The sequence below is a fragment of the Podarcis melisellensis genome, assembly GCF_964234715.1.
Source record: "Podarcis melisellensis genome assembly, chromosome: 16".
NCBI lineage: Eukaryota > Metazoa > Chordata > Lepidosauria > Squamata > Lacertidae > Podarcis > Podarcis melisellensis.
This window is the reverse complement of record NC_138533.1, coordinates 11126434-11267496: the sequence shown is the minus strand read 5'-3', so window position 1 is coordinate 11267496 and position 141063 is coordinate 11126434. Positions and strand designations below refer to the sequence as shown.

At 47.8% G+C, this 141063-nt stretch overlaps 5 protein-coding genes across 11 annotated transcripts; 4 read left to right on the top strand and 1 right to left on the bottom strand.

Annotated features, from left to right (window-relative positions):
• The first annotated feature begins 48566 nt into the window (after nt 1–48566).
• On the top strand, nt 48567–69397 carry NR1I3 (nuclear receptor subfamily 1 group I member 3). Of its 3 annotated transcripts, none has more exons than XM_081891730.1 (10): nt 48567–48769; nt 49165–49255; nt 52339–52554; nt 53231–53361; nt 59636–59832; nt 60641–60855; nt 63628–63773; nt 64928–65044; nt 66503–66608; nt 68025–69397. In XM_081891730.1, exons 3-10 carry the CDS (start codon nt 52352–52354, stop codon nt 68161–68163), a joined length of 1254 nt encoding a protein of 417 aa, XP_081747856.1. In that variant the 5' UTR covers nt 48567–48769; nt 49165–49255; nt 52339–52351; the 3' UTR covers nt 68164–69397. The 3 variants fall into 3 exon arrangements, with proteins under 3 accessions (XP_081747856.1, XP_081747855.1, XP_081747854.1); XM_081891729.1 differs by having other exon boundaries at nt 48604–48769; nt 49165–49241; nt 66488–66608; XM_081891728.1 differs by having other exon boundaries at nt 48604–48769; nt 66488–66608.
• Nucleotides 69398–70227: 830 nt separating this feature from the next.
• On the bottom strand, nt 70228–84978 carry TOMM40L (translocase of outer mitochondrial membrane 40 like). Its single transcript, XM_081891909.1, has 9 exons — nt 84242–84978; nt 82609–82676; nt 81339–81431; nt 80364–80465; nt 78407–78512; nt 74229–74351; nt 72559–72635; nt 72365–72467; nt 70228–71019 (listed from the first exon to the last, which is right to left on the bottom strand). The coding sequence occupies exons 1-9, from the start codon at nt 84345–84347 to the stop codon at nt 70880–70882; spliced, it is 918 nt and encodes a 305-aa protein (XP_081748035.1). The 5' UTR covers nt 84348–84978; the 3' UTR covers nt 70228–70879.
• An 8624-nt stretch (nt 84979–93602) lies between these two features.
• APOA2 (apolipoprotein A2) lies at nt 93603–99357 on the top strand. The gene is made up of 4 exons (XM_081891270.1): nt 93603–93676; nt 95925–96006; nt 97403–97553; nt 99104–99357. The coding sequence occupies exons 2-4, from the start codon at nt 95955–95957 to the stop codon at nt 99216–99218; spliced, it is 318 nt and encodes a 105-aa protein (XP_081747396.1). The 5' UTR covers nt 93603–93676; nt 95925–95954; the 3' UTR covers nt 99219–99357.
• Nucleotides 99358–103250: 3893 nt separating this feature from the next.
• Nucleotides 103251–106886, top strand: UFC1 (ubiquitin-fold modifier conjugating enzyme 1). The gene is made up of 6 exons (XM_081892037.1): nt 103251–103418; nt 104618–104685; nt 105120–105183; nt 105527–105603; nt 105722–105812; nt 106627–106886. The coding sequence occupies exons 1-6, from the start codon at nt 103296–103298 to the stop codon at nt 106696–106698; spliced, it is 495 nt and encodes a 164-aa protein (XP_081748163.1). The 5' UTR covers nt 103251–103295; the 3' UTR covers nt 106699–106886.
• A 5757-nt stretch (nt 106887–112643) lies between these two features.
• Nucleotides 112644–140048, top strand: USP21 (ubiquitin specific peptidase 21). 5 transcript variants are annotated; one of them, XM_081891490.1, is made up of 15 exons: nt 112645–112804; nt 118223–118316; nt 119305–120115; nt 121287–121379; nt 125547–125606; nt 128089–128212; nt 129503–129614; nt 129738–129875; nt 132622–132686; nt 133113–133216; nt 134420–134506; nt 134754–134832; nt 136939–137046; nt 137156–137270; nt 139816–140048. In XM_081891490.1, exons 3-15 carry the CDS (start codon nt 119330–119332, stop codon nt 139904–139906), a joined length of 1962 nt encoding a protein of 653 aa, XP_081747616.1. In that variant the 5' UTR covers nt 112645–112804; nt 118223–118316; nt 119305–119329; the 3' UTR covers nt 139907–140048. The 5 variants fall into 5 exon arrangements, with proteins under 5 accessions (XP_081747613.1, XP_081747615.1, XP_081747616.1 ...); XM_081891488.1 differs by lacking the exon at nt 112645–112804 and adding an exon at nt 113241–113381; XM_081891487.1 differs by lacking the exon at nt 118223–118316 and having other exon boundaries at nt 112644–112804.
• Nucleotides 140049–141063: the final 1015 nt, after the last annotated feature.

Genomic DNA, 141063 nt, shown 5'->3' with positions numbered 1-141063 from the left:
ACATCCCTGTGTGCGTGTTTGCCTGTCAACGTCACGCAAGGAGAAGCTTCCGGAATAGCTACCAGGGAAAGAGAGGAACTTTATATAGGGTGGGTGTCTCACAGGCACCGCTAGGGATGTGCCGACCTCTCTCTGTACATCTTTTGTTCCTCTTTGAAATGATTTAACCCTGAAACACTTTTCTGTTGTGCGCCAAGTTTGCCCCAATGAAAAATCCCAAACCTTTCTTCCTTGAATGAGATTTGCTTCAGCCCCTTGACCATTTTGCTGCGGCCTGTTCCGCAAATGTGTGTAATATAAAAGTCCAGCAGGTGATCTACACCCTGCAAAGACTCTTTGGGTGATTTCGAAAGATGAGAATGTGAGAAGAGCTTGCTGGATCCGGCCCGTGGCCCCCCGGGGTCCAGCATCCTGTACTCACAGTGGCCAACCAGAAGCCTGTGGGAAATTCGCAAGCAGGACCTGAGAACAAGAGCACTTTCTCATCCTGTGGTTTCAGCAACTGGTATGCAGAAGCATTATTGCATCCAAAGCATAGCCTTCGTGAATTTACCCAATCCTCTTCTAAAGCAAGCCATGTTGGCGGCCCTCATTGCCTCCTGCGGGAGCGAGTTCCATAGTTTAACTATTCACTTTGTGAAGAAGGACCTCCTCTTATGGGTCCCAAATTTTCCAATGTTCAGCTTCATTAGATGAAGCTGGGACAAGGAAGGTGCCCTCCGTGCTTTCGCTTCCTGCCATTTCCCCATTCCAAATCCTCTCCACACTCCACAGACAGCTTGGATAAAAGTTATTTTAAGTGAAATTAAAGTAAATGCTCGAAATAGTTTTCAATTAAATCAGTTTTTTTAAAAAAAACCAGTTATTAAATGCCACTTTTAAAAATGTGATGTAGCTTAAATACAGGCAGCCCCGTATCTGGAAGTTTTTAATGTTTTATTATGTTTTGATATAACAACAACAGCAACAAATTTATTATTTATACCCAACCCATCTGACAGGGTTTCTCCAGCCACTCTGGGCGGCTCCCAACAGAATTATAATAAAGTGATAAAACATCAAACATTAAAAACTTCCCTAAACAGAGCTGCCTTCAGATGATTTCTAAAAGTCAGATAGTTGTTTATTTCCTTGACATCTGATGGGTGGGAGCCACTACTGAGAAGGCCCTCTGCCTGGTTCCCAGTAACCTCACTTCTTGCAGGAAAGGAACCGCCAGAAGGCCCTCGGAGCTGGACCTCAGTGTCTGGGCTGAACGATGGAGGTGGAGACTCTCTTTCAGGTATACTGGGCCGAGACTGTAAGCTGCCCAGAATGGCTGGGGAAACACAGCCAGATGGGCTGGGAATAATAATAATAATAATAATAATAATAATAATAATAATAAATTAAGTCTGAATTTGAATACTGATAAGCAAGTTAAATTATAAACCAAGGATCCAACTAAGTCCTACTGACTCGTTGAAATTAATGTGTCTAGGTTAGGCTCTGTAAGAACACCTGCTTACTCTGCATCCAGTGTGTTCCCACCACACCTACTTTGGGTAGTACCATTCACACAACATTAGCCAAAATCCACATCTATCCTGTATTTTTTCTTAAGAAATGCAATGTTTTGATGCATTATCCCCAAGCCAGCTTCAATCTGAATTGATAAAAATAACGACTTAGCTGCATTTTAAGCAGATGTGTTCACAGCCTTAGTCATGTTCCCTAATTCCAATGGGTCTGAGTATGTCTAACACTGGAAACAGCCCCACATATTGAGAGCTGGAGCAAAGAATGAATACCTGTGGCTCCGTAAACCACGTGGTTATTTTCATTTCATCTCCTGGAGAAAAGTTGTTTTTCTCCACCAATTACCAGCTTTGCCTCTGAGAAAATCGGTCTGTACAGTAGAGTCTTTTATTGATTATGGCCCTGGTCTTTAGGAAAATATATTTGTTAGTCTTTAAGACAGGGGTGGAGAACCTCCATAAATTGTTGGACCTCAACTCCCTTCATTCCTGATCATTGCTGGCCGGGGCTGATGGGAACTGGAGTCCCACAATGTCTGAAGGCCCACAGGTCCCCCACTGCTGCTTTGAGGTGATGTAATACTTTGCTGTTTTTTGTCTTCACAAAATAAAAAAATTCCAGTAGCACTTTTAGAGACCAACTAAGTTTGTTATTGGTATGAGCTTTCGTGTGCATGCACACTTCAGGTTCTTTTGTCTTCACGTAAGTGATCTTGCTCACTGTCCTTGCATTTGTTTAGTGAAATGGCACAAATCTGTTTATCTCACTATTGCCTCGGGTGTCTCAAAACAGACAAAATTGGGTTGCTCAACAGACTTGTGAGCTGCATTGATTGGAGTGGTTTTGCATTTGGCTCCAGAGAAGTCCAGCTACTTAATCTGGTTGCAAACCATTATCTCTTGAATTTGTCATCGCAGCCGACGGGTATGCAGTCTTTATTTCAGAAAACGCATGGTTTACAAAATATGGAACCTGATTTAATCATTGGTTTCCCTCCCCTCTGGTGTTCTAAATTATTAGTTCAATTGCCTCAACTTAAATTAATCCTCCCTGACGGGGATGCTTTCAAATCTCCACAGTGGGAGGACAAGAGAAAGTCACTTGGGGGGGGTGTAATTTTGAGCTGGAAAATAGCAGAAAGGGCAAGGTTTAAGTGCCTCCTTCTGCTGCATCTTCTCCACATTTGATTGCCCCAAACAAAAGCAGATCTGAATGGGCTGTTGGGCAACTCTTGCACGCATTGGCATGTAATGTGAGTTCGGGCATCGAAATACCAAGACTTGCCCAAGCCAAAGGTTGGGAAATTGAGCTGGCATGGGCGAAAAGCCAGTGGTTCTTCATTCCATATGTCACTTAGCCTGTGGAGCTCACTGCCACAAGATGTGGCCACAAGTGACACCTGCACATTTAACACACTTTTAAAGCACATAGCTTCCCCCACCAAGAATCCTGGGAGCACTAGTTCACCAAGCGAGGCTGAGAATTGTAGCTTTGTGAGGGGTAGACCACAGCTTCCAAGGATGCTTTGGAGAAAATTCATGTCATTTGAACGTACAGCATGGCTGTGAGCCTGTAACCCTAGTTTAGGTAAAGGTAAAGGGACCCCTGACCATTAGGTCCAGTCGTGGCCGACTCTGGGGTTGCGGCGCTCATCTCGCTTTACTGGCCGAGGGAGCCGGCGTACAGCTTCCGGCCAGCATGACTAAGCCGCTTCTAGCAAACCAGAGCAGCGCATGGAAACACCGTTTACCTTCCCACCGGATTAGTACCTATTTATCTCCTTGCACTTTGACGTGCTTTTGAACTGCTAGGTTGGCAGGAGCAGGGACTGAGCAATGGGAGCTCACCCCATTGCAGGGATTTGAACTGCCGACCTTCTGATCGGCAAGTCCTAGGCTCTGTGGTTTAACCCACAGCGCCACCCGTGTCCCTTACCCTAGTTTAGGCAGCTTTTATTATTATTATTAATAATAATAAAGCACATTCATAGAACATGGGAAAGAAGTGGGACTCACAATGATGTGTTGGTGTGTGGAGCGTTCCCGTTCAGCCACGTCCCATTCATCTCTCTGCTTCCCCTCCTCCAAAAGACCCCCAGTAAATCTGCATTCTGTGGGTGACTGTTCATGCTCAGTCCTCACTGGGCTGTTTTGGGGTTCCCCCCTTCCCCCTTGGGGATTTTATTTGTGCTTTTGCAAACCCAGGGATCCCACCTCTGAGTCTGCTGATAATGTCCCTCCTGAGCGCAGATGGTGCAGTTTTGGCTATGTAAAACACTGGCGCTTGCCAACCGAACATCAGCAATAGACAGAATTGTAACTAACGAAGGAAATGAATGAGAAGACGAGGCGTTTGAGCCCGAGGGTGCAGCTTTGGGGAGGGGGAAGACGAACAGTACATGTCCCAGGCTGGGCAGCTCCTTGGCTGGGACTGAGCATTACAATGCAAGCTGGCAACTCTTTTTCATCCCCCCTTTTTTTGCATGGCTTGTGGAGGGATTGCGGTTGTGCGTGCGGAGAGGTTGCAGCATTGCAGCATCTGCTTCTTTATTACACCCTAGTGGGTGATTAAACTCTCAAGCAGCAATTAAGCCCCTGCTATGCAAACCTCAGCAGTCCTGGGGAGAAGCGCAGCAGGGAGATGAACTGGGGGGTGGAGGGGTGGAGAGACTAGAAGGCTGCAGGACAAGGGACAACTAGTAAGGGGGGGCGAGGGGGGGGAATGGTTCACGGAAGGGCAGCTGTCGGGTTTCCAGGACCCTGCAAGTCTTCTGCTCTTCAGGGACATCCCCACAAAACAAGCTTTGGCAACCTGGGGCCCTCCAGAGGTTTCTAGTCCATCTCAGCATCCTGCTTTCAAAGGCAAGGCCAGGAAACCAACAGCTCTCCCCTGTGGCTGCCTCCCCATTGATTGGTATAGACCGGGGTCAGCAAACGTTTTCAGCAGGGTCCACTGTCCCTCAGACCTTGTGGGGGGGCCGGACTATATTTTGAAAAAAATATATGAATGAATTCCTATGCCCCATAAATAACCCAGAGATGCTTTTTAAATAAAGCACACATTCTGCTCATGTAAAAACACCAGGCAGCCCCCCAAATAACCCAGAGACCAAATTTAAATCAAAGGACACATTCTACTCATGTAAAAACACGATTCCTGGACCGTCCGTGGACCGGATTTAGAAGGCGGTTAGGCCAGATGAGGCCCCTGGCCCTTAGTTTGCCTATAGTATACTATAGACTGCCCCTGACCATGCAGGATCCATTTCACAACCTTGGCTGCTAACTCTTGATTTATCTCCCTCCTCCACAAACATATCCAGTCCCATTTTGAGAGCCGTCTAATAAAGCCTGTGAGAGTCACAGTTGCGCGGCATCAAATCCCGCACATTATTATGTCGGTGTGGAAAAGTCCAATTTGTTGCATGTTCCCGAATCTGCCGCCGACCAGTTACTTATAATTGGCAGGCCCACACTGTAGTGTAACGTGAGAGGGAATTGATCTCTATCTGCTCTCTATCCATCATCCATAATTTTACAAACCTCCCTCTTTCCAAAACCCACTCTAGACAATTAGCCACAAGAAAGAAACATTATCCTTTCCTCGCAAGGAAGAGATTTTCCTCCACCCCTTGATGGTTCTGGATGTCCTCGCATGCCCCTTTCCGAGCTCTGTGGCGTCCCCTTTTAAAGATGGGGTCATGCTGTAATCTAGGTTATAGCCGCAACTTGTTGGATTTATATAATGGCATTACTGTTCCAGCTGCTCTGCCTTAAGCCTCTGCTCTGTGGTTGATATAATGAGGCCTCCCCAAATGAGACAAGCCATTGGTGGCTATTCCAGGGGTGAGGCCAGATCCCTATCTTCCCACACCCAGTGGGGAAACTGTAACAGGTGGAAGGACCCAGGGAGGGGGGGTCAGCTTTCACAGGTGGGTGTAGGGAGATGGTCACCAAACCAGACTGAGCTCCCCCATGCATCAACTGGTGGGTGGTGCGTGGCCTGTTCAGTCCGGCTCCTGCAAGACAGTGGCATTGCGGAGGTTGCCAGAGCCCAAGGCATGGAGGGAGGGAAATGGCCGGAGTACGCATGTGCATTCAGCTGCCTAACCCAGGAGATTGCAGCCTCAGAAATAAGAAAATAAGAATTGTTCCATTGTCTGGAGAGGTCACTTCCTGGTTTGCAAGTTTTCAACAGTGCCCAGCAACAGAAGCATACAGCTGTTTTGAGATAGCACCGGGTGCAGAAATTCTGCACCCCTAACAATTTTGTGCCCGGGGCAACCGCCCCTGTGCACCCCGCCCCCATGCTATGCCACTGCTGCAGGGTTTGGGAATATGAACTGAGCTCTCCCCGCAGAACCAAATCCTCAGCTTATCAGCTGATGCACAGAGAGATCAGCCCTGCTTTCTGTGGAGAAAGTGGCTACATGTCTCCTCCTGCCCCAGATCTGATGTCCCGTATGATGACTGGCGGGCCAAATGCAGAGGTCAGGTAGACCAAATAAAGCCCCATGGGTAGGAAGTCCCCCACGCCTGGGATATACCATTGGTCTGTTGAGCACGGTGCTCTAACTATGCATCCCTCTTTGGAGTGTTATCTAACTCTTAACCAGAAATGCAAGAGATTGAAAGCTGGACCATGTGCATTTGCAACCTGTGTCGTGCCTCTGAGCAACGTTCCTTCCTAAACAAATCCTTTGCGATGTGCGTATGCAAACATGCTGGGAACGTGGCCTGTGTTGGAAACTCTGTCCTGCCATGTGACCCCCAAAACCTTCCTGACGCAGTGTATGCGGCGTTGCTCCTGATGGTTGTCAGTTGCCCATGACTCGCTTCCATAACGCAACGTGCTCAACACAGAAGCATGGCAGCTCTTCATCTTGGGATCGGACGTTAGCATTGCATTCTCCCACGGCCTTTCGGAAAGGTGAGCCATTACCTCAGTGGCCTTGCCAATAAGCTTGTCAATGGAGAGGCTGCTGGTCATGGTGGAACCCAGGAAGACAAACTTTTCTACCACCACAAGCGTGTGGTCGTCAAAGCTGATCAGACGCTGCAACCTCCCAACAGTTTGACTTCACCCTCAAAGGTCCACTCCTCCATTGTCCCCTGAGACAGACGGATGTCAACATCGATACAAACACACAATGGACAACTTATTTTTTTTTAGTGGCTCTTTCGTTAATAGTGTTTTAGAATTATAGAACCGTAGAATTTGAAAGGGACCCCAAGGGTGGATCTAGTCCAACTCTCAGCTAAAGCATCCATGACAGATGGCCATCTAACCTCTACTTAAGAACCTCCAAGGGAGGAGAATCCACCACCTTCTGAGGAAGACCGTTCCACTGCTGAACAGCTCTTACTGTCTGAAAGTTCTTCCTGATGTTTAGTCGGAATCTCCTTTCTTGCAACTTGAAGCCGTTGGTTCGAGCCCTACCCTCCAGAGCAGGAGAAAACAAGCTGGCTACATCACCCATGTGGCAGCCCTTCAAATATTTGAAGATGTCTATCATATCTCCTCTCAGTCTCTTCTTTTCCTGGACAAACATAACCAGCTCCTTCAGCTGTTCCTCATAAGGCTTGGTTTCCAGACCTCTTGATCATCTTGCTTGCCCTCCTCTGCACAGCTTGGAAACATCCTCCTTAAATTGTGGTGCCCAGAACTGGACACAATATTCCAGGTGTTTTTTCTGACCAAGGCAGAATAGAGTGGTACCATGACTTCCCTTGACCTGGACACTAGACTTCTGTTTGTGTCACGTCTTCCGGCTCGTAAGCTTGCTGGCAGAGACTGTCATACAGTGGTACCTCGGGTTAAGTACTTAATTAGCTTGGGAGGTCCGTTCTTAACCTGAAACTATTCTTAAGCTGAAGCACCACTTTAGCTAATGGGGCCTCCTGTTGCTGCTGCACCGCCAGAGCAAGATTTCTGTTCTTATCCTGAAGCAAAATTCTTAACCTGATGCACTATTTCTGGGTTAGCGGAGTCTGTAACCTGAAGCGTATGTAACCTGAAGCGTATGTAACCCGAGGTACCACTGTATTTTTCAAGCAGCTCTGGAAACCTTTTTGGCTCCAGAGCAGGCAAAAAAAATAAAATAAAGTGCTTTAATAAGTAAAGGCATATATGCAGATGTAATTCAAAGCTGCATATTTATAGCTGCAGGGCTGACTCCCTACAGCTAAGCAGCCACCCTCACTGACCCCAGGGAGCTCAGTCAAAGAGGCTTCCAAGGGGCTGGACCCGTCTGCAGACCACAGCTCTGGACCACAGCTCTACGAGAAGAGCTGCAAAAAAGCATTCCTGTACCTGGGGCTGTTATGGAGTCCGCAACCACAGGTTCCGCCATCGCCTACCACTCCGAGCACTACTTTCCGAGGTCGCGTGGACATGCAGAAACTCTCCATTATTCCAAGGCAGATCAGCAATCTCTTAATCTGCTTAACTTTGCCTTGCTATTGCTCAGCCGAGCCTCCCAAATCTCGTTATCTGCCCAGGAACCCATCTTCTCGTTCCAGCTGGCACACAAAGGCTATGCCTGGCCAAGCCTCCTCCCAGCACCCTTAGGAGTCAGGCCAGTGCTCCATCGAGCTCCGTATCAGCTGGGCCAGAACCTCTGGAACAGCAGCTGAGCAGACTAGGTGACGCTCAATGTTCCTTCCAACTCTACAATTCGCTAAATTCTAACTGTAGAGGAGGGGGAACGGAATGGTGTAAGTGAGAAGGTGGCGTGGCCAAATCCAGAAGAGGAGCACTTTGCGCTGCAACATTTTGTTGCAGGCCCAGCTTGTTTTGAAAATAAGCACAAAGCCCAACCAACTGCCTGCCCAAGGCTCTGTGGTGGCAGTTTCCAAACTTCCACCCATCAGAGGCCACGCCCCCCGTCAAGCTATTCATATTAAATTGCTGTTTTAGGGGTTGTGTATATCACCAGCTAAACATTGTGATATACCAATACATCACAATGTCTGAATTAAGGAAGGAGCCATGGGCATTGGCTGGCATCATGGTTTTTCCCACGTTGTCATTTTGTATAGCGCGTGCGCGCGCGCGGACACACACACACACCATGATTAACAATATATTGCCAGGTCAAAAATTTTGAAACCAAGATCACGATATGGATTTCAAACTGGTTTTAGACAATATATCGCTCAGTCCTAGTGAGGGCCTGATTCATATTTCTCCATGTCAGGAGTGTTCCTGAACACTTAAGAAAGTCAGAAGAGTTTGTTGGGCTAGCTCAGCAGCGTGGCAGAAGGACTGCATTGCCAAAGTTTGGAGAAGTTCAAATTTAGAAGGCTGGCTGAGGGGAAATGGAAGAGCAGCTGGGATCCTTAGCAGCACTGCGTCCTTTCTGTTGCATTCCCACTTTTTAATTTTAATTTTATTTGTTACACTCATCATTCTCACTGCACTTTGTGTCTGCTTATGTCAGTAACCATTCTGTAGGGGAAATGACAATTAAAAAATAAATAAATTACACAACAAATGAATGCAAAGTTTCAACACTAAGATGCCAAAGGACATCTTACCCGTTCAGCATTCAGGCCCACACTGTCTTTCCAGTCGTAAGGGAAAGGAACTTCAGGCTATCTGTCACTCCAACAGAAGCGTGTGGTCCTTTGGACAACTCCACCTTCCAGTATCCCCAGCCAGTCTGGGGCAAGGATGATGGGAGTTGTAGTCCAATTACAGTGGTACCTCGGGTTACGAACTTAATTTGTTCTGGAGGTCCCTTCTTAACCTGAAACCGTTCTTAACCTGAGGTACCACTTTAACTAATGGGGCCTCCCGCTGCTGCAAACGCGCGATTTCTGTTCTCATCCTGAGGTAAAGTCCTTAACCTGAGGTACTGTTTCTGGGTTAGCGGAGTTTGTAACCCGAGGGGTTTGTAACCCGAGGTACCACTGTACTTCCACAGGGCCACAGGCTCTGCTGCCGACTGCTTGTTTAGGAATCCCTGGCAGCGCTACTATTTGTGGAACCCCTGGACATGCTAGCAAGGAACCCCAATAATTCCTCAGCACGCAACTGGGGAAACCACAGCCTCACAGGAAAGAGTTCTCCCTGCTTTTCTCTGTTGAGCAAAGGGTCTCCCTTTTGTTTTCCAAACACGTCTTGTTTTCCATGCCTGCTCCTTTCCAGAAATAGCTCGTATTATCATCTTAGTTTTCATTCTGCCACAATGTGTTTTCTCCCCACTGGGTCACCCATGGGCTGTACGCAGCACCGAGAACCAGCTGTTTTCTCTTCACTTTTTTTGTGTCTGTTTGACTGTGGCAGAGGCTGGACCCCTGCTGCGATAACATCACCCATCATCCTGTAGCCATCAGTCAAGGACAGGCGAGCCGTGGGCTGAGGGGAAGGAGAGGGCTTAGCGATGGAGAGGGAGGGGGAAACATTGCCTCCATCTCCGCATCCCGCAAATAGTAGCTGGAATTTCTCTTAATTTCTGCCTGACTTGCTGCAGCCATAGGCAGCCAACATTGCTGCCTATATTATATATTATAATATATTATTGTTGTTGTTGTTGTTGTTGTTTAGTCGTTTAGTCGTATCCGACTCTTCGTGACCCCATGGACCAGAGCACGCCAGGCCCTCCTGTCTTCCACTGCCTCCCGCAGTTTGGTCAGACTCATGCTGGTAGCTTCGAGAACACTGTCCCACCATCTCGTCCTCTGTCATCCCCTTCTCCTTGTGCCCTCCATCTTTACCAACATCAGGGTCTTTTCCAGGGAGTCTTCTCATGAGGTAGCCAAAGTATTGGAGCCTCAGCTTCACAATCTGTCCTTCCAGTGAGCACTCAGGGCTGATTTCCTTCAGAATGGATAGGTTTGATCTTCTTGCAGTCCATGGGACTCTCAAGAGTCTCCTCCAGCACCATAATTCAAAAGCATAAATTCTTCGGCGATCAGCCTTCTTGATGGTCCAGCTCTCACTTCCATACATCACTACTGGGAAAACCATAGCTTTTACTATACAGACCTTTGTTGGCAAGGTGTCTCTACTTATTATTATTATTATTATTATTATTATTATTATTATTATTATTTGCTTCTAGGCTGCCTTGAGAGGGTGAAGACCTCTCAGGGTGGCCTATAAATTAAATAGAATAGAATATAGCAGAGATGGGGCCTTCCAGATGTTTTGAATTTCCAACTCACATCAGTGTCAACTTGGACAGCCTACTGCTGGGGGCTGATGGGAACTGTAGTCCAACAATGTATGGAGGGCCACAGATTCCCCCAACCCTGTAATGCAACTACAGCCATGAAATCACAACTGGCCAGAACCAAACAGTGCTAAATATTTCATTATATAACTATGACTGTCCATCGGCAGAAAAATAAAATAGGACATGAGCATAGCTTTGGAAAGTTGGAAGGGACCCCTGGGGTTCCGAGGGTCATCTAGTCCAACCCCCTGCAATGCAGGAATCTTGTCAACATCCTTCTTAAATTGTGGCCCCCAGAACTGGACACAGTATTCCATGTGTGGTCTGACCAAGGCAGAATAGAGTGGTACTATTACTTCCCTTGATTTGGACACTGTACTTCTGTTGATGCAGCCTAGAATAGCCTTAGCCTTTTTGTTGTTGCTGCTGCATCATGCTATTGACTTATGTTAAGCTTGAGGTCCATTAAGACCCCTAGCCAGGTGTCCCCCGTCTTATATTTGTGCGGCTGGTTCTTCCTGCCTAAGTGCAGAACCTTACACCTGTCACTTCTGAAATTCATTTTGTTGGTTTTGGCACCTTTCTCCAATCTGATTCTGTCTCCTGCTGCATTACAGTGGTACCTCGGGTTACAAACACCTCGGGTTACAAACACTTCAGGTTACAGACTCCGCTAACCTGGAAGTAGTACCTCAGGTGAAGAACTTTACCTCAGGATGAGAACAGAAAACGTGTGGTGGCAGCGGAAGGCCCCATTAGCTAAAGTGATACCTCAGGTTAAGAATGGTTTCAGGTTAAGAACGGACCTCCGGAATGAATTAAGTTCGTAACCAGAGGTACCACTGTACCTACCCCTCCTAGTTTGGTGTAATCTGTAAATATGATGAGCATCATCTCAATTCCTTCATCCAAGTTGTTTATAAAGACGTTGAACAACAATGGGCCCTGTGGCACTCCATTTGTCATTATTCTTCAGGATGGCAAGGTACTAGGAGGGAGCACTCTCTGGGTTCGTGAGAAAATCCCATTTCCACAGAAGAGTGATGCTAGCAGAGAAGCATTTTTAAGAACATTCCCCCCCCCCGACTTGTGTGTGTTTGTTTAACAGGTGTATCCTGTCATTGATGCAATAGTATAATTGATGCAATAATAGTGCATAAGTGGTGCATTTATAATAGACGGTTTACTTTATTCATTGCTCTGCGATGTGTCCTCAAGATTTACTGCAACTGGAGGAGGCACTTGCCGCAAAGACAGGACAACACCCACCCATCCTACCAGAACATGTGTGGTAGAAGAAGTTACAGGACTGCAAAACGAAGTTACAGGACACACATCAATTGGAAACAAACCCTAACCCTGATCTCAAACAGTTACACCAATACCACCATGATTGCAAATTCAGATAATAGATACGTTTGTGCTGATTGAATCAATTGGGCAACTAAAACTCATGCAATTAGCTGTTCCCACTTTTGCCTCTGGCTCTGCCCCCCAATGACCTGTGGCCCCCGGGAGGGAATGTGGCCCTCGGGCTGAAACAGCTGTATGATGGAGCAAATTGCACCAGTGTGCAATGGCTGTGGTCTTCTGGCTGAGCTCCGTGGGATAAGACCCCCTGTATTCAATGGGATTTCCTTTCACCAGGGAAGTGTGTGTCAGGTTGCAGCCTTCGGAGGAGCAAAGGGGGAGAAATATGATTCAGTTTGTACTTTTTGGAACAATGTGTGAATTGAAAACCAGGCATATGCTTCGGAATTCGCACTACTCCAAATTTTGCCACGAAAGATCTGCAAGTCAAGTACTGTGGACAAAAATGTATCTACTAGAGTTAAAGAACGAATAAAAAAAAACCCATGCATTCGTGAAAAATAGCATAACAAGAATGCATGATTTCAGGGGAAACTGCATTGCAAACATGGATATATCTGGCAACACAGCACACGAAGATTTGAATACTAAGTAAAATTTGCACTAAAATTCTAGTCAATACTTCCAAGGACTTAAAAAAAATAAATCACAAACTGATGCAATAATGTGGAAGAATAGTCTTAAGACTCGGGGAAATTTAGAAACTGGTGAAAACTGAAATTGAGAGATTAGCACATCCCTACTTAGGAGATAAGCAGCAAAGGGAAAAAGAAAACAGGTGGAGACAAGGCTTGGGTGTGGGGGGTTGACCTCTCCATCTTGATACTGTCCTTCCACTATGCTCAGGAGTACGAAGATGAACTCAAAGTGGGAAATGCCAGAAAGAAAAGAGGGGGTTGAGAGGCTGCTACGATGTGCTCCTGTGTGTGTGGCTTTTGTGTGTGTGTGTGTGTGTGTGTGTATGAGAGAGAGAGAGCGCGCAGTGTACAACTGGAGCACTCCATCTTGCGGAAAAATAAATTATCTTCTGCTTGACAGGCAGCGGTGCCTGGGGGGCCCTGCGCAGACAAAGAGTGCTGGAGCCTGTGCAGAGAAACGGAAAGCAGAGAGGGAAGCGGTTTTGCTAAAACTCCCTCGCTCCGCTTTTCTGCACCAGGCATGAGGGAGACGCACTCAAGGAATAAAGAGTTTGGGTCATGCGCTTGCTTCGGCAGCACATACACTAAGAGTTGGGGCTCCAAAGATGTGATGTGACATCAGATGTGTGACATCACACATGCAATGTGACATGAGACGTGCAATGTGGCATCACTCATGCCATGTGACATCACATGTGTAATGTGATGTCATGTGTATTCGACAAGGCCCCCCCCCATGCCACACAGACTGATCCAGGCCCCTAAATTGTCCCAGGCACAAGGGAGGGTACTAGTAGTATGCGGGTATTTCTCTCTGCAACCCCACTGCAGTAATACAGTAAAGTGACCGCTTTGCGCAGGGCCCCCACACTCGTTGGCTGAGTGCGCATAAGCCCGCCATGCCCCACTACTCCCGTTTTGCCCTCTTCCAGGTCCAAAAGGACCAGGACATCAGCGGCCATGCGTCAGTTGAACGCACACAAAATGGCCGCCACCTGAACTAAAAACTCCCAGAGGGGTCAGCCAATGAAATCTGGAAGATCCGGGACAGACAGGAGGGAAGACTCCTTCACACTGCGCACACAGGGCTTTCTTCCCAGGCAGAATTTGCCAGAACTCAGTTCTGCACCTCTCAGTTGGGCGCCATTGCCATTCTAAGAGAATGAGGGAGGTGTTCATGGTGAGTTCAGGCCCCTCTATTTCTAGAAAAATAGCACTGGGGAGAAGTTTGTACGCCATATTGAGCTCTTAGGAGAAAAGGTGGAATATAAATGTAATAATAAACTTTTTTTAAAAAAAGAACCCAAGTCCATGAACTCCTACAAGTGACACTTTAACAAGGTCTCCCCAAACTGTGTTTTCGCCAGGAACTGAGAGCAGAGGTGGGGAACCTGCGACCTTCCAGATGTTGGGATTCCCAGTAGGGACGGGGGAGAAAATCAATTTAAGTTTGCATTTAAAGGCAAACATGACAAATTCTCATTCTCTGAATCAATATGAGAACTGAAATGCAGTTTCAACCTTCGCAATCTGCACATCTCCGGATTCTGCAATGCAGTTTTCCAGTCAAGTAACATGGACAAAAATATATGTACTAGAATAAACTGTGCATAGAAGCATAGGATGGTGAAAATAACAGGCAAAAAAAATCGTGTGAGGGAAAGTAGCTTTGCAGAAAATGCAAAGAAAATCTAACGGGCAAAACAAAATGTGCGTAAAAACACATCTATTAGTGAAAACGACACTCAAAAATGCATTATATTAGGGGAAATATAAGAATCAGGGGAAACATGCTTTGCAAAAATGTCTATATTAGGCAAAACTGCATCCCCAAAATGTGTATTTTAGAAGTTTATACTTAAATGCTGATGAATTTCTATGAGGATTAGATCTCACGAACTGTGGAAACATGGATAACAGACCTTAAGACTGGAAGAATGAGAAAAGGAACAGAAACACAATGGACCTGTTCGCTCATCCCTACCTGGAAACGATCACAGACAAAACTCCTCCTTTGCCCCCCTCCTGCTTGCTCTCTGTAGCGCCCCCAGGTGGCGAGACTGCAGTTGTGCCACGCTCCCTCTCTCCTCCCCACCCACACCAATTGTCTTGGAAGCTGTGCTGTTTTGAATATTTCTGCTTGGGGCTGTGGGTCTTCTGCATTTGCCGTTGCCGAGGCAACTGCAGCCCATCCCATAATGATCTCAATTGCATGCAGACACACACGAAGACGAAGAAGAAAAGAAGAGGCATATGCTCTGGGTAATCTCCCAAGGAAGAAACAGCAGGCAGCGGGGGGAGATAATATAATAGAAAGCTATTAGGGGGCTGAGAAGCTTTTTCCCGTTTTTGTTCACAAGGATTGGATCAGCACAGCAATATATACATATATATAAAACTCAGAGAATTCAATAGGAATCAGCTCATGGAACCAAAAAATAAATAAAAAGGTGGTGCAGACAAAAAGGTGGGACAGGAAAGAGGAGAGTACACAAAGGTCTACAATTTAGGAGTCGTTGCCCAACTTGACTTTTCCCCACCCAGAGTAGGGATCTTGTGCTCTGAGCTGCTGCATAACAGAAATTCAACAGGTGCCGGCACATTCCTTCCCCTCTAGCATGGAGAAGCGGTGATAAGGGAACTGCACCTGATGGATTTCTACCTGTTAAAAGCAAAGGAGCCTGTCAGGTGACTGCATTTGCCGTTCAAGCTGACAGACGCCCTGGTTCTACCCAAATGGTTTAGGGGGTAAAGTTAATTTAGGGCCTGCACCAAGCCTTGGCACCCGTGGGCAACGGACGGGGTCTTGGCAGTGCCTACCACTAATCCAGGCCCTCTGAGCAGTTGGTTCCAGGTTCCCTTTTGCTTTCCCACAATGCCCCCAAGCGACAGCACCACCAGGGGTATTCTGGGAATTTGCTATGGTTGCGCACGGGTGAAGAGAAAAGGCATAATACAGTGGTACCTCAGGTTACATACGCTTCAGGTTACAGACTCTGCTAACCCAGAAATATTACCTTGGGTTAAGTACTTTGCTTCAGGATGAGAACAGAAATTGTGCTCTGGCAGCGCAGCAGCAGCAGGAGGCCCCATTAGCTAAAGTGGTGCTTCAGGTTAAGAACAGTTTCAGGTTAAGAACGGATCTTCGGAACGAATTAAGTACTTAACCTGAGGTACCACTGTAACAAGGTGGGAACTGACAATGGCTCAGAAGCTCAGTAACTCCTGAATTACGGCTCCTTCTCAGCCAGCCCCCCAGCAGAGGGCACTTTGCCTCAGCCCCCCACCCCCAGCCTGGAGCTTTCCCAGGTCCTGTTGACTTCAGTGGGGCTTAGACTCCCAGATAAATATGCATGATCTTGCAGTCTCGGAGGGCTGGCAGCCAAAAATGCGGCTGGTTATTCCTGATCAATATATGGAACTTAAGTCGTCTGCAGCTGTCGACTCTGTGCGCTTCCATTCATTCATCCAGCCTGCGTACATACTGTACTTTTACAGCACATTTAAAGCATATGCTGTCCAAAACAATCCCCGGAACAGTAATTCAATTCTCACAGAGCTACAGTTCTCAGCACCCTTAAAAAAACAACACAAAACTACAGTTCTCAATATTATTGGGGTGGGAGGCGGTGGACTTTAAATGTATGGTGTGTATGCAACCTCACTCTCTCATTTGTCCTTGGAGGACTCTGCTTCTATCTTAGGACTATTTCAGAGAGCCAGTGCAGTGATGTACCTGGCCTTGAATTAATAACTGGGGAGACCCAGACTGACATTTGGCCATCAATGTTTACTGGGCAGCCTGGACCAGTCTCCCTCCCTCCTTCTTTAACCCACCTTGCTGGGTTGTTGGGAAGATTCAGCATTGCGTGGGGGCTACAGCTTTGAGCTTCTTGGAGGAAAGTCAAAATATAACCTTCATAAATAACATCTTTCTTCCCAGACTCCGCTGCCTGGCATCGTGACCCTCGCCAGCCCTTACCACCTCCTTCTCCTCAAGTGATTTTCCTTGACTCCAAAGTGTCCTTGAACTGTGACAATGCCTCATGCTCGTCTGGATGGAGGATGGAGAGGGTCAGGAGTGGATGTCAGGAATAAATCACTTCTTTGTTAGAAGAAACAAGGCCTGCTCAGGAAAGTCAGGCCTAATGAGCACAGCGACTCTTCTCGGTAGGTCTTGCTCCTATGTTATGTACTGAGTTGAATAGGATCCAAAAGGCAGCAGTCTGATTGGTCCTAGAACAATAGGATTCAGAATGCAGCAGTCTGATTGGTCCTAGAACAATAGGATTCAGAATGCAGCAGTCTGATTGGTCCTAGAACAATAGGATTCAGAATGCAGCAGTCTGATTGGTCCTAGAAAAATAGGATCCAGAATGCAGCAGTTCATTGGTCCATAGTAGCCACCCAATCCAGCTCCAGGTGGAAGGGAATCAGCAACCTGATTGGCCTACAGGAGAATCCCGGAATTAGCCAATCACGTGGGGCCCATTGTGTAAATAATGTATATAAGGCAGACATTCTGGGGGAAATTCCATTCCTCCTCACCACTATGAGCTGAATAAAGAGCATGAAATCCACTCTCGACTCCGAGTATATTTCACCCTATGAGGCAGTTGCAGAGGCTGAAGATCGCCTTCCCACAGCTGCCTATATCTCCCCTGCAATCTGACACTCAGCCTACTTGTCTGTCTCTGCTCCTTTCTCTTCATACCTCTTCTGGTCCTGGGAGCTTGTTGCGGCAGGAGAGGGAGAGACCTGGCTTCCTCATCAGCCTGACTTATCTCTGCCTCCTGGCCTCCTTCCTCTCTTGCTTCAGCTTCAGCTTCTGGACTTTGCCGCAGCCTCTTCCTGCTCACTAAACCCTGTTGCCTCTTCCTCTCCTGACACCTTCTCCCAATCTTCTCTCTCTGCCCATTCATTGTTGTCCCACCACCAATTCCCTGGGCTCTGAGCCTTCTTCCCTTTGGGATTCCCCAGCTGGTGCCTCGCACCCTCTGCATCCATGCATGTCCATGACAGAAGGGTGTGTGTGTGTGTGTGTGTGTGTGTGTCAGTGCCGGATTTACGTATAAGCTAAACAAACTATAGCTTAGGGCCCCACTCTCTTGGGGACCCCCAAAAAATTTAAAGGAAGAAAACACCTGGATGTACATTTCCAAAATATAGGATAAAAAAACAAATAAAATAAAACCTACATGCAGCAACAGTGTTTTGTGTTGTGTAGGCTCCTATGATGTAAGTAATGGGCCCCGCCTGCTGGCCTGCTCCCTAAAATGTCACTGGTTTGCTCATTTCTATATATAGGGTGCCTACATTCTGCATGGACTGGTTGCAGGGCAACATGTGCAAATGGTTTTAGATACTTGTTAGGTCCATAAATTACCATATAGCACATAGTCAACAACAAAAACAGCGACAAAGTTGTTGTTGACAAAGGACAGCTGGACATATAAAGGGCCCTATTACCTTCAGTAGCTTAGGGGCTCGTCAAACCTAAATCCGGCCCTGGTGTGTGTAGACACCTCTGACTTCTGTGTGGTTGGAATGTCCAAACAAGTATTACATTTGTTGCCCCACAACTTTAACTTCTGGCCCCAACCCCAGTTGACATGGGGCTCCTGTAAGGTCCCCATGAGATAATACAGTGGTACCTCGGATTAAGTACTTAATTCGTTCCAGAGGTCCATTCTTAAGCTGAAACTGTTCTTAACCTGAAGCACCACTTTAGCTAATGGGGCCTCCTGCTGCCGCTGAGCCGCCGGAGCACAATTTCTGTTCTCATCCTGAAGCAAAGTTCTTAACCCGAGGTAATATTTCTGGGTTAGCAGAGTCTGTAACCTGAAGCGTATGTAACCTGAGGTACCACTGTACAGCCCTTGAGCTGAAAGAAGTTCTCATAGCCCTGCTCCTCCACATCTCCTTCCTCCCCTTCTTCTTCCCGCAGGCTGCTCCGCCATCACCCTCTCTTGCATCACAGCAGCCCAGCCAATGGCAGCCAGAGGCTCACCTGCTTCTTTGCTCATGGCCCTCTGGCATAAACAAGACTCTTTGACCCCTTCACTTCGCAGGGTGCACCTCCACCGCAAGGAAAAACAACAACACCTCTCTCTTTCCTTTGTGTTCCGGAATCGCTGCCAATCTTTCTGCCTCACACAAAATGCGGTCGTCGTTTCCCTCTCAAAACGTAAGAGAGCGATCCAGCACCAGAGCCTTCAAGCACAGTGGCGCAGATTCCTCCCTCCCCGCTCCCTCTGGGCCGTGGGAAATTCCAGCCCAGCCGCTTACAGTGTCGTCTTCGTTTTGGATGACAGAGCACTGCAGAGTGTTGATTTTGGGGAAGGCTAGGGTTTTGGGTTTTAAAAAAATCTATTTATTTGCAGCTGCACAATTTAGCTGATTTTACAAGGGGGATATTGCACAGCAACAAGTAAACAGTAGAAATTATTGGTAACCAGGTCAGCAACACGCAAACAGCTTCTGCTAGGCAGTTCCTAAAAAGATAGATGATAGATAGATGATAGATTAGATAGATAGATAGATAGATGATAGATAGATGATAGATAGATAGATAGATAGATAGATAGATAGATAGATAGATAGATAGATAGATGATAGATAGATAGATAGATGATAGATAGATAGATGATAGATAGATAGATGATAGATAGATAGATAGATAGATAGATAGATAGATAGATAGATAGATAGATAGATAGAGATAGATAGATAGATAGATAGATAGATAGATAGATAGATGATAGATATAGATGATAGATGATAGATAGATAGATAGATAGATAGATAGATAGATAGATGATAGATAATAGGAAAATTAAGCTTTCAATACCTTGAACAGACATGGCACCAGGGCAAAAGAAATAAGGATATATACAGGGAACACAAGCTTTGCCACAAGACCTCCTAACTTCCAACTAAGAAAACAGACTCATTTTTTTTTAACCTTTCCTTCCCTCAGCTGTGCAATTTTAGAGCAGCGCAGGAACAGGCACACAGGAGGTCAGGTTGGATTTATAGTGCTATCAGTATTTTTAAAAATAAGGCCAGCACCTTCCAGGAGGCAGCTTTGAAAATGTAGAACTAAATTTGCCCTGGCCCTGAAATCCACCGGATTTCAGTGAGGTGTCCCGCAAAGGTTGTCAGAGGGAGGAGGAGCTTGAAGTCTCCAGATCTCAGGGCTTTTTGCAGGTGTGCTGCAGGCGTACGCTGCAACATGTCACTGATGTAATAGCAGCACATTTGGGGGATGCATTTATGCTGGACTGTCCACACATCATTATTCTGTATTCGTTGTTCTGTAAGACTACCTCAGTGTTGCTGCATTATTTCCATCGGGTGGGGGCACTTTTGAACTTATAGCACAGCAAAAGCAGGATAATCTCTCCCTCCCCAGAGAACATTGAGGATATAAAAAGTTACAAGACTTCAGCAAGAAGTTACAGAAACATGCACTGACATAAAACAAAGCAGGATAACCACCCCAGAACTACTGCAGACACAAGCAAGTATTGAAAAATTTGCATATAATTGCCTTTGTACCATCATGAGCACAAATAATCACAAATGCCCAATAAAAAGGATGTCTCCAGAGTGAGGAGCCAGGAGCAATCCATACAAGCTTGTTTCCTCAATGGTCCTACCACTCAATGGTTCCTCAATACATAGCAAGCTTGTTTCCTCAATGGTCCTACCACTTGAGAAGATCCAAACCACAACACAATCTCCTTAAATTCTCTGCAACTTTGCATGAGGGGTGGATCTCTGCTAGTCATGTGATGCTGCTCAAGGTATAAAAGGGGCTCAGTTGAGCCAGAGGCCGCCTTGGAGCAACATCTGCCTTTGTTGGGAGCTCTCCATGGTCCTGCATTGCCTGAGGTAAGAACCCAGTTCATAAACCAGGGATGGGGAAACTATGGTCCTCCAGATGTTGCTGAACTACAACCCCCATCATCCCTGGCCATTGGCCATGATAGCTGAGGCTGATGGGAGTTGTAGTACACCAACCTGGAGGTTAACCACCCCTGTTTTACACACACACTGCTTTGCAGGGCCAGATAACTACTGTTCAAGGTCAGGCCCCTCCAGGCCTTGATTAAAACAGAAGCAGTACTGTGTCCAAATCTTATACACAAGCCTTAAAAAAGGACTGAAAGGAATAATAGGGCCACATAAACAAGTCTATTAATATTCAACCAGTCAGCCTGAGGGGTAGAGATGGAAAAGGGTTGTAAAATACTAAGATGGCTACAAGATTAGCCACTGAGAACAAAACAGGCACTGCATGAAATTGCAGGAAACTAACAGGAGGCCAAGTGTGAACCCAATGGAAGCTCCTAAACCAGGGACTCCTGTGGTCCTCTGGACATTTGGACTCCATTTCCCATCAGCCCCAGTCAGCACAGCCAGTGGTCAGGAATGATGGGAGTTGTAGTCAGTCAACACCGGGAGGGTCACAGGTTCCTCACCCCATACCAGAGTTTACAAAACTTGGTTCTCTGGCTGTTTTTTGACTACAACTCCCATCATCCCTAGCTAGCAGTTTGGGAAACTGTGCTGTAAGCAAAGTGCTTAGGGGATCCTCTCCAGGCAACTCAGGCAAGTAAGCCAAGCTGCGTGTTCCAATTGGAATGGAGATGGAGGCAAGGCAGAGATAATTCTTTCTCAACACCTAATAAGGCAAAAACATAACAATAACCAACTCTAACCCCCAAATGAAAGTCTTGCTTGGACACAATCTCACATCGACCCAGTACCTATGGGACCGCCTCTCCCGGTATGCCCCACGGAGAGCCTCAAGGTCCATAAACAGCAACACCCTAGTGGTCCCGGGCCCTAAGGAAGTTAGATTAGCTTCAACCAGAGCCAGGGCCTTTTCAACACTGGCTCCGCCCTGGTGGTACACTCTGCCTCATGAGACCAGGGCCCTGCAGGATCTGATTTCTTTCCGTAGGGTCTTTAAGACAGAGTTGTTCCGCCTGGCCTTTGGCTTGGAGCTAATTTGATTCCCTCCCCCTCTTTCTTTTTCCTTTTTCCTTTATCCTCCTGTGATGAGGCTGCATTTTAATATTTTAATGTTTCAATATTTTAATTGGATGTTAATCTTGTTTTTAAGTTGTATTCATTCAACTTGTTTTTATTATTGCTTGTTAGCCGCCCTGAGCCCGGCCTTGGCTGGGGAGGGCGGGGCATAAATAATAATAATAATAATTATTATTATTATTATTATTACCCCTATAGACAACTCTGACTTGAAATGACTGAAGTTCTTTGCCTGGTGGAAATATGAAGTCCTCAGTTCCGATTTGTTGTGAGGTTATATTGAAACATTATATGTCCATGAATACTTTAGAAAGATAAAGAAAATCACTGCATAAATGCTGCGAAAATTATTGGTATTATCAACTCTACCCTGTTCTAATAAGAGTTTCTGGGAATCAAAGGTGGGGAGAGCTGTACACAGGTATCACCTGGCAGGTTTTAGTAGGACTGACATTTCCCAAAACCACCATGTGATGCATCCTAGTTTGTGCTCAGTCCCCAGGGCAGTCTCCCCCAAATGGCCCCCCCAACTGCTAGATGTTGCTGGACTCCAATTCCCATCAGCCCCAGCCTGCCTGGCCAATGGTTAGGGATGATGGGAATTGTAGCCCAAAACATCTGGAGTGGCACCAAGACTGGAGAAAGCTGTCCTTGTGCAAAATCTGAGAAGTCATTCAAAAGATATGAGCTTTCTATTCTGGTCTGAAAAGAGATTTCTCATTGTCCCTCCTCTCCGATATTGTCTCACGCTGCTTGTTTCATTCCACCCGCCTCCCTCAAAACTGAATATTTATACCTTTGCAAATTTCATCTGCTACTTTCTTTGCAGATAAACAAAATTGTGCCTTTTTTGTATTTGCTTTTGTATTCTTCCTCTCTCTCCCTCGATCTTCTCAGTCCTTCATGTTATTGGGACGGGGTTTTTTTGGGGGGGGGGCAGAACCGCTTTAGTGTTTGAGTCTCGCAAAGTGGATCCAGTTTCCTGGGACATGCATGGATGCTGAAGGACAATTAATTCTGCAAATCCAGCACTTGCTGAGGCAATAAAATAAAATAAACCAACCTTCTAGTTAGAAGGAGGAGGAAGTGAGGGAAATGGACAGAGGCTTATAGTGGGCTTACAGCTTACGCATAACTCTTCTCTAGATGCACTTAGGCTGCGTGCACAGAACACATTTAAAGCACACACACTCTTAAAAAGGAATCCTGGGAATTGTAGTTTATCCCTCACAGAGCTACGATTCCCAGCACCCTTGACAAACTGTTCTCAGGATTCCTTGGGATGGGAGAATGTACTTTAGATGCATGGTCTGTATGCAGCCAATATCTCTCATCTCAAGAGAGAGTTGCCTCTGTCTTCATGTCTCCATCTTTATATCCTGCTCCTCCTCAAGTATTTCATCTCAATAGCAACCTTAAGGGGCAACTAAGTCTGGGAACGACATCTCTCCAAAGGCTACCCTGTGAGCTCCAAAACTGAGCAGGGAATGGACTCTGAGTTTCCCACAATGAACCCTAGCACGCTAACCATTGTGCAAAACTGCCAGCATGCCAGCAATGCTTTACTCTGGTTAAATGTTCATCTGCTTGTTTGTTCTTTCCAGGGGGAAGGAAACTTGTGCACTTCCTCATGTTGCCGGACTACAACTCCCATCCTCCCTGACTGTTGACCATGCGGGTTGGGGGCTGATGGGAGTTGTAGTTCAGTACAGATCTGGAGGGCCTCCAAGTTGTGAACCCTCAACGGGAAAGTCGAGGAGGGACTCCCTTAACAGGATTACAAACCACCTGGTCTCAGGGTAGTAGGGGATCAAGGTCTCATGCACAGCTGAGAAATTACAACTGTAGATGTTGCTTGTGGTGGAGGGAACTTCTTCTGCATATCTCTGCCTTTACCAAATTTACTCCTTTACCAAAGCCTAAACCATTCTCTTCCCCTTAGCTGTGTTCATCAGAATAGATTACTAGCCCCCCCCCAACTTAAATGCATTAATTCTGTACGCGTTGCACAGCACCTGGTGCACTCCTGCAGTTAAGTCGGCTGAGCCACTAGTGCATACACCTACACAAAAAGGTTATTGCTTACACACACACACGCCAGTCAGTTGTGACATATTCACAGCCTTCAAGGTGGAAAGAAAGAACTCTTGTTTGGTAAAAGGGGAAAAAATAAAAAAAAGCTTTCTTCCCTAGTCGCCACGAGGAGATTCCGACTCGCCACAGGCGACCGGCGAGTTCCAAGCCTGGGCCTGGCGCCTTGCTGGTGCGAAATGAACTGGTCTACAGCAGGAACTGCAGTGGTGGAAGACGCATTCCCACCCGAGGACGATCAGGCTGTGGGAGGGTGTGAGGAGTTGGCAGAGCCCGGCGTGAGCCGGTTTAATCGGCTGTGTCCATCTGGACGGATGGGGCAGTGGTGCCAATTCCCGGCCTTGAGCCCAAAGCACCAGCTATGGTTCTTGCTGGGCTCTCCGAGGCAATTAACCATGATTAAGAGAATCAGCCCTTGCCTGCTCACGCCTAAATAGCTCCTGTCAACCCCGCTTAGGCACAGACCGCCTCAACGGCTCTCTCCACGAACTGCGTCTTCTTCTTCCTCCTCCTGCTCCTCTTCCTCCTCAGGAAAAGAGGTCCGTGGCTGGAGGCAAGTATTGCAAGCACCCGGGCTAGCCAGAGGCCTTGCCCTGGCGACCACACAAAGAGGAGAACATCGGAATCAGGCCAGTGGCCAATCTAGACCAGCATTCTGTTTCTCGCAGCGGCCACCCAGTTGCTTATGGGAAGCTCACAAACAGGACTTATCTCCATTCCCGGGGGTTCCAGAAATTGGTGTTCCCAAACGTACTGCCTCCAATAGGGGTTGTAGCCCAGAGTGCCCCATAACAGCTGGGAGGTCTTCACAAGTGGTGCTTGCAGAATAAGTTTGCTAAGGAGAGAAGCTCACAGGATGAGGCTCACAGTCTGTCTGGCCCATCGCTCCTCTGGTGCGCACTAGTGATGCCTTCAGAGACAGCTTAAAGAGATTGACAGTCTGTCTACTGATATCAGGTGCCACTCGCCGCCTCCTTCCCTGCCCCGCTTGTGGGCTTCCCAGAGACACCTGGATTATTAATGTTATTTATGATTACAATTCTATCCCAAGGAGTTCAAGGGGGCACGCAAAGCTCCCCATTTCCTTCATTCCATCCCCATAACAGCCTTGTGAGGTAGGCCACACCAAGAGAGTATGATTGTCTTACCCCTTCCCAAGATCACACACACCCCCAATAATAATAATAATAAATAATAAATTTTATTTATATCCTGCCCTCCCCAGCCGAAGCTAGGAACCAAGGGAGGTTAATGGCTGAGTGGGGATCTGAACCCTTGTCCCCAGGCCAACACTAACCACAACATCAACACCCTCTCTGTCAGGTTCTCTGGCACTGCAGTCACGAGGCTGGGCTACCTTAGATTTGAGCCTGCAAGGCAGTTCTTTATGAATACAAAAATTATTTACACAATGTATGCAATGGCTAAACGGAAACTCCATAGACAGAGGCAGTCTATCGTAGCTGACACGAATATAAGAGCAGCTAGGTGAGGTCAATGGGGGTGCAGGTGGCGCTGTGGGTTAAACTACAGAGCCTAGGACTTGCTGATCAGAAGGTCGGCGGTTCAAATCCCCGCGATGACGTGAGCTCCCGTTGCTCGGTCCCTGCTCCTGCCAACCTAGCAGGTCGAAAGCACGTCAAAGTGCAAGTAGATAAATAAGTACTGCTCAAAGTCAAAGTGTAAGTAGATAAATAAGTACTGGTAAACGGCGTTTCTGTGTGCTGCTCTGGTTCGCTAGAAGCGGCTTAGTCATGCTGGCCACATGACCCGGAAGCTGTATGCCGGCTCCCTCGGCCAGTAGAGCGAGATGAGCGCTGCAACCCCAGAGTCAGTCACGACTGGACTTAATTGTCAGGTGTCCCTTTACCTTTACCTTAGGTAAGGCCAAATGGTTGTCTTCCAGATGCCCACGAGCAACAGAGGCAAACAGTCATTAGCTCCCCCAGCGACTGCTAATCACAGATAGGCTATTCCTGAACATGGAGGCTACCCAGATTAGCTACCACTTCGAGGCTGCAAATCCCAAATGCATCTGCTAGGGAGTAAGCCTGGTTGAATGCAGCTGGGGCTTATTTCCAAGTAAATACCCTTGAGGATTGTCGAGGGAGCGAGCCTTCCTAAATCTGCCTAATTTATTTATTAAGCCATCAGCGCTTCTCAGGGCAGAGAATTCCCTACATGAATGCCAGATTGCTTGAGAGAAGTGGCTCCTTGTCAGACAATGCCTGGCCCTAGTACTGCTCATCAGTTTTGTGGGGTGACCACCCCACCCCGAGTCCTTATATCACAGGAGGGAGGAAATAAAAAAGCAAATGCCCACTTCTCACACCGCACAGCTCACAGTGTGTTTACGCATCGCACACAATCCCATGGCTTTTGTCAGGGTTCCCCCCCACCCCGCTCCAGACATGGGGATTCCTCCTGCCAGATTTGGATCTTACACACAGGGTAGGTACTAATGCAGGCTTGAGAGTTAACACATGCACATGCTTTCGGATCTCTGTGTGTGTGTTTGTATATGTGTGCAGAGAAAGAGAGAGATGGGTTGGGGGAAGTGGTAGCCCAGTGCTTGGAGGATCTGCTTTGCATGCACACAGTCCCGGGTTCAATCCTGGCCTCCCCAGGTGGGGCTGGGAATTTCCCCAGTCGGAAACCCTAGAGAGACTCTGCCAGTCAGTGTAAGCAATACAAAGCTAGACAGATGGACCAACAGTCTGACTCGGTATAAGGCAGCTTCCTATGTTCCACCCAGAGATAGAATTTGTGGATTAACAGACATGGGGTTGTATTAGACACACACTTTATAGTCTTCTCTCATATATATACACAGACACAATTTCCTGCATGCACAGAGCTGTATCTCACTTTAGCATAAATACAGGATAGGGGTCTTCTTTGCACCCCTGTCACTCTCTCACATAGGCACCCTTCTATATGGCCAACCAGATGCAAACGGGAATGGGTTGCTTGTTGTATCTTTGACTGTTGTGTGGAAGAGGAGATTCCCCCCATCTTTTCATTCAGGGTGGATTAAAAAAGCTGCACTCTCTGAAATTCCCTCTGCTGGAGAACCGTTTGCTTACTTCTCTGTTTATTTTAGCGGTTTGTCCCTATCTGAGCAGGTTACAAGAGGTAGAAGAGGCATCCCATACACACACACACATCCCAAACAGACAAAACTTACAAAAATCAACATACAAGTGAGTTGTCTCTCTCTTAAACACGCACTACTCATCTCTCTCTCTCTCTCTCTCTCTCTCTCTCTCTCACACACACACACACACCCCTTAGCCATGCAGGTTGCTAACCTTTCTGAACAAACACACTCTCTCCTTTTCTTTCCAGACGCAATCAGCTGTTTGCACAAGAGGATAGAGTGTGCGGGTCACAGGCAGCCAGATGGATTAGACGGTGACAGCAGAGCCTGCCTTCCCCTCTCTGTATATACCCCCCTCCTTCCTCCCTGCACCCCAAATGCATCACACAGTGAAGCTGTCTGTCTGTCTGTCTCTCTCCACTTTCGTCCACGCTCCCCAACCCCCTCCTCCAGTGCCCGGGGATCACCTCCGCCACGCAATCTGCCCAAGGGATGCCGAGCGAGCGGCGAGAAGCCTCCTCCTCCAAATGGGCATCCCTTGGGGGGCAGGCACCCCCCAAAAAACCCCCCTCCTGGCACAAACCCTCCTCAGAAGACGCTCTCCATCCCATCTCCTTCCGAATTCCCGCATCCCCTCACCTTACTCATGGCGCCGGGATGGTACCCTAAGGATGCTCCAAGAAAGATGCTCTGGTCCTCTCTCCTCTCTTGCGCGCTCTTTCTCTCACTCTCTCTCGCTCGCTCTCATTCACACACTGCCCCCCCTCCGTCTCCGGCTCACTCGCATATATAGCATATTGCCGGACTCAAAGATGCCCGGCACTTTGAGTGGCAGGTGCAGGGAGCCAATGGGAGAGGCCCGTGGTTTCTGCTGCATTTGCAAACTGGGTTAATACAGCGGGATGGTGGTAGTAAACAGACGCTGAGGAGAGAATTGCCACCTTGTTGATTCTAAACTATCAACGTGGTTCTCTCTCTCTCCCCCCCCCCAAACTTCCACCAACCTGACATTAATTTATTTCTTCTTTCTGAAATCCAGAGCTGAGTGCTAGGCAGTTGCAAATCTTCAGACATGTTAAAAATGAGTAAAGACAGTTTAAAAAAGGAAAAGCAATTCTGTATGCGATTTCCCCATAGGAGCTGATGATCACAGAGGCTGCAAGTTTAATTGGGGAGGGGGAAGTTTCTCCTACCCAAATCAAATGGCATCCTTTCCAGATATCGTAAAGCAGGGGCAGCCGATGTTGTGCCCTCCAGCCATTTTCGGAAGGTAATTCCCATCGCCCCTCACCATGCTGGTAGTGAAAAGAACTGGAGTCTATTAAATCTGCAGCTTACAGCATTAGCTACCCTTGTCTCAAAGGGACACATACAATAAATTCCACTTTTATGTCAGATCGCTCAGTTTAAAATAGTGACTACTCTCAGTGGCAGGACTTTGGGGAGACCCCAAATGCAGCAAGGTGGGCTTAAAAGGTAAAGGTAAAGAGACCCCTGACCATTAGGTCCAGTCGTGACTGACTCTGGGGTTGCGGCACTCATCTCGCTTTACTGGCCGAGGGAGCCAGCATACAGCTCCCGGGTCATGTGGCCAGCAGGACTAAGCCGCTTCTGGCGAAAACCAGAGCAGTGCACAGAAACGCCGTTTACCTTCCCGCCGGAGCGGTACCTATTTATCTACTTGCACTTTCACGTGCTTTCAAACTGCTAGGTGGGCAGGAGCAGGGACCGAGCAAGGGAAGCTCACCCCGTCGCGGGGATTTGAACCGCCGGCCTTCTGATCGGCAAGTCCTAGGCTCTGTGGTTTAACCCACAGTGCCACCCGTGTCCCATCTAAGGTGGGCTTACGCCAAAGCAAATACACGGAAGAGATAGCTCAGTCAGTAGAGCCTGAGACTTTTAATCTCAGGGCCATGGGTTTGAGCCCCACTTTGGGCAAAAGGTTCCTGCATTGCAATGGGTTGGACTAGATGACCCTCAGGGTCCCTTCCAAGTCTACGATTATGTCATTTATGACATTATAGTCTAAACAGCTCCCCTTCCTTCCAGGGTGACCCATTAGAACAAATACGCACACCATTTGATTGGCAATGCCCATCAACTGGGGGGCAGCCCCTTCAAATATTTTATTGGGGGGGCTGAAGGGACCTTGGTGCCTAGGAGTGGGCTCCTATAGGGAGAAAAGTCAAATGAGCTGGACCCGCCTCTCCTTGTCTCTGGCGCCATCTACTGTTGGGCTCCCTGCCTTCTCCCCTATCAGCCCCAATGGGCCCCAATCACCCCGGCAAGAATCCAGAGTCAGGATTACCCAACTGATGGCAAAACCCTAACCCTCTCTACTCAGATGTGCTTTCGAATTTGTTGGGGTTTACTCCCAGGTATGTGGGATTAGGCTTTTAGCCTGTGCCACTGGGTACACAATGTTTTCAAGGGTTGACATCGCACCAATAAAAATGCGCTGTTAAGTCCAGCCCTTTAATGACTACCATAGCTCTAGTCTGTGTTTTGAATATAACCCCTTTGTCGCGGGAGAATTTCCCCCAGGAAAAGCAAAAAAAACCTTGTTTTATTTATTTAACACGCACGCACACGTATATATTGCTCCATTTTTCAAAGAAACCTCTGAGCTGCTTGCAATATCGTAAAAAAGCACAAACATAAACGTGGAATAAAAAGACCCCCATTGGAATGAGGCACAAAACAATTAGATAAGATATCCTCTTAAGGAAAGAAAAAAAGTCAGTGCTGTATAAACTAATCCTCGGAATGCAAAGGGACCATAGTAACTTCTAGCAGATCCAAAATACAGGAAGGCAGCCGAGACAGGCAGCCCTACCCACGATGTACACAAGCCTGTATTTATAGGGAACAGCAAGAATCTCATTTCTGCGGCTGTCTCCTCAACCTGACATTAATCTGCCTCCTTCTGTCCTTCCTTCCTTTGCTGCCACAGGCAATCTTGAAACGTACGCTGTAAACACTTGGGAAGAGAGACTTTTTATTTTATTATGTTTATCCCACTCCCCCCCCCCTCCAGTGCAGGACCCAAAGCAGCTTACAACACGAATTAAAAACAGATGCAATTTTTAAAAATTGACACCCCCCCACCAATCAGTTTTAAATTTTTTAAAAAAAGGTTTCCATTTGAAAAAACAGCACTGAACCAAAGCAACTTAAAGCCATTTAAAACACAGCAGAAAGAGAAGAAAACGCACAACAGCCCACCGTTAAAAAGACCCTGCCCCAACAGTCCAACAAAAAAGTGTTTGCCTGCTGGCGAAAGGAAGGCAGAGAGAGGACCGGCCTACACTTCCATGGAAGGGAGTCCCACAATCTTGGAGCAACCACCGAGAAGGCCCTGTCTTGTGCCCTCACCAAATGTGCCTGCAAGGTTGGTGGAGCCAAAAGAAAGTTGTCCCCTGAAGATCTCAAAGCCCGGGCAAGGCTCCTATAGGGAAATGTGGTCCTTTCTCTCTTGCTTATCTTACTAAGGCAGTGTGGTGTAATGGTTAGAACAGGCTTCCTCAACCTCGGCCCTCCAGATGTTTTTGGCCTACAACTCCCATGATCCCTAGCTAGCAGGACCGGTGGTCAGGGATGATGGGAACTGTAGTCTCAAAACATCTGGAGGGCCGAGGTTGAGGAAGCCTGGGTTTGAATGTCATGCTAGGAGCAGGAAGACAACTCCCACTGGTTAGAGTGCTGGACTAGGACCTGGGAGACCCAAGTTCTCATCCCGACTCAGCCCTGAAAGTCCCTGGCCCAGTCATTGTCTCCTAGGCTAAGATATCTTACAGGATTGTTGTTTGGATAAAATGGGAAGGACCAGGCGTGCTGCCTTGAACTCCTTGCAGAAAATGTGGGCTATAAATGGAATACTAGTAGAGGTGATAATAAAAATGTCATTGCTGTAATAATAGTGCATTAGCGATGGATTTATAATGGACCAGCCACACATCATTCTGTTTCCTTAGTTGTCCTGCTGTGCTCCCCCAGTGTTGCTGCGTTACTGCCTTCTGAAAAAGGGGCTTTTGTTTTACAGTGTGTCAAAAGGGGGATTAAAAAGAAGAAAAGGCCCTGGAACGTTTGTGGCGTGAAAAGCTACTGTATTTCAGCAGGAAGTTACAGGGCACTGAACGGCTTAGAAGCAAAGCATTCTGTCTGCCCTGAAACTTTTGCAGTTGCGAACAGTACTGAAAGCAGAACCACGTATTACTCTCCCGATAACATCAGGTGCACAATTCATCATGAACGCACAACAGAATAGACACACATACACACTTCCCCCCCTCAAAACTAATATTGTATTGTCCAACCCTTTTTTTAAAAAACCACCTGATTTAATGGAGTAATATTAATGAGGTAGGTGACCCAAGGGCAAATGGCCTTCATGCAATAGGTAAAGGGACCCCTGACCATTAGGTCCAGTCATGGCCAACTCTGGGGTTGTGGCGCTCATCCCACTTTATTGGCCGAGGGAGCCGGCGTACAGCTTCTGGGTCATGTGGCCAGCATGACTAAACCACTTCTAGTGAACCAGAGCAGCGCACAGAAATGCAGTTTACCTTCCTGCTGAAGCGGTACCTATTTATCTACTTGCACTCTGACGTGCTTTCAAACTGCTAGGTTGGCAGGAGCAGGACCGAGCAAGGGGAGCTCACCCCGTCACAGGGATTCGAACCACCGACCTTCTGATCAGCAAGCCCTAGGCTCTGTGGTTTAACCCACAGCGCCACCCGCGTTGCCAAAATTGTTATCCTTTCTTGACTCTGGTAATTGTACTATTAACGTCTTTGTTCATCGCCTGTGGAATTCAGTGAAATATTAACAAGCAGTAAGCGCACCCTTGTAGAATCAGAGAATTGTAGAGTTGGGAGGGACCATGAGGATCACCAAGAATCATAGAATCATAGAATCATAGAGTTGGAAGAGACCACAAGGGCCATCGAGTCCAACCCCCTGCCAAGCAGGAAACACCATCAGAGCACTCCTGACATATGGTTGTCAAGCCTCTGCTTAAAGACCTCCAAAGAAGGAGACTCCACCACACTCCTTGGCAGCAAATTCCACTGTCAAACAGCTCTTACTGTCAGGAAGTGCTTCCTAATGTTTAGGTGGAATCTTCTTTCTTGTAGTTTGGAACCATTGCTCCGTGTCCGCTTCTCTGGAGCAGCAGAAAACAACCTTTCTCCCTCCTCTATGTGACATCCTTTTATATATTTGAACATGGCTATCATATCACCCCTTAACCTCCTCTTCTCCAGGCTAAACATGCCCAGCTCCCTTAGCCGTTCCTCATAAGGCATCGTTTCCAGACCTAGTCCAACCCCCTTCAATGGAGGAATTTTTACCTACCGTAAAGCTTGAACTTACAACCCTGAGATTAAGAGACCTGTGCTCTAACAACTGAGCTATCCCAGCAGTTTTTTTAAATAAACCACAGCAATTATTTATATACTGTAACAAAGGCTCACTGCATGGTGTTTGCCAAGCCGCAACTCTCTTGGCCTCCTGTCTGCAACTTGCTGTTGGTCCGCCTTAAAGGGTTGTCGCAAGGAATCCAGAGATAACTTGCGTGAATTACTGTGAGCACTTGAAAAGCGGGCTTTCGTTGTTGTAGTTTAGTCGTTTAGTCGTGCCCGACTCTTCGTGACCCCCTGGACCAGAGCACGCCAGGCACTCCTCTCTTCCATTGCCTCCCACAGTTTGGTGGAACTCATGCTGGTAGCTTCAAGAACACTGTCCAACCATCTCGTCCTCTGTCGTTCCCTTCTCCTTGTGCCCTCCATCTTTCCCAACATCAGGGTCTTTTCCAGGGAGTCTTCTCTTCTCATGAGGTGGCCAAAGTATTGGAGCCTCAGCTTCAGGATCTGTCCTTCCAGTGAGCTCTCAGGCTAATTTCCTTAAGAATTGGTAGGTTTGATCTTCTTGCAGTCCATGGGACTCTCAAGAGTCCTCCAGCACCATAATTCAAAAGCATCAATTCTTCGGCGATCAGCCTTCTTTATGGTCCAGCTCTCACTTCCATACATCACTACTGGGGAAACCATAGCTTTAACTACACGGACCTAATGCCAACTATTGCTGCCGAACATGCAGAAGCAGCATGGCCGAGGCCCTGGTTTTGACCCCGAGCACAAGGGCAGGTCATAGCTCAGTGGCAGAGTATCTTCTTCACCTGCGGAAGGTGCCAAGTTCAATCCCTGGCATCTCTGGGTAGGCCTGGGAGAGAATCCTGCCTGAAACCTTCAAAAGCTTCTGCCAGTCAGAGTAGGTGACACTGGGTGAGCCGGTGAGCCAGACACTTCTTGGTTGCTTCCTTGCCACTGCCTCCCATCCCACTCCCAGCACATCAGATGTCAGAGAGAGGCAGCGTGTGCCAGCTGCCGTCACCCACCGTGGCCCATTTAGAGCTGATTAAAGGCCTTTATTTTTGGTGGCTTTCCCTTTCTGTTTTCTCCTCATGTTTAATTTAAAGCCCAAGAAGCAGGTGATAAAAGATTAATGTGGCACAGCCAGACCCTGTGGGCGGGGGGGAGAGACAGGGAACAGGCCGAGATGGGAAACGCTGACTCTGTCACTAACTCTCCTCATCCAGCAAAGCTCACCTCCCAAAATCAATGGTCCTTGAACCAGAGGAAGCAAGAGTTGGCTCCCCTTTCCTTCCCAGATCCCTTTCGGAAGCAAATACAATGGTACCTCAGGTTACAGACGCTTCAGGTTACAGACGCTTCAGGTTACAGACGCTTCAGGTTACAGACTCCGCTAACCCAGAAATAGTACCTCAGGTTAAGAACTTTGCTTCAGGATGAGAATATAAATTGTTCTCTGGCAGCGCAGCAGCAGTGGGAGGCCCCATTAGTTAAAGTGGTGTTTCAGGTTAAGATCAGTTTCAGGTTAAGAATGGTCCTCCGGAACGAATTAAGTACAGTGGTACCTCGGGTTAAGTACTTAATTCGTTCCGGAGGTCCGTTCTTAACCTGAAACTGTTCTTAACCTGAAGCACCACTTTAGCTAATGGGTCCTCCTGCTGCTGCTGCGCCGCTGCTGCACAATTTCTGTTCTCATCCTGAAGCAAAGTTCTTAACCTGAAGCACTATTTCTGGGTTAGCGGAGTCAGTAACCTGAAGCGTATGTAACCTGAGTTACCACTGTACTTAACCCAAGGTACCACTGTAAAGTTTTATTATGTTTTCACAATAAGTGGCTGGGGCAACCCAATCAGATGGGTGGGGTACAAAGAAGGAGGAGGAGGAGGAGGAGGAGGAGGAGGAGGAGAAGAAGAAGAAGAAGAAGAAGAAGAAGAAGAAGAAGAAGAAGAAGAAGAAGAAGAAGCAGCAGCAGCAGCAGCAGCAGCAGCATGAACAACCTTACATCGAATCCGCACTACATGTTTACAGCACTGTCACGCCACTTCTAAACAGTCATGGCTTCCCCCAAAGGATCATGGGAAGTGCTGTATGTTAAGGGAGCTGGTTGCAGACCCCGTCCCACCAGAACTACAATCCCCAGAGTGGTTTAACAGTGGATCACCCTTCCCTGGGAACTCTGGGAAGTCAGCTCTGCGAGTGGCTGCGCATATGGAACTGTGAGTGGTAGATGTTCAAGACCCAGTTAGTGCAGAACTCAAATTCGTGAATTTGTGTGATGAGGGGCAGCCTGCTTCCGAATTCTGTTGCTGGACCACAGAGGAGGGAGGGATTTTTTTCCTACCCCCCCCCACGGTTCTTGGGCTTCTCGGAAGCACCTGTGGCTGGGTCACTTGGAGACTAAATGGACCCAGCAGATCAGCCTTAAATCAGCCTTCGCCAAACTAGTGCCCTTCAGATGTTTCGGACTGCAACTTGGGATGGGCAAATTTCAGGGTCTCTCGGTTTCTTGTTTTCCCACTCTCAAGTTCAGCTCTACACATTTTCACATCAGCTTGCAATTCATTGGTTTGGCTTTAAAAAACACCAAGTCCCATTGAAAATCGCCAGCAGTGCCGTACGAATCTCTCTCCTCTTCCCCCCCTTCTTTTTTTTATTTTGCAAAGCGACTTCCGCCAATGCAATGCATTTTAGTACATTATGTTTTCTAACAAGTATGCATTTTAATATGCACTTCAGCCTAATATATGCCCCTTTTTGTGTGCACAAGCTGCCGGGCTGAGCAATTTGCAGTGCAAAGTTCAGTGTCACGGACTGGATGAATGCAGAGGTGCGGTGGGAGGGAACCCCTGGGGAAAGAAGGCTCAGAGGCAGGGGCCTGGTGGTGGGACAACAATGAGTGGTCGGAGGGAGAAGAGGGAGCAGACTGGGAGTAGGGCAGGCATTGGAAGCTGAAGAGGCAACAGGGTTTAGTGAGCAGGAAGCAGCTGGGGCAGAGGGCAGTCCAGAATCAGAGGCTGAAGCGGAGGCTGGAGAGGAGCGTGGGCCAGGAGACAGAGATGAGGCAGGCTGCCAAAGCAGCCAGGGAGTCTCCCCTTCTAGTGGTTTCCAGAACATGCAGAGAAATGAAAGGATCAGATTGGTTGTGTGCAGACGCAGTCTCTGATTGCTTGGGGAAAACCCTGGAGAGGACTTAGGCAACTTCAGTCCTTGCCATTGCCTCATTGGGACAAGACCTACTGGAAGGAGTTCCTGGAATCCCTAGGCCTGTGCTGTTTGGGTTTCTTTGAATAAACAGTTACAATAAGGTAAAGGGACCCCTGACCGTTAGGTCCAGTCGTGACCGACTCTGGGGTTGCGGCGCTCATCTCGCTTTATTGGCCGAGGGAGCCGACGTACAGCTTCCGGGTCATGTGGCCAGCATGACTAAGCCGCTTCTGGCGAACCAGAGCAGCGCACGGAAATGTCGTTTACCTTCCTGCAAGAGCGGTACCTATTTATCTACTTGCACTTTGACGTGCTTTTGAACTGCTAGGTTGGCAGGAGCAGGGACTGAGCAACGGGAGCTCACCTCGTCGTGGGGATTCGAACCGCCGACCTTCTGATCGGCAAGTCCTAGGTTCTGTGGTTTAACCCACAGCGCCACCCTTATACCCCACCTATCTGGCTGGGTTTCCCCAGTTAACTTCACTGGCACTGGAGCTTGTTTAACCTCCTGACATGCGGGAAAGCGCAGATTTCGAAGAACAGCCGTGTTTTGGTTTGCAACTTTCAGAAAGTGTCAGACAGGTCTGGGTTTAAATGCAAGTTGCATCGAATGCCTTCCCCATCTGTAACTATAATTCCCATCAGCCCCTGCTAACTGTAGTTGAAAATGCCTGAAGGGCGTCGGGTTGGCGCAGGCGGACTGAAATCATGATCTTGCCCAGGTTTTGGGTCCCTCTCCAAGTATCAGGAAGCAAACACAGGGCTGTTTTGGGCTTCCTTCTTCTGCTCCTCTGGAAAGGCTCCCTCTTTCTCACTCGGGGCGCATGCTTCAGATCTGATGGGGACAGAGCAGTGCAGATCTACACGTCCTTCTCCGATTGCAGCCTACCCAGCTGGCATGCATCAGCAGCTTCAATTATACTCCCACTGGTGAACTCGCAGCAATGCACTCACACCCCCATATAGGCAGGCCCTGCTCATACGCTCAGAGACACAGAGAGAGAGATAGAGGCTGGCTCTGAAATTTATGGGGAGACCACACTTGGAAAACCACGTGCCGTTCTGGTCACCTCGTCCCTAAAAGGGTACGTATCACAGAGCTGGAAAAGGTTCGGAAAAGGATGGAGCAATTCACTGATGGGGAAAGCAATGCTCCCTAATGGAGCAATTCTCTAGTGGGGAAAGGTTTCAACATTTGGGCTTTTTCAGTATGGAAGGGGGAAAGACACATACAGTCATACCTCAGGTTGCGAACGTGATCCGTGCGGGAGACACTTTCGCAACCCAAAGCGCTGCGTCTGTGCACGCACGCATGTGACGCGATTCGGCACTTCTGTGCATGTGCATGACATCATTTTGTGCTTCTGCGCATGTGCTGAAACCAGGAAGTAACCCGTTCCAGGTTTGGCATGGTCCGCAACCCAAAAACACGCAACCCGCAGAGTTAGTAACCCGAGGTTTAACTGTAAAAGCAAAAGAAGAGCCTGGCTGCTGGATCAGGCCAAAGGCACGTCCAGTCAAGAATCCTGTTCTCATAGTTGCCAGGCAGATGCCTCAATGGGAATCATAGAATTGTATAGTTGGGAAGGAACCGAGGTTTCATCTAGTCCAACCCCTTGCAATAGATAGATAGATAGATAGATAGATAGATAGCTAGATAGATAGATAGATATAGATAGATAGATAGATGATATATATAGATATATACAGTGGTACCTCAGGTTACAGACTCCGCATACCCAGAAATAGTACCTCAGGTTAAGAACTTTGCTTCGGGATGAGAACTGAAATCGTGTTCCAGCAGCGCGGTGGCAGCAGGAGGCGCCATTAGCTAAAGTGGTGCTTCAGGTTAAGAACCGTTTCAGGTTAAGAACGGACCTCCAGAATGAATTAAGTACTTAACCCGAGGTACTACTGTATAGATAGATACAGATATATATATAGATATATGGGGAAAGTGGAGAGAGAAACATTTTTGTCCCTGTCTCTTGACACAAGAACACGGGGACATGCAATGAAGCAAAACACAGGAAGGTTCAGGACAGTCAAAACAAAATTCTTCTTCACACAGTGTGTAGTTAAAAGAGTGGAATTATAGAATCGGAAGGGACCCTGAGGGTCATCCAGTCCAACCCCTTGCAATGCAGGAATCTTTTGCCCAACGTGGGGCTCAAACCCACAACCCCCAGATTAAGAGTCTCTTGCTCTACCAACGGCGTCATCCCAGTTCTATTAAATAAGACCAATAAATGCTGGAAATGCAGGGAAAAAGAGCGATCCTTCTTCCATATGTGGTGGGACTGCAGAAAGATCAAAGGTTTTTGGGAAAGTGTATATAATGAAATGAAGAGTATATTAAGATACAGCTTTGGGAAAAAGCCGGAGGCTTTTCTGTTAGGCCTAGCAGGAAGTGATATAAAGAACAATGATAGTAAATTCTTTCAATATGCAACAACGGCCGCAAGGGTCCTCTTGGCCCAAAATTGGAAACAACAGAACATACCGACGCTTGAGGAATGGAGAGGAAAACTACTAGAATACGCGGAGATGGATAGATTGACGGGAAAAATTAGATATTTAAAAGACCAAAGGTTCATTGAGGATTGGGGGAAATTCGTGGAATATCTGGAAAATATAAGTGAAGGTCAGATAACGCTAGTTGGGTTTAAAAGAGCTCTGTGAAAAGGCTGGAATATTGTCTAAAGAGAAAAAGAAGGAAAGAGAAAACAATGTCAATATAAGCCAGGATTTGTGTGAATTTACTAAATTAAGGTATGGAAGATTTGAGGGGAAGCTGAAGGAAGTCTTATAGAAAGAAATTTGTGATAACAAGGTGTAAATTGCTGTTCTTTTTTGTTTGTTATGATTTAAAACAATAAAAATTATGTATATATATATAAAAAAAATAAGACCAAGCATGCCAAGTTGGGACCCACATATGGGGGGGGGGGCTGCTGCATGTGCATGACATGACACATGCGACGCCCTGCCCCCATAGGGCCACGTGTGTTGGAATGAGTGGTTGCCTGCTGGGACACACTGGCAATCGTGTAGGGCGGCTTAGAGTGCGAAAATCACCCTCCAAGCCTCCCACCTGGTGCGCTGGTGCTCACCTAGGGCAGCGGGGACAGTAGCCCCACCCCAATATTGGAGGGGGTGGTACACCCTGCTTCAAAATATTGAGGGGGCTGTGACCCCTTGTGCCCCATATACCTGGCACTGCTGAAGAAGACCATAAGAGTTATATATGCTTCAGGTTACAGACTCCGCTAACCCAGAAATAGTACCTCAGGTTAAGAACTTGGCTTCAGGATGAGAACAGAAATCGTACTCCGGTGGCGGGGCGGCAGCAGGAGGCCCCATGAACTAAAGTGGTGCTTCAGGTTAAGAACAGTTTCAGGTTAAGAACGGACCTCTGGAACAAATTAAGTTCTTAACCTGAGGTACCACTGTACCTGTTTCTGGGAATCGCAAATGGGCAGTGTTGCTATGCGTTCAGGCTTCCCGATTGTATCTGGTGGGCCACTGTGAGAATGCTGGACTAGATGGTGTTTTTGTGTGTGAGTGTGTGTGTGGGTGTGTGTGTGTGTGTGTGGCCCATCCACAGAATCCCTGTGGCCCATCAGAGCCTTTTAAACTTGCAAAGCAAAAGTTCACACCCAGTTGAAACATAAGTCATCTGTGCGGAGGCAATGCTTGCTCAGTTTAGCACCCTTTTTTCAGAAGCTGCAGATTTTCTCAAGCGACCAAGCCCTATTGCAGGATTCTTTGCAGAGGTTCCAGCAACTGTTAGGTCAGGGGTGGGGACGTCGGCAACCCTTGGGCTTTAAAATTTCAATAGCACCCTGTGCAATGCCAAAATTTGGCACTCCCCACCTCTTGTATTCCGTCGTCCCTCATTCTTGCCATGTCCCCTACGCGGCACCCTCTCAGCTCAGCACCAGTTGCGCTCCTCTAAATCCGCCTCTACTGGGGAACCTCAGGTCTGAGGGCCTGAATGTGGCCCTCCAAGGCTCCCTACCTGGCCCCCAGGACTCTCCCCAGACCACACCGCTTTCCAGCCCTGCTATGGCACCTTACTCAGGCGCTTTGGTGGCCTGGTTGAAATGTGTCCTCAAACTCTGATCATGCCTTTTGCACTAGGCAGTCTAAGAGAAATTGGGGAGGAGTAATCTGCCTCTTGCTCACCTATTTGTCAAGACAAGAGATCCACAGATCCGTGTGTGCATGTTCTGCAACGTTGCAGTCTCGTGCAGCATTGAACAAGGAAGTAAGAGCCAGCATCTTGAGAGTCGTCTTTAAAAGGAAACAAGTTTCTAGTCCTTAAGATAAGGCCCTGAAAGTGTGTAGCTTGTGCCGGGCGGAAGGTTAGGCACCCAGATGGTGTGGGGAAATGCTGAGCAGGATTACCACCAGCACCATCTGGAATTGCTCTTTGGTCACAATGACAGAACCGTACATTTAAAGTATGTCGCTTCCCCCAGAGAATCCTGGGAATTGTAGTTTATCCCTTACGGAGCTACAAAGCCAGCAACCTTAGATATAGTGGGGCAGCTGTGGTTAGGATGGATGAACAACAATGTGGGAATACTGCCCCCTGTTGGCTGTAGGCTGCATATCTCTCTCTCTCTCTCTCTCTCTCTCTCTCTCTCTCTCTCTCTCTCTCTCTCTCTCTCTCTCTCTCTCTCTCTCTCCCTAAACCACCAATATTTGGGGCATAGCTTAGTGGTAGAGCAAAAAAGGCCCCCACAATAATAATAATAGCAATTTATTATTTAGAGCCCACCCATCTGGCTGGGTTTCCCCAAGCCACTCTGGGTGGCTCCCAACTGAATGTTAAAAACACAATTCAGCATTAAACATTAAAAACTTCCCTAAACAGGGCTGCCTTTAGATTTCATTTAAAAGTAAGAGAGTTGCTTATTGCCTTGACATCTGATGGGAGGGCGTTCCACAGGGCAGGAGCCACTACCGAGAAGGCCCTCAATTCACAGCATCTCCTGGCAGGGCTGGGAGAGACGTGGATCCCTGAAGAGCTGCTGCCAGCCAGTGTTGGCTATTCTGAGCTGGATGAACTAGTGGTCTGACTTAGCATCTAGTCTGAGATTTTGGGGGTCAGGGAGCGTTATATGGGTGATACATGAACCAAGAGAGACTTTCGTAACCTTGGTGGATTCACGCAAACTTCCCCTTGATGTAGGTGCCAACTCTATGGGGCTGAGGACACCTCAGCCTCCCCACCCCCAAAGTAAGCTGGGGCTGAGCCCCTCCCCCAGTCTTGAGGGGCTGGGCCTCGCCAGCCTCCCTGCATTGGTGGCAAGCAATGTTGGGCCTGGCAACTCTCCCCATTTGTGATTCTGAGGCAGATAAGGAAGAATGTAGCCCTCGTGGCTGCTAGCCGTGGACAGTCTTGTCCTCTGTTAATTCCTCCAATCCTCTTTTAAAGACATTTATGGTCACACCCAGGGACGCGGGTGGCGCTGTGGGTTAAACCACAGAGCCTAGGACTTGCCGATCAGAAGGTCGGCGGTTCAAATACCCGCGACGGGGTGAGCTCCTGTTGCTCGGTCCCTGCACCTGCCAACCTAGCAGTTTGAAAGCACCTCAAAGTGCAAGTAGATAAATAGGTACCACTCTGGCGGGAAGGTAAACGGCGTTTCTGTGCGCTGCTCTGGTTCGCCAGAAGTGACTTAGTCATGCTGGCCACATGACCCGGAAGCTGTACGCCAGCTCCCTCGGTCAATAAAGCGAGATGAGCGTCGCAACCCCAGAGTTGGTCACAACTGGACCTAATGGTCAGAGGTCCCTTTACCTTTATCTATGGTCATATCCACACCATACAGTGTAGCTCTCTGAGGGGCAAACTACACTTCCCATAATTCATTGGGGGAGCCATGACTGTTAAAGTGGACTAGATGTGTTTTAAATATATGGTGTGGATGTGGCCCAAGTCGGTGGCCGTCTCTACCTCTTGTGGGAGCAAATTCTGCGGTTTAACTAGGCGCTGCGTAAATAAAGTTCTTTTTTCTGTCCTGAATCTTCAAACATTCAGTTTTATTGGCAGGCCCCAAGTTCTAGTGTTATGTATCCAATTTCCCCCCTCCCTCCCCTCTTTTTACCTGCTGAAGTATTTCCAGTGTGGTACCAAACTTAACACCATATCCGAATCATGCTGCAGAGGTAGAAAACCTGGAAAAGGAGAACGGTGCCTCCAAGGTGACAAGGGAGGCAGAGATTTACAGGGAGAGATCTCTCTTTTTCTCTCCCCTCAATTGGAAGGAAGAAGAGAATGGATTGAAGCCCCAGGGGATAAAAATCTGAGCAAAACAGCGTCAGCCTGAGGGAGGGAAACGTCCCCTCAGGGATGGAGGAACAAATCCATCAATTTTGGTTTCTCTCAGGTGCAGACACATTCATGACACTAGCCGCAATCCATATCTAGCTGGTCATTTCAGAGGAAATACTTCATTTTGATGCGTTTCCCACCAAAGAAGCTGCAATCCAAACTGAGAAACAGGGTGACCCAGCTGCATTTTAAGCTGGTAATGTGCCTCAGTTTCTAATTTTTCCAGTCTTTATTTCAAGTCTCCATATATTCACAATAACACACACCAAACACATTTAAAGGCCATGGAATATTACCGTAATCAGCCAAAGAGGAGCTGGCACCTAAAGATGCAGTGGCGTGAGGTCAGTGGACTAGGGGGCTAGGCTAGTCCCCTAAATGTTCCCAGTAAACTAGAGTATTAAAGTATTAAAGTCTAGCACCTCCTCCCCAAAGCTAGGGGAGCTTCTGTCTGGTTTAGGGAAACATGATGCTCACGTGAGTGACGTCCCAACGTCCCCACGCCCCGCAATCACCCTCACAAACTGGTGCCTCTAGCCCTAACTGTTCCCCTGCAAATATTTCACTGCACACCACTGTAAAGATGTATAATGAAGGTTTCAGTCGAACCTCCCTGAGGAGAGCAATTCCACAAATGGGGGGCCACCACAGAAAAGGCCCGTTCTCGTGTTGCCACCCTCCAGACCTCAGGTGGAGGAGGCACATGAAGAAGGGCCTCAGAGGAAGATCGTAGGATCTTGGTCAGCTCATTTGGGGAGAGGTGGTCCTTGAGATATTGTAGTCCTGAGTCATTTAAGGCTTTATGGGTCAAAAACAGCACATTGAACTTAATAACTTAATTCGTTCCAGAGGTCTGTTCTTAACCTGAAACTGTTCTTATTTTCATAGGAGAAATGTTGGAGGGTATGGAGTTATGCGACCTGTGAGCCAAGAAGATAAGTAACTATATAATCTTTAGAAGACATCTGAAGGCAGGGAAGTTTTTGAATGCTTAATGTTTTGTTATGTTTTTATATACAATGGTACCTCGGGTTAAGAACTTAATTCATTCCTGAGGTCCATTCTTAACCTGAAACCGTTCTTAACCCGAGGTACCATTTTAGCTAATGGGGCCTCCTGCTGCTGCCATGCGGCCGCACAATTTCTGTTCTTTCTCATCCTGAGGTAAAGTTCTTAACCTGAGGTACTACTTCCACGTTACAGGAGTTTGTAACCTGAAGCATTTGTAACCCGAGATACCACTGTAGTTGGGATCAGTGGCGTAGCGTGGGGGGTGCAGGGGGGGCCGGCCGCACCGGGCGCAACATGTGGGGGTTAGGGTTAGGGGGCGCAAATCCACGGGTTAGGGGGTGCAAATTACTTGCCTTGCCCCGGGTGCTGACAACCCACGCTACGCCACTGGTTGGGATAGCCCTGTCTAGATGAGGGCACAGCTGGGCCACCTGAACCTCAAGTGACAGCAAAGGATCCAGAAGCACCTGCTCCTTCAGAGAGAGCCTAACCCCACCAAGAGCAGGCAACCTCCCATTCATCTTCCTCCCCCCACTCTGGCCCCATCCTAAGCAAGAGTCAGGTGTCAACTGTCCAGTTTCCGCCTGTGTCTTGCCGGACCTGAACCAGTCCGGTCTCATTCCCAGCTTGTTATGGGAGGCATTTCCTGGCAAGTGGGCCCTGGAGCAGAACTGTGGAGGGACGCTGGCTGCACCTGTGATCCCCGGAGGCATGGGACCGACAGCTCCGTAGGCTGACCGCCACCAGGCTGAGAACCCAGCAGAGGTTTGGCCTTCCTGGAGCGGACAAGGCCCACAACCATTAAGGGAGGGGGCAGGCGGGCAGCAACCCCACCCCACCGACAGGAGCAGTAAGGGATCTGGGACGAAGCGTTGCTCAGGCTTCAGTGCGACAGGTAAGTGCGTCACCTTGCCAAAGAATGTGTAGTTTTCATAAGATTACTGGCTGCGGGAAGGGGGGGGACTTCTGTGCCTTTAGCAGGTAGAATGATCGCAGCAACAGGCAAAGGGGCATGTCCCACAGGGGTGTGTGGCCCTCTGGTCCTCTCTATTGGCCCCTCATGCTCTTTGTTTGTCTAGGTGGAGGATGAAGAGGGTGTGCACGTCGAGAAATTAGCACCCCGTGCAAAGGTAAACACCACATTCGTTGCTCCACCCACTTCCCCCCAATGGCCCCGCCCATCTCTGGCCTGCAGCCCTCCAGGAGTGGTCCAGGAAGGAAGGTGGGCTGAAGGCACCAGTGACTTCAGGGCTGAGGGCATGGGACTTCCTGGAGATGAGCCAGCCCTGCCTCCCATCATTCAGCCCCGGACACTGAGGTCCAGCTCCGAGGGCCTTCTGACGGTTCCCTCACTGCGAGAAGTGAGGTTGCAGGGAACCAGGCAGAGGGCCTTCTCGGTTGTGGCACCCACCCTGTGGAACGCCCTCCCTTCAGATGTCAAGGAAATAAACAACTACACGACTTTTAGAAGACATCTGAAGGCAACCCTCTCTAGGGAAGTTTTTCATGTTTGATGTTTTATCGTGTTTTTAATATTCTGTTGGGAGCCGCTCAGAGTGACTGAGGAAACCCAGCCAGATGGACAGGATATAAATGTTGTTGTTGTTGTTGTTGTTGTTGTTGTTGTTGTTGTTGTTGTTGTTACAGTCATACCTCGGGTTAAATACGCTCCTCGGCAACCCAGAAGTAACGGAGCACCGGGTTTTGCTGCTTGCGCAGACACTCAAAATGACGTCACGCGCATGCGCAGAAGTGGCAAAAAGCGATGTGTGTGTGCGCAGACGCGCCTTCACTAGTTACGTTTACCTCTAGATGCAAACGGGGCTCTGGAACAGTTCCCGTTCATATCTAGAGGTACCACTGTATTGTTATTGTTATTGAACGCAAGCATGTGCTCTGCCACTGAGTTCGGACCATGGAGAATAAGAGTGGGTGTGGGTGTGTTGCTCAGCGAATTTGCAGAACCCTTTCTGATTTTGCCACCTCTCTCTATCTGACACTGCTCCTGTGCCAACCGCATCCCAGGGGTCTGTGGCTGTGGAGGGAGGAGAGGGCAGGGTGGGTGGGAAGCTGGGATGTGATGGAGCTGTCATGGGAAAATGAAGACATCCTGTTCAAATATAATTATCCTCTCCGCCTCAACCACCACCGGCGAGATGGGGGTGGGTGGGGAGGGTGTGCGGCGGAGAGACGGCGGTGGGAAGAATGGATCGGCCTGGCTTGCCTCAGTGCAGATTAATCAAGCTCTTCAAAGTTTCATTAGCAGGAAATTGGTCTTCATTGCCGGGGGATTGGGGGATTAATCAGACGCTGGGGAATGAAAGGATGGGATCTGGTTCATTTTTCGTTCTGCCCTGCTCCTCTCCTTTCTCCTCTCAGGATTGGCACCTCTTTAATTAGCCTTTAGCCGGAATTTTGCGGGTGAACCTTTGCATTGGCCTGGAGAGGAAGGTTAAAATTGGCAGTGGGGTGGGGTAGGGACATTGCAGTGGTACCTCGGGCTACATACGCTTCAGGTTACAGACTCTGCTAACCTAGAAATAGTGCTTCAGGTTAAGAACTTTGCTTCAGGATAAGAACAGAAATTGGGCTCCGGCGGCGTGGCGGCAGCAGGAGGCCCCATTAGCTAAAGTGGTGCTTCAGGTTAAGAATAGATTCAGGTTAAGTATGGACCTCCGGAACAAATTACTGTATTTTTCACTCTATAAGACGCACCAGACCATAAGGCGCACCTAGTTTTTGGAGGAGGAAAACAAGAAAAAAAAAATATTTTGAATCTCAGAAGCCAGAACAGCAAGAGGGATCGCTGCTTTTGCTGCGCAGCAATCCCTCTTGCTGTTCTGGCTTCTGGGATAGCTGCGCAGCCTGCATTCGTTCCATAAGATGCACACACATTTCCCCTTAGGAGGGGAAAAGTGAGTCTTATAGAGCATTAAAATACGGTAAGTACTTAGCCCGAGGTACCACTGTATCTGGCAAGTGTCTGCGTGTCAGGCAGTTGACTAAAGGCAGAGGAGCAGGCCCAGGGAGAAAAAGTGGCAACCCTGAGGAGGCAGGTGCTGGCTGGGAAAATGTGCCTGGCCCAGGAAGAATGGAGAGCTGGCCGTGGGGAAAGGAAATCCACCATGGGGATGAGAACAGATTTTGAGGCCTACGGACCAGCCTTAAGGAGCCTCTTTCAGCCTGAGGGCCACATTTCCTTCTGGGTAACTTTCTAGGGACCGAATGCCAGTGCTGGGCAGGGCCAGAAGCAAAAGTAGGTGGAGCAAAAAATGTAAATATTGCCTTTATACAGGCAAAGGCTTCACTTTCTGAGTTTTTGCCTGATGTGCATCTATTAAGTGCTGTTGCTTAAACCAGCTCAGATGCCAGATTGAAATGCTCACCCCTTAATCCCATAAATCGTGAGGTCTGTTTTGTAATGAATAAAAATATGCACTGCACACATTCAGACACGTGTTCTGCTCCTGATTCCTGAGAAGGCGCCACCATAAGCAGGACACTTCAAAGCACACTTTGAGCCAGCGCAAGGTGTAAAACAGCTGGTTGTGCATTGCCTAGCTCATGCGCATGGATTGAGGTGCATGTGCAATAGAGGCAAGAGGCATTATTTTACTTCTAGAAACCCAGGGTTGGGGGTACAGTGGAACCTTGAAGGATGGCAATGAGAGCAATATACAGTGGTACCTCAGGTTACATACGCTTCAGGTTACAAACTTGCCGATCAGAAGGTCAGCGGTTCGAATCCCTGCGACGGGGTGAGCTCCCGTTGCTCGGTCCCTGCTCCTGCCAACCTAGCAGTTCAAAAGCACGTCAAAGTGCAAGTAGATAAATAGGTACCACTCCGGCGGGAAGGTAAATGGCGTTTTCATGAGCTGCTCTTGTTCGCCAGAAGCAGCTTAGTCATGCTGGCCACATGACCCGGAAGCTGTCTGCGGACAAACGGCGGCTCCCCCCGCCAATAAAGCGAGATGAGCGCCGCAACCCCAGAGTTGTCTGCGACTGGACCTAATGGTCAGGGGTCCCTTTACCTTTACAGATAAATAAAGGGAGATAGGAGCATATTTCCTGACAACCCACTATAGCATGGATTGGGAAGCTGTGACCTTCCAGATGTTGCCAGACTATACCTCCCATTATCCCTGTCCACTGGCCTTGTTGGCTGTGGTGGTTGGGAACTGGAGTCAAAGCACGTTATTGAACTGCAGCTCCCATCACCCTGAACGTTGGCTGGGGCCGGTGGGAGTGGGGTGTTCAACAGGATCTGAAGAGCCACAGTTTCCCCATTGCTCCAGAATCACAGAATTGGAAGGGACCTTAAAGGTCATCTATTCCAACCTCCTACCCCCTGCTCAATACAGGAATCTTCTGCCTCTCCAAAAGAAATGAAAAGCCACAACCAGACCTCTCCATCCAAAATCCAAGCCTGGTCACACGTTCAACTCCAAGTCATCCAATCAGATCCATGCAGTTGTGAACAGATGTTTGTCAATCTGAACTGGTTTATGTCAGGGTTTCCCAAACGTGGGTCTCCAGCTGTTTTTGGACTACAGCTCCCATCATCCCTAGCTAGCAGGACTAGTGGTCAAAGGAACTGTAGTCCAAAAACGGCTGGAGGCGCCCGTTTGGGAAACCCTGGTTTATGGCGTAAGTTTGAAAGGTTGATATAACCTAATATAACAAGAGATACTTCATCTTGACCTTTGGTGATGCTGGTACCAGTCTGATCCCAGCCTCTTGTCTCCCGAAAGGCATTTGGGGATATCTTGAGTTCCTCACACCTTGCAGAAAGGTCAGCACATGCAAATTGAGTTGCCTGAGTACAGTCTATTCAGCCCTTGAATGGAGACCATCAAGATAATGTTAGGATAATCTGAAGGGAAAGAGGAGTCGAAAGATAACCAGTTCAGTCACAGCCCACTAGGATGGGAGTCTTTCAAACTCTTAATTTGCAAGATGAGCGAGGTGAGAAACTCGGGCGGGGGGGGGGGGGGGACAATGGAAATTACAGGAATTGCTCATCTTCCCCAGGAAGGAAAGCACATAAAGGAACCCTAAAAATGGTAGTCAGTGGCTCTCATACCTCCAAGGAAGACCATCACTCAGCGCCCACAAGGAATGAACTGAACACACACACTTAAGGACAGGTATACTCCTCTCTCCCCCTGCCCCATTTTCTTACCTTACTATCAATGTGGGTTGTGCCAGAGGAGGGGGAGGCAAGCACCCCCCCCCAACAAGAAGCTCACCCCCAACTCCTTCCCCCACTGCTGAGCTCCTGCCAGTAACATAAATTGATATTTTCCCCTTTCACAGAGCTTAACATGTGGGACACAACTCTCCCTACTAGAGATAAACTTTGCCTCTTCTCTTCCCACTCACACTAGATTTCCCCCCTGCTGCCACCACTGCACATCAGGCAGGGCTCCAGTACATGTGTAGCAGCTGTGTGACAGGCCGAACTCCAACAGATGCAGCTACAAAAGCAAGACAGGAGTGGAGCCGGCGGTGCCAGGACCCTGTTTAGAGCACCCACCCACTGACCCCATTTATGATTCCACCCAGCCCTCATTTTTGCTCCCTCTCTTTTCGTATTGGCTCCTAACCTCCCTCACCTTGTGCCCCCCTGGTTTTTCTTGCCTCCGCCCTGCGGACGCCAGCTGTGCATGAGGCCAAAGTACAAATTTCACTTAGCCTTATCAGAATCCAGATCCTTTTCTCTCTCCCCACCAGAGAAACAAACGCCAGTGGGGAGGCAAACAAGAAGTCCGGCGCTGAGTGGCAGCCCTGTGGGGAGACCGTCACCCTCCACCCTCCCAGCTGCCCCCCCTTGTTTACACCCACTCACCAACACACACGCTGCTGGAAACTCGACTGGTAAGCCCAGCTTTATGGGGTGGACATTTTTGGGAGTGGGGTGGCTTTGAAAGAGTGGAGGAAGGCATGGTGAGGAAGAAGAGCAGGACAGGGGGGAAGAGGATTTAGGAAAGGTCAGAGGTCAGGAACAGCTGCTTCTCCCCAAAGCCCCCCTTTCTCAGTACACAACAGGTATATACCAAAAGGAAGGAAGGAAGGAAGGTTGGCCGTTTTGGGGAAGAATGGGCAGAATGAACCAGGACCGCAAACGGGGTTTGTCTTTTTATTGCTTTCTTCTTCGCAGCTCTTTGTTTTTCTCTGAGCTGAGCCAGACACTCAGGAGAGAGTTGCTTTATTCTCTTGACCTTTCCTTTCCTTTTCTCTCTCTCCCCTCCCTCGTTCTCTTTCCTTTCCAGGTTGCGTAACGGCTGCCCTTTTATCTACACCCAAAGGCGCAGGCGCTTGCAAGGAGCTGGACGTGACATTCGCACAGGTGGTAAACTCAAGGTGCCTTAATGCAGATTCATGAGGCACTGTAGCCGGGGCAGCCACACACACACACCCCAGATGTCCCAGAGAGGTGTCACTCGATTCCCACTTTTTGGGCCTCTGCTTACAGCAAGGATGGGGCACTTCAGGCCTGAGAGGCTTATATGCCCCCTGCTCAGCTTCTCTCGCTGACTCTCGGAACAACCCCCAGGCCACACCCCCTCTTCCTGAGGCCACACCCCTCACCTGCCCTGCTCCACACCCTCCATAGTGTTTTCGCCTGGCTGCCATGACTCCTTCAACTCCGGTAATGCCCCTTTACTTGGTTTGAAGTAGGAGAGCACCCTTAACTAGGAACTACAGTTCCTAGGATTCTTTGGCATTAAGTGACAGAACATGGATTTTAGAAGTGGTGTGGTAGTGCTTGAAATGTATGGTGCAGATATGGCCAAATGGACCAATTTAAGATAATGCCAGGTCTCTTATGGAGCCTGAACACTGCAGAGCCGTGTTCGACGAATAGAGACAGGCATTCAAGAATTCAGAAGTGGCCACATCCGGCCAAAAACCAGGGGCAGCTGGACTGCATGCAGGCCCAGCCTCAGCAACCAGCACCAACTAGAGAAAACCCTCCAAGTGTCTCTATTTTCCAGGGACGTCCCTGATTTAAAGAAGCCATCCCAGTTTCTGATTTGATCCCAGAATGTCCCACTTTTCCTTTTCCTTAGGATGTCTCTATTTTCACCAGATAAATGTTGGAGGGTATGGAGTTATATGACCCCCGAGCCGTCTGAAGGCAATCCTGCATAGGGAAGGTTTTTTTTTTTAAATGTTTAATGTTTTATTATGTTTTTATATAGGTTGGAACCTGCCCAGAGTGGCTGGAGCATCCCAATAAGTTGTGTGGGGTATAAATAGTACGATTATCATTATGGAATTGGACGTCAGATTGACCACCCGTGCCTGTTCTGAGCCCACCTTTTTAAAAAACCAAACCTCTGCGTGGCACTCTGAGCAGAACTGGTTGGGCTAGTCTAGCCACCATTTTAATGTCCCACAGAGCATTATGGGAAATTAAAATGGTCGGCAGACCCATCGACAGAAGGTGGGCTTCAGTAGAGGGCGCTTTGCCCAGGGCAAACCCTCACAAACCTTAATGAAATGTGGGGATATGCTTAATAATAATAATAATAATTTATTTATACCCCACCCATCTGGCTGGATTTCCCCAGCCACTCTGGGCGGCTTTCAACAGAATATTAAAATACAATAATCTTTTAAACATTAAAAGCTTCCCTAAACAAGACTGCCTTCAGATGTCTTCTAAAAGTCTGGTGGTTGTTCTTCTCTTTGATATCTGGTGGGAGGGCATTCCACAAGGCGGGTGCCACCACCAAGAAGGCCCTCTGCCTGGTTCCCTGTAACTTGGCTTCTTGCAGTGAGGGAACCACCAGAAGGCCCTCGGCACTGGACCTCAATGTCTGGGCTGGACAATGGGGGTGGAGACACTCCTTCAGGTATACTGGACCGAGGCCGTTTAGGGCTTTAAAGGTCAGCACCAACACTTTGAATTGTGCTCCAAAACGTACTGGAGTCCAACCCACTACAATGCAGGAAGACTTAAGACTTTATTATGAATCAGCAGCATTCTGCTGGTTGAAGCAATGGCTACTTCTTGAGGACACAGACATTTTGGATTTGGAAGGGTATGACAACAACTTTGGCTGGCATGCATATCTATGGTATGACAAGGCAAAGGTGTATAAAAGTTTTAAAAACCATATTGTTAGGAAAGCACTGTATAATGTTTGGAACCGATACAAAGATCTGTTGGAAAGTAAAACCCCCAGGTGGTTGTCACCAATGGAAGCTAAGGCAGTGAAAAAACTTAACATGGACTCTAATTGGCCAAAATATTGTGAAATTCTAGAACAAGATGGAGAAAGGTTGAAGCTTCAAAGTTATGAGAAGCTAAAGCATAAAGTTCGAGATTGGTTACATTATCGTCAGATAAATGAGACATTTAAACAAGACAGGAAACTTGGTTTTCAGAAGGAGAGGTCAAAGTTAGAAACAGAATTGTTAGAACCCAATACTAAGAATCTATCTAGAATGTATAACTTGCTGCTGAAATGGAACACACAGGATGAAACGGTGAAATCAGCTATGATCAAATGGGCACAGGACATTGGTCATGATATTATGTTTGCTGACTGGGAACAGTTATGGACCACCGGTATTAAGTTTACGGCATGTAATGCCTTGAAAGAGAATATAATGAAAATGATTTACAGGTGGTACATGACCCCAGTCAAACTTGCAAAGATCTATCACTTGCCCAATAATAACTGTTGGAAATGTAAGGAAACTGAAAGAACCTTTTACCATCTTTGGTGGACCTGCCCAAAGATTAAGGCCTACTGGGAAATGATCTATAATGAAATTAAGAAAGTCCTTAAGCGGACATTTGTAAAGAAACCGGAGGCTTTTCTCTTGGGCATGGTTGGCCAACTGGTACCAAAAAAGGATAGGACATTTTTTATGTATGCAACTACAGCAGCAAGAATTCTGTTGGCAAAGTATTGGAAGATGCAAGAACTACCTACTCTTGAAGAATGGCAGACGAAGGTGATGGAATATATGGGACTGGCAGAAATGACCGGCAGAATCCGTGACCAGAGGAAAGAGACGGTGGAGGAGGATTGGGGGAAATTTAGAGTATATCTTAAAAATTGTTGTAAAATTTTGGACTGATAAGATGTCAAGGGGTATGAAAATGGAGAATTACAGCTGTAAATGTTAATCTTAAGAAGATCTAAAAGAGAGTTGATTAGAAAACTGATTGAAGGGTTGTTAAAGAATAAGGATAAAATAAGGATGTGGTGAAAGGGAGGTATGGGGAAGTCAAATTTTGTTTGTTGATGTTTGTTTTTGATGTATGTGTTTTCTTTTTTGTTTTGTTTGGTGTTTTGTGTACTTTGTATGTTTTGAAAATTATTAAAAATTATTATAAAAAAAAACCACAAAATGTTTGTTTGGAATTTCAGCCTCAGGCACTAATGTGGGCCTGCCTGTCACCCATTTTCCTCCCTTCACACCAGGACCGCAGCTCCCATGGCATCGGTGCATGGGCTCGCCGTGCAGTGCCCCTCCGACGGTGAGAGCAGCTGCAGCGGAGGCAGCCCAGCCACCACGGCCTCCAGTCGCAGCGACACAGACCTCGACGGGGAGGAGAAAACTTGTGCCGTGTGCGGGGACCGGGCCACAGGCTACCATTTCCACGTCATGACCTGCGAAGGCTGCAAGGGTTTCTTTCGGTACAGTTCCCCGTCTCGGTTTCCACTCCTCGTCCCACTCCTGTAACCCCATTTCTGAAAATGATCCAGGGAGCATCTTCCCTGTGTGCAAAGACTCAATGTTTGGGTTCCCCCCACCTCTTTTGCGACTGAGGTTAGTGTGCTTAGAGAGACATTAAAGGTAAAGAGACCCCTGACCATTAGGTCCAGTTGTGGCCGACTCTGGGGTTGTGGCGCTCATCTTGCTTTACTGGCCGAGGGAGCCAGCATACAGCTTCCGGATCATGTGGCCAGCATGACTAAGCCGCTTCTGACAAACCAGAGCAGTGCACGGAAACGGCGTTTACCTTCCCGCCGGAGCGGTACCTATTTATCCACTTGCACTTTGACGTGCTTTCGTACTGCTAGGTTGGCAGGAGCTGGGACAGAGCAACGGAGCTCACCCCGTCATGGGGATTCAAACCACCGACCTTCTGATCGGCAAGTCCTAGGCTCTGTGGTTTAACCCACAGTGCCACCCGCGTCCCCTAGAGAGACATTAGAGAGACGTTTTTGTGTGTAGTCGTCGCTAACATGTGGCATTTATAGGCACACTGTAGTCTACACATTTTTACACACATTAGGTGGCTGCAGGAGTCAGAGAAATGCCACGGTGCGACTGTGAGGTAATTTCCGTTCCCGCCCCCTTGTCTTGCAGGCGGACCGTCATCAAGGGCATCCAGTTCACCTGCCCCTTCACCCGAAGCTGCGCCATCACCAAAGCCAAGAGGCGGCAGTGCCAGGCGTGCCGCTACCAGAAATGCCTCGTCGCGGGCATGAGGAAAGACAGTAAGTGTGGCTGGCCAGGGTTCTTCCTTGCTTGGTTTTGGCCAGGCAATGTCAGCGGCTCCTGGCTGGTTGCCCAGGAAAGTATAAAGGCCAGGAAAAGTTTATTACGGGCCTTTTTTATTTCAAACTTTGCAGAGAGAGGCTATAGAACCCAGCCTCTTGGATAATGGTGTTGTCCCAAGTGAATCTCCACCCCAGCCAGTCTCTCCCACTTCCTCATTTGTCACTTCTACGGCTGCCGCTAAGTGCCCTCTGTCTTTGAGCGTTTTGCTCTCCTACTTTTAAGGCTCGCCGGGTTCTGGGAGATGGGGGGTCTGGAACGCTTTCAAGTGACAATGTGTCAGCCAGCTGCTGTTCTGGCTCTGCTTGCTCCTCCTCTCCCATTACAGTGGTGCCTCGGGTTACATGCACTTCAGGTTACATACGCTTCAGGTTACAGACTCCGCTAACCCAGAAATAGTGCTTCAGGTTAAGAACTTTGCTTCAGGATGAGAACAGAAATTGTGCTCTGGTGGCACGGCAGCAGCAGGAGGCCCCATTAGCTAAAGTGGTGCTTCAGGTTAAGAACAGTTTCAGGTTAAGAACGGACCTCCAGAACGAATTAAGTACTTAACCCGAGGTACCACTGTATTTCCCGACTTTCCCCCTCATCTGCCTCTGAGCTGTGACCTCCCTCAAACCTCTGTTATAAATTTATACTGTCTTCCTCTTCCTCCTCCCTGGAAGGGTCAGGATGGGACGGTGGTCTGTGGTCTCCACCACTCCTCCTCCTCCTCTGTCCAGTCCCTGACAGGCAAATTACTGTACCGGGCAATGCAGAGCCTTTTCAACATTTTCAATGCAGAAACCATCCTGGTTTCTGATTTGATCCTGGAATGTCCCACTTTTCCTTAGGATGTCCTGATTTTCATTGCAGAAATGTTGGAGGGTATGGAATTATCCGACCCCAGAGCCATCTGAAGGCAATCCTGCATAGGGAAGGGTTTTTTAAAAAATGTTTTATTATGTTTTTCTGTATGTTGGAAGCTGCCCAGAGTGGCTGGGGCAACCCAGTAAGATGTGTGGGGTATAAATAAGTAAAATTATCATGATGGAACGGGACGCCTCTATTTTCATCGGAGAAATGTTGGAGGGTACGCAACTGGATTTATTTATTTATTTACTCATTCAGAAAACTTCTACCCTGTTTTATAGGGGCTCTTAAAGTGGCTTAAAGCAGATTATCACAATTTTCTTTAAAAAAAATAATCACATTCAAGGCTAGTATCAGGAAAAGAAATAAAGCGACGTCCCTAGGGTGCTTTTGCGTGCAAGGCAAAAAACAAAAACAGAACTCCCATTGAGATCCTCTGAGGCAAAGGAGTGATGCTTAGCAGCTGGGCCTCACTCAGGTCCTCATGGAGGCCTGGCTTTCCCTGTTGGCAGTTGCTAGGCAACAGCTGCCATCCGCACCTGTTTGGCCACTGTGAGAAAAGGATCCTGGACTGTGAAGGCCTTTGGCCTGATCCTGCAGTTGGACTGTTACTACTCCTAATCTTATGAATTTGTTAAGTCACTTTCCCCACAGACTGACGCAAAGTGACGTACATTAAAATGGATTCAGAACAAGCGAGTAAAACCCCAACAACACGGCTATACAGATAAAAGGCAGGAGTAACCACCCCCATTAAAAGCAGCCACAGTGTCCCCCCTTCAAATGAAAGGCCAAAAGCCTGGGTAAAGAGAAAAGGCTTTGCTTGACATCTAAAAATAGATAAAGATGGCGTCTGGCGTGCCTCCTTGGGGAGAGCATTCCACAAGCTTATGTTCTTAGGTTCTCCCAGTAAGGTCTTCTGAGGCAAGCGAGTGGGACTGACACACACACACAGAATACATATGGTTGCCTGGTCGCATCTTTGGACACTGACAGCCCCTCTTGCCATTCCTCCACTCCTGTGGCTGCATAATGAAAAAAACATTAGAATTGATTGAATTCTAAAAATGGCTGACGGTACAGAGGCCAACTGTTCCCTGCCTTACATCCAGGGATGAGGGAGAAATTTGCTTCAGATTGCTTTTAAAGGCAAACCCGTGTCGTTTGCACCTTCTGAAAACACTAGGGAGAGTGGAACAGAGCTATCCTTATAAATTTGTGCTTCTCTGAATTTTGCATTGCTATGTGTTAAGGGAACGTGTGCGTATAAATGCATATATTAGTGAAATTAATATGCAAAAATGTGTGTGTGTGTAGAAATATGCTTTGAAAAAAGTCTGTAATAATAATTTAATTATTTACAGTACTGTATATGCCACCCATCTTACTGGGTTGCATAGAAATGTGTATTTTAGGCTAAATTTTGCTCTAAATGCTAATGAATTTTCATAAGGATTCTGAGTAGTAGTTGTAGTAGTAGTAGTAGTAATAATAATAATAATAATAATAATAATAATAATAATAATAATTTCAAACTGATATGGAACTCTGGGGAACTGAACTTAATATTGTAAAAATGAGAAACTGAAACTGAAATTGACACATTTACCCAACCCTACTTACATCCTATGGCCTAAACAAGTTCAGCTGTGGTAGATTTGAATCTTCCTACCAGATCCCGTTTGTGATACCCATTCTCCATATATTTGCCTATCAATAGCTATTAGCGTTAATGAAGCTGTCTGGTCAAACGCAAAAGTCATACTAGACCTGGAAGGGGTTGTGGGGAAGAAACAGACTAGATGGCTTCTGCCCTCTTGCCCTGGCTTTTGGAGTTCTTTTTAATTCCTATTACTATATGACCCAGGAAGCCTATCTCTCTTTCCCTAGCCCCCAATTATTTCAGCCTGGTCCTTTTGTCCTGCACTTAACTACATTTGGCAAGAGATGTTCTCCTTAAAGTTCCCTGCGTTCTGCAGGAGAGTTTCTCTTTGAAGTCCCAAAAATATCAGATGGCTGCTCCAAGCAGGACTGCCCCCATTTGTGGGACACTATGTGGGTAAAACCTCAGTGCCTAGGACTTGCTGAACGCATGGTCGGCAGTTCGAATCCCCGCGGCGGGGTGAGCTCCCGTCGTTCAGTCCCAGCTCCTGCCCACCTAGCAGTTCGAAAGCACCCCTAAGTGCAAGTAGATAAATAGGTACCGCTTTATAACGGGAAGGTAAACGGCGTTTTCGTGTGCTGCGCTGGTGCTGGCTCGCCAGAGCAGCTTTGTCATGCTGGCCACGTGACCCGGAAGTGTCTCCGGACAGTGCTGGCCCCCGGCTTCTTAAGTGAGATGGGCGCACAACCCCAGAGTCGGACACGACTGGCCCGTATGGGCAGGGGTACCTTTACTTTACTTTATCCCATATAGAGATATGACAGGCAGACCACTACTATCTGCACTTTCAGGAAACAGCTGAAGGCATGTTTGTTTTGATAGGCTTTTCCAGCAGGATGGAAAGGTCTCTGGCCTTAGGGGTTCATTTTGTATAGTTTCAAAACTCACCCTTAGTTGTTGTTGTCAATGTTCTGCTTTTAAAGCTATTTCCAGCTGTTTTTAATGGCACGTTTGCAAATCGCCTTGTAAAAGGTGGTTCATAATTTAATAAATTATAGTATAAAGAGACCCCTGCTAGATCAGATCAGACGTAAAATATAACCGTCGGGGCTCTGCACTGTGCAAAGAACTACAGTGCTACCGTGGTTTTCAAATGCAATCCATTCCGGAAGTCCGTTCGACTTCCAAAACATTCGAAAAACAAGGTGCGGCTTCCGATTGGTTGCAGGAACTTCCTGCACTCAAGCGGAAGCCGCTTCGGACGTTCAGCTTCCAAAAACGTTAGAAAACCAGAACACTTACTTCCGGGTTTTCGGCATCCGGGAGCCGATTTGTTTGTTAACGAAGCCATTCAGGAACCAAGTTCCACTGTACTTTCTTTTGCCTGTCCCATATCTTTCAACATTCGGGCTTCATAGGTCGTCCCCGAGTTTAAATATTATGAGAGAGACCTCCCTGTCCAGCCCCACCCCCCACACCAGGCCTCATTTCACACGCCCCCCCCCCGTCATGCCTGCTCTTCCTTGCCTATTCTTGAAACTAAAAAGTCCCCAAATGTTGTAACTTTTCGTCACACGGGAGTTTCTCCGGCCCTTTGTTGATTATTTTGGTGGTCCTTTTGGGAAACTTTTCCCAGCTCTATAACGATAGCAACAACATTCAGACGCACACAGACACACACACACACACACACACATACATGTAAACAGCACAAGATGGGCACTCTCAAAGGAGTTTTCGGTCTCATCCTGAGCAGAAGAAGCCTTCAGCTTGTTTGCTTCTGCAAAGCCATCCTCAGTAAAGAGGAAGGATTGGAAGCAGCTGTAGGGTTGTGCGGAGAGGGAGGAGGGAGGAGGAGGAGGAGGCTGTCAGCAAAGCCGCATCCTCTCTCCAGGGAATGATACACTGCGCTGGAAAGCAGGGTGGATTTGAGGCCGCCCAGCCAGCTTTTCCTCCGCATCAACTGGCCCAAAGGGTCAGATTTCATTAAAAGAAACGCCAGAGAGGAGCAAGAATAGAGTCATCTCCCTCCTCCAGCTGCAGAAGCAAGACATTTAAAAGCAAAAAAGATCTCCTTCTCAGAGCAGCAGAGCCAAACCTATAAAAACAAAACAAAACGGGCCTCTGCCTGAGCACAGATTAATCTGATGGGGGCAGTGGGGTGGGGTGAGGTGTGTGTGTGGGCAGACAATAATCTGGTCCAGGATGAATCCTGCTGCACACCCCGGGGCTTTGTGGAGAGAGGAAGGAGAGAGGAGCATCAGCGCTGTGCGAGAGACTGTCAGAGGGTGATGCATTGCAGTCTCCTTACACAAGAGGGTGTTCCACGCTGCAGTCGGACTGTGATGTAGCCGTGGGCACACACACGTCGTTGTTGTGTGTGTGTGTGTGTTTTAAGAAAAGAAATACCGCCTCGATCTGCCCGCAAACAGCTCCGAATCGCACCTGACCCTCTCTGCAGAATTTCCATTAAGGAGCTTCTAGTGAGAGACACCCCCTGTAAAGTGAATCGAGAAGGGGGGGGGAGTGTTGCAAATCAATTGGGGTTTCTCTCTGCAGAATCTTAAGCAAGTTCATCTGGACACTGACAGCGGGGGAAGAAGGAAAGAAAGCAGCGTTGCAAAGAGGCCGATGCAGCGGCAAAACCTTTCTGACAGTGTTGTGCCCTGCCTGCCACAGGCGGCCGACCCCCAAGCCCTGGGATGATGCAACAGGGCTTAATTTGGACAGTGGCGAAGCCCGTGGGGGTTAGAACCTGGTTTCAAGAGCTACTTAGCCATGGAATGTGTAATATTAATAATAATGGAGAGTGTGTAATAACAGAGTCGGCATGGCGCCATGGTTAGGAGCTGGGGTAGGGAACCACCGGCCAGGGGCAAATTGTGGCCCTCCAGAGCTCTCTGTCTGGCCCTCGGGATGCTCCCAGACTACACATTTAATCACAGGACGCTATTGGAGTAGTCCCTAAAGTGTGTACAGGAATGTATTTAACTAGGGAACTTTGCAAATAAAGTATATAGGGCAAAAATCCATATAAACATGTGTCTGTTAGGAGAAATTTGCGCTAAAATGCCGGTGAATTTTCCTGAGGACTTAAAAAAATTCCACACACTGCTGTTGAAATGTAGAGAACTGTACTTGAGACTGGGAAAACGAGAAACTGAGAGAAACCAAACGCATCCCACTTGCTCAGGGATGGAAGGATCAGTTCATTCCGATTCTCTCTGTTTTCTCATTTTTCCCGTTTTAAAATCAGTTTGCCACATTTTGCAGCAATTTGTGGGGTTTGTTTGTTTAAATTCATGAATATTCATCAGCATTTTAGTGCACCCAACGAGCACGTATGTATATGGAGTTTTGATTAACATACACATCTTTGCCAGCAATTCCCCCTAATATAATGTTTTCGTGTGTGTGCTGCTTTCACCAATATATTCATGCCTCCTTTCACCTAATAGATCCGTTTTTTGGTTGACAACCCGCGTAGTAAAATTCAGTAAAATAGTAAAATTCAGGGAAGTGTGAATTTCAGAGGATGGCTGTGTTATGGTCCATTCGAAAAGTGTAGATTGGAAAGATTCAGCTTCAGAGGAGACGTGAATCAAATCCCTCCCTCACCCCTATACCCACCCTTACTGGTGGAGCGTTTGGTTTACCAGGTCCCTGGTAGCTCCCTGCCCAAGGTCCGCACTCAGCTTGGCAGCGGGGTCCACAAAGCTTCTCCTTTGAGCACTGCTTCCTTTTCGTTTCTGACACAGTGATAATGTCAGAGGAAGCTTTGCATGCGCGGCGTGCGCTGAGGTGGCAGAAGAAGCACCAAGGACAGAGTCTGGCCTCAGTGGAGCCACCTGAGGAAAGCAGCCTCACAGAAGAGCAGGAACAACTGATTGAACTCCTCACCGAAGCCCACAAGAAAACCTTTGACTCCAGCTTCTCTCAGTTCAACCACTACCAGGTGAGCTTTGCAGGAGTTCCAGACGGTTTGTTTCAGGAATGAGGGGGGAGGAACACCCTGTGGCCCCCAGGTGCTGCTGTTGGACCCCAGATCCCAGCCAGTCTGGCCAATGGTCAGGGGTGATGGGAATTGGAGCTCAGCGTCTTCTAGAGAGGGGTCCCTCATCCCTGAATTGATTAATGTACCAGGAGAGACCTACACGATGCTTTGCAGATGTTGCTGGAAATAAAATATCACCGGTCCTAAAATATCTACAGTGGTACCTCGGGTTACAGACGCTTCAGGTTACAGATGCTTCAGGTTACAGACTCTGCTAACCCAGAAATAGTACCTCAGGTTAGGAACGTTGCTTCAGGATGAGAACAGCTAAAGTGGTACCTCAGGTTAAGAACAGTTTCAGGTTAAGAACGGACCTCCAGAACGAATTAAGTTCTTAACCCGAGGTTAGCCCTGTGGAACGCCCTCCCATCAGATGTCAAGGAGATAAAGAACTACACAACTTTTAGAAGACATCTGAAGACAGCCCTTGTATAGGGAAGTTTTGGTGTTTTACTGTGGCTTCATAATTGTTGGAAGGGGGCAACCCAGTCAGAGGGGTGGCATTAAACAAATAAACAAATAATGATCCTTAACTCACTGCGATTGATCAGGCGAATGGCTGCCTTGACCAATTTCCATGCATTTCTCATGAGGACTAGATGCTTAGGATCAGAAGTTGGTGGGAGAAAGAAAGCAAGCTGAGATGGTCTTGGGGTTCAACAAAAGGAAATTTATTGTGAGCCACACTTAACCAGCGTCTCCTCTCCAGCCAGCGGTGCGTCTCTACATCCACAGCCAGAGATCTCAGAGCCCCCAGGATTCTGCCGTCCCTCCCATGTGCCCCTACAGTCCTCAAGACCACATGGAGAGCTTTCCGGAGGAGGTCCTCCCCGATGTCTTCAACCTCTTGCCGCTCTTTGCCGACATCAGCACCTACATGATCCAGCAAGTGATCCAGTTTGCCAAGGCCATTCCGTCTTTCAGGTGCGTGCCTTGCTGTGAATCAAAGGGTCTTTATTCACCCCCTGCAAAGTCCTATCGTCCTCCGGGAGTCAATAAAGGTAAAGGGACCCCTGACCATTAGGTCCAGTCGTGGCCAACTCTGGGGTTGTGGCGCTCATCTCGCTTTATTAGCCGAGGGAGCCGGCGTACAGCTTCCGGGTCATGTGGCCAGCATGACTAAGCCGCTTCTGGCGAACCAGAGCAGCGCAAGGAAACGCCGTTTACCTTCCCGCTAGAGCGGTACCTATTTATCTACTTGCACTTCACGTGCTTTCGACCTGCTAGGTTGGCAGGAGCAGGGACTGAGCAACGGGAGCTCACCCCGTCGTGGGGATTCGAACCGCTGACCTTCTGATTGGCAAGTCCTAGGCTTTATAGTTTAACCCACAGCGCCACCCGCATCCCTCCGGGAGTCAATATATGACTACTAATGGGGAACTCTGATCTAAATTAAGGAAGCTTCCAGACTGTTGCTATTTTCGTGCGGGAGATTCAATCACATATGGACATATTTAGGTCATATGATTAAAGTCGCTCCTGTGCATCAGACCTGCTTCACCCCCCCCCAAAAAAAATCCTTCTCTTTTTTTGCAATAAGAAAAAGCATTGCGGAAACATGCTGGAAAGTGTAGGGAGCCAATTGCTTGACGCAATGTTGTCTGAACTCTCCACGAAGGTTGTGCAAACAGATCAGGGTGGGTGCTCAATAAACCAGTCACCCAGAGGTGACCTCTGTCCCGTGTTGCCTGCTGATAACTCATAGGTGATGAATGCCGAAAAAGTGTGTCTAAGGCAGGCGGCTCTGCTGTAAGACAATGAAATTAATCTAAAACTAATTATCAATTAATTATGGAACTGATTTTAAAAGGTTTGAGGTAAGGATCAGTTACTGGAGGGCGTCCCCTGTCTTGGGGAAGGGGAAAGAGGTAGCTCAGCAGTCAGTGATTGATGGCTTGAATAATGGATACAGGGGGATTTATAATAAACAACAAAATACTGGGGGGGGAATGTTTGTTTGCTACTATGTTATGCATTTTTGGGTTTTCACATTGTAAACCACCCTGTGATCCTTGGACGAAGGGCGGTATAGAAATTTAATAAATACAGCTGTACCTCTGGTTGCGAACGGGATCCGTTCCGGAGCCCCGTTCGCAACATGAGCAGAACGCAACCCGTGTCTGCGCATGCGTAGGTCGCAAATTGCTCCTTCTGCGCATGCACGTGACGTCATTTTGAGTGACTGTGCATGTGCGAGCAGCAAAACACGGAAGTAACCCGTTCCGTTACTTCCGGGTCACCGTGGGACGTATCCTGAAAGAACGTAACCTGAACTGAACTTAACAAGAGGTATGACTGTAATAGCATCTTTAAAAGCAGAGACATCACCTTGCCAACAAAGGTCCATATAGTTAAAGCTATGGTTTTCCCAGTAGTGATGTATGGAAGTGAGAGCTGGACCATAAAGAAGGCTGATCGCCGAAGAATTGATGCTTTTGAATTATGTTGCTGGAGGAGACTCTTGAGAGTCCCATGGACTGCAAGAAGATCAAACCTATCCATTCTGAAGGAAATCAGCCCTGAGTGCTCACTGGAAGGACAGATCCTGAAGCTGAGGCTCCAATACTTTGGCCACCTCATGAGAAGAGAAGACTCCTTGGAAAAGACCCTGATGTTGGGAAAGACGGAGGGCACAAGGAGAAGGGGACAACAGAGGACGAGATGGTTGGACAGTGTTCTCGGAGCTACCAGCATGAGTTTGACCAAACTGCGGGAGGCAGTGGAAGACAGGAGGGCCTGGCGTGCTCTGGTCCAGGGGGTCACGAAGAGTCGGACATGACTAAACGACTAAACAACAACAACATGACTGTAATAAAATAATAATAGTTTCCTCACCATCCTCAGCCGGTCCCCACCTGCCCTGCCTTCTTGTTTTCCTCTAGAACTGAGATCTGCCAATCAAAACCAGGTGCAAAATAGCCGCTCTGTGAACAGGGTGCCTCTGAGCACGTGCTCAGTTCAAGTAACAAGAAAGGAGATTCCAACTAAATACTGTATCAGGAAGAACTTTCTGACAGTAAGAGCTGTTTGCCAGTGGAACAGACTCCCTCAAGAAGTGGGGGGCTCTCTTTCTTTGGAGGTTCTTGAGAAGAAGCTGGATGGTCATTTGTTCTGGATGCTTTAGCTGAGATTCCTGCATGCAGGGGGTTGGACTTAGGTGACCCTTGGTGTCCCTTCCAACTCTACAGTTCTGTGATTAGAACTTTCCAAAACAGTCTACAGACCAAAATGCAGCTGGCCTTTGAAATTTGCACTTCTCCAAGTTTTGCAACACAGTTCTCTGGCCAAGTCACATGTACGAAAAGGCTGACTTTAAAGGTTTAATAAATCAAGCATTAAAAAAAAATAGTGAATGCAACAGGCAAAAATGCATTCTATTAGGAAAAATTGCTCTGCAAAATTATGTATATGAGGCAAAATTGCATACAAACGTTTATATTAGGAGAAGTTTGCACTGTTGTTATTTTTTAAATAAATTTGCAATACTGATGCAGAAATGTGGAGGACGTTGGAAAGACGAGAAACTGAGAGAAACCAGAACTGACAGATGAACCAATCTCTAAGCCAAGGGTGATGGAGTAATAGTTCAACAACATCTAGAGCGTCACAAGCTTTCTACCTCAAGGCTAAGGATTGGTTCCAAAACTCTGAGCCTGTCTTACCGCTTAACGTGTTTTCTCTCTCTCCCCCAACCAGAAGTTTGCCAATCGATGATCAAATCTCACTCCTCAAAGGCGCCACCCTGGAGATCTGTCAGATCCGGTTCAACACAGTCTTCAATGAGGAGACCAAAGCTTGGGAATGCGGCCAACACTGCTACACCATCCAAGATGGCGCCCTGAGTAAGTCACAGGAAGTCTAGAGAGTCCCACAGCTGCCATGTGACTGGGAGCAGGACACATTCCATGGGCTCTCTCAGGCTTGACTATAAGAGCGCCCTGCTGGATTAGGGCCACAGTCCAACTTGTCTAGCATCCTGTTTTCACAGTGGCCAACCAGATCCCTAATAAAAGCCCACAAATGAGATCTGAGTGGAAAAGCACTCTCCTCACTTGTGATTCCCCTCCTTTGGTATCCTGAGGCAGGCCACCTTCCAAGCATGGAGAAAGGACACAATCATCATCATGGCTAGTAGACATTGATAGCTTCTTCCTCCATGAATATGTTCAATTGTTTTGTAAAACCATGCAAGTTGGTGGCTGTCACTGTGGGCCACGACTGGCCCAGCCCATTAGCATTTTTAAAACTTCCAAATATAAATTTCCTAGCCTCTTTGCTAATTGTACAAAGGAAAGCAGCTGTCTTGTTTTGCAGTTTCCAGGCGCTAGTACTTCCATAAACTTAGTATTTGGTCTGTACAATCCAGTTGTTAGCATTCCTAGCAAACAGAATGTATGGAGCACAATTTATGGCTGCTGCGATTATGCTTCCTGGGCAGGGTTAGAGAGATTACCCTGGAAGCAGCAGTGTGGATAGATGAATTCATGGAGAATTCACATGAGCTATTGTTTTTCGTTTGTTATTATGCTATGCATTTTTGTGTTTTTATATTGTAAACTGTCTTGCAATCCTGTGATGAAGGGCGGTCTAGAAATACTACTACTTCTGCTGCTGCTGCTGCTGCTGCTACTACTACTAATACGCTCCTGTTTTCTGAGGCAAATGATGCTAAGTGGGAACAAGAGCCCTTTTGGGGCACTGAATTCCTTCCTGGGTTCTTTCCTGACCTGGTTGCTTTCTGGAACCAATTTTGCTCATGGGGTTCATACAACCAATCTAGCAAGAGACCCATAATTGGATTACGTTGTGTGAATGCTCCCTCCTGTGGTCAGAGGGGAGTATTTAGCACAGCAGAGGATCCTGGAGGGGCCAGTCCTGTGACCTCAGATTGGTTCCTTCTGTGGGCAAAATGTTCTACTATGCTACATGCCATAAGCATCACAGGCCCACAATACACAGAGACCCACTTTATCAACACTCCTGTCTTCTCCTCCAGCTGGATTCCAGCAGGTCTACCTGGAGCCATTGCTGAAGTTCCACATCAGCTTGAAGAAGCTGAGGCTGCACGAGGCTGAATACGTTCTGCTCCAAGCCCTGGTGTTGTTCTACCCGGGTAAGTCCTCTGCATCCCAGTAGTGGCAGATTGCACCATCGCCACCCTTTCTAAAAGGCAGGAGGTTTCCACGCCTGCTTGGTTAGAGTATTGGACTAAGACCTGGCAGGTGAAAAGGTAAAGGGACCCCTGACCATTAGGTCCAGTTGTGACCACCTCTGGGGTTGCGGCGCTCATCTCGCTTTATTGGCCGAGGGAGCCGGTGTACAGCTTCCGGGTCATGTGGCCAGCAGGACTAAGCCGCTTCTGGCGAACCAGAGCAGCGCACGGAAACGCCGTTTACCTTCCCACCGGAGCGGTACCTATTTATCTACCTGTACTTTGACGTGCTTTCGAACTGCTAGGTTGGCAGGAGCAGGGACCGAGCAAGGGGAGCTCACCCCCTCGTGGGGATTCGAACTGCCGACCTTCTGATCGGCAAGTCCTAGGCTCTGTGGTTTAACCCACAGCGCCACCCGCATCCCTCCAAGACCTGGCAGACCAAGGTTCAAATCCCCACTCAGCCAGGAAGCTCACCAGGTGACCTAGTCGCAGCCTCTCAGCCTGGCCTGCCTCACAGGGTTGTTCAGAGGACAACAATAGAACCGTATACGCCACCTAGAGCTCGTTGGAAGGAGAGGTGGAATAAAAAATGCCTGTCTGTATGCGGGTGTGCTTATATATCTGTGATTAAAAATAAATAAATATTTTTGTTAACCACAGTATCATACAGGCAACGGCCAGTCCCATTGGTGTGTGACCGCACGGGTGTTGCACCAAAGCTTGAAGTGTCTTTAAAAATGGCAAAAATGGCCCTAAAAGAGCCCAGAAAAGGAGGAAAAGGCGCTTAGCAATACTACAAGCCTTTGCAAGTGCAATCCCATGAGCCTTTGCACTGACCGTTGAGGCCTGTGGAGAATTGGGAGTTTGAGCGAGGAGGTTGGGAGGGAGTGATGGGGGTGTTTGCAGGCTTCCCCAATGGTGTTCCCAATATACGTAGTTTCAGTTAAACGTGTTGCCTCGTAACATAACCCCTTCGTAAATGGGGAGTGGCCTGTATCTCTTATTCCCGTGATTAACTGAATCTCAAAAGGGATCCAGAGAAAACGTGGGTGAAGTGCTGTTTGCTCATATATGTATATGTGTGTGTGTGTGTGTGTGTGTGTGTGTGTACACACACACACACACACACACACACACACACACACACACAGAGCACAGTATGTCGACCTCATTCTTTATTTCAATAAGTCTGGCATTTCCAGACAAGGGCCTCTGGGTGCATGCAGAGTACATCTTCCTCAAGAGGGAGACATTTTTCTATGTGCCTCTGAGCATGCACTAAGTAGCAACCCATTTGGGTGGGTGGGTTTGGGTTTTTTTTGCCAGCGCTCCCTTTGGGTAAGAGGGGAATTCCTCACCCTTTGCCCCATATCTCCTCTGCCTTGTCTCTCACTGCCCAAGCCTGCGACTTTGCAGACCACATGGACGTCACGCAGCGAGAGGTGATTGACCAGACCCAAGAGAAAATCGCTCTAACTTTAAAAAACTACATTGACCAGCGACATGCTCTGCCCGAAGGAAGGTGAGCAGGGAACGTGCTTTGTGGTGGGGGAGGGGGTGCTCTCTACAAGGGGTGGGCAACCTGTGGCCGTCCCGATGTTGCTTTGGGGCTTCCAGACGGGCTCTTTATTTTGCGCATGTGATTGTTTTCGTGCAACTGACCACACTCCCTGCTTTTTTAGGATGGCCATAGGTGTTCTGCTGTAGTGAGTTTTTCACAGAACATTTCTGTTACGTATTTTCTGACCTGTCCCAACAATTACTACTTCTCCACTCTCTCACAAACCCAACTTTCCAGCCCCTAGTTATCGTGCTTCACAATGGGCAAAATGAAGGTTTGTGCTGGGTGTGTGTGCTACAATTCCCAGAGTGCTTTACCAATCAATCCCTCTTCCGAGGGGACTCTGGGAACTGTAGCTCTGTGAGAGGAATAGGGGTCCCTGAACAACTCTTAGCACCATAGGAGCCAACTCCTAGGGTCCAAGGTCCCTTCACCCCCCCAATAAAACATTTGAAGGGGCCGCCCACCCAAAGTGGGCGGCGTTGCCATTCAAGTGGTGTGTGTGCATCACGTTCTGTGATTGATTATGTGGGGCGGGGCTTACCTGGGCCCCTCCCCATATTTTATTCAAGTTGGCACCCCTGCTCAGCACAAACTACATTTCCCAGGATTCTTTGGAGGAAGCCATGATGTCTTAAAGTGGTATGATACTGCTTTAAATGTACAGTGTGGGTGGAGGCCTTAGTCTTTTAAGATCCCTTAAGCAGCCTTTGCTTCCCCCAATGAATCCTGGGAACTGTGGCTTATTAATGTTATGTACTGAAGTTCTCACCCTGGGCCAGCAGGGGGATACTGTAGATAGTTATGCAAATGAAGGATCAAAAGTGACGTTCAGTGATTGGATAGTTTTAGAAAGTTGCTGCAGTAACATTGTACTGGAGCTCTATATAAGCAGGCTGACTGAGCCCTTCAGTTCAGTTCTGTTCTGTTCTGGCCTCTGAATAAAGAAGAGCTGTTTGAAGAATCACTGTGTCGTCTGACACAGCTTAACCCACAACTTGCTCACCCACAACTTAACAATTAAGGGTGTTGAGAATTGTTAGGAGACCCCCCTATTCCCCTCACAGAGCTACAATTCCCAGAATTCCCTGGGAAGAGGAATGGATATTGTTAAATCCCTCTGGGAACTGTAGCTGCGAGGGGGTCTCCTGAACAACTCTCAGCGCCCTTAGCAAGTTACAGTCCCCGGGGTGATTTGGGGGGAAGCCGTAGTTGCTTAAAGCAATGTAACTTGAATGTGTGGTGCTGATGGGGCCCTAGGTGGTGCTCAGGCAAGGAGCCAATGGAAATTTGGTGTGTGTAATAGAGAGCAGCCACTCAAAGTCTCAGGAACAGCAAGGACTGATGGCTGCCTCCTTCTCCCTTCCACTTCTCCAGGTTCCTCTACGCCAAACTTCTCTTGTTGCTGACAGAGCTGAGGACGCTGAAAGTCGAAAATACGCGGCAGATCCTCCATATCCACGACACCCAGGACCTCACCACCATGACGCCACTGCTTTCGGAAATTATCAGCTGAAAGCTTGCACCAGGAGAGTGCTGCATCTTTCAGTCATGTTTTGCTTTAGGTGTAAACAGGGACATATGTGCTTGAAGACCGGATCCAGAAGTTTTCCAAGACTTCTCTCGAGATCCGGTAGTTTTAGGGATCTGCTGGAAAGCCAGGCATTGTTCCCTTCTGCTGCTACCCTGAGCAAGGGCTGGTTACTTTTGCAGAACTGTAGTCTCTTCCCCCTCCATCTGCTGCAAACCCATATTTCCCGTCCCTCACTCCCCCACAAACAATCTAATCTTCCTCCCACAGCTAATCCAATAGCATCCAACCCTGTTCCTCCTATCCTCACCCCCAAGCTGATCCTGGCTTAGCCAAGCATCCTCATGAGCCTCCTTGCAGCCAACCTTGTCTGATCCACTGATCCTCTCTAAGCTCCCCCTGCGCTGCCCCTCAAAACCCTCTTTAGGCTTCCGAGATCATGAAAGCAAAGCCCGGCTGCCAGGGCCCCACCCCCAGTCAGAGAGAATTTCAGGGCAGCTTTTGCATATCAAGCCGGTATCCTGTGGGATGAAAAGAGCTCCCCGCAAAAAGTGATGGCATATTTGTGTATGTGTGTGTTTTGGTTTGTTTTAATGTGTTTATTTACAGCTTGAGGAGGATTTCCGGGGGCACATCAAATGCAAGGCCAGGGCCAGAACAGAATCAGTAAACGCAGCAGGCTTCAGAGTATGAAAAGCTATCTTGTCCCCCCCGGACTCTTTTGGCAGCACTTTAAAAATGAGGCAGTGCCATTTTTGCTGCAGCACTTTTCCAAGTGACGTTCGAGTAAGAAAATGTGATGATGATAATAATTTATTACTTATGCCCTACTCATCTGACTGGGTTGCCCTAGTCACTCTGGGTGGCTTCCAACAGAATATAAAAACACAACGAAACATCGGACATTAAAAACTTCCCGATACAGGGTTGCCTTCCAATGTCTTCTGAAAGTCGTATCGTTATTTATCTCCTTGACATTTGATGGGAGGGCGTTCCACAGGGTGGGCGCCACTTCCGAGAAGGCCCTCTGCCTGGTTCCCTGTAATGTCACTTCTAGCAGTGAGGGAACTACCAGAAGGCCCTCAAGCTGGCCAGAATTAGCTACTAATAGACAGCGTACAAGAGGGTTCCAGCTAGCTCTTTGTGAGATTTCTTCAGGGGCAAGTGAATTGAACTGCAGCTCAAAGGCTTGAAGCCTTAATAAAATTTGCTCCTAGTACACCTTTGAGGTCTCCTGTTTCTTACCTTCATTCCTACGCTGAGCTCTTCCATCACCCCCAAGGAGTTTTAACAGAACAGAACAGCAGCCCTGCTGGATCACCCCCAGGGTCAAGATGAAAATTCTGTTTCCCATCCAATGGCTTTGAGGACATGAATGTTTTTGGGCTACAACTCCCATCATCCCTAGCTAAAAGTTCAGGGATGATGGGAATTGTTGTTGTTTAGTCGTTTAGTCATGTCCGACTCTTCGTGACCCCATGGACCAGAGCACTTCTGTCTTCCACTGCCTCCCGCAGTTTGGTCAAACTCACGCTGGTAGCTGCGAGAACACTATCCAACCATCTCGTCCTCTGTCGTACCCTGCTCCTTGTGCCCTCCATCTTTCCCAACATCAGGGTCTTTTCCAGGGAATATGGGAATAGTAGTCTTAAAAATTAGTAGTCTAAAAACAGCTGGAGACCCAAGTTTGGGAAACCCTGCTTTAGAAGAAGTCAGCTAACATATTGGATGCAAGAGCCTTAGTTTTCTCCTGCCTGGCGACTGGGTGGGCAAAGTACAGTGGTACCTCAGGTTACATACGCGTCAGGTTACAGACTCCACTAACCCAGAAATATTACCTCAGGTTAAGAACGTTGCTTCAGGATGAGAACAGAAATCGTGCAGCGGCAGCAAGAGGCCCCATTAGCTAAAGTGGTGCTTTAGGTTAAGAACAGTTTCAGGTTAAGAACGGACCTCCAGAACGAATTAAGTACTTAACCTGAGGTACCACTGCACATCACAGGCAAACCTTCCTGCAGGTCCCCCAATTAAGCACCAACAAGGCACACATTTTTGAGGGGGGGGGGTGGGATGTCCCCAGCATGATTTTAATTATATTCCAAGCCATCACTACACAGAAGCCACAGCCCTTGCCCTCGTCACAGTCCCAGGCAAGGGGAGTGGCACAATGCCCACATGCATGCCACCCTCTTCAAAATTCAGAGTTTGGGGCCAGAACTGACGTAGTGAATGGCATCGATTCCCAGTTCCTCAAGGGAACGCCATGATCCTCCAAGCCCCAGCAAATGAAGGCAGCCGTCCTTCCACGAGCCCCCTGCCCTGTCACCCACACCATAACACCTGCCGCGGAGTTTATGCCTTGCACGATCTGGAAGAAAACAATACATGGTCATGTTTTCGGAGGAGACCACATCTCCCTCCCTGCCACACCAATAACATTAAATGTCCTTCTGGAGACAAAAAAATTAAATAAAAATCCGTGGACCTCCTCAAGGCAGGGCTGTGATGCAGGCACGCTGAGAGGATGCTGGGGGCCCCAAATCATCGCTGCCCCACTGCAGAAGTCTGTGGTGAAGTGCCCCGCTCTGCCCACACAAAACACACACACACGGACAGAACGGGGGTCCCCTCTGACCAAGCAGCTTCGCAAAATCAAGTCCAACTGCCTGGCGCAGTCGAGAGAGATGGATCTTCAGGGCGCTCAGCCCACGATGATGCTGAAGCCGCAATGGAACCGGTTCTTCCAGTGGTTGAGGAAGGCGCCCAAGGCCAGGGTGACGGGCAGAGGGGGGAGCTTCTTCTCCAGGACAGCCCCCACACACCAGCTACTGTCCAGGAAGCCTAGAAAGGGAAAGAGGGGGCACATTTTGTGTAGGTTTAAATATTTACAAACTGTAATTTGATTTTTTCTTAAAGGATAATAAGGCAGTAGAGCCCTATGGAAAAATATAGTATTACAGTGGTACCATGGGTTACATACGCTTCAGGTTACAGGCTTTGCTAACCCAGAAATAGTACCTTGGGTTAAGAACTTTGCTTCGGGATGAGAATAGAAATCGTGCTCCGGTGGTGCGGCAGCAGCAGGAGGCCCCATTAGCTAAAGTAGTGCTTCAGGTTAAGAACAGTTTCAGGTTAAGAACGGACCTCTGGAACGAATTAAGTACTTAACCCGAGGTACCTCTGTACTACAACAGCGTTGCCATATGTCCAGAATTTCCCAGACATAGCCAGAATATGGCACTTGGAAACAGCGTCTGGGTGGAAATCGCTGCAATGTCTGGGAAAATCCGGATTTAGGCAACCTGTGTTGGAAGTGGCGAATTTGGCGAATTTCCTTAAAAATAGCTCAAAAACTTCACACACACAGAGAGAGAGAGAGAGAGGGAGGGAGGGAGGGAGGGAGGGAGGGAGGGAGGGAGGGAGGGAGGGAGGGAGGGAGGGAGAACCATGTCTGAACTGTATGGTTTTTAAAAGGTGCCTCAAAGAAAGCAGGGTGGACTTCTGCCGGCCTTCACAGGGAGGTCCTGTCACACTAGGGACTCAGCTCCTGGTAAAGGCCACCTGAACCTCAGGGGAGAGGGGGACCACCCAAGTTAAGATGCCAATAGCAGCCACCCAGTTTACAATTCCCCACCGCCGGAACTTCTCAAGCAAGCTGCTGAGATGCAGTCTTATCTCCTCTCTTAAAAGTCTGGCCAGTTTTTCTCAGACTCCGCTGAATGGCCTTGAGAGCCCCCAAGCTTGGCTTCAGGAGAGCCTCACACTCAGGGAAGACGTCCAAGATGAGGCATCTCTCTGAAAATCCGCTTAAACCTTTCCCGTGATTCAGCTCCTAGCTTCCTCAAACACCAGCCCTTCTCCTCCAGCTCAGACATTTCTTGAGGGGCGATTTTGCCCTCTTCATGCTGCTTGGAGTCATCTAGCTGCAACCTCCTAATCTCTTTTCCCTCATCTCCTCAGGATGTTCCTGTCCCGTTCCCGTACCCCCCCATGATACCTCCACAGGGCTCACGACAGGCGGGAACTCAGGTTCCCTATCCCTGCCAAACTCATTTCCTGCCACAGGAAGACAGGCAATGGCGGATGAAGAAAGGGCTTATGGGAAACAGGGCCTGTGGCAGGAAGGTTCAGGCATTTGATCACCCTCTGGCCTCGCACAGGGAGGGGGTCCCAGCCCCTCACTCACCTCTGAAAACCATGTTGGCCTGTGGCAGCGTGAGCTGATATCCAAAGGCAAAGCTTGTGTCTTGCAGCCTAGTGTTGGCCTCAAATTCTACCCCGACCTGGATCTGTTGAGGGGGAGAAACCAAGAGGTCAAACTTGGCCAAAGAGAAAGTGGGCAATGGGTGGGGGCACTGAAGAAACTCCTTTTTGACTCACCTGGTCATTGGCACGGTGATAATAGCTGGCGTGAGCACCGCCATAGCCAAGGTTCAGGGTGGCTATCCATTTGAGGGCTACAGAAAAGAGAGGAAAAAATACACACAGCACAAAGGAACACATTGAAATTCATGGACCCCAATGAGGGTTTTTTTGGGGGAGCAGATTTGTGTGGCTTAATGACATCTTTGTAACAACACCTCTATCCTGTGTCTATTCTAGAGTGTGCCAGATTAGGAAGTGTAAAGACTACACAGACACTTCTTAACACAGTTTTCCTGGCTGCAAGATTCCACTTGAACCGTTATACAGTTTTCCAGGGGAACCATAATATCTGCTGTCAGACTGGGCTGCTGTTTTGAGGAAGGGAGATTAGAATCCTTAGAAAAAAAGGAGGGAGGGTAGATCCTTTTCCTTGCTTCTCCTTCCACCTTCCTCCAGAAAGTAAAGCACATTTATTTCACTAAGGGTGTTGAGAATTGTTAGGAGATGCCACACACCCCGGGTGTTCCCCTCACAGAGCTACATTCCCTGGGAAGAGGAATTGATTATTAAGCCATCCTGGGATTTATGGCTCTGTGAGGGGAATAGCTCTCAGCTCCCTTAGTGAACTACAGTTCCCAAGATTCCTTGGGTGCCAGTAATTAAACATGACTGTTTGGAAGAGGTACAAAAGTGTTTTAAAGGTGTGGCGTGGATGTGGCCATCAACTGGGAGGCCACAGGTTTCTTCATCCCTGCTCTCATATTCATTCACACACACACACACACACACACACACACACACACACACACACACACACATATGTCTGAAGCTCCTGGGGACACAGGTGGCGCTGTGGGTTAAAGCCTCAGCGCCTAGGACTTGCTGATCGAAAGGTCGGCGGTTTGAATCCCTGCTGCGGGGTGCGCTCCCGCTGCTCGGTCCCAGCGCCTGCCAACCTAGCAGTTCGAAAGCACCTCCGGGTGCAAGTAGATAAATAGGGACCACTTACCAGCGGGAAGGTAAATGGCGTTTCCGTGTGCGGCTCTGGCTCGCCAGAGCAGCGATGTCACGCTGGCCACGTGACCCGGAAGTGTCTCCGGACAGCGCTGGCCCCTGGCCTCTTGAGTGAGATGGGCGCACAACCCCAGAGTCTGGCAAGACTGGCCCGTATGGGCAGGGGTACCTTTACCTTTACCTTTTATGTCTGAAGCTGGATTATTCACAGTATCTCCCAGACGCAAAGGAAGAAGGGAAAAATTTAGCAGCCATAAACTGATTCTGCCCTTGATACTAAGACTGGGACACAGAGAAGCATTTGGACATGCAGGCTTCCTCCTGCCACATCCTGAAACAGGAAAGTCTGAGGGCAACTGAGAAATGAGCCTCTCTGCAAGTGTTTCAATCAGCTCTGGTGTGGCGAACCTTTAGCCATCCCGATGTTGGCTGGACTACAACTCCCATCAGCCCCAGTCAGCATGGCCAAGGACCAGGGATGATGGGCGCTGTAGTTCAGCAACACCTGGAGGGCTGAAGGTTTTTCATGCCGATCGCATCTGATGCCGAATCGGGCAATCTCAAGAAGCTGCTCTTTGAAGAACCATGATGGAAAATAGAGGCCAAGTATGTGGGGGACCAGCGCCTGCCCCTCAAGTCACACCCCAAACCTTCAGCAAAAGGAAACCAACCTGTGTACTTCCCAGCAAGCGTGACAATGGCCCCTTCTTCCCCCGGCCGCCGGTGGTACACCATTTCCCCGCCAAGGACTAACCGCGAAGTGATGCTCTGCAGGAAGTGTGCCACGACAATGACTGCAACGAAGGAAGAGCAAGTCAGTGTCCCCTCCCCCAAAAAGACTTGAATGCAGCTGCAAAATAACCAACACCCTTTGGAGAAGAGCTGTGGCTTAGTGGTAGCACATCTGCTTTGCGTACAGGTCCAATCCCCAGGATCTCCAGGAAGAGCAGGACTGGGAGAAATCACTGCCTGGAAACCTGGAGAGCCACTGCCAGTCAGTGCAGGCAGTATGGAGCTAGATGGACCTGTGGCCTGACTCAGTATCAGCCAGGTTCCTGTGTCCCCTTCCAGACTGAGCTAAGCAAGTGTTGGGGCAGCTACAGCAGAGATGGGCAACCTCTTGGCCTCCAGATCTTGCTGAGCTTCCAATTTCCCCCTTATCGCTAGCCATGCTGGCCAGGGCCAATGGAAGTAGAAACAAATAAAATCTGTGAATAATGGGAGGGAAGTGTATTAAACCTGGGGAAGTAGATAGTGACCGGTCTGTTTTGTGAAAAGGGAACTGAAAACAAGGGAGACTAGGAGATTTTTTTTCTGGATGCTTGTGAGGTTTGTAAAACTCGGATATTATGAATGAGAAGATATTATTGAGGAAATATGATTTAAAATTACGTTTAATTATTTATATGGACAGATTCGCTCTACTTGCTTAAGTGGGAAAATAGAAAAAAGTCTAAGCAGGAATTGAACATGCAAAGTCAATGGAAATAGCAATGGATGGGCAAGTATTATAAATCAAGAAAAACGTATTTTACTGTGAGCAGCAAAGAAGGGTTGGAAAAGAAGCTGGGGCTGATGGGAGTTGTAGTCCAGCACAAAAGGTTCCACATGCCTGCTCTTCCGGGTTGGCGCCTCGAGCAATGGCGGAATTCCTCTGATCAGGAGGAATTTGCTTCGTGGAAATCAGGGTCTGGCCGCCACGGCAAAGGCGGAGACCCACTAAAAATCACAGGCGGGAGAAGCCTGTGAACGTGGGATTCGGCTGGCACCTTTTGCCCTACTCACAAAAGTAGGAAACTTTTCCCCTACTCGCGGGGAAACCCAGTTTCGGGGATCCGGAGCAACGTGGGGTGAGCAGTGCGGTGCTTCGAATTGACTGCTTCTTTCACGGAGTGAAGCCGCATCGCTGTTGCCGGAGAGTGCTGACTTTTTCCTGTGGACAATTTGATCTTAAAATAACTACCCGTGAGTAGAGCGGAAAATTGGATTTTTAAACGTCTTAATTTGGTACCGAAACGGGGTAGCTTTAAAACAGGAAGTCCGCCTTCCCCTTTTGTAAATAGACTGAAGCAAAGAGGCTGCAAGCTAAGGTCTTAGAAAGCCTTCCGTAAAGGATTAAACTTCCATCGGCTAAAATCATTAAACCCCCCTTGGAAGCAGGAGAAGAGGGGGGAAATTTTGGATTGCGTAAACCTGCAGGAGTGAAGAAAGTCAAATTACCACCGCTCTGAACCTGGAAATGGGCTGCTAGTAAGACTGACGTTTTTGGAATGTTTATTGACTGTGAATAGAACGTTCGTTGACAGCTAGTTAAATAAGAGAAATACATTGTTTCCACTGTCTCCTTCTGCGTTTAAAAAGGAGTAAAAGTAACTGAAAATTGAAACTAACTTTGTAGGTCACACCAACTTTGGTCCATCAGCATGGACAGAGGGAACTTTTTCTAGTCCGAAGGCAACCTCCCAAGAGCTGTCACATGCCAGCGACAGGCAGGCCAGAAGCCAAAGTAGACAAAGCAATGCATGCAAATTTGTACTTTGCACAGCAGGCAACCTTCTAAACACACAAACACCTCTCTATCTCCTCCACCCAGGCAAGCCAAGAGGCATTATCAGAGTTCAAGGGCATGATCTAGCTAGGCAAAAACACCTGGGTGGGAGGACAGCAGGGCCAGAGAGGGCTGTGGTCTGGGCAGAGTTTTGAGCAGAGCCTGGGAAGTTCGTTTTAAAAAGGAACTAGTTCAAGTTCGACATGTCTGAAAAGGAACCTAATTCCAGTTCATGTCTGTCCCTTAATGAAACAACCTTCAACAACGTTCAGTAGTTCATCCAACTGATCCAGGGCAATTTCCCTGTTCTCACACCCAGCATTCAAAATGCTACAAGCAGCCATGCTGAAATTTAATGGAAACTTAAGGTGTTTTTAATTGTGGCTGCTTTTAGAATGCTTTTACCTGGAACTGCTTTGAGAGGTTTTCAACTGTTGCTGTTTTTAAGAACGTTTTACTTTCTTCCAGAATGTTTTTGATTGATCTTTGTTTTTATTTGTTTATTAGATTTATTTATTAGATCTATACCCTCATTAAGATCTCAGGGCGGTTCACAGAGCAAAAAGACAGGATAAAAACATGAAAAATAAGTAAAACAAAACAGTGAAACAATAAGCTCCCCCTTTCCCACAGACGGATTCAAAAGGCTGTAGAATATTAATCCATTTTTAAATTGCGCAAATCCATTTGCCTCGGCTCCTTGGGAGAGGAAGAGTGGGACAGGAATTCAATAAAGAAATAAAATAACACACTAGTCAGGAGTTGAGGATGGAAGCAAATTTGTCCCACCCCGGGGGGGCAACTGCTAGGCTGCTACTCTACCCCTCTCCAGGCATTGCTGTGGGCCACAAAGAAGCCATGATGTTCTTGCCCCATGTTAGAAGCTGCCACCAGGTGACATAGGGCTTCTCACTGTCTAGCAGGCCCTACATTACATGGTAGAAACTCCATCCTTCTCTAGGGTTGGTTGCTAAGCAACACAGCAGCTGTGGGAGAGTCGCCCCCTCTAGTGGTCATTCGAGGGAAACATTGGTCTTGGGGGCTCCCTCCCATTCTAAGCCTCCAAATGTCTTTTCTTTCTTTTTTTAACTACATTTATTTACCACCTTTTCCTCCGGGGTGGTTTACATGGTTCTCTTTTCCCCATCTTAACCTCACAACAACCCCTGTGAGGTAAGTTAGGCTGAAAGACACTGACTGGTCCAAGGTGACCTACAAGAGTAGGACTAGCCACCTGAGAAACAGTTTCTATCCAAATGCGATTTTGGTTTTAAACGCAGTGTAAGGTAGTCTCTATGTGAGCATATTGTACTCAATTATGGGGTATCAGAGTTTTTAGGGGCTAACCAGGCTGGGATAGTTGAGATAGCAGGCTTGTTGGTTTTTGAATGTCTGGTGTAAATTTTTTCCAGTTTCGTTTTCAATTTTATTGTTCTGTATGGGACAATGACAAGAAAGATTATCGTATCGTAAGTGAGCTTCGTGCCCAGTGGGGATTCAAACCCTGACCTCCCAGGTCTTAGTCCAACACTCTTAAACCACTACACCAGGGTTTCCCAAACTAGGGTCTCCAGCTGTCTTTGGACTACAGTTCCCATCATCCCTGACCAGTGGCCATGCAAGGTTGGGATGATGGGAATTGTAGTCCAAAAAACAGCTGGAGACGCACATTTGGGAAACCCTGCATTGTGTCCTATTTATTCTCCATTCATCCAGAGTCTGGCTCCCTCTCACTGCCTGCCTGCCTCACTCCCCAATATGTCAGCCTCTCCATCTGCCTGCTCTCTACAATTGTACAAGCAACTCTCCATTTGTGCACATTCAAGGCACACGTGACCACAAACATGTGCATCGCGCGAACCCGAAAGGGGCAAAAACGGCCCCCAAAAGAGCCCCAAAATGGCTCAAAAACAGCGCCTAGCAATCCCACAAGCCTTTGCAAGTCCAATCCCATGAGCCTTTGCACTGACTGTTGAGGCCAATGGAGAGTTGGGAGTCTGAGGAAGGAGGCTGGGAGACAGCAACTGCGGCGCTTGCAGGCTTTTTCCAATTGTGTTCCCAATATATGTGATTTCACTTAAATGTGTCGTGCTTCAAAACGTAACCACTGCCTGTATCTATCTATGCACATGTGCGCGCGCGCACACACACACACACACACACACATTTGTATATTTTCCTGGACAAGCTGCCAACCAAAGAACTAAGATATTTTTTTCCCCAGAGAGGAGCAGGCAGGATGCAAACAAGCCTACGGCAATTGCAAAAGGTTGCCAAGATGGCAGGCGGGCACTCACTCACTCGACTCGCTGATCAAGTCAGGGTTGCCCAGCGTCAGGGTGGCCGTGTAGTCATCTCCCCGGTACTCGGTATCAAACTGCCAAGTCACGAATTTGGACTGCTGAGTCTGGAACACAAAAAAGTTGGGGGACGGGGGGCAGGAACAGGGTTGGGCATGGACTATTTCTCAAAACGAGTTTACAGCCTTGTTTTCAGAGATGCAAAAGCTCCCAAGGGCCTGTAGGTCAGGGCTACAGGGGTGGAGGGCACATGTTAGAGGAGGCTGATCCATTAGGGCAAATGGGGCACTGCCCCACCTACAGTGGTGCCCCGCAAGACGAATGCCTCGCAAGACGGAAAACCCGCAAGACGAAAGGGTTTTCCGTTTGCGAGTTGCTTCGCAAGACGAATTTCCCTATGGGCTTGCTTCGCCCGCCAGCATTTTAAAAAAACCCGGGACAGCGGAGAAGTCCTCTGCTGTCCCGGGGTTTTTTAAAATGCTGGGGGTGGGAAGAAAAGCCCTTGTCCCCCCCCCCCAGCCTTCAGAAGAGGTCGGGGGACAGACTGTCCCCGGACCTGGTCTGAAGGCGGTTTCCATAGGAACGAATTGATTGATTTTCAATGCATTCCTATGGGAAACCGTGCTTCGCAAGACAAAAAACTTGCAAGTCGAAAAAACTTGCGGAACGAATTAATTTCGTCTTGCGAGGCACCACTGTATCTCGTCTGTCCCCCCAGCTCTCACCTGCCTGCCTTACCAACCACCAGCCCAGGAGGTGACAGTACAGTGGTACCTCTGGTTATGTACTTAATTCGTTCCGGAGGTCTGTTCTTAACCTGAAACTATTCTTAACCTGAAGCACTACTTTAGCTAATGGGGCCTCCTGCTGCCGCTGCGCCGCCAGAGCACGATTTCTGTTCTCATCCTGAAGCAAAGTTCTTTACCTGAGGTACTATTTCTGGATTAGCAGAGTCTGTAACCTGAAGCGTCTGTAACCCGAGGCACCACTGTATGGCCAGCCAGCTTCCCCTCTCCTTAGTCTCAATGTTGCCACTTACAGAACTCAACAGCAAGGAGGAGGGTGGTGGCAAAACTAGAATTATTTGGCTCTGCCTGTCTTTAGCTCTGGCGCCACCCACTGTTGGGCTCCATGGCTTCCGCCCTACCAGCCCCAACAGGTACCAGCCAAATGCTGCTGGGCTCCGATTCCCATCAATCCCAATCCACAATATCTGGAGGGCCCCAGGTTCCCAGTCCCCTGATTTACAGCCTCTTCCACCTCTCAGACAGGATGCCATTGTTAACGTGACAAAGCCTCACAGGCGTGTGAGATGCTACCTCTTTCTTTATTTAGGATTCATTTTTATTTAGAAAAATACTTGCGTACTACCAATTCATAAACAATATACATAGTGTAAAAGGCCATTAAAAACGGGGTGGGGGAGATAAAAACGTAAAGGGACCCCTGACCATTAGGTCCAGTCGTGGCCAACTCTGGGGTTGCGGCACTCATCTCGCTTTATTGGCCGAGGGAGCCGGCATACAGCTTCCGGGTCATGTGGCCAGCATGACTAAGCCGCTTCTGGCGAACCAGAGCAGCGCACCGAAACGCCGTTTACCTTCCTGCTGGAGTGGTACCTACTTATCTACTTGCACTTTGACGTGCTTTTGAACTGCTAGGTTGGCAGGAGCTGGGACCGAGCAACGGGAGCTCACCCCGTCGTGGGGATTCGAACAACCGACCTTCCGATCAGCAAGTCCTAGGCTCTGTGGTTTAACTCACAGCGCCACCCGCATCCCTGGGGGGGAGATAGGATGGTTTTTTTAAAAATTAACCGTTGCATAGGCCTGTTGCTTGCCATCGAACACAAAAAAATATACGCTGACGAGTTTTCAGCCTGGCAATACTGAAAGCATTAAGATCCTGCCTTCAAGCCCATTGGCCTCAGACCCAAACACTCCCTGTGTAGTTTTTACCTGGAATACAGCTTTTGTCCGTATCCGCTCAGCCAGTAGGTGGAGCACCTGAGCGTTGAGGCTCCCAGCATTATTAATGTCTCCAATGAGCGTTGGGAAGGCCTATGATGGAAGCAGGGAGAAGGTAAGGAGACCCAATGGCCCATCTCGTCTCGCCGTGGCCAAGCACTGAAATTTAGCACCAAAGCAGCACCTGAGCTAGAGAAGGGTCTCCCCACCTGTGTGTTCCAGCAACTGGCATTCAAAGGAGGGAAGACTGAATGAGTTAGAAACCCATGCTCAAGAGAGAAGATGGTGCAAAGATGCTGCCATTTCCCCCCCTTCCACCTTATTCAAGATGGCGTCAGGGTGAGCAAAGGTATCATTCTGGACGCATCTCTGCCTCTGCAGAGGGGGTGACTAAGCAGCAGGATGGAAGGAAGAAAAGAGATGCAGCTTTTTCTTTGAGGCAATGGGAATTTTGGGTAGAACATATTTATTTCACTTTTAACTTGTATATTGCCTTTCTGTACACAAGGAGGCTTACAGCAACAAAATATACAACAAAGAACACGCACCTTATAGTAATCTGATCCAATACAGAAAGTCATAATGAAACATAACTTCAAAAGTAATATTCAATAATCGATTAGAATAGAATAGTACACAATACAATTAATTCTCAAATCAGCAGCAAATAATAATTAAATATAAAATTGGGGGACTGGGCAACCTGTGGCTTCATGGAATGACCCTGAGTTCAAGTTCCACCTTGGGCAAAGATTCCTCTAAATCAGGAAAAAGGCCCAAATTTTGTCATCTTTCCTCACAGGGGAGCTGCTCTAACTCCTAGATCGTTTTTTCAAAATAAACTTTTATTAAGACTTTTCACAACCCCCCTAAGACCACATATCTAGAACCATGTTGCTGTTTTCAGCTCTTTCCCCACTTGTCACAACCCCACCCGCCAGGGGAAAAAATAAATGCTTTGCTCACTTCCGTGGGGCTCAACTGCTGGTCTCCCACATACGTTGTATTGAGATGATAGCTTGATTGTCCAATTGTGCTCATGTGGATAGTATGGGTCACCTGGAAGAAGGAAAAAAGATGCACTCTGTTGATGGAAGAGAGTCTTATCGTCTTTGAGAAATGAACACCATGACCCAGCAGACAGCTCATACTCCAGGTTTGGGAGCTCTGGGACCTGTAAGGCTGGGTGCCCCCGTTGGTCAGCACAAAAATGCAGGTAGCACAGAAGTGTGTTTTAGCATAGGTGGTCCTAGCACACAGAACCTGTTATACAGTAAAATGTTATCTGATTCCTTGGGTTGCAATGGAAAACATAGAAACCTTATATGGAGTGTATAGATCCCCATCCATCAGCAAAAAACAGATCCCCCCGCCCTCCTATTATTCCTAAAAGAAACTCTCTGGAGAATTCCTTTGAGAAATCCACCCCTAGGTGAATTATTTTTTGTTGGCATCCATCTCTCTCGAGAGACAATGGAGTGGACCTCCAGGGGTGAAATCTAAGCACTGCATTAGCAGCACTGAAGTGGTCTCCCAGGGTGCAAGTCTCTGCAGTGTGTATGGGGGTCCTGGGCTGCCCAGACAACAAGACCCTCCTCTTGGCCTTGCTGATGTGGTCCAAAGGAAAGCAGGGCGAGATGTCTAGCACCAGCGTGGCTGCAGGAGTTGCTGGAGGGAGGCGTACAAGGTGCGACCCAACCGTCTTAGGGATTTCCATAGGGTTTACCCCATCACTTTTTTTTATCCCGAAGATAGTGGAGGTTTAGGATCAGAAGTTTCCTTCTCCCATTGGACCCACTCTTTGTCCCGTCCACTCAATCCTTCAGAGCCTGTCTTCGCATGCAGGGGAAGCCCCTAACACATTGAGGATTTGAAACCCATCGGCTCCCCTCACTTGGTTTAGTTGCCAGGGTGTGGCCACTGTCGCATGCTGACAGCTTCTGGGAGCCACAGGTGAGATTTGAGTGCAGGCTGGGGACCAAAGGTGGACAAAAACTGCTGCAGAAAGAGCATGACATGTGTCGTCCCCCCCCCCCCCCGAGGCACTACCCCTACCCTTACACCTTACAGGGAGCAATATGGTAAATATTGAACAGTATTTCCCGCTTCCCCCTTTTGCCTGCAAACCAGACGCTGTTCCGCTATGCCACAGGGCTCCCCCTGGGAGCTGGACCCATTTCTCCACTTTATATGACTAAAAACAACCAGAATGATTAATAGCGGCAAGGGTACGCACCTGAAAATGGCTGGTGAGGGATTTATTAATGATAAGCTTGACTCCTTCTGTCTGCTGGGGGAAGACGTCTGGAACAGAAGTAAGGAGGGAGAAGAGAGACAGAAGCAGTATTTAAGCTTACAAAATGAAGAATATGAATAATCCAGGAATTCCTAGACCAGAGATGGAGAACTTCAGCCGCAAGGGCCAGATGCGGCCCTCCAGTCCTCTCTACCTGGCCCTTGGCCCTCTCCCCAGGCCACACCCCTCTTGAGTTCTGCTTCACCCCCTCCTTGAGCGTTTTTGCCTGACTGGAACGCATCCTTGAACTCCCTTTATGCCTCCTACATGCCTGGATGGGGGATGGAAGTGTGTGTGAGCACATGGAGAAGCTAGTCAATTGTCCAAAGGCAAAGTGTGAGGTTTCTGCATGCACAGATCTCTCCAACCTCCACCCAGCAGGCAAGAGGAATGATCATAGCTCAAGGACACATTTCTAGAGGATTATTACTAGTAGTAGTAGTAGTAGTACCCTGCCCAATTGACTGGTTTGCAACAGCCACTCTGGGTGGCTTCCAGCATATATACAAAACATTATACAGTACTTTAAAAAAAAAAACACCTTCCCTATAATGGGCTGCCTTCAGATGTCTTTTAAAAGTCAGATAGTGTTTATCTCCTTGACATCTGATGGGAGGGCATTCCACAGGGCAGGCGCCACTACCAAGAAGGCCCTCTGCCTGGTTCCCTGGAACCTCACTTCTCACAGTGAGGGAACCACCAGAAGCTCCTTGGAGCTGGACCTCAGTGTCCAGGCTGAACAATGGGGGTGGAGATGCTCCTTCAGGTATACCGGGCCGAGGCTATTTAGTTCTTTAAAGTTCTGTACCAACACTTTGAATTGTGCTTGGAAACATACTGGGAGCCATTGTAGTTCTTTCAGGACCAGTGTTATATGGTCCCAGCGGCTGCTCCCAGTCCCCAGTCTAGCTGGATTAGTTGAAGTTTCCGAGTCACCTTCAAAGGTAGAAAGCTGCCTTGTGTAGAGTCAGTATTCTGTGCAGATTAACATCTCCCGGCTCTATGCGGAAGTGCTGGGGGGCTGAATCTGGGGACCTTCCACATGGAACATAGGAATCTTCCTTAGAAGTAGTCATTGTGATCCTTGTGCTTCGGTATGAATGAATTTCTCATGAATTTCAGTCGTGGGGAAGGAATGAAGAGGGAGATCATGCAGGCAACAGGGAAAGCTTCTTGGGGTCTGGTAGTGTGCAGCGACTCCTGCTCTGACTGGCAGCAGCTCTCAGGGTGGGTCTTTCCTTTCCTCTCCCCTACTGGTCCTTTTTAACTGGAGATGCCAGGGACTGAACCAGGAGTCTCCTTCATGCCAAGCAGATGCTCCACCTACAGAGCTATGGCCCTTCCGCAGCCACACAAAACTACTCAGGGAGGGTGTACAGCAGGGTGAGGGCCAGCAGAGAAGTCCGGGGGCCAAACAGAGCAGCCTGGAGGGCAGCACTTGCCCCCAGCCCCGAGGTTCCCCACCCCAGCAATAGACCGTCATGAGGACTAGGGGGCTGCTTGCACCAAAGGCTTCATGAGAAAGGTGAGAGCTTTGAGGAGGGATGAGAAGGAAGAGCAAACGACGGCTTACCTTTGCATTTCCGATGGAGCTCATCGAAGCTGCCCGGGTTAGTAAGCGGCTCCTTCCGATGCGCCCCCCTGCGCAGCCCAGGTATAGGGGACAGCATGTTCCCCATGGCCCTCTAGAACCAGGCTAAGAAGCTTAGCTTCGGCCCATTGGTTTGGCGTTCGTTTGCTTTTTAAGGTAGAAATCTATTTATACGAACTCTTGCGTCCCACTTCCTGCCTCTCAGTTTAAGGAAAAGAATAGAGTAACGCCAGGTTTTAAGCAGAGGAGCGCTTTAACACCAGCAGCCGCAGCCATGATAACCACTCCCAACATCCCAGGACAACTCGCTTCTTCGGATATTTATTGCCAACGAGTTAACGAAGTTTCACAGGAAGCTTGCCAGGTCAGCCACATAAAGCGGGACCTGGTTTGCGGGGTTTGCAAAGGAAGACAAAGGATATGAGGGTTCTGAGCAGGGGGGAACCTGTCCGTGCATGCTTCGGATGCTCACGAGAGGCTTCTAAAGCAAGATCTGGAGCATGCACAGAAGAAGGAGAAGCTCGGATAATTGGGCACATGCACGCACAAAAAACAGCAGGCAGCGTCCTGGCAAAAAGCGGGGGGAAGCTTGTGGTGGTGGGGAAATAAGGGGCATCAGCCAGAAACTAGACTCTAGGAAGAAACCCACTCTGTGATCTTGATGGGGGCTGCCATCTTGGGGCCCCCTTGACCCCACCCGCCCTCTTCCAGGAAGCGAATTTCAGCGGGTGAAGCCTAACATGTGCTTTCAGCTGCCATGTTTGAAACGGGCACGCAACACGCACACACGCGCGCGGGGAGGAGAGGAAGCAATCCAGGGCTGTGATTGGATAGGAATGTTGCAATCGATGTTGTTGTTTCCTTCTCCCCCTCCCGGAACTGTTCTGTGATTGGGTGAAAATGTTGCAGCCGCCTTCTTCCTTCCATTCAACATTCCGAAACCGCCGCTCTCGCTTCAAGCCGCTAAATCAGGGACATCTGTGGCTCTCCAGATGTTCTTCCATCTGGGCTCTTTGGGGAGGAAGGATAAAATCGATGCTTACTTTGGAATCTTACTTGGGATCCCTTCTGATCCCTTCTGGATCGGGCTGCAAACTTCTGCACACACTAAGCGCAACGGGTTCCCTTCGAAGTAAATGTTTACCCAGAGATTTTGCTCTTAATTGGTGTTCATCTTTTAGCTGAGTGGGAGACAACGTGTCCTTTTTATGCGATTGCAGGATGAGCGCTTTTAGTTAAAAGCCTTCTAATCTTTTCGTGGATTTTAATTTGGTATTGTATGCTTTTTAAAAAGGAAAGTTGGGGCGGGGCCAATTAGTAATTTTATTTATTGACATTTATATTCCTGCATTAAGGGACACGGGTTGCTCTGTGGGTTAAACCACAGAGCCTAGGACTTGCCAATCAGAAGGTCGGCTGTTCGAATCCCTGCAACGGGGTGAGCTGCCGTTGCTCGGTCCCTGCTCCTGCCAACCTAGCAGTTCAAAAGCACGTCAAAGTGCAAGTAGATAAATAGGTACCGCTCCGGCGGGAAGGTAAACGGTGTTTCCGTGTGCTGCTCTGGTTCACCAGAAGCGGCTTAGTCATGCTGGCCACATGACCCGGAAGCTGTATGCCGGCTCCCTCGGCCAATAAAGCGAGATGAGCGCCACAACCCCAGAGTCGGCCACGACTGGACCTAATGGTCAGGGGTCCCTTTAGCTTTACCTTATATTCCTGCATTGCAGGGGGTTACCTTGTGCCTCCAGCTGTTTTTGAACTACAACTCCCATCATCCCTGACTAGCAAGACCAGTGGCAAGGGATGATGGGAATTGTAGTCCAAAAACAGCTGGAGGCACAAGGTTGGGAAACACTGAACTAAATGACCCTTAAGGAGGGGCCCCTTCCAGCACTACAATTCTATGATTCTACCACCTTTTTCTTCCAAGAAGCTCAAGGTGGTGTCCATGTTAAGTGTGGTGATATCACCAAAGATACATTCCAGCAATCACAAGCAATTAGTTAGGGAGCTGTGAGATGGTGAGGCCAGGAGGTGTTGCTTAAATAAAGTCATAAGAAGCAGACAGAGAGGCTTTGAGGAACACATTCAGATTGCAAGGTAACCCAGTACGTATTTATTTTGGGGTGCAAGGGCAAAGAAACTTACATTCGTGCCCTGCTGTGTCAAATAAGGAACCAGAATTTCGGAACCAAGTTCTGGTTCCTTTAGAACACAAGGAGAGCCTGCTGGATCAGGCCAATGGCCTGATCCTGTTCCAGCATCCTGTTCTTACAGTGGCCAAAGAGATGCCTGGAAGGGAAGCCTGCAAGGAGGACCAGAGCCCTCTCCCTGGGATTCAGAAGCATCTGCCTTCTGACCACAGAGCCCCCAAAGCTAGCAGCCATCAATAGCTGCCTGCATCATTTTGCCCAATCTTCTTCTTTTTAAATATAAATCTTTATTAGTTTAAAATACAATCATACAGTAAAGGTAAGTATAACAAAATTAAGCACAAAAAAAGAAAAAAGGATTTGTCACCTCAAAAAGGTCGGGAAAAGGTTTAAAAGTGACAAAAAAGACAATTAAAAGAACCACATATTTACACAACAAGTCTTATCCAATAAAGTTTTCTGTGAAAAACTTCCAATCATTCTTTTTCTATTGTCTTTATTTTGTCGCACAGTTTGTTTTATATCTTTTCCCATATATTCCTCTAAGCTGTTTATTCCATTTATTTGTTGTACACAAATTTCATTCAATTCTGCCAGGATGGTATCATTTTTACAATATAGTCTTATATATTCCTTAAATATTTTCCATACTTTTTGATTTAAGGCTCCCCTGGTTTTTCCGGTCAGCTTTGCTAATTGGAAATACTCTATCATGAGTGTTTGCCAATCTGTTATTGTTGGGTTTTTTTTCGCATTTCCAACTTCTGGCTACAAGTATTCATGCAGCCCCATCTTCTTTTAAAACCTTCTCGGTTGGTGCCCATCACTGCCTCTCCTGGGAGCGAATTCCAATAGTTTAACTATGTGCTGCGTGACTCTGCCCTGCATTTTTCAACATTCAATTTCATTGGATATCCGCAAGTTCTAGTGTTACATAAGGAGAGAGAGTGAGAGTGAGAGTGAAGCTTTTTGCTATCCACTTTCTCCATGCCAGGCATAAATTTTATAAACTTCAATCTTGTGGCGCAAGGGGTCAGTGCACCTGGCTGTTAACCAGAAGGTCGGTGGTTCAAGCATTGCAGGGGGTTGGACTAGATGACCCTTGGGGGTCCCTTCCAACTCTACAGATCTATGATTCTATGCCACCACCTGCTCACCTTTTCACTAAACTAAAAAGTTCCAAAGAAATCAACCTTTCCTTATGGGAGTAGCTCCATCTCCTTTATTATTTTAATTCCTTTTTTCCCCCTCCTGGGATCCACCTTCAGCTGTGCATTATTTTTGATGGCTGTTTTTTGATGACTGTTTCATTGACGTTAATATTCTGCATGGAATTAGGATGTTTAATATTGTGTGGTGCTTGGGATTTGTTAACCCACGTGGTTTTCTTTTGGAAATTAGGTTTTTCTGTGTTTTCCTCCAAAATAAAATAAGACTTTTTTTTTCCCCTGGAGCTACTTGGAGCTTTCAGAAAAATGCTTTCCAATTATTTCAGCTTGGATCAGGGCGATCTATTTATTTTATTTTTGTCAAATACTGCAGGGGTGAAGATTGCTTAACTGAGCCTTTGGACTGAAGAGCACACAGCGACTCTTCAAACACAGGGGCACATGATGTGCGGTGGTGACAGAAGAAGCAGGCCAAATGTGCCCACCATGTTTATGTACAATAGCCCAGGTGCCTGCCAACCCAATGGTTTGTAATGGACAATTTCCCAGAATTTTCGATGCTGGGGATGAAGCAAAAAGGGTTCCCGCCCCCCTCTTCTCCCTCGTTCCTTCCCCCCCACCCACTTGATTCAGGTTCATTACCCTCTTGTTTATGCTAATAAGAATATTTGAGTCATGCAAACGGGTTCCTCAATGAAAAACATTCTTCTGCCAGGGACAGTATTCTTCAGCCACCAAAAGCCTCGGTTAACAGGAACGCTGTCATATTCCTCCTGGTAATTAATAGTGATGGAGACAGGCGCACCTCAGTAGGGAAGGCATTGCACAAATGGGGAGCCATCAGGGGAAAAGGCCCTGTCACCGTGCCAACTGGGCAGCCCCGGATGGCAGCAAGGCCTCCCCTGTCATATCGTATCATAAAACCTTTATTGGCATCACATACAACATCCAAAACAAATCGATACAGAATTACCACTTCCCCATTGGCACAAAACACTTGCTAAAAGAAAGGAGGCAGAGCAGTCTATCGTCATATCTCTTGGTCTCCAGGGAGACCAGACGTCTGCAGTGTATTTCGACGACAAAAAACCAAATAGAGATATTTAGCCACTAACTTGGGGCTTCACCTGCCGATCGTAGAGTTCGAGATGGAAGGTGCTGTTGATCATCAGGTGTTGAAGGAGCCCTTCTGCAGGGAGGGAGAGTTGAAATCCTGATGTGTTTAATAGTTTTCATAGTTATGCGCTGATGTCTCCTGTTTGTTTGTTTCTTCTCTCACACACACAGATAGCCAAGCTCATTGGGATGTAAGAAGCAGTGTTTTTTGGAGTCAGGCCATTGCTTCGTGTAGCTCAGTCTTGTCTACTGGCAGCATCTATCCAGTAGGGGATTTATCCCAGCCTTACCTGGAGGGTGGAAACCAAGACCTTCTGCACGCAAAGCAGATGGCCTGCCCATTGGGCTACAGCCTTCATGTGCTCTGAGCACAAATGCTCACTCTTTTAAGTGGGCAGCTCCCCACCCCCACCCCCAGGTAGAAGAGGAACTTTGGGCGTGGTCTTTTTTGAAAAATTGCTTGTTTTGCAAACGTACACAAGTTGACCATGATGAAAGAGCACAGAAGCAAGCACACAGGCTGTGCCATTTTGAGAGTTGTGTATTATTCCGCAAGCCTGCCTGAGTCTTAGGGCCTGTCCATACCTAATGTGGATTGTGAACCACTCCTGCAAAAACCCAGATCCCTGTATCCTGAAAAATCCAAACGGCAAAGCCACATCCATTGCAAAGGAAAATCTCTGGACTTGAAGAGGAGAAAAGTCTAGGGCAGCAGTAGTTGGAGGAAAACACTGTAAGAATGAGGGGGAATTAAGGGAGGCCAGCTTTGCGAACAGCAAATTACTTAAACCTGTGGTTCTCAAAGGGTTTGGTGTTCCACACTGGTGTGGCAGGAGAGGTGGTGGGAAGGTTCAAGGACAAGCAAAGAAACATTTCAACATAGCATAGTACCAAAATAATTGTTTTTATTTGCAGGAAATGGATAGTTATCTTTTCAAAATGAGAGCAGGAGTTAAACTGCAAGCTCACACCTCTCACTGAGTTTGTATACATACTTAAGGTACACATGTAAGAGGCTTGTTTATAATTATATTTTGGGAGTGATCCTTATGTAGCTGCATTGTTTCATACTTTCTGGCTGTCCCACGATCCTATTACAGTGGTACCTCGGGTTACATATGCTCCAGGTTACATACGCTTCAGGTTACAGACTCCACTAACCCAGAAATAGTACCTCGGGTTAAGAACTTTGCTTCAGGATGAGAACAGAAATCGTGCTCTGGCGGCGGGAGGCCTCATTAGCTAAAGTGGTGCTTCAGGTTAAGAACAGTTTCAGGTTAAGAACAGACCTCTAGAATGAATTAAGTACTTAACCCGAGGTACCACTGTATAAAGGTAGTTTGTGTCCTACCATATGTTCTAAATCAAGCACTGCTAATTGCTGTTTCTTTTTGTTTCCCAACGTATTTGCTACCTATAAAAAATTCAGTGTGGCACAAGCTAATTCGTATTCCGAAAGTGTGGCCCGGGGGGGCGGGGGGCTTAAGAATCACTGGCTTAAACCATTCCTCCATAAAACCTTTATTTGCAACTTCAAGCAAAACTACGGTTGCACATTCCATGTGAGGTCAAAGGGAAAGACGCCAAAGATTTGGATTTCGGTTGTTGTTGTCTACCTTTTTAATGGGGAGGGAGTTGTTTGCCTGACAGGTTTCCCCCACAGACCAGGTCTACTGAGTTTCTTAAGGACCTCTTTACACGTCCTGGACTCCCGGCTTCCTTTTCTGCTGACACTGTTTTTCCCCCTTTGTCTACTTCCACATCTGCCCCTATTAGTCAACCTGACATGTTGGAGGTTAATGTCCAGCGATAAGATTAGAGCCAAACTCTGTCCTTCACCTCCCAGCCATTAAACCCTGGCCGGCCTCATGTGAGCTGACAAGACCTTTTATGCTGCCAATTCTCCTTGTAGACTGAAATCTACAGGAGCCTGGCTAAAGAAACTTTAAAGACTGAATCTCCCTTTTGGACACAATTTGAATGAGTTTTCTGTTTGTGGCTTTTGTAGTAGATCTTGTACCTTGTTCTCTCAATTTTTGGATTATTAATATAAGATTTAGAACGTAGAATGGTTTGGTAGTGTTTGGTGTGCTGCCTACTTGAATATCAGTCTCCAAATGTGGGCAGCCAATGGTCACATCCACAGGATGCATTTATAACATTCTTATCACCTGGAGTACTGTGTCCAGTTCTGGGCACCACAGTTCAAGAAGGACACTGACAAACTGGGACGTGTCCAGAGGAGGGCAACCAAAATGGTCAAAGGCCTAGAAACAATGCCTTATGAGGAACGGCTAAGGGAGCTGGGCATGTTTAGCCGGAGAAGAGGAGGTTAAGGGGTGATATGATAGCCATGTTCAAATATATAAAAGGATGTCACATAGAGGAGGGAGAAAGGTTGTTTTCTGCTGCTCCAGAGAAGCGGACACGGAGCAATGGTTCCAAACTACAAGAAAGAAGATTCCACCTAAACATTAGGAAGAACTTCCTGACAGTAAGAGCTGTTTGACAGTGGAATTTGCTGCCAAGGAGTGTGGTGGAGTCTCCTTCTTTGGAGGTCTTTAAGCAGAGGCTTGACAACCATATGTCAGGAGTGCTCTGATGGTGTTTCCTGCTTGGCAGGGGGTTGGACTCGATGGCCCTTGTGGTCTCTTCCAACTCTAGGATTCTATGATTCTATGCCACTTTAGTAGTCACGCCATCCTGCAAAGAATCATGGGAACTGTAGGTTTGTTACATCAACAGTTCCCAGGGAACTCTGGGAATGGTAGCTAGCTTTGAGAGGGGAGTAGAGGTCTCCTCACAACTTGTGGCCTCATTCACAAACTACAGATCCCAGGATTCTTTGGGGGAAGCCATGACTGTTAAAAGTGGCATCATAGTGCCTTTAATGTTGGTGCAGAATGTACCAATTATGTTTGCAGGTGAAGGGGCACAAAACTTCCCCATGTTGATTTCTGGAGAGCCACTTTATTTTAAAATGCACAAGAGCAGGCTAGGCCCCTTTCGCCCCTCATCAGTTGAGGAGGAAGATTCTAACATGAGAGGATTTAAATGAAGAATTGTAGCAGAGCTTGCTCCTGTTCGGCTGCAGGAGATGCTAGGGTTGCCACCTTCCCACCCCCAGCAAAGCTCCCATGCCTTTAACAGCAGTCACACTTGGCAAATTCAGCAAGATACAACTTTTCCTGGCATGGAAATGAATGGGGGGGAGTTGAGGGGAAAGATGCAGAATTTGTTTCTTTTTATTGTCGGGACCATTTATTTATTTTTAAGTCGTTAACCTTAGAAAAGTTATCGAAGCATCATTTTTATCTGTCATGTGACAAACTTACTATGTACGCAAAACACTTTGTTCAATTTTGGTCACCCCACCTCAGTTGTTTTTATAAACAGTTCAGAAAAGCACAGCCAAAATGTTCAGGGGGGTGGAGCCGCCACTCTGTGAGGAACAATGACAACATTTGGGTTTGGGGTTTTTTTTTAGCTTAGAAAAGATGTATAACATTCCTGTATTGAGGGGGAATCAAAGTGAGGCAAGGCTCCATCTGCACTTTACATTTAAAGCCGTATTGTATTACTTTAAACAAGCATGGCTCCCCCCCCCACCAAGGAATGCTGGGAACTGTCTGCAGTTTGCTAAGGATGCTGGGAGTTTTTCAGAGACCCCTGCTCCTTTCACAGAGCTACTGTTCCAGAGTGGTTTTAATAATCAACCCCTCTTCAGGAGAAACTCTGGGAACTGTAGCGTTGTGAGGGATCTCCTAATAACTCTCTGTGTATTTTGCAATCTACAGTTCCCAGGATTCTTGGGGGGGGGGGGAGAGATGTGACTGTTTAAATATTCCTTGAATACTCCTCTAAATGTTTGGTGCAGATGGGGCCTGGGTAGTTTTGCTCCTTCTTGTGTAATACTAGAACTCAGAATCATGCAATGGAGCTGAAAGTTGGAAGATTAAGGAGTGGACAGACAAAATGAAGCATATACTGTATTTTTTGCTCTATAAGACGCACCAGACCATAAGGCGCACCTAGTTTTTGGAGGAGGAAAACAAGAAAAAATAATATTCTGAATCTCAGAAGCCAAAACAGCAAGAGGGATCGCTGCGCAGTGCTGTTCTGGCTTCTGGGATAGCCGCGGGAAGCCTCTTCAGGGCAGGGGGAGCATTCCTCTCGCTGCCCTGAAGAGGCTTCGCACAGCTATCCCAGAAGCCAACAGCAAGAGGGACCGCTGCGCAGCGATCCCTCTTGCTGTTCTGGCTTCTGGGATAGCTGCACAGCCTGTATTCGCTCCATAAGATGCACACACATTTCCCCTTACTTTTTGGGAGGGAAAAAGTGAGTCTTATAGAGCAAAAAATACGGTAGTTAAAACTCTTGTGATTCCCTGACTGTACAAGGGGGTTAGAAAAATTATTAGACAGTAGCATTTCTGAATACCAATTGTTCAGCTTTTGGCCTGATCCACTGCAGCCGGGCTCTTCCTCTGTTCTTACTATCCCTACACAACGTCCTTGTAAGGTAGGCCAGGATCATGAAAAAGGAGGAAGCCAAAACTGCAAACGTTACTCTAGATGTGACTGCACCAAAGGTTTATATGAGGGCGCTTGCCTCAAGGCAGGGCTTGCATTCTGCATTAACTCTGATATGGCCACGATTCCCTTGCCCACACTAAATGTTATCACTGAAGTAAGTGTGGGCCTCTGTGTGTACTTAACCCTTAGACCCCGAAGCTGTTGACATGGGAATTGCCTTAGTTAGCAGTTGCAGAAATCGCACATTGCACTTCCAAGAGGGACAGTTGATGTGGTGGCAGGTTGAAGGGGAGGAGGAGGGACGGGACGCGACACAAGCACCAATCAGCAGGGAGAATAGATCATGTGAAACAGGCTGGTCTTTTGATACCCTATATAAGTGCCTACAACTTCAAACTAACAATCACTTCTATGTTGACTGGCTCCTTGTAATTGATCTTTTGGGTAAGAATGAATTGACTTTATTTTATTTAAGAAGAAAGGGTTTGGGGTGGGGTGGAGCAATGAAATTGTCACTTTACCCCCCGGCAGAAATATTGAAACTTTACCAGCTATGTGACACAGGCAGAAATCCAACCGGTGGAGCTTCTGCTAATAGAGCTTGACTTTTTTTATGGATTATGGCAGAATTCAAGTAAATCCACAAGTCCTGCTCTTGAAACCTTGGTGTGTGGGGGCACTTGTTCTTTCAGTGGGCGGGTGAAAATAACACTCTCCTGGGTGTTCATATGGGTCTGAGGTGTGGCAGTTGTGCAACGGATGTCAAAGCACAGAATTAAGCCCTGCTGTGGTGCTGGGGGGTAACTGCCCCAGTTTAATTTTAGCCTGTTCTCAAGAGGGGAAGAAGATGTCAAGGGTGGAGCTGTAGAAGGATGGGAAAGTAGAAAATCTGAAAGGAAGCTGGTGACAAATGTGAAACAGAGGGGCTGTCCCTGACAATAGTTGTTGTTTGGTTACTGCTAGGCTGCAACAAAGGGTTGCAGCGTGAAGTGCTTTGATTTGGGATAAACCGGATCTGCTCCGTTCCCAACAGTCAGTCTGCATTCTCAGTCCTCAACTGCTGCTACTGGTGTTTCCTGTAGGCTTCCCCTGCCCACAATGTTTTCTTTATTTTTGCAAACCTTGGGGGCTCCCCCAGCCTGCTGATATTACCCCCTCCTGCTAGGGTTGCCATACGTCCTGAATTTCCCGGACATAGATGGGATTTGGCAATCAGAAACAGTGTCCGGGCGAAAATCGCTTAAATGTCCAGGAAAATCCAGACATATGACAACCCCTGTCGGAAATGTAGATTTTGGTGAATTTTCTTTTAAAAAAACAACTCAAAAAAACTCTACACTGGTCCCAACTTGACTGCGTAAGCACCTGAACTAAGGGAAGTGAAATTACTATTGTTCGATATTCAACACCACCAATGTACATTTTAATTTTTCATTTAGAAAGATCCTGTGACACCTTTATGAGTTTGGGATTTCTAAATTACTTTTATTACGTCTTTTATTACATCTCCCTTTGTTTCCCCCCTCCCTTTCCACCACCTTTAGGTATTCCGCCTCCTCTCTAACATAGGCATTGCAGCCTTCAAGAATGGCTGCTCCCTACTGACCAAAAAGGAGGGATACAATAGTTTCTAGTCCTCATGAAAAGTTTTGGGTTTTTTTAAAGCGTGCCATGCGGCTGGGCAGAAAACGTGAAGTGTTTTTTTAGGGGGGAGGGAGGGAATTGTTCACAAAGTTCACATATTTACTATATTCTTTGTTTTTAAAGCACTAAAGTATTTAACAAGCAAGCAAACAAACAAAACTGCCTCACGAAAAACCTGAGAATTCACTTGGCCAACTAAGTCTATACCAGGGTTTCCCAAATTTGGGTCACCAGCTGCTTTTGGACTACAATTCCTATCATCCCTAGTTAGCAGGACCAGTGGTCAGGGATGATGGGAATCGTAGTCCAAAAACAGCTGGAGACCCAAGTTTGGAAAACCCTGCACTATACCTTTAAAGCAATGCTTCTATCAAACTATCTGGTATGGTGGGCCATCGTTTTCCCCCCAGTCTCATTGTGCCAGGGGCTGGCACCACATTTGGTCTCTGAAGCTTCCTACCCAACCTGAGCTGTTGGAGGGTTTACGTGGCCTTTGAGCAGATAGCTTGTGGACTGCCAATGGTTTGTGGGCCATCCCTTTGAGGACTACTGCTTTCCAGCACATTCTTTCCTCCCAGGGAATTCTGGGCACTGTAGTTGACCCCTCATGGAGCTTCAGTTCCCAGTAACTCTTAGCAAACTACAATTCCCAGGATTCTTTGAGGAGAGCCACGTGTCAAATGTACACTGTGGGTGCAGCCTGCGTACACACAATGCTCTCAAAGCACGTCTTCTCTCAAGGAATTCTGGGCACAAGACTTCACCCATAGCTGTCAAGTTTCCCTTTTTTAAAGGGAAAGTCTGTTATTCCGGATAGGATTCCTCGCAAGAAAAGGGAAAAGTTGACAGCTATGACTTCACCCCTCACAGAATTCCCAGCAATTCCCTTAACAAACTACAGTGCCCAGAATTATTTGAGGGGGGGAAATGTGCTTTGAATGTGCTTTAAAGGTATAGTGCGTACGAATCAAGCCGTAGGGTGCGCGGGCTTGATCTTGCTTCCTCAACTCTTTTCTCACAACCTCTCCTCATCCTCCTTTCCCCCCAGAAAGTAAAGGAGTGCTCCAAGCGTGCCAAAATGAAGGTGTTCGCTCTCGCAATTCTGTTGGTCAGCGTCTGCTGCATGGAAGGTACTGTGGGGCAAGGGGGCTGGCAGCGTTCTTCATTGCAAACCGTGAGGGAATCAAAGAGTGCTTCCAGGTGGAACTTAATTTGAAAACATAATAATAATAATAATAATAATAATAATAATAATAATAATAAATAATAATAATAATAATATATTATTATTATTTATACCCTGCCCATCTGGCTGAGTTTCCCCAGCCACTCTGGGCAGCTCCCAATCGAGTGTTAAAAACAATACAGCATTAAATATTAAAAACTTCCCTAAACAGGGCTGCCTTCAGTTGTTTTTTAAAGATAAGATAGCTGCTTATTTCCTTCACATCTGAAGGGAGGGTGTTCCACAGGGCAGGCGCCACTACCGAGAAGGCCCTCTGTCTGGTTCCCTGTAACTTGGCTTCTCACAATGAGGGAACCACCAGAAGGCCCTCAGAGCTGGACCTCAGTGTCCAGGCTGAACGATGGGGGTGGAGACACTCCTTCAGGTCACTGGCAACCATTGAGGGTGGGTGTTTGTTTTCCACTTACTCAATTTTCTCCAGTATTCTTCCATCTGGACTGAACTTCGAACGACACAATGTGGACACAGGAGAGGGGATACTGCTTGCGTGAGGAGCAGAGCAGAAGCTCTCTAGGTAGAGCATTTGCCTTGCATGCAGAAGGTCCCTGGTTCAGTCCCCAAGGACAACTCTGAGAGCTCAGGGAGTGGTGGCGGGACGACAGTGAGTGGTGAGAAGGAGGAGAGGGAGAAGACTAGGAAGAGAAGGTGCTGGGAACTGAAGGGGTAACAGGGCTTAGTGAGCTGGGAGAGTCTGTGACAGACAGAAGTCCAGAATCAGAGGCAGAAGCAGGAGAGGTGGAGGAGAGAGGCCAAGATGAATCAGGCTGTTGAAGAGTCATGGGTGACTCCACCTCTTGCTGCAACAAGCTCTGTTCTCCTAGAACCAGAAGAGGCATGAAGTGGAAGGAGCAAAGACAGACTGCATGCCGGCTCAGTCTCTGATTGCTTCGGGGGGCAAACCCTGGAAAGGAGGAGACCTACACAATTGTGGGGAGGCAGGGACCTTTAGTTTCGGCAAATGATTCATGGGGATGAAACACCTGGAGGTGGGTTCCTATGTTCATTAGGCCTGTTACTCAGCCAAGTCTTTGCAGATCCTGTTCTTGCTAATAAAGCTTTAACTCCAACATGCTCTGTGTGATTTACTGCTGGCTCGCTCCTGTCGTTCAGGTAGGGCTGGGAGGAACCCCTGGAGCGTCTCTGAAGATGATACTGAGCTAGTTGGTCTGATTCAGTATGAGGCAGCTCCCGATGAACTAAGAGGGTGTACCGGTTAATGGCTTTCCCCCTTTGTACTGTCGAGTGACCCCCTATTTACGAGTCTCCCCCTGTCCTTGCAGGGACTGTGGTCAGACGGCAGGCGGAACAGGCTCCAGCCGAGGCTTCTGATGTCGTGCAGCAAGTGCAGAGCTACCTTAATAGCTTATCTGACTACTTCAAAAAGGAACTCGTGCCACAAGAGAAGATAGAGGAATTCAAGGCCCAGACAATGTAAGAGCTCCTTCCCCCACTCACATCTTTCTTTCTTTTTAAATGTATTTTTATTAAAAGTCCAACAATTCAGAAAGACAGACAGAACGAAAGGCGATTGAGCATGGTCAGGTAAGGAGATGAAGCATTAAAAACATAACTTGTACAAAAGAGGCAATATTTCGATTCAAGGCAAAAACAGCGGATCAAATACACATATAAATGAAACAGCGCCAGATCTAATCGCATTTCAACTGAAATGGGGTGAGGACCCTTTTTATACAATCCTAAAAAAAACCCTCTGGATCAGGTAACCTTCTCCTCCACTGCCCAATAAAGGCACCAAATTCTACACATGGAACCTGGTTACTTTTACCAAGGCCTGATGGTTATTGGCTGGTGGTGAATCAGAGACTGGCCTTTTCCCTGCTAGCACCAGTGTTGTGGAATGCAATCTCCCTGCTGATATATGAGATGCTCCATCTGCATTGGCATGCTGCCGGCTTTTGAAGTCACTTATTTATACAGGCATTCCTTTATTCTCTCAGCCTGAGCCTCTTGTTTTAATTGCAGTTTCATTTTAATGGGATTGTTTCATTGCACATGTTAATTACAGTCATTTATATATTAATGTTTCAGCTGGATTGTTTTACCATGCATTTAAATTACACCAAATTTTAAACAATTAGTCTGTATTTTAACAATATACACAGGTCCCGCTATCAGAATGCTCCTTATCTACAGATTCCAAACATAAAGAATTATGCCCAAACAACAGCTGATTCAGATATCGGAACATCTGGAGTTTGCCCACTTCCTTACTTGTTTGTGCTTTGCTGGTCAGTCGCAGCCATTTTGGGGCAGAAAGCATGGAAAAAGGGAACAGGCAGAGAGAAGGGAGAAATCAGTTTTTCCTTTGTCTCTCTTTTGCTGGTTGGCTGCGGCCATTTCAGGATGAAACCATGGAGTGAGAGAGAAGACAGATTGGACAAATCACGGATCAGAAATGTTCCCATGGGAAATAATGGAAATTGTCGTTATGCAAACTCTTGCCTAACGAACGATTTCCTGAGGAACGCATTGCATTCTGAAAACTGCATGTACTGTACTGTGCAGTTGGTTCTTACGTTTTGTAAACTGCTTAGAAGCAATCTGGGCATTAACCAGTTGCATATATATGTAATTAATTAACTCATAATCGGTAATATGGCTAGGAATGGAACCCCCATGCACTGGGGCAGTCTCTCCAAAGAACAGCTGCTGAGGACTACCCAAAAAGGGGAGAACCATTTGCCTTCATGCTCTGCTTGTTGGCTTCCCAAAAGTGTCCGTCATATCACTGTTGGAAATGGATAGGATTAGAGCAGGCACCCCCAAATTCAGCCCTCCGGATGTTTTGGGACTACAACTCCCATCATCCCTGACCACTGGTCCTGTTAGCTAGGGATGATGGGAGTTGTAGTCCCAAAAACATCTGGAGGGCCGAGTATGGGGATGCTTGGATTAGAGGAAAGCCCTTGGCCTCATCCACTTATTGATTCTTTTATTCGTCCGTTTATTTATTCTGACAGGGCCTACGTGCAGCGGGCACAAGAGCATGTGACTCCTGTGGCTGAACAACTCAGGGACCAGGCGACCCAGTTCTTCTCCAGCCTTTTGAGTACCATCCAGAAAAAGACCAAGTAAAGTAGTGGAAGCTGCGTTCAGAGAGGCTCCGTCCTCATCATCTGCTGAAAAGGAAACTAGGGAAAATCTAGCACCTTCTTGTAATCCAAAGACTGGCTGGATCTCACTCTGGTTGTAATAAAGGCGCCTTATTCTCTAAGTGTGTACATGTGTACATGTGTCTGGGTTTTGATACAGGCAGAGCATCCAAGATACTGCATGTCCACTCCACTTAAAATGGCCAGCAATGGGGTGGGTGCCAAATGGGGACCCCGAAGCCCCCTCCATGTTCATATTTTTCTTGTATACCATGCACAGTTCCCTGCCCCACTGGTACGTCATCCCAGTTTGCTGTTCCTCAAGCTGCTGTAATGAGCTTCAACTATTTAAACAACAACAACACTTGATTAAAAGCCGCACTGTAAATTTAAAGTACTGTACTTTTCTGTGTATAATACTAGGGTGTTTTTTTTTACTTTAAAATAAGGTTAGAAATCTGGGGGCGTCTTATACACGGATAGTGCATATGCCCATTTTCTAAATTTGGGGTCCCTAAAAGTAGGAGGCGTCTTATACACAGAAAAATACAGTACATTTAATACACATCCCAAGGTAGACTGGCACTGTACACAGAAGGTTCTATTCTGAACAATGCTACAAGAGGCCCCCTGCCCCGCCAAACAGAGGAAAGGGCTGTTTCCTCCAGGCTTCCTCTTTCCCACAGTGGTCAGGCAGGTGCCTCTGGAAAGCCTGCAAGCAGGACTTGAAGACAACTGCCTACTGGCGGAGGAACAGGGCTGCGGAGGGAGCAGACCATCCCTGGCACCACTATTCCAGTAGGGTGCCATCGCAGCACCCATTCGACATGCGCTGCGCCCCCCCCGGCGCGCCACACCCCCAGAACGTGTGCCACGCTCTCCGCCCCCGGTAGCAGAGCATCCAGCTTCGCCACAGCAACTGCCCTCTGCCGATATTGTTCACTAAGGTAGAGTTTCCTCTGATCCGGCAAACGCTCCGTTTGTTTAATATAAAACACTCTCTATTTAAATTGGAAGCACCCAGTGTGGTTTACAAACGGGATTAAGCAACATCTTTAAAATACACCGCTGGGAAGGATAGCTCAGTTAGTAGAGCATAAGACTCTTAATCTCAGAGTCGTTAGGGTTGCTGTATTTCAGAAAGTTAAAATCTGGTCACAAAAGTGAGGTTTGTGTGTGTGTCAAAGTTGTTAAGCTTTTTTTTTGGCAAAAAATAAAAATCAGCAAAGAAACCCACTTACAATATGGATTGCCATATGTCCAGGTTTTTGCGGATATTTACAATGGACGTTGAAAATTCCGCCAGGACACCATTTTTGGAAGCCAAATCCCAGCGATGTCTGGGATTTTTCGGACGTATGGCAGCCCTAAGAGTCATTAATTTGAGCCCCACATTGTGCAGAAGATTCCTGCACTGCAGGGGGTTGAACTAAATGACCCTCATGGTCCTTCCAACTCTATAATTCTCTATGTATATTCCTGCACAGCAGAGGTTTTCAACTTTTTTGAGTCCACGGCTTCCTTGGCCAATTACATTCTTTCTGTGGCACCCCTATGAGGCTGGCACCCTCTCGCTTTTTTTTTTAACACCCCCCCCCCCTTGTGGAGTGTTCCCTCAGCCTTCTCTCCTCTCCCCTCTCCTTGGGAGTCCTCTTTGGCTGACCTCCCCAGTCTTTGAGCTGCCCCCTGCCCCAAAGAGATGTGCCTCCTCACACTGTCCATTCCCAACAACAAGGGCTGGAGGACTGGCTGGCTGGGCTTCCTTGCCTGCTTGCTCGCTTACTCCAAGGCTGCCTCAGCTTCTGGCAAACAGCACCCCCTGGCCAGAGGCACCATTCGCCTGAGGAGCTTGTAGCCAGGGCTGCTGCACCAAACAGCTGTGCAAGCCTTTGGGAGGCAGAAATGCAAGAGAACATCAGAGGAGGGAGGGAGGGAAGGAAAGAGGGACAGAGGCCAAGTTGCCCACGGCACCCCTGACCATCATTTAAGGCACCCCAGGGTGCCAGGGCACCCTAGTTGAAAACCACTGCTATACAGTATATGTAAAAATGTAAGGCTGTCATCACGCTGCAGTTCTTGTGGATGCCAATAGGTGGCCATGGCAACTGCAGCTTGATGAAAAGCAGGCAGGCCAGCAAGGAGGTGGCAAAAGTGACAAGCAACCCAGGTGAACTATTTGACAGAGGGAGGGAGGTTAATGGGTTAAAAATAAAATAAAATAAAACAAAATGAATATTACTTGTTAGCTATAGGTCATTGTAATCACTGCAAGAAAAATGTCAAACCAAACACATAGAAAAGATGGATGTGTGCCTAATGGTACTATATAACTCTCAAAGGGAGGCAATCATCCTGTAAACAGAGCTGATGACACAGGTTCTGCTGTGACAGGCCAGCTCCATCAGGCCTCCCCTCCCCTCCCCTGTCACTTGGGGGCAGCCAGTCCATCAGGCTGCCTCAATGGGAGAAATACAAAACTCACCCCACCTGCTCTGCTGGAAGCCCAGCTCCATGTGCCAACTGGAAACAACCGCTCAGAAATTGTTGCCTGAGTTTTGATTTTCCTCTTCCCTCCTTGCCCCTTGTGTGTCGTAGGGTTCTTGTTCTTGTTGTTTTTGTTTACATGGTAAGACTGTCTTGTTTTGACTCCATGCAAGCTGCTCTGGGAGCCTTTTTGGCTGAAGAGCAGAGTAAAGGTAAAGGGACCCCTGACCGTTAGGTCCAGTCGCGGCCGACTCTGGGGTCGCGGCGCTCATCTCGCTTTACTGGCCGAGGGAGCTGACCTTTGTCTGCAGACAGTTTTTCCGGGTCATGTGGCCAGCATGACTAAGCCGCTTCTGGTGAAACCAGAGCAGCGCACAGAAACACCATTTAACCATTTACCTTCCCGTCGGAGTGGTACCTATTTATCTACTTGCACTGGCGTGCTTTTGAACTGCTAGGTTGGCAGGAGCAGGGACCGAGCAACGGGTGCTCACCCCGTCGTGGGGATTCAAACCGCCGACCTTCTGATCGGCAAGTCTTAGGCTCTGTGGTTTAACCCACAGCGCCACCCGCGTCCCACCAAGAGCAGAGTATAGTACAAATGCTCTAAATAAATCAGCAGGTGTGAAGCTTAATGTACAAACTCCCCAAGGCTTCGCTCCACAGGCTGGGAGAGGTCCGGCATTTGCCACAATGGCTTCAGCGATTAGGCTGCTTTAACAGTCCACTTAAGTCAGATTTTGGGGACGCAGGTGACGCTGTGGGTTAAACCACAGAGCCTAGGACTTGCCAATCAGAAGGTCGGTGGTTCAAATCCCCGCGATGGGGTGAGCTCCCGTTGCTTGGTCCCTGCTCCTGCCAACCTAGGAGTTCAAAAGCACGTCAAAGTGCAAGTAGATAAGTAGGTACCACTCTAGCGGGAAGGTAAATGGCATTTCCGTGCGCTGCTCTGGTTTGCCAGAAGTGGCTTAGTCATGCTGGCCACATGATCCGGAAGCTGTACACCGCGGTGCTCCCTCGGCCAATAAATTGAGATGAGCGCCGCAACCCCAGAGTCGGTCATGACTGGACCTAATGGTCAGGGATCCCTTTACCTTTACATCAGATTTCAGAGAGCTTACAGTTTTGGACTACAACTCCCATGAGCCCCAACCAGCACACGACAACTGGGGCTTGATGGGAATTGTAGTCCAAAAGATCTGGCGGGCGTTGGGGTGAGGCTGGCTGCTCCAAGCGCATGCGGCGGAGAGGAATCCGTCCGCTGTCTCAATCCTTTGATGTCGGGTAAATGTGGAATCCAAGGAAACCACAGCGCCCTAATTAAGCCACACAAGAAACAACTTCCACCAGCAGCCTACATGGAGCCTCTAACTCTTTTCTCCCAGCTCTACGATTCTTCCTTTCCCTCGCCCCGCTCTACACTCTATTTCCGCCCTCAACAATCATGTTGGGGAAAGCGTCACGCCATCCATTTCCGCCCAACTGCTCACGTGCTGGGCAATGATGACAACAACGTCCGACGTTTCCTCGCCCTGCCCAACGGGAAGCCATTTCCGGTTTGCGTACCTCAACAAAGATGGCGGACGAGGCTACTCGCCGGGTAGTGGCCGAGCTGCCTTTGCTGAAGACGAACGCGGGTCCGCGGGACAAGGAGCTGTGGATTCAGCGGCTGAAGGAGGAATACCAGGCGCTCATTAAGGTACGTGGTCCTTCCGGGTGAGGAGAGGGAGCTATGTGCCGGGAGGCTGACGTGGCTGCGGTGGCGACTCCGCTGCACTACGGTGGCTTCAGAGGGTCAAGTATAGCCAGGCGTTTTCGTGCTGCTGCAATAGGAGAAACTTGCGGGGCCTGAGGCTGCAGGGCTGTTGCCACTTCCCTGGGAGTGAGCCCCATCGAAATCAGTGGAACTTGCTTCTGAGGAGACCAGCCTCCACCCACTCCGACGCCTGCCAGTTGTTTCGGATTACGGCTCCCACCGTGCAGGGCCTTTGGCTATGTTTCCTGGGGCTGATGGGAGTTGTAGTGTGAAACGTCCTGGACTGATGGTCCCCGGCCTGATGGTTGTACAGTGGTACCTCAGGTTACATACGCTTCAGGTTACAGACGCTTCAGGTCACAGACCTGAAATAGTACCTTGGGTTAAGAACTTCGCTTCAGGATGAGAACAGAAATCATGCTCCAGCGGCCCGGCACCAGCAGGAGCCCCCATTAGTTAAAGTGGTGCTTCAGGTTAAGAACAGTTTCAGGTTAAGTACAGACCTCCAGAACGAATTAAGTACTTAACACGAGGTACCACTGTACTGTGATTCAGGAGGGTTTGTGCCCAGGAAAGCTACCAACCTAAGTGCCATGTTCCCCACGCTGCTCTGTGCGGATGGCACTGCTGAGTAAACACACCTAGGACTACTGTCTGAGTTCACCTTTCTTTTTTTTTCTCTCTCCCCCCCCCCCGCCCCAATTGTTTTTGGGAAGCTTTCTGAGATGAAATCTTTGTGGGGGGCACTATATTTTTAACTGTAACTACTTTTGTAACATTTTAACAGTTTTACTTTAAAAATAATAATAATAAGTGGGTTTGTTTGCTGCCCTGGACTCCCTTGGGGGGGAAGGCTAGGATTTAAATTTAATAAATAAATAAATCCACTCTCCTAAAGAACCCTGAGAACTGTTGCTTACCGCTCACAGAGCTATGATTCGCAGCACTCTTAACAAGCTACAGTTCCCAGGCATCTCTGTATGTGTGCGGGGGAGGGGGAGGGGTTATTTTAAATATACGGCTGCAGGAATAATCGTAACCTGCCTCTGTCAGATTTTCAAAAAAATGCCAGTTGCAGATATCATGCTATGGAGGTTACATTGTTGTCTGTTTTACTTTATTTTATTTTATTCTTTCTGTAGTATGTGGAAAACAACAAGAACGCTGATAACGATTGGTTCAGGCTAGAGTCCAACAAGGAAGGCACAAGGTGAGTACAAGGGAGACCCCAAAACTTTGTGGGAAATCCTGGGAACTGTAGTTTGTTTTGGGTGCTGGGAATTATAGCTCTGTGAGGTCTGCACTCTGAACAAACTACAGTTCCTGGGATTCTTCATGACTGTTAAAGTGGCACATTAGTGCTTTACATGTATTGTGAATATATTCTACAGCACTTGGAGAATTTTGAAGACACACATTTTTACCCTGGCTTTTGGCAATTGGGATGTATATTTTTATTTCTGTAAGTTGTTTAAACTGTTTTTAACACTGTTTTAATTGCTGTTAACCCACCCTGGGACCTTGAGGTGAAGGGTGGGATGATAGTAGCAATAATAGTAATATTAATATTCATTATTATGTGGATGTGACTTTAGTGCGACAGGAGATGTAACTTTGTCATATCTCTTTTTCTTTCCTTGCCAGGTGGTTTGGGAAATGCTGGTACATTCACAACCTCCTGAAGTATGAATTTGCTGTTGAGTTTGATGTGAGTCCTTGCCCCGTGTCCTCCTTTGGGCTTCCTGGCCCTCCTGCCTTTCATTCCTCACTTTCTGTGTGAGAGCTGCTTCTTTTATTTTTACATATTTTATTTCAACAATAAATATCGTTTAATCACAGTTGCCTATAAGCAGTGAACAAGAAACCCAATGCAATGTGACTGAAAATGAGTTAAAGCTATACAATCAGAGTTCAATTAAAAAGCCGACTGGAATGAAACAGTTTTCAGAAACTGTCGGATGGTCGGCTACCTGTGGATTTTGGTGAGGGCTAATTAGGTTAACCTATGCAGGATTTCTAAGTATTAAGCTCTGCTTAAACCCCATTTGCAGATTCCAGTAACATATCCATCCACCGCACCGGAAATCGCCATCCCAGAGCTGGATGGAAAAACAGCAAAAATGTACAGGTCAGATGCTCTCCTCCTCTATATTTTATCCAGTTTGTATGGTGTGGTCTAGATCACAATTTCCCCTTGTATCTGTCCCGTTAATGCCCCATCTTAATACCTCTGTGTCTTCTTGCAGGGGCGGTAAAATATGTCTGACGGACCACTTCAAACCTTTGTGGGCCAGGAATGTACCTAAATTTGGGCTGGCTCATCTCATGGCCTTGGGGGTGAGTTGTAGGTGTGAGAGTGTGTGTGCACACAGGTGTTTGACTGGGCCGCTTGCGACATCATTTAGTAAGCCCCAAATGCTGCTCTTGTCAAATGAGTAAATTGCATTGGCAGCAAACCTTCCTATTGAAAAACTGTGTCCTGCAAATAAGTATCAAAGCATGAAAACAACACGGGAGTCTTCCGGTTTCTTAAAGTTTAAGAAATGCATTGCATTGGTTTTTGTGGACCAGAGCCCGTGTCAGTTGTATCACTGATACATCAGAGGTGGGGAACTTATTCTGGTCTGTAGGCCAGATCTTTCATTCCCCATCAGCTGGCAAGCTAGGATCAGAAAGTAATACAGAAGGGAATGTGGCTCTCAGGCTGAAAAATGGGTTCCTCACCTCTATTGTAGATAATACTGAGCCTAGATAGGCAACTTGATATGTTTCATGTGAACTGGGAAGCCTTGTACAGTGGTACCTCTGGTTAAGAACTTAATGCGTTCTGGAGGTCTGTTCTTAACCTGAAACTGTTCTTAACCTGAGGTACCACTTTAGCTAATGGGGCCTCCCGCTGCCACCAGCACACGATTTCTGTTCTCATCCTGAAGCAAAGTTCTTAACCTGAGGTACTATTTCTGGGTTAGCGGAGTCTGTAACCTGAAGCGTCTGTAACCTGAAATATTGTAATTGGAAATATTGGAAATATTGTTTAACTATCCTAAAAATGGAGGAGAGGGCTATTCTCTGTCAAGTATGTCACATGGCCAAGGAAGGGGAAAGGATGCGGCCCTGGTGGCCTCCTGACGGTCCTCTTTTTGTCTTGCAGCTGGGACCCTGGTTGGCTGTGGAGATCCCAGACTTGATATCGAAAGGCCAGATTGAGCACAAGGAGAAATGAGGCAGGCTGTGCGGCCTGCGGGTGGCGGCTAGGCCTCGGCTGTTCTCCTAGGCCTCAACCATCAACAGCTGCAGACTCAAACATGTGCCAGTGACTTTGTTTTGTGATTCTCTGTGTACCTTCTGAACCCCGGACTCCCAACTGATCCACAGAACATGACTCACTAATTAAAAAAGAAAGAAAAGCAAGCCTTTCCTAAGAGTTGCTGTTTTGCTTGTCTCTTGAAAAGCCACCTGAACACACTGTTGTGGCAAATCTTATTTATTTATTGAGAAAGATTTATATACCACTTCATCAGGGAAAAAACTTTAGATGGTTTACATAATATGATAAGGAATATTTTTTAAAAATAGCAATAAAAGCAGACCTTGGGTTGTAACCTACTATGTTTTACTCAGAGTAGAACCAGTGAAATTAATAAGGTAAAGGTACCCCTGCCCATTCGGGCCAGTCTTGCCAGATTCTAGGGTTGCGTGCTCATCTCACTCTATAGGCCGGGAACCAGCGCAGCACACGGAACGCCGTTTACCTTCCCGCTGGTAAGCGGTCCCTATTTATCTACTTGCAGCCGGAGGTGCTTTCGAACTGCTAAGGTTGGCAGGCGATTGGACCGAACGACGGGAGCGCACCCTGCCGAACCGCCGACCATGCGATCGGCAACTCCTAGGCACTGAGGTTTTAACCACAGCGCCACCCACGTCCCAAATTAATAGAGCTAAGTTAATGCTGCCCATTAACTTTAATAGGTCTGCTCTCAGTAGGCACTGGGTACAAACCTTTAAAAACGTAATAAAATTGAAACAAAGGTGAATACCAAGAGGTGTTGAAGGCAAATGTCTGCATTGCTTAGCAGTATTGTACCTAGCGCTGATCATGCATTCTAAGAAACCAAAAAAATCAGTGCGGTTTGGAAATTGGTGGCAAATATCAGTTTTGAAAGGTTCAGTCTGCAATCTTGATTCAAAATGGCATTTTATTGTATGCAGCCATAGAGAAAAACCTGCTCCTTGATGTCCAGAACCATCAAGCAAAATTGGTTTACCATATCTTAAGAGGTATCCAAATGCATTACAAAGTGACAAACTACCATAGATTCCAGCGTATAAGGTGACTTTTGAACCCTGGAAAATCTTCTCCAAAGTCGGGGGTCACCTTATACGCTGGGTATGGGCGCCGCGAAGCAGAGCAGCAGCACGGGGTGGCAGGCTCAGCTCCACGCTGGGCGGCTTTCTCCCGGTGCGGAACTGAGCCCGTCCCCTGTTGCTGCCCAACGTATTAGGCGACTGGGCTTATAAAACAAATCCCCAAATTGCAACTACCAGTTTGGGGGGTCGTCTAATACACCCAGTCGCCTAATACGCCGGAATCTATGGTACTTTCCAAATACATAGTATAGGTACGGTTTTGCAGGGAGCAGCATTCTATCCCTGCAACCTAGGAGGGATAGGTGTGTGTGCAGGAAGAGGGGAATAAGCTATGAGGAAAGACTAGCTCAGGGTGGAACATCTTCCATCTCTCTGTGCTGCTGGGACAGACCTCAGCCTGAAATCCTGGGGAGCTGCTGCCAGTCAGGGTAGACGATACTGAGCTAGATTGATGCTGGAAGATTCGAGCCATGGGATTTGCTCCCACAATATGTTGTGGTGGCCACCAAATTGGATGGCTTTGAAAGAGGATTGGACAGATTCATTTTCAAACCATAAATTAGGGTTGCCATATGGCTTTGGCTGTAACGCCTGGAAAAATCCGGCCATATAGCAACCCATGTTGGAAGTGTAGGTTTTGGTTAATTTCCTCTGGATTTTCACTTTTTGAAATATGGCAGCCCTACTATAAATGTCCAGGGAGGTGGGTGGGTTGTTATATTTTTGTTGGTTTACATAGCAACAACTGTGTCCCTCCAGTAAGCATGAATGCACCACAGAAAAACTAATAAAGTAGAATGGTGTGTGGGTTAGGGCTCATCGATATATCAATATAAGTCACAATGTGGAGCCAGACAACGCTTCTCTTGCTTTCTGTAGCCCCTGTTAACTCGGCCGGCTCAACTCTCCCCTGTGTCCTGCAGGGGGAAGCAAAAATCACAATGCGGGGGAAACCGTGAAGCCAGCCAATGCCTCTACATAGCTCCATCCTCATTTCAGACATCATGATATATCAGAATATTGTGATGTTTCGCATGGTGATATCTTCTTCTTTTTCTTTTGGTGATCACTTGTAGCAGAGTAAGATTGTCTTCCATTAACACAGTTTTAACAATGAGTCGGTAAGCAGTGGCGTAGCGTGGGGGGTGCAGGGGGGGCCGGCCGCACCGGGCGCAACATCTGGGGTTAGTGTTAGGGGGCGCAAATCCACGGGTTAGGGGGTGCAAATCCACGGGTTAGGGGGTGCAAATTACTTGCCTTGCCCCGGGTGCTGACAACCCATGCTACGCCACTGTCCATAAGTGACTGTGGAGGTGGAGGCAAATTCTGGATTCACATGTCCTTCCACAGTGGGGACATTGGTTCCCATGTGGGAGTTGATGACTGTGTGGATTTCCCAAGTGTACCTTCCTCTTAGCACATTTCTCCCTTGCGTCCTGAGTTCGAGTGTCTTCAAAGCCCATGACACCTTTGGTAAAGGCTGTTCTCCAACTGGAGCGCTCGCAGGCCAGCGTTTCCCAATTGTTGGTGTTTATACTACATTTTTTAAAAATTTGCCTTGAGACAGTTTGTAAACCTCTCTTGTTGATCACCAGCATTACGCTTTCCATTTTTAAGTTTGGAATAGAGTACGTAGTTGCTTTGGAAGACTATCATCAGGCATCCATACATGACCAGTCCAACAAAGTTGATGTTGAAGAATCATTGCTTTGACACTGGTGAGCTTTGCTTCTTCCAGTACACTGACATTAGTTCGCCTGTCTTCCCTAGTGATGTGTAAAAATTTTCGGTGACACAGTTTATGGAATCTTTTGAGGAGTTAGCTTTGTAAACAAGCATTCTGGTTTCCTTGCGAATGTCTCAGTCCTAAAGCACTCTGCACTTCAATCGGGAGAAAGCTGCACTCGCAGAGCTCAGACGATGCTGGATTTCGGCATCAATGACGGCATGTGATATATCATGATGTTGAAAACCAGATATTGCCCAGCCCTAGTGAGGATGGTCCTGAGACTCCAGATGATCCACCATTGAGTGCTCTATTATTCCATCTGTGGCATGTTGCAGAATACGCCCATGAAAAAACACCAGTCTGGGGGCTTCCTCAGTGTGACTGGATGAGGCCCTGTGTGAGTTTAATTCCGTACAAGCAACACTGCCTTTCCCCTCAGTTGATGTTTGCTGAGCCATTAATGAATGGGTGGAAGGTAACAACCAGTTAACATGTCCAGTATCCTCTTCCCTTCATCTTCTCAGTAAGCTGATATGAAGCGAGTAATTAATACAGAGGAACGTGAGTACTGAGATGAGCAGATTTTTGCAAGCTGATCTAGGAGGGTTAGTTTACCACCATCACAAGGAAACAATTCTCCTTCTCCCTGGGAAAGAGGAGTGAATTGGCTCAGAGGCAACAAACAGCACATAAGAATCCTCACAGGCTTGTTATGAGGTTAACGGGATATCTCGCATATGGCTGGTTTGCATACAAATGTTTAATGTTTTTCGATTACAGCATATGGTTCAAGGAAACATGGGGGGGTGTCCCCCAAGTATTCCATTTTAATTAAAAATAGCTTTTAGGGCAGGTATCGTCCACTATACACTTTTGCTTAGGGGTTCAGCCTTATTTAATTCACTAGCAATTGTAATTGCCCCTTATACATTGTTCCCCGATCAAGGATCCTGAGTTCAATCATTCTGGAAATTGCTGCTAAACCACCTGAATTACATCTAGCTTATCTACTCCAGCACATTGACTCTTATAGAACATTACAGGTTGCTAGATTCCTGATTTCAGTTCTTTCATATAAAAGACTTCATGGAATGCTGCATGACTATTAAAAATCCAGTAAACTCTATGCACCATCTTTAGCTTCAAGGCCAATCACGGTACATCTAGAGATTGTAAGTAATGTGAAGGAGATTATGCGTTGAAATATTTTAGTTGATATTTTAGATTGTAAAATGCTATTTTATCTATTGATTTGTTTTACCTTGTGGGCTTATAGCCGAATAAAGTATTATCTATCTATCTATTCACTAGCAATTGATGTCAGAACAGTAAGGCATGCTCACTTGCGAGGAAAAATGTTTACTTCAGTGTTACAACAAACTCCTTGCCCTGCTCTGCTCAGAAGTAAGCCCTGCCCTGTTCAATGGGGCTTACTGTCATGTAAGTGTGCATAGGACTGCAGAATGTTGAACCAGCAATGCAGTCTTGTCACCTTTTAAAAAGACTAATGTAACAAATATAGCACATTATAAATCTATTTGTTAGCCTTCAAGGTGCAGCCAAGATCTGGAAGTTCTAGTTACATTTGAATTAACTCCCGTCAAACAAAGTGGATATAATTATGATTAAATATCCTGCAATTGCAATTCCTATTCACACTTAACATGGAAGTAAGCCCCATTTGTTTATTATCATTTCTTATTTCTTTTTTTTTTTGTTTTTACAAAATTTCATAGCATCTTTAGACTTCCTCACATCCCCCGCTCCCACTTACATCATTAATAAGTTTTTATCAAGCAAATTATCGTCTTATTTTCAATTTTATAACCACTTATTTAAATACAATAAAATAATTCTCCTACAAATTTTGTTTCTCTTAATCTCTCTTATCATCAAATTCTAATCCAATTTAGTGGTGGCCAATTATTTATAACCAAGCATCCTTCTTAGTATTCCACTAAATCACAATGTTTCTGTAAATAAATCTTAAATTTCTTCCAATCTTCTTCGATCCTTTCTTCTCCCAGGTCTCGGATTCTGCCAGTCATCTCCGCCAGTTGCATATAGTCCATCAGTTGCATCTGCCATTCTTCCAGTGTGGGTAGATCTTGAGTTTTCCAGTTCTTAGCAAGTAGTATCCTTGCTGCTGTTGTTGCATACATGAAAAATGTTCTATCCTTCTTTAACACCTTCTGGTCGATAATGCCCAGAAGAAAGGCCTCTGGTTTCTTGGTGAAGGTATACTTAAATACCTTTTTCAACTCATTATATATCATTTCCCAGAAGACCTTCACTTTAGGGCAGGTCCACCAGAGGTGAAAGAATGTTCCTTCATTTTCTTTACATTTCCAACATTTATTATCAGACAAATGGTATATTTTGGCAAGTTTAAATGGGGTCATGTACCATCTGTATATCATTTTCATTACATTTTCTTTCAAAGCACTACATGCAGTAAAGTTCAACCCAGTGGTCCACAACCTTTCCCAGTCTTCAAACATAATGTTATGCCCAATATCCTGTGCCCATTTTATCATGGCTGACTTAACCATTTCGTCTATCATTTCTTATTTCTTAAATGGTATTTCACCCTTCCTCACAAAGGAGTTCAGGACTGCAGACATCAACAATAAACATTAAAACCCACACAGCAACCTGGAAATAGTTAATTACATTCTGAACAACAGTTTAAAATTTAAATTTAAAAGCATTTCTATTCTGCTTAATATTTCAAAAATCTCTTAAGTGGTGCGAATAACTCCTGAATAAACATTCATAGGATCTGGTTGCAGCTTGCGAATAAATCACAGCGAACGACTCCCAAGAACTATACAATACATAGACTGGATCCTGCTTGCAAAGCGTCCAGCCTATATGTATGTATTTATTTATTTTTTTAAGGCTACTGCGCCTTTAAATTTCCTGGGACGCTTCCCGCCGTTTCCATGGCGACGGAAAAGGTGAGAGTGGCAGGTTGGGCAAAGCAAAAGCTGACTGTGACGCTACCAAAACAACAAAAGGAGCCTAGGGAGGATGAGCTGCGCACGCGCAGGTCCCGTCAGTCCGTCGCCTGCGCGCGCGGGGCCCGAAAGGCGTGCCAGCGCCTGCGCGTTGGAGCCGCGCGAAGCCGGCCTCGGCCGGGCAAAAGCGCGGAGTGCGGCGGGGAGGGGGGAGGAACAAAGATGGCGGCCCGTGCTGCAGGAGTTGTTGTTGCCATGGCGTCCTGCAGGAGGTGAGGCCCACACACCTGAACTCCTTTGCGGCACCGGGGGGTCTGTTGCGGGACGGGGTGGGGTTTGAGGGCTGGGGGGGTGAGGGCCGTGGGCCGTGTGGCACGAAGGCTTAAGAAGAGGGGGGGCTCTAAAGGCTCGGTTAAAAGGATGCTGTGGGGGCTCCTCTCCTTCTTTGAGTCGTGGGGCCGGCTGTGGGTCTGCATGGGGGGCACAACGCGACATAGGTAAGGCCCACCTGCCTAGATGCTGTCTAGCGCAGGCGACATTCACACGCTGTGCCTGTATAACGCGAGGGGAGGGGGAGGGCAGGGAGCACAATTTGACATTATTATGTAATCGCGGCATAATAATATGTGGGGTGAGTCTTGACGGGGTGGAGTTGGGGTTTGGGGTTTTTATTTGGGGGGGGGGACTTCTATCCCCAGGGTCCTCGGTGAAGGGGGTGGGGAATGGGCTTCTCATGGGGGCTCTGGACTGCGAAGGAGGAGGGCTCTAGAGGTCGGCAGATGAGGCTGTGCCGCCTAGGAGTTGGGGTGGGCTCTTGGTGACAGCAGGAAGACCCCCAACCTCTATGGAGTAAGTGGGTCTGAAGTGTGGCTTGGAAGTAAAACAATTTGGGGGGGCTGTTCTGGGTGTCAGTATGCTTTTTATAGCACTGGTCTTCAGCTGGTGGGTTCGGGGACCCCGCTAGTGGGCCAGGGCTTGTTCCAAGGTGGGTTGCAGCAGGAGCATGAACATCATGCACATACACGGTGAAAATATTAGGGAATGGGTCCCAAAATGTATGGATGTGTTGAAAGTGGGTCCTGAGAGTGAAAAGGTTGATAACTACTGTTTTATGAGATGCATGGACAAGGGCTACTAGGAGGCTGCCTCTTGAGAAGGACATCCTGGCGAGGGCAAAACCAACTTCATCTATCTGCCAGTGGAGGATCAGCTGCTCCAGTCCTTGGTTTTCCTCTTCCCTCCTCATTCCATTTTCCTTTCACATTGTGTCTATTTGAATTGTGAGCTTGTGGGCAGATATTGTCTTATCCTTTAATTTACAAACAGTGCTTAGAGAAATTTAGCAGCGTTGATAATGATGATAATATAGGTTTTAAAATAGGGAAGGTATGGACTGTCTTTTTAAATGGGAAGATGCACCCCAAATCAGAAGATGGATTTGTGTTTTAGGTGTTTAGATAATAGATGTGCTTTAGGTGTTTAGATATATTATTGGGTTGTATCCAGGGCTAGTTCTACCCATAGAAATGAATAGGCATGGCTAATTCAGTTCCATTTCGATGAATCTACTCTGAGTAGAAGTTGGATAAAAACCTAGTATTTAAATGGTGTATGGCAGTGTCATTATCTGGCTTTATGGTGTTTCTGAAGATTTGGTCAGATTCACAGAAAAGGATAGAGCTCTGAGTGTCTCTTTGTTGCTGCAAGATATGGCAGTAGTAAAGATTTGAAGGATTTTTTTTTAATGGTGAGGTGGAGGCCGCTAGGTGTCATGGCTTCAAACAGGGTTAGACATAGGAGAGAAGGCTGTTGAACTTCCATATCCAGTAGAGGTGGAGAACCTGTTAGGCCCTCCATATGTCATTAGACTACAACTTCCATCATCCCTGATCATTGTCCATGCTTGCTGGGGCAGATGGAAATTGGAGCCCAGCAGCATCTGGAGGGCCACAGATTCCCCTGGTCAAAACAAAAAAAATTCCTTCCAGTAGCACCTTAAAGACCAACTGAGTTAGTTCTTGGTATGAGCTTTCGTGTGCATGCACACTTCTTCAGATACCACTGAAGAAGTGTGCATGCACACGAAAGCTCATATCAAGAACTAACTTAGTTGGTCTTTAAGGTGCTACTGGAAGGAATTTTTTTTGTTTTGACTATGGCAGACCAACACGGCTACCTACCCATCCCTGGTGTACAGGTTGAGACTACCTTTGAATTCCCCAATGCTGAGGACAAACATGAGGGGAAGATTGTTGCTGCTTTAGCCCTGGATGATGGACGCTTTCTGGAGGGACCTGGCTGGACAAAGTTTGTACTGGAGAACTGGACCTTTGCCTGACATTGGTGGGCGTGCTCTATCTCTCCCAATAACGTTTTGCATGTCAATGAAGCTTTGGAACTCCCAGGGGATGTCTTGTTTTCCATTTCAGCCACGGTGAAAAGAAGCAATAGAGCAAAGGGAAGATATGAGGACCAGTGGTGGTTGTCCTCAAGGAGCACATCTGTGATCCTCCAGATGTTAGACTCCAACTCCCATCTTCCCTGGCCATTGGCCATGCTAAGAGTTGGATTCCAGTTAAGTTGTGGGGGAGGGAGACACAGATGTAGACTGGCTGGGATTTTTGTGTATGCAAATAATAAGCTTCTAGAAACCAAGGGGGGGTGCTCTTGTGCTTGAAGCCTGCTTGTGGGTTTCCCGCAGGCAATTGGCTGGCCCCTGCGAGAACAAGATGCTTGACTAGGTTTTGGCCTGATCCAGCAGGCTCTTCTTTTGTTCTTCTTTTGTTTTTCATAGAATTGTAGAGTTGGAAGGGACCCTGGGAGTCATCTAGTCCAACCCCCTGCAATGCAGGAATCTCAACTGAAGCATCGTTAGATGGCCATCCAACCTTTGCTTTAAAAACCCCAAGGAAGGAGAGTCCACCACCTTCCGAGGGACCTACACAATTTTTGTTCTTCTGTTGCATCTCTCCTGTGTCTATCTCTATTCATTCCTCTTTCCTCTGTGTTCCTATGAATATTTTAGAATATAAGCAAAGGACCACTCAGGCTTCTTCAGTGTCATTTATATAAATGGGACTCTCTGTATATAAGTAAATGAGAATGTGTCGAAATTCTGTGTGCTGAGAAAAGCTAGATTCTATAACCACGGCAGAAATTATGCTGATAATACATTTGCATATTCTTTTTTCATCTACTTTCTCTTGCTTCTGCTGTGTAGTGACAAATAACTATACCAGTTACAGAATCTTCTCTTCCCCTGTTTGCTTTCAAGTCTTACTTTGCAAAAAAGGAAATGTTTTTCTGAAGGCTAGCTCTTTACTTTGATCCCCTATTCTGTGATTGGGTGGAATTTGTGTGTCCCAGCCTGTTTCCTGTGTGGTCTCAGTGGGTCTCGGTGGGCATAGCTCTGTCTCCCATAAGAAGAGCCCCGTTGGATTGCACTAAAGCTGGGGGGGGGCAGGACCTTGTGACCTCTACATGTTGTTGGACTGCAGTTTTCATCTTTGAGTCCAGTATCCTGCCTTTCCTAGTGACCTGCCAAATGCTCCACAGTCGGAGCATGAAGGCACCGGTCCTCTGCTGCTTATTTTGTTCCTCAAGTCTGCATAATTCATGTAATTCCCATAGTTCTACTTAAGCAGCCTTTTTGAATTTGGCACAGAAAATTGGTTGTCCCTTGTTTTTAAATATGTCGCTCAGAATCTTGTTGCCTCTGTAAAGACCTCCTTGAGTTTTGATTTCCAAAGAATTGTGATTCCAAAGAATTGTGATTTCCAAAAGAATTGCGCCATTAATGCAGAAGAAATCCCCTTTGGCCAATGGTAGCAGAGGAAACTGAAGGAGAACCTCAGAAAAGCTCTGATGGAGAGTGGCTAGCCAGCAGCTCTCTGATGCTCACAAGCAGCGCAACGAGGCAATAGCCCTTTACTGTTCTCCACTTCTTCAGCAGCTGGTATTCAGAGGTATGCGGCCTCTGAACTCCACTAGCGTTCGTGGCTGCTACCCATTCATAGACCGGTCCTTCACGAATGCGTGTAAATGCCTTGCAGTACCACCTAAAGTCATATAACTACATAATGTTCTAAAGCTGTTTGGCTGATACTACTTTGGCAGAACTTTGGGACTGGGGGCCGAATGCGGCCCTTCAGGCTTCTCTGACTGGGCCAGGTTGCCTCTGGCTTGCCAGGATGGAAAGATGTGTGACCTTTGCCTGGCCTACTATACAAAGTAAGAGTTGCACCCATTGCTCTGTCCAGTTTACCACTGACTCGGCCCTGACATTGGCATGTGGCCCCTGGAAGACACCCCATGAGAGAATGTGACCCCTGGGCTGAAAAAAAATGCCTGACCTCCCTGGAGTGTTTGTGATTTTTTGGTCAACCTTTAGGTGTCCTGGTTATTGTAATAAAATGTCCCATTTAGGCAAGTAGATGCACATGAAACTTAATTCATGAAATAATTTAATGCAAATGCGAGCGAGCAGCGATGCTGCCTATTCCCCCTTGCTGCTCTTGAAGCTTGGAACTCCTCCCTAAATATGTACCGTACATGGCGCCACCTCTCCTCCCTTCCTTCAAATCACTTCTCAAATTTAATCCTTTTCTAAGGGATTTTTCCTCCTGAATTCTTCTTTCCAACTTTAACCAAGTTTTAGGCCGATGTAACTGCATCTGTCCACAATTTCTCCTCCCTTCTTAATTTCTCCCATTGTCTGTTTTGGATTGGAAGCTCCTTGCAGACGGGCACCTCTCTGTACACCCCTCTGTGACTTACTGTACCCCAGAAATGGGAAGACTATGGCCTATGATTTTGCAGAACTACAGCCGCCCTCATCCCTGACCACTGGCCATGCTGCCTTTGGCTGATGGAAGGACCACAGAGCCTCTGGTGCTCAAAAGCTTGCACTGACTGGCCATACTGGGCCAGGTTCAAGGCTCTTAACCACTTGGACACCTCAGGGTCCACCTCTCCCTTGTATCCCTGCCGATCAGAGAAGTATTCAGGGGAGTCACTGTTAGTTTTAGTCCCCCCCCCCCCCATGGCTCAGATGCGCAGCATTTGGTAATGTGGGCCCAGTGGAACCTCCTTCTAGCCAAGGTCTGACAGGCCCCCTCCCTGTTGAACTTCTGTGCCTTCTTAACTGGGTTAAAAAAATAATAATCCAGCAGGCATTTTAATTTAATTCTGATTTTGTAATTTTAATTGGGTTTTGATGTCATTGTATTGAGATTTTTGTGTGCTGCATAGAGATGATATAATGGAGAGCTATATAAAATGTCTAAGCAAATGAATAAAAATGTGAAGGAAACACCCATTATGTTACAGGTACTCCCAGCCAGGTGGCCTTAGGCTTTGGTTTCCAAGGTTTTGACAATCTGCGAGCCTCCAGAGCTCCTTTCACTCTGTCCTTGGAATGACGAGAACTATTAAACCTGTATCGCAGAAATAAAGCCGAGGTTCTCAGGAAGCCAGAAGCTGAGTTGAATCCTGCATGGTGTTTACAGACTATGCTCACCCTTGTTTCTGAGGAATTGGAGTTAAGATGTGGCCTCGGTTCCCCCTGAGATGCAGGGAAGCGCTTCCCTTTCCATTGGGACCACCTATCCTGGAATCTGGCTGTGGGGAGCATCTCTGAGTGAAGGCGGAGAATTTTACCAGTTTTCCTTTGCTGTTTTTTTGTCTTGCAGGGCATCTGCCAAGAGGAGCCCTCCTGCGGTCAGCCACCTCTGTGAGGTGTGAGCCAGGGGCCGGCGGGGGTGAGAGTCTAGCACTTTTTGAGAGGTGCGTTTCCAGCTTGCTGGGCTGGGGGCTTTGTGCTGCTTGGCTTTGTGCTGTCCAGTTCTGCTGAGTGCCTGTTTTGAGGGGCTAAAAGATTTCCATGTTTTTATTAAATTGGAAACTGGGATTTCCCAGGAGTCTGTGTGCTCAGTCCTCTGAACTGACCTTTTCCCACAGCCTCCTGGTTTAATTGCTGTATTGTTTTAATGTGTATTTCACTTAAAGGTGTCTATATTGTAAGGTGATTGTGTAGTTTAATTAGGGATGTTTCTACTTCAGTGTTTTGTTTCCTTTATACACGGTAAAAAGCACAGAAGCCTATCCTGAACGTTAAGTGGTATATAAAGTTGTTAATAACTGACTCTATCCAGCTAAAGCCTACTCAGAGCAGATGCACTTAAGTCAATGGACAAATTAGTAATAGCTATTTATTTCTCAGTGGCTCCAACCCAGTATTAATAACCAGTAGCCTCATATTTGGCATTGCTCTGGAATGATAAGGAACCAAAAAACCAGTGCAGCTCTGAAAGGTTCAGTCTGCCATCTTGATTCCAAATGATGCCCAGCTGTATCCAAACATAGACAAAAGCCTGGTCCTTGAGCTCTGGAGGAACCATTATGCCAAATTTGGTTATGATATCTTAGCAGGTATCCGAATGCACAGCCAACAAACATACAGTGGTACCTTGTTTTAAGAACAGCTTAGTTTATGAACAACTTGGATTAAGAACGCCGCAAACCCAGAAGGAGATGTTTTGGTTTGTGAACTTTGCCTTGGAAGCAGAACATGTTGAGTGTGTTCCATTTGTAAATTGAGTCCCCTGCTGCTATGGGAAAGCAGGCCTTGGTTTCAGAACGCTTTGGTTTAAGAATGGACTTCCGGAACGGATTAAGTTCGTAAACCAAGCTACCACTGTATTTCAAAAATGTAATGTGAAGAAACAGACCTGACCGTTTCCCCACTTCCCGCTTTTGTTGCTTTTCTCCCCAGGGCCCTCCTCTATCTCCTCTCCGCAATGCCGCAAGCCTCCGAGCACCGCATGAGCCGGGCGAGAGAGCAGTCGGTCATCACCTCTCAGCCGAAAGCCACCTCCAAGCTCCCCAATGGACACCGAGCCCCGAGCCAAGAGCACCGTGGCTGCTCCTCCGCCGCCTCCAACGGACTTTCCGTGGCGTCCAAATTGCGCCCATTGCCACCCAGGCCGAGCCCTCTGGATGACAGGGGCAAGAAGCTGGAGCTCGACCGAGGCCGGGCCTCCAAGCGCAGCGACACACTGCGCGCCTCCGCCTCCCGCCGCGGCCCCGTCAAGGCAGACCACGCCCTCAAGGTGCCCGGCTGCCCGCAGGCCAGCACCATCTCCGGCAGCGCCTCCTTCACCATGCCACCCGGCGTCCTCCTGGGCGGGCCGGACTCAGACCGCTGGAGCGGCAACCTGCTGCGCTCCAAGTCGATCAGCATCGGCGACCTGAGCCAGTCCGGCAGCCGCGGGGAGGAGCAGCTGAGCGCCGTGCTGAACCGGCTTACTCTCCGGGACCGCAGCCCGTCGTGCAGCCACAAACACGGCCTGGGCGCCCTGGCCCTGAAGAGGAGCTCGTCTCTGCGGAGAGTCAACGTCACCCCCGGGGCAGATGGGAGGCCGTCGCCCACGCTGCTGTCCGTCCGCACGGAGGGCTGCCCCAGGACTCGCGCCCTCGACCCGCAGGCCACAGAATACACTCGCTCCCAAGACGTCCCGGTATCCACCAGCCCACCCCAGAGCAAGGGCCCTGTTCCGAGCAGGCTGGAGGAGAAGGCCACTGCTGTAAGGGACTGGCAAGGGGTGCCCAGCAATGATAATCTTTGGGGAAATGGAGGGCCCCAGGCTTTACAGTAGGGTACACGGTGTGAAGAAGGTAGATAGAAGGAACTTTCTTAACCTTAGAAACCAGGGCTGTCTAGGAAACTGATTGGCTGTAGATCCAGGGGCAAACTGAAGAAAGTAATTCTCTGCAGCACATGTAGATTCACTTTTGGCATCTCTGTATTTAAGCAGTTGCCTGGGAGTTGTAGGCATGAAGGAATTCCCTGTGGCAGAAGGCTCCTGGATTCCTCTTCCGTCCTGCACCCCTCACAGCCAAAATACTTTGTCCCTCCTCAGCCAAAATACTTTGCAGAATGCTTTCCCCTTCCTCCTCCCTGGCTGCTAAGAATCCCGCGTCCTGGGTTTCCATACTAGACATGGAGGACCAACCTCTTAGCGAGCTAGTGCTTAGAAAACAAAGTGTGGGATACTTACTATTTATTCAATTTATATTCCGCCCTTTATCCAAAGATGTCAGGGCGGTTCATAAGATAAAAATACAGGACAAAAGGACAAAATAGATAGTTAAAACCAAAATGAAACAATAACCCCCACCCCAAGAAACACATTTAAAAGCTATAACTTTTGTGGCACTATGGGGAGTACATTGCCATGAAGCACAGTCACAGTTGCCATTTTGGTTTGTCTTGAAGCAGGATTGGTGTAACCTGTGGCCCTGCAAATGCTGCTGAGCTCCAGCTTCCACTCTCCCTGACCATTGGCCATGCTGGCTGGGGCCTACCGGAGTCCAGCAACATCTGGAGAGCCAGAGGTTCCCACTCCCTCCTTTAAAGGGAGGAGATAAGACAAATTGGTGGATGACTTTTGTTCATCTCTTGATCGCCTGATAAAGCTCCCATGTTCAGTAGCAGTATACCGCTGAATATCAAATGCTGGGGACAGGCTGTTGCCTTCACAATCTGTTTGTGGGTGCTCCAGCCTGGGCCGACTCAACCTCTGCTTGCACACCAGGACTTCTTTCTCTCCTCTCCTGGTGCATACCCCCCACCCCCAAAAAATAATTTCCCCAGAGGGTTGCGTGAGCAGAAACTCACGCTCGCTGGATTTCCCTTTATGTTTTTGCTGTCCGCTCCCGCTAGTTTTTAACTGCTTTGTTTCATGTTCCTCCCAGGCAGACATGCACGCACGCAGGACTCTCCTTGGCAGGCGGCTAAGTATCTCTAACAGAATAGACAGCCACAAGAGTTCCCAGCATTCCTTGGGGGTGAGTCTGTGTGGTGGGGGGGAGAGCACCGTAGTCGTTAAGCTGGTTTTAAGTGGCTCAGCTGCATTAGACACACTTAAGTGGGTTTATCGGCCATGGAACCTTGCAGGTTGTGCTTCGGCGAGTCGGACAGAGATCCTTCTCTGAGAATTCGCAGGAAACCACCACCAAAGGAAGTTGAGGGGGACTTGTGGTAGTTTGCCTGGTTTAGATTTGAACTTCCCTTATACTACTAAGGCAGAATACTGGCCCTTCTAGTTCAGTATTGTCCGCAGTAACGGGCAGCAGCTCTTTGGGATTTTCCATCCCTACCTGGAGATGTCAGGACCATCTGTGTATAAAAGCAGATGCTCTACACCTCTGAACTATCCCTCCAAAAGAATAATAACCATTGAATGGGTTCCTGTAGAGCTGCCCCTAGCTCTCCCTTTGCCTCATATACACAGCTGCCTCTGTATCCTTCATATCAATTACTTGCAGTCCTGTAAATACTGGCAGATGGCCAGCATGGATCTGGTTCCCCAAGGCAGGAGGGTGGAGTTCTGGCCTGACTCCCACCACATGCCAGCTGCTGGGAAGTGAGACATCACAGGCATGGCTCCTTACAGCAAGGCGCTTTGGGTGTCGTTCGGGTGGCAGTGAGAAACTTAGGAAGCCTCTGTATACAGAGTTGAGTTTTATCGGAACTGACTCTTGAGGGTTTCAGGCGGTTGACATCCCCAGGTCTTCTTGGAGAGGCCAGAGATTGAGCCTGCAACCTTCTGCATGCAAGGCCGATGCTTCGCCACTCAGCTGCAGCCCTCCTCACTCTCAACAGTGGTCCAGACAGAGAGGAGGGCATCAGAAGCTGCCTGCTCTTGAGTCAGACCATTGGTCCACCTAGCTGCTCAGTACTGCATATACTGACTCCAGGATTTCAGGCAGGGTTCTCTCCCAGTCCCACCTGGAGATGCTGCTGGGATTGAACCTGGGACCTTTTGCAAGGCAGACGCTTTCCCCATTGAGCTATGCCCCGTCCCCAAGGGGTGATGGCTGTTCATTGTGCTGTCACCCACACACATGGTTTTCTTTTCTTCTTTCTGTTTATTGCATGGTGAAAATCAGTGAAGCTTTTTGTGGACAAACGTCGTCTCAAGGAGCAGCCTCTGCACAGTTGCATTGCAAGCTGCTTCCACTGGTCCATCTGCCCCTGTTGGAGCCATCTCAGGAGAAGCCTCCTTGTGGCCTCTCCAACACTCGAAAGCAGGAGGCAGATGGGAGGGAGGGAGGGAAAGGAGACTTTTCTTTGGTGATGGCCTATCGAAAATCACATTTGTTTCCATAGAAACAGATGCATGGAACAAAATGTATAGAGTTAGCAGATGTCTCCCCTAAATCTTTTCTGTGAGTGCAGGCAGGGACGGTCTTTTATTGGAGGGGGTGGCGATGGCTTAGGGGAAGGCATATTCTCAAATGTGCCCATTTTCTTCCACTGCTGCCCCAAGCTGGCACCCTTTTGCTGAACCTGGACTGATTTGGGGGTAAAATGTCCACGCCCAGCTCCTAGCTCACTATCTGCACCCAGTTTCCCCCGCTAGTGACTCTGGTCGACTCAGGTGCTGACATCTTCCAGAGTTGTAACGGCTAATTAATTCCCTGCGGCAGGGATTCACTTGCGCAATTTTTATAGGTCTGTGTAACTATCCGACTTGCCCTGTCCAAGGTAGCTTTTGGGGAATGTCCCACTGTGCCAAGGTGGGTTGGCCCACTGAGAAATCCCCCGAAGCAGTTGCCCGCTGGGTCTCGGGGCTTTTCTCGAGGACTCTGCAGGGGACTCTTGGGAAGGCTGCTAGCCGTAACCCTGGTCACCCTGAGCTGTGTATATTTGCTTTGGTTGTGTTTTCATTGTGCCGCGCCGTTCCCTCCCTGGCTCCGCAGTTCTCCGAAAGCGTTGCTGCTCCCCAAAGTAGCTCTTCCTGCTAATTAATCCCGCCGAGATGAGCCTCCAGGAGGAGCCAGGAATAGCCAGGGGAAATCGGATCAGCTAATGAGCTGCTGGCTTATAGGGACGTGAGGGAGGGCCCGCCAGTCCTTTTCCCCGCTTGGCGCCGCGCAGGACGAGGGCTGCGCCTCTTTCTCGCCGGCTCTTCAAGCGGGAACGGGCAGCGGGGGAGCCATGCCGGGGCTCCAGGGGGCCACTCTGGTGGAGCTGCCCCGGAAACTGCACCGCACGTTGGCCACCAAGCGGGAGCTTCATGGCCGAGCGGCGGACATCTCTGAGTCCGTGGTCCACACGGCGGTGATGGGGCTGCTGCTGATGACCAGTGAGGTAACCCCCCCCCCCAATCTCTCCCCGTTGCTGCCACTAAGTTGATAAGGTCTGACGCGGCTTCATTGCGTGGCTTTATTGTGCAGAGGTGCCCTGAGCCTCTTTCTCTGTATCCTTTACCTTTTTGGTTCTTTGGCTGGATTTATACCATTCCGTTCCATATGGGACAGTTTTCATTGTAATGAAGGATGATTAAGAAACTTGACTATTAAAAAACCCCTGCTGTTTGCTGGGAGAATTTGAGGAACAGGGAGCTTTGGCCTATGGGACAAGGCTGCAGCTGAGAAGAGCGTGGAAAATGCTTTTCCTTGATTTCATAGTGGATGAGAGCAGCGCTCGCTGAATTATTTGTTTCTGACCCAGTAGTTGCCTTTAATTCTGGCCAGTGACTAGGGACCCAGTTATACTGCTTGTGATGAGATGTTTCCCTCCTTCTCCTCTTCCGCCCACTGCAAGAAGAGGAGAGGACATTTTTAATAGCTGTGTGAAAGAGTTTTTTCTTGGAGGCTCTACCCTGTGAGAGAAACCTGCATGTGCTGCAGTTCCCTTCTATATTACTAAATTCATACCCCACTTTCTCTCCCAAAGTTGTCCAGAGTGGAAAACACACAAGCAAGAAAACAATCTGAACGTCTTAAAAACACCACTCCAGTACAGATGCAGGCCGGATTTTATTGCACCACACAGCTATTTAAAAATGAAGAGGCTTGGTCTTCTTTTGCAGTTGGTCTCCCTGATCTCAAGCTCTTCCTTCCTTCCACCACAAAAAAAGGAAACTGAGAAAAGCAACCAGTTAGTGATGTTGCTGGGATGAAATGGCTGTAGATCAGGGCACAACCTTCCTGTCAAGGGCCAATGGTCTAAAGAAGGGGTTGGCAGGATCTGTGGAGCTGCTGGACTCCAATTCCAGACGTGGCTGGACTCCCATCAGCCCTGGCCAGCAACATCTGCAGGGCCACGGTGTCCCCCTTCAGCGGATACAGCAACAACTTCATATGCTCATACAGTTCTCTTACATTGGAAAAGTCCATAGTTCAGTTGATCAAGCCCTTCCTCTGCCTGCAGAAGGTTCAGTCCCTGGCATCTTTAAGAGGAAAAGATTCTGAAGCTCTAGAAAGGCATGGCAGTTGGTGTGGAGCCTATTGGGTCCTCTGGATGCTGCTCAGCTGCCTCCCATCAGCCCCAGACACCAGGACCAATGTTAGGGAGTTGGATTCCAACAACGTCTGATCCCAAAAAGGTCCGAAGGGTGCCTGATTCCCTCCCCCTGGAGCTAAGGAAGGCTTGGTATCCACACTCGTTTGGGGGCATGCAGCTCTGGTTCCAGAACTTCTTGGTTGCAGTCTTGAAAAAATGCCCCAAGGCTGCCTCCCTCCCTCCCCCTCTTGATTGTGTTCAGATTTCCTTCCTGTCACGGCAAGTCGCACAATATAATTGCGTGTATTTAAATCCTGCTAACCTGCTTCAGAGCCGCTGTGATTTGCTCACTCCTTCTCTGCTCGAGATGACTAGGTAGGGGAGCTGGAACTCCTCCACAGCTGGAAGGGAGAGGTGGATTGATTTGAGAAGCCTGCGAAAGGCAGCTTGGCCAGAAACTGCAGTGGAACGACCCCTAGACCATTGAGAGGAATCATACTGGGGGGTGGGGAGCTCTGGCAATGCCAGAAGAGAGACCTGTGCCAGTCTTTGGGTTGGGATGCTCACTCTCTATGTGTACTTAAGTACGGATGTATCTGTCCATCCTGCATGCGGAGACGTGAGACGAGACGAGCCTATTATTCCCACTGTCACAACACGCAAACCATCCCTCCCGCTCTGTCTCTCTCGTTCACTCTGTCTGTTGTTTTTGTTTTTTCCAGACGCATCACACTCTCCTGCTGGGCTCTGGGCACATAGGTCTCCGCAACCTTGGCAACACGGTAAGAAGTGGGCGCTTAACCTCCCCAGCCCCAGGTGAAGAGAACTCCCCCCCCCCTGCATAAGGGACTTGTCACAAAGGTTTCTTTTGAAAGGCCCCAACAATGTGCAATTTTTGTGATTCAAAAGATGCCTTAAAATAACCGGCATTGAGAAGTCAAACTTGGTAGGAGGCGAGGTAGCCGTGTCAGACTTGCCACAATGAGAGCAGCAGAAGTGATGTCTCTTATTGAGTTTGTTGTGCGTGTGTTGCAAAGGTGGCAAATCTTTTCTGGGTTGGTGGGTGAGATCTGCATCTTTCCCACCCCTGGAAGGTCACATTTGACAGGTGGGTGGCGTTGCCCACCTGCCAGTTGCCTGGATCCGCAGTGGCATCTTGCGATGCAGCACTTTGAAGCCCTGACTGTTGGGACTTCATAGCGTAGCGTGGGGCTGTTTGAAAGCCCTTTTGCAAACGGCCCCAGCTGCTCTTTAAAACTCCAGAGGCCACATTTGGCAACCTGGTAGGCCAGGATCGGCCTGTGGGTTCCCCACCGCAGATGATTTTGACCTTTCAGCTTGTATGATGTGTGCATATTCTGCACAACCGCTCTGTGCTGTGTACAGAAAACAAGTTTGAAATTCTGCATCCAGGTGTTGCTGAGGAAGGTGAGGTTGGGTGGTAGGCCAATGTTCTGCACTAAGCACCAAAATCAGACGCAGGACCCAGCACCTTTGGAAACTCGGTGGGATTTTAGGTGCTGCCTGAAGGCAGCTTGCAACCCTGCCGCTTCAGTCCCCGTTCCTAACCCTTGATCCCCGTCTGGAAGTTGTGGGAGCCTAGCAACAAGGACACAGACACCCAGCAGCTGTGCCAACCCCAGCATAACTAAGAGCATATGCTGTGGTTGGTTGCTCCAAAATGGCAGCACACTCCTGTTTCCCACCACCACCAGGAGGGGAAAAGGGGAGAGCATGGAAGTCAGGATTGCTGGCTAGGAATATGGGTGTTTTATTGCATTCTGCACTGGAGCACTAGGTAGCTGATGTGCAGTTCACAGTTGTTCCCCTTCCTGTCCAGGCACTGACTCACCCCAGGCCTTCTTTGCTCCAGCAAGGTTTTATTTATTTAAAGGCATTTAAAAACAGCTTTTTTATCACAGTCGTACCTTGGATCCCGAACGCCTTGCAAGTCAAACATTTTGGCTCCCAAACGCCGCAAACCCGGAAGTGACTGTTCCTGTTTGCAAACTATTTTTGGAAGCCAAACGTCCGATGGGGCTTCCGCAGCCTCTGATTGGCTACAGGAGCTTCCTGCAGCCAATCCAATCAGAAACCGTGCTTTGATTTCCATCTGTTTTGGAAGTCGAATGGACTTCCGGAACGGATTCTTTTCGACTTCCAGGGTACGACTGTATTATTATTCACTAAACAGTGTGCAACATAAAAACAATAGGTTGTAGCCAATGCAAATCCTATTCAGAGTAGACCTATTGAAATTTTTGGACCTAAATTAGGTGTGCTGGTTCTTGAAATATTTCTTACTGTGTTTTCAAGAATAAGGAAATACATCAGCGGAGGAAGTTACCTGTTGAGTAAACTATCATATATATCCGTGTATAAGACAATTTGTTTTTCAAAAAAAATAATGTCAAAATTTATGGGGCGTCTTATACACGGATAGTGCCGAGGGTGTACTGGCGATTGGTTGTTGCTGCGAGCAGGAATGTTTCATTGGCGATAGGGATGTTGATTTGTGTATGCGGCGAGGGCTGCTGCTGATAGGCTGCTGCTGTGGTAAGTGGCCAGTTGAATAGCAGTTGATGGCTGGTGATTGTTTTTGTCCCCCCCCAAAAAACCCCCTCAAAAACTGTGGGCAATCCACTCCAAAAAAAGCTGAACAACTGAGGACAACTGTCCGCAAAAAACCTCAACAACTGTGGGGCACCCCCCCCATTTTCTTAAACCTGAGTCCCCAAAAGGGGGCGTCTTATACATGGGGGCATCTTATAGACGGAAAAATACGGTATGTTGATACAATTGCATTACATAATTGTACTTCCCTCAGTCAGCAAACAACCATTCGCAGAGCCTTTGTAACAAACTAACTAAATGAAACAAAACTAAATCTCCTGCCATGTTGGTTTCCCCCCGCTCTGAGTTGGACCAACATTGGATACACCCCAATGGGAGGGGGGTTTATTCAACTTGTTTTTTCTCAGAGCAGACCCGTTGAAATTGATGGCAAAGACAAAGTAACGGCATTCTGTAATACAAGGGTAAGGACAGAAAATGTCTCGTTTTCAAGTCCCCGCCCTGTGATGTTCTGCAGGGTGCTGTGTTGGAGGTAGAATTTTCCCAGCTGATTTAAAGGTTCTCCCGGGACTCTACAGGGGCAGGTGACCTTTCAGGTAGCTGCATCCTGTATGTCTACACACCATCCCTTTTGGGGGAGTGGGAATGCCGCAGGCCATGATGATACCCCCATTGTATCTCCCCCTCCAGTGCTTCATGAATGCTGTGCTTCAGTGCCTGAGTAGCACCAAGTCCCTGCGGGACTACTGCCTCCGTCGGGAATTCCGGCAGGAACAGCCCAGCGCTCTGCGGACCCAGCAGGAGCTGACCGAAGGTAAAGGGGGGAAGCGGAAAGACCCTGCCCTGCTTTTTCTGTTGTTGTTTTTCTTCCTGTCGGCAGAGTCGGTTATGTAAGCAGATCACTGTCTGAACGAGCTTCAGCTAAAAAGGATCCTTGTAGTGAGCCAGCGATCTAAATTGGTCTCTGGAGGGCCTTAATCCAATCCCGGTTGACCACTATTATATAAGTACCTCTGCCTTGAACAAAGTATTATATAATTAGAGGACCTAATTCCAGCACTGTCCTGTCCTGTCCCTTTCTCACCTGCGAGGTATTCATAGGCCACCGTCTCTGGCCTTCAGCTTGCAAACGTATTACAGGAACACCTAAATAAATATTGTGGGACAAACTGCCCAGGCTTATAATCCACAATTTTGAGGTGGGGGGTGGAATGGTGGGACAGGGAGAGGATTATGAAAGTCACTCCTAAAGGAGCGGGCGTTTGATATTGCATTGTGTTTGCACATTTTTTCCATTGCTCCAGGCCCTCCTCTGATCCCCTTGATAGTTTTCCACCAGCAGTATCTTTGAGCCTGTCCTGTTGGGAGGGAGAGGGGCTAGGTATGAGTTCTGCCTCTGCCACAGTCTTCCCTGTGCGGCCTTGGACAGGCCAGCTACCTAACTCCAAGCCCCAATTCCTCATTTCATAGAATCATAGAATCATAGAGTTGGAAGGGCCATCGAGTCCAACCCCCTGCCAAGCAGGAAACACCATCAGAGCACTCCTGACATATGGTTGTCAAGCCTCTGCTTAAAGACCTCCAAAGAAGGAGACTCCACCACACTCCTTGGCAGCAAATTCCACTGTCGAACAGCTCGTACTGTCAGGAAGTTCTTCCTAATGTTTAGGTGGAATCTTCTTTCTTGTAGTTTGGATCCATTGCTCCGTGTCCGCTTCTCTGGAGCAGCAGAAAACAACCTTTCTCCCTCCTCTATGTGACATCCTTTTATATATTTGAACATGGCTATCATATCACCCCTTAACCTCCTCTTCTCCAGGCTAAACATGCCCAGCTCCCTTAGCCATTCCTCATAAGGCATCGTTTCCAGGCCTTTGACCATTTTGGTTGCCCTCCTCTGGACACGTTCCAGTTTGTCAGTGTCCTTCTTGAACTGTGGTGCCCAGATTTGTAAGACAAAACCAGGAATGGTAGCATATTTGCCATGTTTCGAGGAAGAGGAAGCAAAACAAAGTTTGCTGAGTGTTTTCCCCAGTGTAAAAATGGAGAAGGAGAAAGGGAACAGCTCCTTTATTTTCTTTTTTTGTGGCTCTTCATTTTCCAGCCTTTGCAGATGTCATTGCCACTTTATGGCACCCCGATTCCACGGAGGCCGCCAACCCCAGCCGCTTCAAAGCCGTCTTTCAGAAATACGTGCCATCCTTCACAGGATACAGGTGAGGCAAGTTGGGGTGCCCATTGCCTTATCCCTGCCCCAGTGCGGCTGCACATTTCTTACCCACCCCAACATTTCCCCCACCCCGGCCTGCCCAACCCTTCTACCTTTCTTCCTTTTCTAGCCAGCAGGACGCTCAGGAGTTCTTAAAATTTTTCATGGATCGGTTGCATGTGGAGATTAACAGGAAAGGGCGCAAGACTCCCAGCATCCTCTCTGACGCCAAGCGACCCTCAGTACTAGAGGACACGGACACCTTGAGGTGAGTGCAGAAAATGTGGTGCCGTCTTGTGAGCTGGGCAGAAGAAAGTGCTCTATACCACAAATTGGAGCATGCTTCTATTTTTTAATGGGGAGAGGGCAGGGATTGAACCTGAGACCTTTGGCTTGCGAGGCGGGTGCTCTACCACACGGGTACAGTCCCTTCCTGAATGTGTCAAGCTGCTGTATACCAGGTCATCTATCCCAGTACAGTCAAGTTGCATCATCCGGGCATTTTAGTTACACAAATTCAGCTTTACATGCCCAGCTGTGGCTCCATTCCAGCCTTTTTCTTCTGCCTCCATTTCTCTCCCTTCTGCTGCTCAGTTTCACATGGGGGAGTGAGGGGAGGCAGCAGAAACATGGGGGAGGCCTCCCCATGGGACTTCTCCACCACCAGCAGCCAAATGAAAAGTAACTTTGGCTATGCATGGTTTTCACATATATATGCAACACCTGGAACTAAAGCCTTGCATGTGATGCAACTTGACTGCATTGTCTGCTGATAGTGGCTCTCCACAGCCTCAGGTTTTTGGCAACTCTGCTATCAAGTCAAGTCAAGTACTTTATTACGGTCATAGACCAGCATAGACAAAACATATACATAAATAGCATAACTCTGCTATCTAAGAGCTATTATGTTTTGTTACTGTTTACAGTCATATCTCGGGTTGAAGTCGCTTCGGGTTAAGGCTTTTTGGGTTGCACTTGGTGGCGACCCGGAAGTAACGGAGCGTGTTACTTCCGGGTTTCGCCGCTCGCACATGCACAGACGCTCAAAATGACGTCATGCGCGGAAGCGATGAATCGCAACCCACGGAGACGTGGGGTCGCGGGTGGCGTTCACTTCAGGATGTGAACGGGGCTCCGGAACGGATCCCATTCGCATCCAGAGGTACCACTGTATGTAAAGTGATTGTTTGAATGATGCCAGTTTCTAGTATTGACACGATATATGCTGCTTTTCTGCCAAAGAGACCCGCAAGTCAGCTCACAAAAGAATAGATACACAAATGCCAACACAAATGATAAAAATTCAAAATAATTAACATTTGAAGAGTGTTTGACTGCGTTCGTTTTCCTGCCAAAGAGGCAAAGAGCATTCCCTACACAAAAAATTGAGAGCAAGATCAAATCTTTAAGCAGCGGCTCCTCCTTTTAAGAGTCCCAGTTAGGGGGCAAGGCAGGTGGAAAAGCTTGCCCAGGTTGATTCCAGGAGTCTTTCCCATGACTGGAGAGCCTTGGAATTGGATCTGGAACTGCTACAGTGGTACCTTGGGTTAAGTACTTAATTTGTTCTGGAGGTCCGTTCTTAACCTGAAACTGTTCTTAACCTGAAGCACCACTTTAGCTAATGTATCCTCCTGCTGCCGCTGCGCCGCCGGAGCACAATTTCTGTTCTCATCCTGAAGCAAAGTTCTTAACCTGAAGCACTATTTCTGAGTTAGCGGAGTCTGTAACCTGAAGCGTATGTAACCCGAGGTACCCTGCATATGCAAAGCACAGGCTCTGCTACTGCTTTATGGCCCCTCCCCTAAACACCACCTCAGAAGAGAGAGGAGATAATGCTAGAAGGGGCTTCCCAAGGAAGCTGAATGTTGGAAGATTCAGGACAGACCAAAGAAAGTCCTTCACTCAGTACAGAGAGTTAACCCATGGAACTCACTCCCACAAGACGAGTGGTGGCCAGCAGCTTGGATGGCTTTAAAAGAAAATTAGGCAAGTTCATAGAGGAGAAGGCTCTCAATAGTTGCTTGCCCACGGTGTCTGTGTTCTCCCTCCACCGTCAGAGGCAGTTGCTGGGAAGCGCAACTGAGGAGAGTGCTGCCACTTGCAGGCTTCCCAAGGGATCTGGTCAGCTACAGTGAGAGCGGGCCTTGATGGGCCTTCTGGTCCTGCAGGGCTTTCCTTATGTTCTTACAATGGGCTCATATTTCCTGGTCCAGTGGCCTGTCCTAGTGCAGGGTGTTTCTGACCTACCTGGGCTAATGTGGTGAACAGTTGGGCCTGACCTCCCAGTGTAGCTGAACTACTAGCAGCGCTCAGAGTGTGTCTCAGCACATAAATGCTGGAGGCTGGGTTTCTAGTCACCGCTTGAAGCCTGATTCATACTTGCATCTCCATTGCTCAGTGCAGAGCTTGGATGTGAGAATTGCCATGCTTGGAAAGCGTTTGTGTGTGGAGGAGGTGTTTGATGAAATCTTCCCTGCGGTGACTGGTTGTTGCTTACTTAATAATAATAACTAGCCGTTCTGCAGCACTCCAGTTTTCAAGTGACATTGCAGACATTCTCAGGTAATTTTTACAACACCCCCGTAACCTGGACTGGTATCGTCACACCCACGTTTCAGATGGAGTCTGAGACTGGCTTGCCAAAGACCATCTAGCGAGGTTGCTCCTGAGGCAAGATTTGAACCAGGAGCTTACAGGTTCCCAGCTCAGTCTCTTACCCCCATGCCAGCTATCAACTTGCTGCCACTGAGCTTTCGAATTTCAGGGGTTGATGGGCCTCCAGTTCACCATCAGTGTCTGGGACTGTAAGCTCATCAGGGGCCTGTTTTGGCTTTCTTCTGCAGTGATGCATTGGTACTGATGTTGCTGAATTAAAATAATAATCGTTTTCCAGGTGGGCTCTGCTTCCTCCTGTTCTCTGCCCCGGTAACCAATGCCCCACCTCCATCCAACCCTCTTCCACTTCCTGCTCATGTTGCTCACACTCTCCTCTTGGGTTTCTCCCCCCCCCCCAGTGATGACGAACAAGCCAACCAGATGTGGAAGCGCTACTTGGAGCGAGAAGACAGCAAGATAGTAGGTGAGCAGGTGTTGTTTCTTGCACAACCTTGGGCTGTCAGCTCCCATCATCCCTGACAGTTAGCCAGGGACTGATGGGAGTTGGAGTCTGGCAATCCCTGCTGGGTCACAGGTTTCCCCCATCCCTGCCCTACAGCATGGGAATGGTCTGAGCTGAGCCATAAGGTCGAAATGATTTGCCTGTGACTAAGCCAGTCTAAGAATCGCCCACCTGGTCACACAGGAACATGAGGGCCACTCGAGGGTAGACCCAAATTCAAATGCCAGTGTGCAACTCCTACAGGGTGCTTTTGATTCCATCTATTATCAGCTTGAAATGCTCCCTTGGAGCCAGAACGCATGAGCTGTAGCAGAATGTGCAAGTCGAACGCTGTTTGCAAGCTGGCCCACACAGTAACAGAAGCATTTCTTTCTCTCTCTGCGCTAGATCTCTTTGTCGGCCAGTTGAAAAGCTGCCTCAAGTGTCAAGCGTGTGGCTACCGGTCGACCACGTTTGAAGTTTTCTGTGACCTCTCCCTGCCTATCCCAAAGGTAGGCTCCTAGTGTCGTCACGGCAGGCTTCAGGGCAGATGCTGTTAAGTGACTGATGAAGCTTCCCTACAGCAAGTCAGATAGCTAGCCTGGCTAGCTCAGAACTGTCCACTAATATGACTGGTAGCTTAAGGGATCCTTTTTAACTGGAGAGTTAATCTGGGAATCCTCTGGAGTGTTTTCTCTTTTAACTGGTTAACTGGTCAAAGTATTGGGGTTTTCCCCCTATCCTGTAAGCCAGGAGTAGGGAAGCTGGGACTTTCCATACGTTGCTGAACTCCAGTTCCCATCATCCCTGATGACTTTATGGCTGGGGATGATGGGAGTTGGAGTCCTTTGAGCTCTGGAGGGCTACAGCTTCCCAATTGCTGCTGTGAACCACTTCAAGAGAGGTTTTTTTATAAAAAAGAAAAGGTGGTGATTTTAAAATTAAGATTCCTGGTTGTCATTTTGTATTTATCTACTCATGAGCAATGTCAGAAATGGGCCGCCCACCTGTCAGTCCCCTGTTGCTACACTGACATCAGGCGATGCTTCCTTTTGAAGCCCCAGTTGTCAGGACTTTGAAATGAACCGTAGGGCTTTCAAAGCCCCCCCACGTTTGGTGTGGTGTAGTGGTTAAGAGCGGTAGTCTCGTAATCTGGTGAACCGGGTTCGCTTCCCTGCTCCTACACATGCAGCCTCTGGGTGACCTTGGGCTAGTCACACTTCTCTCTGAAGTCTCTCAGCCCCACTCATCTCACAGAGAGTTTGTTGTAGGGAAGGAAGGGGAAGGAGAATGTTAGCCGCTTTGAGACTCCTTCAGGTAGTAATAAAGTGGGATATCAAATCCAAACTCTTCTTCTTCTTGCAAACTACTGGACTGTGGACCTTTCCTATAATTTTGCAGTGGCTCAGAAGCAGCAAGAAGGAAAAGGGAGGGGGTTTGGCCATCTGAGCAAAGGGACTTGACATCCCCTTGAGCAGGGGAGGTAGACTGAGCTGGGGGAGGAGAGGTTCCTGCACCCAGCTTCTGGGTAAATTTTGGCACTTGCTGGCCTGGCAGTGGGACAGAGGGACTGCCAGAAGTGGAGATCTTCATCCCTGCGTTTGTTTTTTACGTGTGAGCACTGATGTTTGTTAGCCTCCTTGAACGTTCAGCCTAATGGATAGGGTGGTGGTAAAGATGATCTTTCCAACCAAACCCTTGCCCTGATTTCACAGAAAGGCTTCACCGGTGGGAAGGTATCTCTGCTAGACTGCTTCAGCCTCTTCACCAAGGAGGAGGAGCTGGATTCTGAAAACGCACCAGTAAGTTCATCATGCTTTTCTGCCACGTGGGTGATGGCATTAGCAGTAGCACCTATTTTACTGAATTTGTGGTGTCTTTTTGTTTAAATGATAATTGTCTCACAGTTTGAGAGGTTTTTTAACAAAAAAATCTCCAGTGGTTTATAAAAACTTTTACAGAAATAAAATGAAGTATAAGCATCTTCTTCTTCTTTTCTCTCTCTCTCTCTCTCTCTCTCTCTCTCTCTCTCTCTCTCTCTCTGAGCAGGTGTGTGACAAATGCCGGCAGAGGACCCGAAGCACCAAGAAGTTGACCATCCAGCGCTTTCCTCGCATCCTTGTGCTACGTATCCTTTCTGCATTCTCCCCCCCCCCCTCCTGCCCCAACTTCCCCCAAGAATTGGGAGCCAGTCAGGGCTGCAGCTGGCGGGAGATCGCCCAAAGTTTTCTGTTTGTATTTTATCTGCAGATGTAGAAGCCGCTTTGCAACCAAAGGTTACCAAAGCGGCGTACAGAAAAATATCAAGTTGAAATCCCAAAAGAATTGCCAACTCAGTAAACTACAAGGAACAATGGCAATTTCTACAGTTGTACAATTGTTGTCCTGTAGTATGACTGCACCACACTGCAGGGAGAAAGTGGCTGCTTAGAATAGTGTTAAAAATGTTAAGATGGTCAAAATGGCTGGTTCTGCAGAATTACACAAAGTACTTGGGAAAAGCGATACATACAGTCACACCTCGTGTTATGTTTGCTTCATGTTGCGGCTTTTCAGGTTACAAACGCGGCAAATCCAGAAGTGTTTACTTCCGGGTTCGTTGCACGCGCAGAAGCGATCTGTGCGCTTCACGCATGCGCAGAAGCACACTATCGCGCTTCGCACACACACAGTAGCAGCAGTCTACTTATGCACCATGAAACGGATCACGTTCATAAGTAGAGGTACCACTGTAAACCGAAATCGGATGCTTTCCTGGGTTTCCTAAGGAATTGAGGATTGGCTTCTGCTGGCCTCTAAATATGACACCGCCAAGGCTATTCTGGCTTGGGTTTTCTTTTATGATGAAGCATCAGGTTATGCTGCACTGATGTGTGTGATACCCGGTATCTTGCTCCTTTCTAGTCCTGCTGAGTTTAGGGGAGAAGGCAAGAAGCATATTCTAGAGCAGTGGGACCCATAAGTGCCCTCGCTGCACTCTGCACAAGCATTACAGTCCTTCTCCAGGTTGAGTCCTGGAGAAAACTGTATATAATAAAATGGTTTGTGCAAGGTTTTGCAATACAAGTGGATGCCAGAAAGCTGCTGAAGCCCACCTAGCCCCCTAGAACAGCTTGACGCATGAAGCGACAAATTTATATAATGCAGTGGTACCTCGGGTTACATACGCTTCAGGTTACAGACTCCGCTAACCCAGAAATAGTGCTTCAGGTTAAGAACTTTGCTTCAGGATGAGAACAGAAATCGTGCTCCGGCGGCGTGGCAGCTGCAGGAGGCCCCATTAGCTAAAGTGGTGCTTCAGGTTAAGAACAGTTTCAGGTTAAGTACGGACCTCCAGAATGAATTAAGTACTTAACCCGAGGTACCACTGTATACATTTCATTGCATTTATATCCCACCTTTGCTCCAAGGAGCTCAAGGTGGTGTGCCTGGTTGTACGCCAGTGTGGTATAGTGGTTAAGAGCGGTAGACTCGTAATCTGGGGAACCGGGTTCGATTCCCCGCTCCTCCACATGCAGCTGCTGGGTGACCTTGGGCCAGTCACACTTCTCTGAAGTCTCTCAGCCCCACTCACCTCACAGAGTGTTTGTTGTGGGGGAGGAAGAGAAAGGAGATTGTTAGCCGCTTTGAAACTCCTTAGGGTAGTGATAAAGCGGGATATCAAATCCAAACTCCTCTTCTTCTTCTCTCCTGCCCCGTTTTATCCTCACAACAATCCTGCAGGGTAGGTTAAGCTGAGAGGCAGTGACCGGCCCCTAAGGACACCCAGAGAGTTTAATGACCGTGTGGGGATTTGAACCCAAGTCTCCCAGCACTTTTAATTGCTTCGCCATCACAGGCTCAGAACAAACATATAAGGATGGTGCTTAAACCCGTGAGATTCACTTAGATGCACGCCTGCCATCAGGTGTAGAATTGGAAGGATGAGTTTACCTTATTTTTTATTAATCATTTATTTACGGCATTTACACCACCTTTAGCCAAAAAGGTTTTTAGAGCAGCTTACAAAAAGCAAATACTCTCCCTGCCGTGTGGCTCACATTGTTAAAGGACATGACACACAAGGAAAAAAAGAGAGGGAGGAGGAAAAAGCAGGCTTGAGTACTTCAAGTTACAGCCAGTTATATTGGTTCATGTGTTTTTTTCATCATCGTCAACCACTTTGAGAAACAGAAGGTGAAAAGCAGGATATCAGTTTTGAATAAACAAAATTCTTTAACTCACCCTACCCCAGACCTCAACCGGTTCTCCACCACCCGTTACTCCATTAAGAAATGCTCCGTGTTTGTGGATTTCCCCCTCCAGCAGCTCAACCTGAAAGAGTTTGCCAGCGAAAAAGCCGGTGAGTTGGCGTGCCAGGTCTGGGCCAATCCCTCCTGTGCCGTCTCGGGGCCTGCTTGCTGGAGAAGGGGAAGTCTGAGCTCCTCCTGTTCTCTCTCTCCCTGTTCCAGGCACCCCTGTGTACAACCTCTATGCCCTGTGCAATCATTCTGGCAGCGTCCACTACGGCCACTACACAGCCTTCTGCAAGGACCAGTCTGGCTGGCGGGTTTACAACGACTCCCGGTGAGCAAAGAGAAGACGATGGCTTTCCTTTCCTATCCAAATCTCCACTGCGCTGATTCTAGTCTAGTTCTAAGGAAGCTTTCCTAGATCAGAAGCGGGGGTGTAAACACTCTCCAGGGTTTTGCAGCCAAACGATGCTGGTCGGGCGATCCAAATTCTGCAACCCGGGTTCGAAATGCGTAATTTCCTTGTTGAGTAATTCTGGGGAGGAGAATTCCCCAGACACTGAAGGCCTCTTCCATGCATCTCATAGGGAGATAGGGAGTAAGACCGTTGGTCCAGATCGCTCAATATTGCCACGTCTGTCTACTATGGAGTCAGGCAGGTGTTTTCTCCAGGGCCTGCCTGGGGGTGGATGCAAAGGATTGAGCCTGGAATCTTGTGCATGTAAAACATGCACTGAGCTGTGGCCCATCCTCCCAAAAAAGGAACCTGGGATATATAGGAAGCTGCCTTGTATTGAATTAGACCGTTGATTCACCTAGCTCAGTGCTGCCTGCTCTGACTGGCAGCAGCCCTCCAGGATTTCAGGCAGGGGTCTGTCTCTCCCAGCCCTACCTAGAGATGCCCAGGATTGAACCTGGGACCTTCTGCATGCAAGGCAGATCCTCTCCCACTCTCATTCAGCCGCACTTGTTGAGGTTTCACTCACTCACTCACTCACTCACTCACTCACTCACTCACTCTCAGCTGTTTTGTAGGCATACGGAGTAGAAAAGTCCTTTTTTTTTCTTAAATCAAACTGTGAAGGGCAGGAAGCTGAAAACTGCACCCTGTGTCAGCATTTTCCAACTCTACAATTCTGTGATTCCGCACCCGCTGTGGGACTGTGGCACTCACCCAGGCCAGCTCTTTTATGGGTCAGAAGTCACTTCCTGAACCCTTCCTGCCTGTGACCTGCTTCCTTGCACCATAAATCCTGTGCTCTGATCTGGACCAGGATGCTAATATAATTAGGTAGCTGTTCTAAGTAGCTTAAGACACCTGTTCCTAATGTGTGCCCTGCTTGGCAAGGGTTTAAAGCAGGCCAGGCTGCTGCCTGAACACCCTTGATGCAGCCTTGCAGCCAACTGCAAAGCCATTCAAACCCGGCTGCCCTAGAACCCAAATTCTGCAGTGTGAACAGCTCAGTTTTGCAATCAATGCAAAACAACAGCAAGAGGGTTGTATCCAATGTAGAGTAGACCCATTGAATTCAACAGGCATGACTGACTAAAGTTCATTGTTTTAATTAGCTGACTCTGAGCAAGAGTGAGCAACCAAAATCTTTTGTTTTCCTCACTGGCATGTTTTGCCCCCTGCTCTTTAGCACGATACAATCCTCTCCTGTTCATTATGGGATGCTGGACATTGGTGCCCTGCCCTCCAACCTCTCGGAGTCTTCTTTGGCCGTCACAGTGCTTTCTAAGTTTTCATCTAGCATAGCTCATGTATCACCACAAAATCAAAATGGCTACAAAAAAATAAGAACCTGGCAATTAGATTGATAAATTATCTGGCCCATGCTACACCCTGTGACTTTGGCTTTCTTCTATACACTTGGCAGTGGTTATTAATTTTATTTAGTATCCTCTACACACATGGAAGGGACGCGGGTAGCGCTGTGGTTTAAACCACTGAGCCTAGGGCTTGCCGATTGAAGGTCAGCGGTTTGAATCCCTGCGACAGAGTGAGCTCCCATTGCTCGGTCCCTGCTCCTGCCAACCTAGCAGCTCGAAAGCACGTCAAAGTGCAAGTAGATAAATAGGTACTGCTCCGGCGGGAAGGTAAACGGCGTTTCCGTGCACTGCTCTGGTTCGCCAGAAGCGGCTTAGTCATGCTGGCCATATGACCCGGAAGCTGTACGCCGGCTCCCTTGGCCAATAAAGCGAGATGAGTGTCGCAACCCCAGAGTCATTCAAACTGTACCTAACGGTCAGGGGTCCCTTTACCTTACACACATGGAAGTTTACAAAAGTACTGGGCAGGGAGGGGCGGCAGTGGGGCTGCAGTACAGGCGACTCCAAATTTCCAGTTGGTTCAAAATGCAATTGCTTATTTGACACTGGGGGGGAGATCATATCACTGGGAGGAGATGTGATCTCAATACCATCCGCTTTGGTTATTTACTGGTTTCTAGACTAAATTCAAAGTGCTGGTATTAACTTCCTAGAACCAGCACACCATAAGGGCTGCCGTCTCCCGTGTGACCAAGTCTGAAATTCATTTTACTGTAAGACAGATGTGGGGAACCTGAACTGCAGCTCCCTATGAGCCCCAGCAGATGTGATCAGTGGGCAAGGATGATGGGAGCAGGGGCAGACTTTCAGATTTCACCAGCGCCCTTTGTGGATCCACCTCTTGCCTTCCAATCCGCTCAGTTCAGTACATCATAGTTGTGGTGGTGCGGCAGAACTGGTCACTCTGCCTAAATCCGCCTCTCATGGGAGTTGTAGTTCTGCAACATCTGGAGGAGTATCCCAGGCGAGTAAGATGAGCAGGCAAGTAAGGTTTCTCTGCTAATGTGCCATCCTTTCTCTCTTCCCCCCCCTCGCCCCTTTTGCAGCGTGTCTCCCATCAGCGAGAACCAGGTCCCGTCCAGCGAGGGCTACGTCCTTTTCTACGAGCTGGACGACTTGCACTGGAAGAAGCAGTAATAGTATTGGAACCCAGCACTTTCGGCCCTGCTGTGCCCCTCTTACCTCATAGAGACTGGTGCTCGGGTCTTTTTTTAAAAAAAATCATTTTAAAAAAGCGACGACGACAAAAAAAACAACAACAATAAAAAAACAAACGACACTGTGTGGGGTTTGTTTCTACGAGTGACCCGGGTCATCCACTTCTCCATATACGTTCCCAGGTTTCCTTTTTATTTTATTTTTTCCCCCTCATTTGTTCTTTTTTAAAAATAAAATAAAAATCACCAGGTCTTAAGGCGGGATGGGAGCGAAGTGGTTGCAGGGCAAGGCCTGGCAGAGAGAGAGAGAGAGAGTGTATGTGTGGGAGCTTGTGAAGGGATGTGTGTGTGGGAGGAAGAATGCACAGAGCCTCCATTGTCCGTCCGCTTGCCCCCCCCAAGCCCTCAGGGGAAATAACATGCGCTTACCCCCCAGTCTGACTGTGGCAGCCACTACTGATTTTAAACGATTATGTGACTTTGTATATATAATGATGGGTTTGTACATAGATGACAAGAGAAAAATGAAGAGGTTGAAACTTTTTTTGTGAATAAATTTACTAAAAAAATAATAACAAAAATGGTGTTTGTCTCACTTCTATTTGGGGGAAGGGGTCATTTTGGGGTATTGGCTTAGAGCAGGCTTCCTCAACCTCAGCCCTCCAGGTGTTTTGAGACTACAATTCCCATCAGCCCTGACCACTGGTGCTAGCTAAGGATCATGGGAATTGTAGGCCAAAAACATCTGGAGGGCCGAGGTTGAGGAAGCCTGGTTTAGAGTGTCGGACAAGGACCCAGGAGAGATCAGGGTTCAAATCCTCACTCAAATGCTCACTGGGTGACCTTTAGGCTGTGGAAACTCAGGCACTGGTCCCTTTGGATGAGAAAAAATTCAGGTACTTAATTATCATTTTTATTTCCAATTGTGAAATGGTTTATAGGTGTGTGTGTGTTCATTTTGTGTGTGTGTGTGTTTGTAACAATGCTTACATCTTGGCACAGAGTTCTGTGCAATCTAGAAGCAGGCACATGTTTTCTTGTTGCAAGACAGTGGTACTTTTTGTGCTAGCATAATGAAGCCTGACTGATTCCTGGGCAAAACTGTTAGAAGCATTAGTTGGTTGCTGGGGTGACCCC

Excerpts from the sequence above, each read along its gene's own strand:
- TOMM40L (XM_081891909.1), bottom strand. The coding sequence starts at position 84,347 with ATGGGGAACATGCTGTCCCCTATACCTGGGCTGCGCAGGGGGGCGCAT. Across the intron at positions 81,432-82,608 it reads CCCTCACCAGCCATTTTCAG|GTGACCCATACTATCCACAT; the intron begins GTGCGTACCCTT and ends TCCTTCTTCCAG. Across the intron at positions 78,513-80,363 it reads GGACAAAAGCTGTATTCCAG|ACTCAGCAGTCCAAATTCGT; the intron begins GTAAAAACTACA and ends TTTGTGTTCCAG.
- APOA2 (XM_081891270.1), top strand. The coding sequence starts at position 95,955 with ATGAAGGTGTTCGCTCTCGCAATTCTGTTGGTCAGCGTCTGCTGCATG. Across the intron at positions 96,007-97,402 it reads CAGCGTCTGCTGCATGGAAG|GGACTGTGGTCAGACGGCAG; the intron begins GTACTGTGGGGC and ends CTGTCCTTGCAG. Across the intron at positions 97,554-99,103 it reads GAATTCAAGGCCCAGACAAT|GGCCTACGTGCAGCGGGCAC; the intron begins GTAAGAGCTCCT and ends TTATTCTGACAG.
- UFC1 (XM_081892037.1), top strand. The coding sequence starts at position 103,296 with ATGGCGGACGAGGCTACTCGCCGGGTAGTGGCCGAGCTGCCTTTGCTG. Across the intron at positions 104,686-105,119 it reads TCCAACAAGGAAGGCACAAG|GTGGTTTGGGAAATGCTGGT; the intron begins GTGAGTACAAGG and ends TTTCCTTGCCAG. Across the intron at positions 105,184-105,526 it reads AATTTGCTGTTGAGTTTGAT|ATTCCAGTAACATATCCATC; the intron begins GTGAGTCCTTGC and ends CCCCATTTGCAG.
- NR1I3 (XM_081891729.1), top strand. The coding sequence starts at position 52,352 with ATGGCATCGGTGCATGGGCTCGCCGTGCAGTGCCCCTCCGACGGTGAG. Across the intron at positions 60,856-63,627 it reads AAGGCCATTCCGTCTTTCAG|AAGTTTGCCAATCGATGATC; the intron begins GTGCGTGCCTTG and ends TCCCCCAACCAG. Across the intron at positions 66,609-68,024 it reads CATGCTCTGCCCGAAGGAAG|GTTCCTCTACGCCAAACTTC; the intron begins GTGAGCAGGGAA and ends CCACTTCTCCAG.
- USP21 (XM_081891487.1), top strand. The coding sequence starts at position 112,755 with ATGGCGGCCCGTGCTGCAGGAGTTGTTGTTGCCATGGCGTCCTGCAGG. Across the intron at positions 132,687-133,112 it reads AGAAGACAGCAAGATAGTAG|ATCTCTTTGTCGGCCAGTTG; the intron begins GTGAGCAGGTGT and ends TCTCTGCGCTAG. Across the intron at positions 133,217-134,419 it reads TCTCCCTGCCTATCCCAAAG|AAAGGCTTCACCGGTGGGAA; the intron begins GTAGGCTCCTAG and ends CTGATTTCACAG.